The sequence below is a fragment of the Pithys albifrons genome, chromosome 11 (genome assembly GCF_047495875.1).
Source record: "Pithys albifrons albifrons isolate INPA30051 chromosome 11, PitAlb_v1, whole genome shotgun sequence".
NCBI lineage: Eukaryota > Metazoa > Chordata > Aves > Passeriformes > Thamnophilidae > Pithys > Pithys albifrons.
Window position 1 is genome coordinate 14,118,008 of NC_092468.1, and position 140,255 is coordinate 14,258,262.

The 140,255-nt window shown below is 45.1% G+C and overlaps 5 protein-coding genes and 1 long non-coding RNA gene across 15 annotated transcripts; 5 read left to right on the forward strand and 1 right to left on the reverse strand.

Moving 5' to 3' along the window:
- The first annotated feature begins 6,035 nt into the window (after positions 1-6,035).
- Positions 6,036-36,385, forward strand: LSG1 (large 60S subunit nuclear export GTPase 1). Of its 8 annotated transcripts, none has more exons than XM_071566145.1 (16): positions 6,036-6,149; positions 6,225-6,342; positions 6,636-6,756; positions 7,313-7,399; positions 8,257-8,343; positions 10,386-10,446; positions 11,151-11,327; positions 12,392-12,817; positions 13,085-13,186; positions 13,968-14,111; positions 14,411-14,534; positions 15,091-15,170; positions 15,809-15,982; positions 17,313-17,411; positions 29,524-29,606; positions 36,161-36,385. In XM_071566145.1, exons 1-15 carry the CDS (start codon positions 6,066-6,068, stop codon positions 29,596-29,598), a joined length of 1,959 nt encoding a protein of 652 aa, XP_071422246.1. In that variant the 5' UTR covers positions 6,036-6,065; the 3' UTR covers positions 29,599-29,606; positions 36,161-36,385. The 8 variants fall into 8 exon arrangements, with proteins under 8 accessions (XP_071422246.1, XP_071422240.1, XP_071422241.1 ...); XM_071566139.1 differs by having other exon boundaries at positions 29,524-29,594; XM_071566140.1 differs by lacking the exon at positions 36,161-36,385 and adding an exon at positions 34,365-34,392 and having other exon boundaries at positions 29,524-29,594.
- LOC139676807 (uncharacterized) lies at positions 35,686-37,664 on the reverse strand. The gene is made up of 3 exons (XR_011698737.1): positions 37,614-37,664; positions 36,836-36,992; positions 35,686-36,356 (listed from the first exon to the last, which is right to left on the reverse strand). It is a non-coding gene; the product is annotated as an uncharacterized lncRNA (long non-coding RNA).
- Positions 37,665-37,710: 46 nt separating this feature from the next.
- ATP13A3 (ATPase 13A3) lies at positions 37,711-97,430 on the forward strand. Of its 3 annotated transcripts, none has more exons than XM_071567093.1 (34): positions 37,711-37,891; positions 38,948-39,001; positions 59,414-59,507; positions 61,381-61,554; positions 62,334-62,504; positions 62,817-62,887; positions 66,420-66,500; positions 68,269-68,338; positions 69,203-69,337; positions 70,106-70,178; positions 70,891-71,022; positions 72,032-72,211; positions 75,028-75,185; positions 75,820-76,008; positions 76,854-76,915; positions 77,497-77,647; positions 77,729-77,845; positions 78,872-78,889; positions 78,979-79,132; positions 79,214-79,334; positions 80,492-80,616; positions 81,489-81,667; positions 82,127-82,249; positions 82,333-82,412; positions 83,064-83,106; positions 83,204-83,313; positions 84,155-84,251; positions 84,967-85,039; positions 85,876-86,053; positions 86,723-86,910; positions 87,340-87,428; positions 87,621-87,701; positions 91,397-91,486; positions 92,915-97,430. In XM_071567093.1, exons 2-34 carry the CDS (start codon positions 38,964-38,966, stop codon positions 93,110-93,112), a joined length of 3,843 nt encoding a protein of 1,280 aa, XP_071423194.1. In that variant the 5' UTR covers positions 37,711-37,891; positions 38,948-38,963; the 3' UTR covers positions 93,113-97,430. The 3 variants fall into 3 exon arrangements, with proteins under 3 accessions (XP_071423194.1, XP_071423193.1, XP_071423195.1); XM_071567092.1 differs by having other exon boundaries at positions 37,711-37,852; XM_071567094.1 differs by lacking the exon at positions 91,397-91,486 and having other exon boundaries at positions 37,711-37,852.
- A 572-nt stretch (positions 97,431-98,002) lies between these two features.
- Positions 98,003-104,809, forward strand: GP5 (glycoprotein V platelet). The gene is made up of 2 exons (XM_071566382.1): positions 98,003-98,762; positions 101,326-104,809. The coding sequence occupies exon 2, from the start codon at positions 101,352-101,354 to the stop codon at positions 103,275-103,277; it is 1,926 nt and encodes a 641-aa protein (XP_071422483.1). The 5' UTR covers positions 98,003-98,762; positions 101,326-101,351; the 3' UTR covers positions 103,278-104,809.
- A 6,526-nt stretch (positions 104,810-111,335) lies between these two features.
- On the forward strand, positions 111,336-120,336 carry LRRC15 (leucine rich repeat containing 15). The gene is made up of 5 exons (XM_071566896.1): positions 111,336-111,413; positions 113,071-114,809; positions 115,874-115,913; positions 117,316-117,458; positions 118,380-120,336. Exons 2-5 carry the CDS (start codon positions 113,076-113,078, stop codon positions 119,997-119,999), a joined length of 3,537 nt encoding a protein of 1,178 aa, XP_071422997.1. The 5' UTR covers positions 111,336-111,413; positions 113,071-113,075; the 3' UTR covers positions 120,000-120,336.
- Positions 120,337-122,112: 1,776 nt separating this feature from the next.
- On the forward strand, positions 122,113-126,803 carry LOC139676984 (platelet glycoprotein V-like). Its single transcript, XM_071566474.1, has 2 exons — positions 122,113-122,553; positions 124,064-126,803. Exons 1-2 carry the CDS (start codon positions 122,471-122,473, stop codon positions 126,624-126,626), a joined length of 2,646 nt encoding a protein of 881 aa, XP_071422575.1. The 5' UTR covers positions 122,113-122,470; the 3' UTR covers positions 126,627-126,803.
- The last annotated feature ends 13,452 nt before the right edge of the window (positions 126,804-140,255 follow it).

Genomic DNA, 140,255 nt, shown 5'->3' on the forward strand with positions numbered 1-140,255 from the left:
CTCAAGAATGGAATCTCTCTCAGCTCAGTTCTCACTGCAATGGCCTGGTACACTGACTGGTGAGAGAGCATGTACCCTTGCAGCCTGTCTTGCATCATTAATGGGCCCATTTAGCTTCAGGTCCATCTCTTCCCTGCTCTGTGGCAACTGTTTCAGTTCTGGGCATGGAAAATTGCCACATGCTTCAGCAACTGCAGAGCATGTTGTAAATTGTGATGATCTGTGACAGCAATTCCCAGAGCAAATGCTGACCACATTGAGCCCTGTGCTGGGTTGAGGAGTTGTGGCACAGCCTTTGGGTGAAATCTGGCAGCAGGGAGCAGCCCCATAAAGCTTGGGGTACCTGGTCCAAGCATGGGTCTATTCGGGTGGTGTTGGATGTCTATATTTCACTGCTGGAGGAGAAGCTGAAGCACAATGACCTGCAGGGTCAGGACATGCTGCCTAGTTGCCAGTGAGCACAAGGCTCTCTTCTTGCCTGCAAGGCTGCTAGCACCCATGATGTGTAGTACATGCACACTGGGGGCTTATCTGCATGGTGCTGTAGCCTGAGGAGAGCCCAGCAGCCTGCTCTCTATTTATGCAATATCCCAGCAGCTACTGAGCATCACCTGCCTGCATGTGCATGCATGGAAAGCGTGGGAAAGTCTGTAAGATACCATCTCTGCCCTGCAGCTCAGCACCAGCAGCACAGTGAGTGCTGCACTTGGCCCTTGGCAGACCCTGCTCCTTGCCCCACTCCACCCTTCTCCTCCCCTGGCCACTCCGATCTGCACTGGAGCCCATGGTCACACCCCACCATGAGCCCATAGGCTGTGTGGTGCACAGTGCCCCTCTGGGCAGCTAGGCAGGCAGCTATCTACCACCTCTGTTGGAGGGGGATTTCCAGGCTGCTCATTTGGGCTGTCTTGCTGCGTTGTGGGGAGATGCCAGGGCCTGTCTAATGGGAGAGGGTGAAACCCTGCAGGGAGCAGCTCCACTTCAGGGATGGCTTTTGCACCTACTAGCTGGAATTGGAGCTAATGCAGGTCTCTGATCAGGGATAGTAGTGGGAAGAGGTGCTGGGGAAAGTTGATATGACAAAACTAAAATAATTCATGGAAATGTACTGATATTGTATGGAAACATCAGGTTTTCTTCTCTCATGTAGCAGTAGAATTTGTGTTGCAGCAGTTGAAGTACAACAGTCAAAGTGAAACATTGCAAACTGGCATTTCAGTATTTTCCAAAACAAGGTATTTCAGAGGCTCTGTAAGTATGCTAAATGTCAAAGTTTTCATTCTTTGTTCAGAAATGGGACAAAGGAAATGCTGAACTTTCAGGATTTTTCATGAAGTGGAAAGACTCAATGGCTCCCAAGCCTCACAGACCATCAGTGGAGGCAGGCGAGGTGCCATGGCCCCCAGACCCACCAGCCATGATCCAGGTCTGGACAGCAGCAACTGCAGGTGGCTGCCGGTCACCAGGAGTGGGGACAGCCTGAGATGAATTGGCAGGACAGGGGATAGCATTGCCTGCTCAGGGAGAAGGGTCCTTAAAAGCCTTTAATTAATGCCTTATGCCAACCCTGCCTTTCTGAAGGGGAGCAGCACCCCCATCCTGCAGCTAGTGTGCCCTATGAGGTCTCCAGGGGTCGGGGCTGGGGGCACAGGCGGTGTGAAGTCTGTGGGAGGTCCATGCACCAGCAGCCCTGGTTCTCCTGGGTACACTGAGGGTGATGCCAATGTGGCTCAGGGTGCTGCAGCCCAGGGGTAGCCCTGGGGCTGGGGCTCTGCTGCTCAGCACGGCTGTGCTGGTGGTGGCACACCTCTGCCACAGTTGTTTTTCAGTCACCAAGGGCGGCACACCCTGCTTCCTGCACAGACAGCCTTGGCGCTTCCTGCACCCACAGCTATAATTAGAAGGGCAGCTGGTGACCAGTGGTGCAGAGCCCTCCCTTGGGGGTCACAGTAACCTCAGGGCAGGGATTGCTGGGTGGAGTTGTGTTGGGCACCTGTTCTTCTGCCATTCTGCCAGCCATGGGGTGCAGAGGTGGTATTGGGGCAGTATCCTCTGCTCAACGCCCCATTCTGGGAGCTGCCATCATGGGGTCATCCCTGTCCACATGGAGGAGCAGCGGTGGGCAGCAGGGATGAGTATGCCCATGCAGAGCTGGCACACTGGAAGCTGGCGAAATCCCATCAGTTTCCTATCTGGCGCTTTGTGCCTTCAAAGATGCAGGCAGCTCTCTCTAATTAACTTTCACCCACCCTGCCAGGCAAAGAGGTGATTTTATCTTCATAGGGCTGGTGGAAGAAGCAGAGTCTAAAAGACTCGCCTGAGGCCCACAGCGGGGTTAGTGCCTTCTCAGGGCTCAGCCTTGGCCAGGCAGCCCTGCTTCAGAGTTTTCCCAGCATGCTGCTCTTTGTAAAGGGACCAAGACCTTCACAAAAAGATGGGGAAGCTTGAAGAACAAGCTCCTTCTTTTCCTACAGTGCCAGCCCACTTCTGAGTACAGCTGGAAAGAAGGGAGTTCAAGCAGCTGCAGTTGTGCACAGAGCAAAATTGTCTTGGTGTTCTTGCAGGGGTGCTTTTGGGGAGGTTTCTTAATAGGTCTGCTTGTCAGACTGAGGCTGGCAGTACCGCTGAATCAGTCATTGTGAACCTACATGAATAATGAATAGCCATCACATGAATATTTTAGAGACACAGTCCTGAGATCTCCTAGTGCTGCCTTAAAGGAAAATGGAGGAAAAGTTGTCCAGAAAGAACAATGTTTCCTTTAGGCAAAAACACACTGTTATCGTTGGCTTTTGGAAAAGAGCTGCTGCTGCTAAATAATTCTCAGGATTTGCATCAAAAACTGGAGCAGCAGTTTGGCTCCAAGGCAGAATTTGGGAGGGAAGCCCAAGTTAATGACTACAATGTGCTGGAAGGACAGCAGATTTTACTTTGTCTATGCAATGATTTGGTGAGAAGTCCCAAAGCTATGGCCACCCTCCAAAGAGCCAGCAGTGCTGGGCATGCTTAGTGGATTTCAAAGGAGTTGTGAGAGGTTTGCTCTCCTGGGACAGCATTTCACTCCAGCCTGAGCACCTCTGTCAAAGAGCTGAGTTGTATAAACAAGGCCCAGCAGCAAAAGTTGTGTTCACTCTGCATGCCACGGTAGGTGCTGCATCATATGGGAATGGGCTGTAAATCAACAGGTTTATCAGACCACAGCAGCATGTCTCTCTCCTCCACACTCTCCTTGGCTGGCTGCACTCTTGGCATGCACACTCTAGTGCCAAGCTGCCTCTGTGCAGCTCTTGTGACAGCATCTGTACTGCAGTGGCCCTTTTCACTGCATGCGATCAATCCATACATAAATGACTTGTAGGAGCAGCACGTTGTTGTGTTCAGGTAAGACCAGTAGCAGCCTGTCTTAGGTAGGCAGAGCAGAACAATGGGAGAGGGATGACAAACATTTGAAACAGGAAATTACTACTCCAGCCAAGTCTCCAATGTCACTGTCACTTGGATCACCCAATCTGTATCTTCTTCAGCACTGCTCTGCTCACAGGAATCCTTGCTGTGCTGCTGGCATCAGCAGACAGAAGTCATTCCTTGGTGTTTATGAAGTGGCCAGAAATTTATCTGTTACAAGAATGTGGGCAATTTGGGCATTTCTTCAGCAGCTCCCACAGAGGTGGTAGAAAATACCTGCAAGTGACTGTCTCTGAGGCACTTCAGTTTGGAAATGGGGAATGGTGTGGGAAAAAAACATGTGGGAAAAACATGCCAATCTAAATGCACAGGTCTTTGCTCTTCAGGTTGCCCGCAAACCTCACTGCCCCCAGGATGCACAGAGGATTACAGGTGGTGGGACAAGCCTGAGCCTCCTTTTCCCACTGCACCAGCATTTCTGCCTGTCCCAGAGTGTCTGTTTTCAGTTCATGCCACATGGGTCGTGGCTGTCCATGTCCCATGGAGGTCCATCAAGCCCTGAACTCTCATATTGGGTTTACCAGGCAAGGGCCCTGGTGGTGCTGAGGCCGTGCTGCTGGGGCTATGCTGCTGGGATTATTAGAGCATTTTGCCTGTGGCTGGGGAGCCTGAGAACGGCACTGTGTGTGCCTTGGCTGTGGGGTTAGAAGTGCTGCCAGAACAAAGGCGTGGGGGACGGCCAGGCTGGCTGGCTGCTCTGGCTGGTGATTATGCATTGTAGAGGGAAGGTAACTTTTAACTGAAGTACAAAAGAAAGACAATAATGAGCATTTATTTTACTGCCTCAGTGCCCACATAAAGACTTGAGATGGTTTTATTAAAGATGACATGATTAGAAATGAGTTTACTAATCTCTGCATGCTGTCTGCAGCCCACCAGCCTTCCACTGAAGCACCTCACCTAAATGAAAAGACAACCACTGAGCCCCCTTTCATCTTTATTTGCCTTAGGAAGCAAAGGAGGGGCCAGACCAAGCTGGTGGTGCTGACAGAGCCTGGGACAAGCATGGCAAAGGTTCAGACGTACTTGGGAAATTTATGCCACACAGTTGCTGGCTTTGAAAAGAAGAAAGGGAAAACTGCGTCTTCTTAATAGATGTTTATCATGGGGAGGCACCACATAGTGCAGAGCAAGAGACACAACCACTCCTTCATGCAGGGTCGTGCATGGTTCCATGCTGCTGGTGGCCAGCTCCTGAAGTTGAACTTTGCCCACCTGTGTTTTCCAGGAATTAGCCATGTTATTCTCCCATTAAAACTGATACACATTATAGTCAAAACTGTCTGGCTTTAACCCAACAACCATAAAGGAGAAATGGTTCATAAATCAGTTCAGCGAGCAAGTACAGGTCGAGTTGTTTATTAATTTTACCTTCTCTCCCGTCTTGACCCAAACTGGCTGCTGCTGAAACCTGTCCTCCGTCTGGCAAAGATGCCCAGACTCGAGCTAGATTTTTCCAGCTACCTTGTAGCACAACTCCCTTTGCTGCATCCAAAATCCCTTTTTGTCACCGTCATTCCTCACATGCACTCTCTGCACTAGTGGAATGATGGAGATGGGGATCCTGCCCTGGGCTGGGTGTGTTACAGGGCGCAGGGCCAACCACGGCCCCAGGAGCTGGTGGCTTTCCCCAGAGAGACACACAACACCCTGCCCCCATGGCTGGCTGCTGGGCAGGGTTTCGCACGCCTTGCTGCTGGAGCGGTTTGCTTCCCGGAGATAACATCTGCGCCCGGCCGAACCTGCGAGTGAAGCCGGCCCCGCCGCCGGCGCTGCCGAGGGCTGTGCTGGGGCTGTGCTGGGGCTGTACTGGGGCTGTCAGCCCTGCACACCCCCTGTGCTGCCGGGGCTCCCGCGGCAGCACCGCCCTCGGCGTGACGCTCAGCCGTGCCCACCAGCCGTGCCCCCGCCTCAGTGCTGGAGCTGGTGGCTGATGTGGGAGGGTTAGAGTTGGACCTCGAAAGGGAAGCGCCAGAGAGATGTGTGTCTGTGCTGACTGCCACAGAGAGGAAGGAAGGGAGGGGAAAGATTGGAAAGATGGGTGGATGGATAGATGACACAGAATCATACAATGAATTACGTTGGAAAAGACCTCCTATACCATCGACTCCAACCTATAACCTAACACCACCATGACAAGCAGGGCCACATTCAGCCTTTCCTAAACACGTCCAGGGACGATGACTCTACCACCTCCCTGAGAAGTCAATTGTCCAATCACCCTTTCTGTGAAGAAATTCTTCCTAATGTCCAAACCTAAACCTCCCCTGGCGCAGCTTAAGACTGTGTCCTCTCGTCGTGGACTGGACGGATGGACGGATGGACAGACAGGCAGGGCGGCACGGGGACGGACAGGGGTGCCGCGCACGGAGCTGGCGGGGCAGGGCACAGCGGGTGTGTGCGGTCCTGCCAACACAGAGCGATGGCGGGGCGCGCGGGCAGAGGGTGCGGGGCCGGAGCGCTGTCGCCCCTCGGCGGCGGGTGCGGGGAGCTCGACCCGGCCCCGCCTGCCCGGAGCGCTGCGGGGCGGGACCGGCGGAAGGGGAGGTGGAAGGGGCGGTGGGAGGCGGTGACCGGGCTGCTGCTTCCGGCGGCGGCACATGGGGAAGAAGCGGGGCGCGGGGCTCGGGCGCTGCCTGCAGCGGCAGCGCGGCCTGGAGCGCCGCGGCGCCTCCTCCTCATGGGTAAGGCGCGGGGGCTGAGGAAGCGGGAGGGAGGCCGGGGCGGCCCGGACTGACAGCGCTGTCTTGTCCCGACAGCTGCACGCCAGCGAGGTGGCCGCCGAGCGCGGCCCGGAGCTACGGTCGGCGCCCGAGCAGAGCCCGCTGGAGGAGTTCCTGGCCACGGCCGAGCTCGCCGGCACCCGCTTCGTGGCCGGTGAGGGGCTGGGACGGGGTCGGGGCCCATGCCGGGGGTAGAAGCGGGGGCTCGGGAGGGCATCCCCGGCCTGGGGACCCAGATGGACGGCTGGGAGTGATCTGGGGATGCGGGAGCGGGAGAAGGAGTGAATCTGATCTGTAGGGCTGACAATAAATTTGGCTGGGTGGGGAGTGGGTGACAGGTGATGAGGTCCTGAGCCAGGCTGCGGGGAAGCAGAGACAAGGTAGGGTGGTAGGGGTCAGCAGGGCTGGGCACGGGTGGCTTTGGGTGACCGTCTGTCCCTCCGGCAGAGCGTCTGAATGCCCAGATCGTGTCTACTCAGAGCTACACGGGCCTGCTCACAGCCCAGGAGGCTCAGCACGTCCGGCAGTTGCACCAGGAGAACCAGGAGTTCCTGCGGATCCCACGGAGGCGAGTCCTGCAGGGCTGGGCCTGGATGCCCCTCAGCTGAGCAGGCTCAGCCCCTCGGTGGCTGCAAGCCTGAGGACAGCCTTCAGCTTTGTCAATACCCTGTTATTGGGGAAGCCACTAACTAGCCTACATGAGCCTGTTGTAACCTCAGCACAGGTGCCAGCCTGCCATGTCACTGTTCCCAGTGCCGGCCCATCTGGCCTTGACTGGGGGGGTTTCCTGCTGAAGCTGGTGCATCCAGGCTGCCTGGTAAGCCTTCCCAGAGCACTGTGCGTGGCAGACAGGGAAATTAATCACCCATCTTAAAGGCCCTACAAGTCTTAGCTTGAGAAGGCAGCTTTGTGAGTTCTGGTGCACATACTCTCAGCTAATGCACTTTGGAAGGAACAAGGAAAGAAGATAATACTTAAAACTGATGAAAACAGGTGCACTCACATTTGAACTATAACCATCCTTACACAGCTGAACTTGTGGTGTTTGTGTTCTTTCTGTTTACTGCAGTAATGTAGCTGGTCTGAGTGCTGTTACTGACCACTCCAAAATATGCTTGTTACAGGCCACGCTGGGATAGGACAACCAGTCCAGAGGACCTGAAGCAAGCAGAGAGGGAGAGCTTTCTCGAGTGGAGGCGACAGCTTGCCCAGTGAGTATGCTGCTTGTGTCTGGATAAGTAGCTGGTGGCATTTAAGACACAAGAACCAGTGGGTTGTATTTATCCTTGCTGGGTCAATAAAATTACCATCTCCTGTACTTGTCTTGGAAGGCTGGACATCCCAGCCGCAGTCCAAACATGTCTTCATAGTGAGCTCTGTAAAGCTGTCTTGTGTGTGCATCATGTTCTTCTAAAATTCTTCAGCATGGCATGTGATATTCTGCATTTGCCTGTGAAGTAGAGAAATGCTGGATGTGTTTACTAAGAGCAACAGCGCTGCTCTCAATAGCAGGCAGTGCTACCAGCCTGCGTACAGCAGTTTGTGCTGTTCTGGTGCTTGGTGCTGCATCTGCTGGCTTGGAGAGTTGTGTGGTATCTGCTCATGCCCTTCAAACCCACTCTTGTGCTGAGTGAAGTTGTTCAGGTGGTGGTAACAGCAAGTTAGAGGTTGTATAGAGCCATTTCAGGTCCATCCCCAAATTCCTTACCTTTTCCAAGTGCTACTTAATTGAGTAGTAACTGCTGCCACTTGAGATAACTTCTCTCATTTATTGTTGTGTCTCCAAAATATCATGGGCAGACTTTTGATGAGTTTTTGTGCTTTCTATCACTTACCACTTCTCCACTGCCATGATCAGGAGCTGTTGAGTCACTGCTGAACTGGTGCCACTGACAGCAGTGAGTGCTTGATCTATTTGCAAAACTAGCAAAAATAGTACCTATAGGCAGGTCTGGTTTGAGCGCTCTCTCTGAAACTAAAGCCTCCTGGGATCCAAGGAAAAACTGGTAGTGTGCTTACTGCCTAACATGGACCAAAGTGACAACTTTATTTTTTTGTTTTGCCTTAGCCTTGAGGAAGAGAAAAAGTTAATTCTAACCCCATTTGAACGAAACTTGGAATTTTGGCGTCAACTTTGGAGAGTCATTGAAAGAAGGTAAAGTATTTCACTGTCCACTTTTGAAAAAGTAATGTTTAATGTTTCATAAACTGAAGCTTTTGAGTCAGACTTCAAGTGTCTGAGCACAGAGAAAACAACTAAGTTAGTAATGTTTTGTTATCAGCACTGAAGTGATTTTGTTTTGAATTGATCAAAATGTGACATGAAGAATGGCAGCTACTTAGTGGTAACTACTAGTTCTCAGCACTGCAATGTGCAGGTGGATTGCTCTGTCTCTCAAGATTCTTCAGGTGCTGCTGCTCTTGGCCTCTTCCAGTAACTCAGTGTGGGAGGTCTCTTTTAAGAATGTGTCTTTGTCCCTTACAGAGATTAACCCTTTCCTCTTTTTCCCAACCACACAGCTGCAGCTGTTCAGGGGAAGGAGGTGATGGAGATGAACTAAATGTTGGGAAAGAAGGAATCTCTTGATCCTTGTCCCCTTGCCACGCAGAGAAGTTGCAGCAGTGCACAAAAGACAACAGGCTGTCGTATCACAGGAATAGCTTTGTTTGCTCTGCTGAGCTGTAATACAATAAGAGTGCTATCTACTATGTTAATCTAACTGGGGCATTTAATTTCACTAGTAATTAAGTTTGAGATCATCTCATCTGATTTTTCTAAAATTGAAAAATACTTCACCAGTGAGGTCATGATGAGCTGGTCCTTTTACAGAAGGGGCTTTGTACTGGGTGCTGCTGAGCCTTTGGCTGGGAGAGTGCTGGTCAGGAGCATCCACTGTAGGGTATCATAATGGGCAGTGTGAGTGTACTGAGTGTTTTGAGGTGGCCTTTCTGCCCTTGTTGAGGCTTTTTATTTAATGTAGAGTGAGGATGGTGTCTTAGAAGTGAATGGAAAAGTTATTCAGTCCCTTACCTTGTCAGATAATTTGATCTGTTGTCAGCCTTTTCATGTGTTTGCTTCAAACTCGTTCCCAGCAATGTGATTCAGTACCTTCTCTGTATCTCATCCCAGTATCATGGTATCAGCTTTCTCTTGTATTGATCTCTGAATTTCTGTAACTGTGCAGTACCTTTTTGTACCCATGTGGCTTATTAAATTACTCCCTTGGGGCAGTTATGATTTTCTTTTTTTTTTCATATCTAACCAACTGCCTAGTGAGGCTTGAAGTTCTCCCATTCAACCCATGGTGTTCTGAAGCCATCCTGAGTTAACAGAATTCCCTGTCAAACAAATAGAATCAGCATGTGGCAGTCAGTGTTTTAAAATACTGCCTGGAGAAGCTGTAGTGAAAGAGGTTGTAGTTACATTTTCTCTGCCCTTTTGAGAAAAGAAGCATGAATGCCTTTGGGATCTGAAGCCACTGCATTTAATTGACCTGTAGAACTGAGGAGTGTTGCTCAGATATGTGGTGGCAACCTGGTGCCTGGGTTTGGAAGGTGTTTGCTTAAAGCAGGTTGTAAGGCCTTGTTTGCATGGGGGATCAATGTGTTTTCGGAATCTAGGGCTATTTTTTCACTGGTTTATGATTTTTATGACCAGAAGAGCACAAAGAAATTCTGAAAATGCCTGATATCAAATACTAAGAATCCGCAGGTTGTTTGTGGGAGACTTTGTTCCATTCATGGGGACAACAGTGTTCCAGAATATCTTGCTGTGTAATAAAACCAGCTCGCCTTTCTTTCTGTAACTGCCCTGCCACCGCTGGGGATGAGAATAGACAGAAATAGAGTTGTTTTATCACAGTTTTTAGTACCATTATAAAGCACAGAGTACCACTACTCTAGTTCTTGCCTGCTGAGCATTTCTAGAGGGTAGATGGATGGGCAAAATCCTTCCCACTTGCCAACTGTGCAGGAGAATGTATTAAGTGAGGAGGAAATACTGTACAGCAGTACTGGCTTGTAGCAGAAGCATGGCTCTGTTAGGCAGGTGGGCTGCTGAGGTACCTTTACAATAACACAGTTAAAACTATTTAAATTCCAAGCAAAATCTGAAAGTGAATAATTGCCATGACTTAGTGCTTCCTTTGAGGCAAGGTAAGGAGGAGTATTTTATGGGGCTTTCTTTTACTTTTGCAGTGATATTGTAGTCCAGATAGTAGATGCTAGAAACCCCCTTCTGTTTAGATGTCAAGATCTGGTAAGTAAATCACTTTTTGAATGTTGTCTTAGTTTTATATCATAAGGTTTATATGATTGTTTTTGTTTAAAGTATTTAGCCACCTTAAAGCTGTTCTGCTGTTGTACCTAAGTGGATATCTTACTAATTTATGCAAGTATTGTGGCATGAAATTATTTTCCTTTGGTGTCTTTTGATATTTCACACAGGATGTTGTGAATTTAGAGGCAGTTCTACAAATACTATATTACTCCTCATTACCCACTATGAGTGTCCTCACTTAAAGGAATTATTCTGTGTAAAAGCATAGTGAAATAAAAGTGAGTGAAGATTATTGCACTGAAAGCAAAGGATCAAGAATTATTGAAGTGACATCTTTGTAATGATAGACTAAAGAGCACTGCATCAATGAGACATTAAGTTTGTCAGATAGTCATCTTAGTTGCTGCTGCAGGGTGCTGATTAATATCTTGTCATAACTCTAAGCAGACAATATGTTTGCACGTGGGGTCAGCAAAAAGCTGTGTTGTGGTAGGCCCATGCTCCAATCTGTCCTTGTCGAATTGTCTGCTAAACACCAATTCCACCGAGCCCAGGCAATGGTAAACTTGACTACACTCAAGTGGAGCTGGATGGGCTAACTTGTCTTGTTGCTCTTGTATTACCTTGCAGGGAAGAGGAGTCAAAACCAGAGTATGAACTGATCCTCCTCTTGTTTTCTTCAGGAAAGTTATGTTAAGGAAGTCAGCAAGGACAAGGAGAACATGATCCTGATCAACAAAGCAGATTTGCTGAGTGAGGAGCAGCGGGCTGCTTGGGCACAGTTCTTTGAGAAAGAGGGTGTTAAGGTGGTGTTCTGGTCAGCTTTGGCAGCGCGGAAATGGCTCTCTGGAGAAGCAAAGGTACAGTGGGTGACCAGTTCAAACTAGAAATGTGCTGGCTGGTGATGGTAAACTTGATTTGCAGCTGTGCCTGCAGTAGACCTCCCATCCTTTCTGGGAACAGCTTTGTCCTTGTCTCAGGGAAGGATTATTTTAAAGACCTGTGCAGCTATAAAACAACATTTGAATGATCATTTCAGAGACAACAGTGAGAGGAGTAAAGTGGTGAATAAAGTGCAGAACACAGAAACAGCCATTGTAGACCTGTTTGCAAACTCATTGAAACAATCTGAAACCTTTCAAAGAGTGGTCCTGTGAGACATGACATTATCTGTGCAAAGGTTTTTTTCTCCCAGAGAGGGGAAGTGTTTCTTAGAGAAGATACTTGAAAGCCTTTTATTTCCCAGTGGAACAAACTCAGCTGCTGCCCCAGGTTACCTGCTATCAGTAGGGCCACTTTCATCTGTTACAGCCATTCAGCCATTCTCATATCTCATTCAAAAGTACCTATTGTGCTCAGTTGATGTACAGTCCTTGTATAGAATGTTTTTGCAGACTAAGTGAGACTGAAAGTGTTAGTTCTGTTTTCTTTTTTTGAAGTAAAGGACAAAATACTGGTGTTTTGAAAAGGTAATCCTTTTGAAATGTAAAGTCTTTGCAGGGCAGAAATGTAGAGGTGGACTGAAAACAAGACAGAAATGTTTAGATCTGAAACAAAATGTCTTTGTGTTCTGAATATTTTGAAAAAAAAACATTCCTATTACTAGGAACATTTAATAATTTAAAAAATCATTGTGAGTGTGCGTGCATGCAGAGCTGTGCTTCTGGAGAGAAGCCTCTTAATGAGTTCACAGAGAAGCTGTGAACAGTCCCTCTTGGAATACTTTTGTCATTCTCCTGAAATGGGTAGTTGTGTCTGCATCATACTTAAGAACCCTAAAAATAACTGTGTGATATAAGCAGTGAATATTCAGCCCTTGGGATCTGTCTGATGAAAATATAGTTGTTTGCACTGCAGCAACTGCAATCAGCAGCAAGCCTTGGTCTTGTCTTTTCATTTCACCTGTGAAATGCTGTTCATACAGGAACTAGATGCTGAAAGTGTAGCAGAGCACCCGAGTGATTCTGAGCATGAAAGCTCCAGTCAAGAAGAAGACACCACGGCACAAGGTAGCACAGGAAGCCTGTCCACCAACAGTGCTTTGCGAACTGTAAACCAGGTTCTGCTTAGTGATGATGACAGCAGCGATGAGTATGAGGACTGTGAAGAAGATGAAGAGGAGGCCTGGCAAACTTGTTCTGAAGATGAAGACGGGGACAGCCTAAATGGTATTGCTCCTGAGAGGATGGAAAACAGGACTGATGGTGCTGCACTGCAGCATGTAGTGCAGGAGCAGAACAGGAACATCAGGAACTTCAGCCATCTAGTACAGAGAAATGAGCTGTTGGAGATATTCAAAACCATGCATGATGGACCAAGGGTGAAAGATGGGGAAGTAAATGTTGGGCTGGTGAGTTGGACTTTGTACTTTAATGGAATTTACTTAATCTAAATTTTAATTCCATATGCCCTCTGTTGCAAAATCATCCTGTAGCCTGGCTTCCTGTAAGGGTTTAAAAACTTGCAAGCACAAACCACCAGAGCTCAGTGTTCTCTGCTGCTTGCCCTAGGCTTTTTAGTACACTTGATTGAAGTACTTTTTTGTCAGAGCTCTGTCAGTCTTCTGGCATCACCCTGCCTGATGCCACTGTTACCATTCCACTTCTTTGTCATCTAGGTGGGTTACCCTAATGTTGGCAAAAGTTCAACCATCAACACAATCCTTGGAAATAAGAAGGTGTCGGTGTCTGCTACACCAGGTCATACAAAACACTTTCAGGTATTGCTAACAAACAGTATCCATCTTTTTATTATTTCTTTTTCCCCAGTGGAAAAGAGCTTCATTGTGAACTAGTTGCAACCACGTGCACTCACTGAGAACTCTGCCAAACTGATCTCTGGCCAGCCGACTGTGTTGGAGAGGGATGGTCTTGATGTATATAGTTTTTGAACTTTAGTTCTTGCTTCCAAACTCTTGCTAGAGTTTGGAGTCACTTATGAGAGCTGCTGTGCAATGGGAGATGTTTCTCATCTCCTGATTTTATTTAGGTAATTTGTCCATTCTTTTTTTAACACCAGTCAAGAGGAGAGAAACTTTAAGGTGAGCGTTCCTCTGGCTAGCTTAAGGTCAAGGTTTCAAACCATCTGTCTTTTTCACATCGTTGCTCTGAGTGAGTCTAGTTTTGCTGCTGTTTTTGTATTGATCAAGATTTAATTTGGAGGTAGCAACTCCAATGCTATAATGGGGGACCATCATAGGATTGTACTTGTTCAATCTCCTATTTGTTTCAAAACACAGTTAAAGGTTTGTGGAGCACTTTCATCTCTTCCATCAGACTGGAGAGCTGAAGGTCTTGCTGCCCCCATTTGGACACCTTATTTAGGAATTTTGGACATGCTTCTGTCTCTCATATCACTTTTCCTTAATTCATTGATTGGGGCCAGCAGGGCAGATGTCTGTGTTAGAAGAATTTCTGCTTATTCTCATTTACATCCATATTTCATTTTTTTGTTTCTGTTTCCTCCATGGACAGTGAACTAATTGGTTATTTGTCATGTAGACCCTGTATGTGGAGCCCGGCCTGTGCCTTTGTGATTGCCCTGGTCTGGTGATGCCATCTTTCGTCTCTACCAAGGCAGAAATGATTTGTTCTGGAATTTTGCCTATAGACCAGATGAGGGACCATGTTCCACCTATTTCTCTAATATCCTTTGCATGGGTTTGTGGGATTGTCTGCAAGGGTTGGATCTGGAGTATGCAAAGTAGTGTGTTGAAGCCCTGATAGCAGCCCACGTTCTCATGCCTTGAGGATGGTGGGATATACTGGGTAAAACAGCCCTGCTATGTTGGTCTTTTCCCACCTTATTTCAACTTCATCTTGTTGTCAGACTTGTTCTATTTTTCTGGTTTGCAACAAAATCCAGAACTGCTCTTGGAGTAGTGACGAGGGCGAGATTACTTGTGTAGCTGAAAATCGCCAGGTCGTTTCCTTCACTAGCTTACGTTTGCCAGCATATCCCACGAAACATTTTGGAAGCAACCTATGGAATAAGTATTATAAGGCCAAGGGAAGATGAGGATCCAGATCGAAAGCCAACAGCTGAAGAGCTGCTAACAGCATACGGATGTAAGTGATGATCCTTATAAAATCTGTCACCTACACTGTGACATGGTCCTGAACAGGAGGTCGTTTTAACATTAGGCCCACCTGGGGTTTGTTGTGCACTGAATCTCTGTGTAAGGACTTAATATCCACTCAGCATGGCCTTTGTTAATGACTCATCTAAGTGTGCCTTGACAGTGCCATCTGGCATATGTAGATGGTGTGGAGGACATTGGTGAGATGCCCTGCCAGTCTGTAGTGTACCCTTTCCGATACCTCCCATCAACTGAGTTTTTAAGTAGACTTAGAAGAATGCAGTGAATTCTGATGCTCTGCCCTTAAAACAAAAGTAAAAACCCAGCAGGTTTCTGCTGGTAGGGAGATACCAGCTGTCATCATTCCCTTCGAGTCAGGGTGCTTCTGCAGTACCTCTCAATATTCCCTTTTTTCCCCAGCAGAAGCCTCTTTCTAAAGGATTTTTATTTTTTTACCAAGGATACAAATGTGCAGTTAGGCAGCAGAAAAGAACATATTAATTCTCTTGTACTTACACAGAATGTACTTTGGAATTGTCTTCCAGATATGAGAGGCTTTATGACAGCTCATGGACAGCCAGACCAGCCGAGATCAGCTCGATATGTGTTAAAAGACTATGTCAGTGTAAGTGCTTCCTACATCTGGTTTTTTCCTTTCATACTAGGATGTGTATTAAAGGTTTCACTGGAGCACAATAAAGTGAATTCTGTTTCTCTGGATAAAATCACTGTATATGAAATACTCTTTAAATTGGGCTGGGTTTATGTTTTAAGTGAATAAATTGAACTTCTCAAGCTGCATAATCTTAAAAAGGTGATTGCTTAACAGTATGGTGCTAGCTAAATAAATAGTCGTATCTCTAAAATAACCAGCAGATATTCAGGAAACTGCCCATATTCCATAGCTGGACCAGTATTTGGCAGTAAGGACTGAAACTCTGAGTGTTGTAATACTGCATGCTTCTGCAGCACCTCTCAGCAACTTAGTGTTGAGAATTTCTTAACAGGATCCTCCGGTGCTCCTGGGAGTTTTGCACTTACTGTTTGCAGCTGGAAATGGTGCTTGGAAGTAGAGGTGAAACAGTACTTTAACTTAGAAGTCAAGCCAGTTTTTGCCTGGGAGGAGAAATCGAGTGTACTTATATTCTGCCAGCATGAGCCCCTGGGCTTCAGGGGCACTTCTTAGGTCTGGAGTGTTTTCTTTCCTCTCTGGGTTTCTTTCTGAGTTTCTTTGGTAGTAACTGTGTCCCATTGCTTTCACAGGGGAAGCTGTTATATTGCCATCCACCTCCTGGTATTGACCCAAATGATTTTCAACACCAGCATCAAAGATGCCTGGAGAGCAGAACTGTGCAGGCCAATGGACAGGTGAAGCCTGAGAAGAATACCAAAGCAAAGCAAATTGAAAATGTGGTGGACAAAACATTTTTCCATCAGGTAAATTCTGGAGGAAATTTGTTCTAGGCATTTTTGCTGCAGCACTTACTCATAGTTACTGGGAAGAAAGCCATCTTTGCGACTGGAGGTGTGCTGGATTGAGTTAATGGTGCTATATGCTGTGGGATCTGCATGTAGTTTCTACCCAAGAACTCTGTTCTTTTTATTATCCTAAATCACTTGGAATATCCTAGGTGACTGACAGATTGCTAATGAGGTACACATAGCTGAGTTTTAAGAGGTCAGCAGGGTGACCTTGTCATTATGGATCTAACATCAATCTTGAGCAAACCTGGAGGGTGACTGGGAAGGAAGACAAGGAGGGTGGAGTGACACAGCAGCTGACCCAGAACATCATTTTGGACTAACAGGTCCTTCAAGCTAACATTCCTTTCTTGAGCTGACATTTTTAGGGCATGTGATAAGCTTCTGTTAGACAATTGATTTAGTACTACCTGGTGGTTTTGACTCAGAACTTGAAATCAGATGAAAAGAATACAAACTGATTTAAAATCCAATTGAGAAATCTCAAAATTAAGTAGAAAATGGTAATTTTTCTTAACTTGTGTGGTTCTTGTTAGGTCCCACAGGGATCTGTTTTACCTGTACAATTCTGAAAGAATGTATTGATGACTTGCAGTGAAATGTGAAATCCATAAGTGATTAGGTCTGCTTACCTGACAAAGATCAGAACAGGTGTTTAGCAGTAAAGAGGGTGGGTCACGTTCCATTCTCTTTGATTAGCTGGATATGAAGGCTATTTGTTTAGCACAACTAAAGATAATCATGCATTTTGAAAACAAGAACTTGGTCTTTTCAAAAAAAACAGTAAACTGCTTTAGAAAACTATGACCTGAAAAGAATTTTTGGGATTACCAGACTTTTCCTCTGTCTGCCCAAATGTGCTGGCACAAGCTGTGAGCTCCATCAGTGCTACCCATGGTCCAGACTGGAGCAAATTATTTTAGTCTCTGGCTTTCACGGACGCCAGATTTATTTGCAAAGACAATTTGTTGTGTGCAAAGCAGAGGCTGTGAGAATCCATCCCAGCACTGTAGCTGATGTCTGTTGCAGTGCAGTGTCTCATCAGTGCTCTGCCTCTGCTTGCAGTGGTGGGTGCTGGGGACCCAGCACAGCTGCAGACAAAACTGGAGCCTGCTGGCAGGCTTTGGCTTGGATTTGTGCTGTGACCTTCCTGCAGCTCTGGAGTGGGGGCTGAGCAGGTCTTGATGGGTTTGAGCTTGCCTGTGTCTGGTTTTACTGACATATCGCAGTTCCTGTGGTTAAATGTCTTCTCATCGGTCACTGGTGATTGTGTCTCCTCTTCCAGGAGAACGTTCGTGCCCTCATGAAAGGCGTCCGGGCTGCCATGGGATACCGGCCTGGCAGTGGCCTTGTGCCTGTGACTGCATCCAATCCTGGAAATGTGGTAGGAAAGCCCTGGAAGAAACACGGAAACAGGAACAAAAAGGAAAAGATTCGCAGGATCACTAAGCACCTGGAGGCTTAGCTGTGGCACTGGTACTGGACCTTTCCAGGGCAGGGACTGCACTATCCCACAGGCCTTAATTGAGGGATAAAAAAAAAGATAAGTGGGCATCACTAGCTCACATAGTATCTCTATGCTATGGATTGGCGTGGGCAGGAGTAAGGATGGGCTGTGGTAGTTGGAGCTCATCTCTACTGAGAACAAAAGAGACCTGGCTGTTTGTGTTATCTGGAAGCCAGCCCAGATGTTTGACTGCTGCTGAAACATCCTTTCAGTGGGAGCAGATGGAGCCATGTGGGAATGTTTTTTCCTTCCATAGAGGATGTATTTTATGGCTGTTGTGATCACAGCAAGCCGTGTAAAACTGCCTAAAATCTTCATAAACAGTTGAATTTCAATGATTGACATTTGTTACATTGAGACAATATTGTTCATCCTTTTTTTTTTAATTTTGTCTTTAAAGCTTGTTTGTTGATTTGACAGAACACTTTAGTGTGTTAAAAAATGAGGTAAAATTATCTTTATTGCCCTTTTCCTTCTCTGCTGTACCAGCCCTATTTTGTACAATCTGGTGCTGAAACCACTCCCTATTTCCCAGTTTGAGCAAAACACAGCACACTGTGCAAGGAGAATGTTGCTTTTGTGTCCTTCACACTGAGCTGGTATCAGTTGTTTTTCTGTGTGACTTCCCACTGGTATTTTAAAATATTAGCTTTGTGTGACCGGCAAAAAATCTGGTGCTAATTTGTCCTTAAATATCTTTCAGATTTTACTGCCTATATGGTGTTTTGTTCCATCTCATTGACCTAAGTCATAGAAGCATCTATTAGCAGATTTTAATTGAATACATGAGTATTGATACTAAATAGACTTCACTTACTTGGGGTCAGAAGAGGCACTTGGTTAATGCTCTTCATTCCCTAGTGCAGCACAGGGAGTAATGATAGGACTGAAAAGGCTCACAAAGACGAGGTGTGCTTTGTTTTCAGGTGTTGGAGTAAAGGTTATGCTGATCTCTGATACTAAAAAAAGGAATTGCTGTCTTGTAATTTTGTATTTTCCAGGCCTTCAGTGTGGATGGAGAGATGAAAGCAACTGCTGAGCAAAGCCACAGCAGATGTGGGGTGTGCAATGAAGCTGGTTTTGACTTTGTGATCCTTTATGTGTGTGGCCAGTACAGCCAGTTTGCAGTGTGTGTATGGAGGGTCCCTTGACAGCAGAGCTCTTGCTTGGGCTCCTGATTCCCCTGGAGTTGAGTTCTTAATTACATCATTGCAAGGAAGATAGTTCCCTATTACCTGTAGAACTAAAGCATAATTACACTGAATGAATATGGTCAACGGTATTTTAAGTCAGTGTTCCGTAGCGAAAAGTAAATTCTTAGGAGAGACTATTTAATCTGTTTCTCCTGGAGAAGGTGATCTTTGCCTTTGTTTCCTGAAGAGGTTGTGCCTTTGCCAAATCACTCTGATCTGACTTCTCCACCCTCCTTGCAGGAAAGATATCTACTTTGTCCCTTATAATGCTTTAGGGACCTGATTGCTCAGAAACACCCATTTCTTTTTATCCTGTCTTGTGTGACACTATTGCCTGTCAAATTACATGCCAAACTTAAGCTGGAGTATCCTATATTAAAGTTTTAAAATATTATTTTTTTCTATTCTTTCTCTTTTTAAAACATTTTGAATTCTTAGCTCATATTACACATACCTGAGTTTTCTTTTTTTTTGCATTCTTTGCCCTTTCCTGTCAGCTGGGTCTCCATGAGCCTTCCTGCTGGACAGGCTGCATCCTGATGTGTAGACCCTTCCAAATCTAGTGAGTGACAGAAATTGCCGTGGTCTGAGACTTGAGATGACTGCTTGTTGCTTGCAGCAAACTTGGGCATTGAAACCTGCCAAGCGACTTGCAGTGTTTGCATGAGTGAATGGAGGATAATGTAAATACAACCAAGCAAATACTGTTTGCTCAGATTTGTTAAATGCAAACCACTCCTTGCTGTGATAAAGGACTTTTGCCTCAATAGAAAAAGACCTGTTAATATTTCATGCTGTTACTGAGCAGTGGGCAAACTATGTAATAGGCAAGGAGCATGGTTAAATGAATGCTTTCCTCTGGTGGTTTGGTCTGTTGAACTGCATCCATTGCTGAGCGATGCCAGACGGACCTTGCTTGATGGCTCAGTGTGGCACATGGGAGGAGTTGGCAGGCTGAGGCAATGTGGGGACTGCTCAGTTGTCAGGAGCCAGCACAAAGGAGACTCTGTGCTTTGCCCACACCACCTGTGAATGAGCCTCTGCTGCTCCACTGCTTGCCACAGAAAGCCAGTTTCCATTTTGGAGTGCTGTTTCCTTCAAGTGACTGGTGCATGCAGAGGGACCGTGCAGGCTGCAGCTGGCTCCAGTCTGTTCTTTGGGATCCACAGCACTTCCAGCACCCCAGAAATCTACCTTGCTTTTCAGAGGGCTTTGATTTATAATGTAAGCAGTTTGTTTTCCTGGATGATGTTGTTACCTGCTGCACTGATACTTGCAGCAGAAAAGCAGAACTGATTTAGGAACGTGGTTTGAAGCTGACCTGCCCTTCTTACAGTATCTTGCACTTGCATTGTGAGTTACAGTTCTCCCTGCAGGTGCCATTCTCCTCTGGGTCTCTTCTGCCCAGTTTAGGGAGCCTCACACCAGCCCACAGTCTGCTCCTGCAGTACCTGGTGCTTTCTGTCCAGGGAGAGTTCCTGGGCACTGTGCTGTGGGTGGAGGCTGGTGCTGGGTGTCACACCTGCAGGGCAGCACTGGCAGCCTGTGGTGGAACCATCAGTGCTGCTCTGGAGGTCCAGAAGGCTGGGGCTGCCCTTCACACACAGGACTTGCCAATGCACTTTCAAGCTGCTGCCTAGGCCTTCCATTTTCTGAAAAATGCACTTTGCAGAGTCTGTTTTGAGGAAGAGCAATATTTTCACTCGCATCATGGGCAAGTGAGGGGAGGGGGATGCCAGGATGCAAGTCACTAAGCCATTCTGCTGTGGGTGCTGTGGCTCTTCTAACTGCAGTTGATGGCAGGTGATGTAAAAGCCTCACTCCCCTGAGCTTGGCAGAGCCAACACTACACAAACAAGTCCTCTGCCTGTCACTCCACTGCAGACCATGCTATTGGACTGTCAGGTCAGGTGACTGATCTTTTCCCAACATCTCAGCTCAAGGATGATGGCTTTTGCATAGGGAGTCTGCAGCAACGGACTGCAATGGGAATACCTCGGTGGTTTTCTGCAGTTTCTGCCTAGACCGAAAATATTCCGTTAGGTCTCTGGAGGAGGCTGAATTCCTTCTCTCCTGCCGTTAGGGGCCGGCCTTTCCCAAGCAGAGGAGCAGTCCTGGCGCCCCCAGCAGCAGTGTTGGGTCCTGTTCCATTTCGGGATCCCAGCAGAGGTGTGGATTCCCAGGGACTCCACACTCCACACACACCTCTGGAGAGTAGCTCACGAGCCCCACTCAGCCTGGCAAGGAGGTGGCCAAGAGGACCACAGTGGGAAACGTGGCTCTGGTCCTGACAAGGCAGGAGCTGGGTCCAGGGCCCTTCAGGCTGTTTCTACAAAAAAACAACTCTCCTGATTGTCCTGAAATACTGTATCGTTAAAGTGAGAAGTAGCCTTTTCTCTTCCCTCTGGGGTCACAGCTCATTTTATCCTCCTGTGAAGATCTTCAGGCCTTTACCTGGCCCCAGCAGGTTCCTCGACCCTACATATCTGTGAGGAGCAGCATTTTGCTTCCCTCTCTGTGGCTCTAGGCCAGCTCTTTTACTGAGTTGTTTCTTTTTAGCTGCAAAAGGAAAGAAAAATACTGGGGGAAAATATAACGAGACTGCTGGGAGAGAGGCAGGGAATAGCTCCCCAGTGTACCTCAAAATATAATCTCTCAGAGCTAAATGCCTGAGGTACCCAAGACATCTTGGGACATGAAGAAAGGTCATGGTGAGGACAAGAGGAAAAGAAACCACAGCTGAGTCAGAAAAACCCTACCCCAATGTTCTTTCATGCTGTGGCTGTGGGAAAAGGGTCTGTCCCATGGGTGGTGTCAGGACAGGAGGATTGTGCGTGCTGGGTGGGGCAGGCTTGAGTTTGCCCTCCTGGGAATGTCTGCAACTCCTTGTCATTTGGGAGTTACAGCCATTAAGGCAAAGAAGCAGAAACATTGTCATGTCCATGAGGGGAAGGTCCTGCTTTTGCTGCCTTCACAGAGCAAAGGAAAGCTGGAAGCCTCTGCAGAGCTCCTTTGTGTTGGCCTATGTTGGTGAAGTGAGCTCATCTGTGGTTTCACAGGGTTTTCAGCAAGAGTTGTTTCTGCTTGGTGGCTCTTGGAACCAGCTGTGCTCATGGCAGTGCAGGGGCATGTTTAGGAACCATTTCTGTGTGGGTCCGAAGGAAAAGGGATTCTTCTCGTGGAACGTTCAAAGTCTTTCTCAGCCATGCCCTGTATGTTTCTGACCCCTCTCCTCATATCGAGCAGGGGGGCAAGTATGTGAGAAAAATGGAAACTAGTGCTGTTCTGCTTTGAGCTTTGCTTGTGTTGAGATACAGAAGGGGAGAACCAAATACTTTCTGGTTTCAGACACAGCTAGTTCCCCTTTGTGGAAAGAGATGACACAGGTCCTATGCTGTCTGCGGAGCTGTGCTCCCCAGGGTGCCCTCACACCTGCCTGTGGCAGTGCCTGCTTCTTTCTCTTTACAGTGGGACTTCGAAGATGTGACAGTGCAGTGGAGCTGGCCCAGCCCTGCTGCTCAGCCTTGCTCTGTGCTGTGTCCAGGCACCTTTGGACAACCTGCAGCCCCTCTAGGATCTCCCGGTCATCCCAATCAAAAAAAGAGTAAGCAGCCGAATGTACTTCCTTGGGGCTCTCCCTGGGGAGCTGAGAAGCTGTGGGACATCACCACATGCTGCCATGCCATGCTGTGCCTTAAGCATTGCCTGGGTGGAGCAGTGACAGCTTTCACCATCTCCTTTTACCCTTGTACTGCTACAAAGGGGCATAGGGGTCCTGTTTTTTCACCACTGATGGCTTCATTCCTTGGAACTGGGGCTGTGGGAGAGGTGCAGCCTCATGGCTTGGATTAAACCCAGCAGTCTTCTCTTTCAGTTATGCTGGTGATTCTCCCTACATTGGGAGTTACAAGCCATGCCCAGTGGAATTGAAGCCAACTGATCTACGTAGCAAGGCAGGAGGAAGAGACAGTCCTCACTGTGGCTCCCTGCTGGTGGCCACCACACTTCCTGGTCATCTCTGGCTGCTGAACATTAGCACCGTGAGCCTTGGACTAGTGAGATGGAAATCCACTCAGCAGGTTATGTATGTCTTAAAGTCTATGTGGGGGCTAACCCATCAGTCATGGTCTGCCTGGCAGGTGCCAGCTGCCATAAGGGAGAGTGCTGCCAATTCCTGTCCTAGGGAGGAAAAATTTCCTGCCCTGGTTTGTGTGTAGCACTGACCAGAGGAAGCTGCAGAAACACAGGAGCTCACACAAAGGTAAGAGGAATGCCAGTTACATTCACAGTGCTGAGCCTGTTGAGGTGCCTTGGACCACGTTACTCTTGTGAGGCAGCAGCAACTGCACAGGGGTCAGCCCACACTGATGGTTTGTTTCACATGAAGTGTTGCTTTTCCTCAAGTCTCATCTGTGTTCTTCAAATGTGTGGGCTGTGCCCTGCTGCTCCAGCCCCAGCGTGCTGGGAGGGAAGTCCTATGTGGTCTGGACACTCAGCTAGAGCAAGAGGATCCCAGGATGGGAACTTGGGGATATGCTTGGCTCTCCTGCTCTTCACTGTTACAGGACACGGAAAGAGAAGAGCTCCCATGCAAGAGAGTGGTGGAGAACACAACTGGAGCTTGTTTGGTGCCTGGAACTGGAGCTTAGATCTCTGCTCCTGCAAGGAGAACATAATGGAAAGAGCCTTTGCTATAGCCCTGGACTGATGCTGTCTCCCATGGTCTTTTCAGAGGTGCTGGGGATTTATAGCAGTTCCTTATTCCCAATTGCATGCATCCTGTCCTGGCCTCCAGCCTCTATAAATTCTAAGGAAAAAAGAAATTGGAGATCATGGTGTTTCAATGCCTTGGTGAAATCTCCATCAAGCTCTGCTGCCTGGCACTGCCATCCCTCCAGGTGATTGGCTGAGCTGGCACCTCCCTTGGGCAGTGGAAAATGCAGGGCTCATGAACTGGGTAAGGATGGGCCCTGCCTAGTTTGCCTGCAGCAAGGAGAGGAGCCTCTGCAAAGCTCCTGCTGATAAGAAGGGGTTGCATTCGTGTTTCCAAAGGCCTGAGTGACTTGGTGAGTGCTGAGGCTCAGAAATCCAGACTCCAGACAATGGAAAGGCTGGAAACATAAAGGAAAGGAAATTCTTCTGCTGTATTGCCTTTCCCATGGTGATAAGATAACCCGAAGTGAAACAAAAGTCTCCAAAGTCTCCACTGCAGACTGTGGGGTGGGCACCTCAGCTGCTTTCTAAAGTGCAAGAGGATGTCTGCATAAGCTGGGACCTCCTGAGCTGAGCTGGGTGTGTGTGGCTGTCCTGGGGGTGGACAGTGGGCAGAGATGTTCTCAGTGTTTTGCAAAAAAGGCTTTGAGCAACAGGTAACCTGACCTGCTCCTGCTCTATCCCATGGGACCATCTGTGTTCTTCATTCACATACTTGCAAGAGAAATCGTGGAGTAGTTTGGGTTGGAGGGAACTGTCAAAGACCCCCTGCAATGAGCAGGGTCATCTTCAACTAGTTCAGGTTTCTCAGAGGCTGATCCAACCTAGCCTTAAATGTTTCTAGGGATGAGACAACTGCTACCTCTCTGGGCAACCTGTTCCAGTGTTTCCCCACCCTCACTGTAAAAAAATTTTGTCTTTAATTTTACCATCCTCCAATTTAAATCCATTAACCCTTACATCACAACAGGCCTTGCTAGAACCTTTGTCCTCATCTTTCTTGTAAGTCCACTTCAAGTACTGAAAGGCAGGTCTAAGGTGTCCCCAGAGCCTTCTATCCTCCAGGATGAACAGCCCCAACTTTCTCAGTCTTTCCTCATGGGAGAGGTGCTCCAACCCTCTGATTGTCTTTATAGCCTCCTCTTGGACATGCCTCAACAGGTCCATGTCCTTCTTCTGTTGGGGACCCCAGAGCTGGTTGCAGCACTGCAGGTGCTCACCAAAGCAGTGTAGAGGGGCAGAATCCCCTCCCTCAGCCTGCTGCCCACACTGCTTTGGATGCAGCCCAGGACACACTTGGCTCCCTGTGCTGCCAGCGCACATGCCCAAGTCATGTCCAGCCTCTCATCCACCAGCACGCCTAAGCCCTTGGCAGGGCTGCTCTCAACCTGCTCTGTACTGAAATCAGGGGTTGCCTCATCCTGGCTGCAGGACCTTGCATTTTCCTTTATTGAACCTCATGAAGTTCCCATGGGCCCACTTCTCAGGCTTGTACAGGTCCCTCTGGATAGCATTCCATCCTTCAAGAGTGTCAGTTACATCAAGATCTTGGTGTCTTGCTTTAAATCTTACTGTAAATGCTCTGGAAAAGCTGAGAAAAATGAGACCACAACATTTGCAAGTGATACATTACTATTGGATGTATGAACATCTCAAAGCTGGTGGCAGATGTTGAAAGCATTACTGAGTGGTCAAGGAACAGAGTGGCATGTTGTATGTGTTACATGTTCTATTTCAGACATATGTTCTGAGGGACAGGAACAGAGTGCTGTCCATATGGATTAGCTGCTGCCAAAGAGGAGGCTGGTCATGAGAATCAGTTGTATGTGGGAGCTGCTTGGGCAAGGGCTGCAAGGGAATCTGTTCTGTGTACAGTGCTGGGCACCCTCCCAGTGCCCAGGGCTGAAAAGGCACAAGAGACATGAATAGCATTTCAGTAGGGATGGAGATGAGCCTCTGAGGAGGTGTCCTGACCCAAAGAGAGAATGTGATGGGGGAGATACCATTTGGACAGCCGAGGAAAGGAAAGGACAAGTTCTTCTGCTGTGTCTTAGAGTGCAGGGACAGGGGGGTCTGAAATGAAGCTTGGCCAGAGACAAGTTCAGAGTACAGTCTGCAGGCTCAGAGCAGGCCCAGATTAACATCGGAAATCATTGTGGGCTATTTTGGGCAGCAAGACTGTGATGAATGATGAGAGGAGTTCAGGGACGCAGCCTAGGGCTGCCAGTGGCTCAGGAAACCCCCAGTCTGTGGTGCTGGGAGTGGCTGAGTGGGCTGCAGGAGGTCACCCTGTGCTGACCGGCTCTGCTTGGGCCCCAGAGGGGAGCCTCTGGCTTGTCCCAAGGGCTGCTTCAGTGTCCCATGTTTGATACCTGAACTTCAGAAAGCAGTGGGATGGGTTCTCATAGGGGGTCCCAGGGTGGGAGCTGTGAAGGGGCAGGCTGGTGTTCATTTAGGCTGTGGGAGGGGATGTGTCAGAGACGTGACAAAGGGAGGAGCTGCTCAAGAGGGTGCCGGGGCTCAAGCAAATCACACAGTCCTGTGGTTTGCAGTTGTCCAGCACCTTCACTTGGTCTCTGCCCTGGGATGCGGCAAAGGTGGCCTCAGCCCTTTCAGATCTTGTATTCAGTCCACCTGGGAGTTTGCCCTTTGGTTTTACACTGATGGCTCAGCTTTTCAAAGCAGAGGGCTGAGCTGTAGGCTTAGGGAGAAATACAGGAATCAGCAGCAGCTTTAGTGGGATAGTTATGACACTTGCAGCACCTGGCAATCTGTCCCTTCATCTTGCTTTGGGAAGCAGGTCCCAGCAGCAGAGGAAGAAAGGACACAAAGCACAGTAACACCAGGCAGGTGTTTACATCTGTGCAATGTGGTTTGCTGTAACTTTTCTTCTTACTCACAGTAGCCCTCAGTGGCTGATTCTGGTGGAGGAGTTGGTGAGCTACCACTCCTGCTGGCTGTCCCAGTGTCCCACAGTTGCCTTGTGCGTCTTCTCCTAGCTTGTGGCTTGCAGCAGAGGGAAGCCAAGCACCTGCTGATCCCTGCTCTGTCAGAGAATGGGGTTTGTGTGGTATAAGGACCCACTCAAGAGGTTTTGTGACTCTGCTGGGGAGAGTCCCCGGGTGGTCTTGCAGCAGTGAAGGCAGCCTTGTAGGGGTGGCCTTCTCCCCTCATTGCACAGAGGCTCTCCAGGCAGAGATGAGCTTGTGGGCTGCTCTTAGGCTTCCTGGTGAGATGATATAAGCTCTTCAGGTGATGATCCTCTTTGCCCTGGGACTGGGAACAACATGTCTCTTGTTGCAACTGGTATTTCAGGGACCAAGCTGTCCCTGTGGTCAGGCTGAGTGTCCCAGGGGCAGGTCGGCCACTGTCCGTGCTGGATCCCCTGTGTGGTGACGGCACAAAACTGAGTGCCTTTGAAGTGCCCTGCAGTTTTCTCTGCACTGCTGTTGGACAGGATCTACACAGCCATTGTGCAAAGCAAAACAAACCTTTCCTATCTGTGCTAGGCTCAGAGGGACGGCTCTGCTTCCAGCTGTGAGGCTGCAGAGCCAGAACTGCCCTGCCAGAGTCTACTGATAACATCTCCCCTTGCAAAAGAGTTCAAGTCCCTGCTCCAGGCAGGCGATGTCACCTTATCAGCACTTGAAGGCTCCTGATAAAGGGATCAATCTAACTTCAGCTGCATCCCCACCTGCAAACACAATATAAGGGGTGCAGCCAAAGTGAGCATGGCCGGGTCCATGTGCTCTTTCGCCCTTAGGAGGGTCAGGGCTGCCCGGACTCTGCATGGCACAGTCGGGGCCCAGGAACAATAGTGGCCACTGCGCTGGCGACCACAGGGTGGGCGATTACTGAAAATCATGTGCTCACCCTGGCTGCAGCAGAGGCAATTTGTCAAAGTCACATTTTCCTTTCCCTGATAAGATAGGGCTCAAGGAGTACAATAATGCTTTTCCGAGATACAGTCTTCGCTCTTCTACCCAGCACACAGTTCGGGGAAGCTAATTTTGGAGTGCTGGACTGGCAGTGGGTGAGAGGAGCCCTCCATCTGTGCGGGGGCTGCGGTTCAAGGGACAGAGCAACTCTCTGAGCCTCGGGGACCAGAATAACTCTGGGGGCAGCAGGGTCACTGCCCCTGCAGGCTGGCACATTCCTTGCCCCATGCAGCACTCCTGGAAGGTGCCATTGCTACAGAAGGAGCTGTTGCCCCTGGCTTCAAGGTAGGGAGCTGATATGATGTGGCACAGTGCTGCTGCCCTGCCAGCCCCTGGTAAACCCTGTTTGAGGCTGGAGCATCCAGGGTTGCAGTGCTCCCCCTCACCCTTGCAAGCATCCAGCACATGTAGCTGCACCCTCACATCCTCTTCCCTTCTATGCTTGGACCATTATCCCATCCTAAAGGTGGCACCAGATGCAAGGCCAGTGTTCATGCCCTGGCCAAGGAAAGCTGCCCGTTCCCAGCTGCCTGCACCGAGCAGGGCGAGCTCAGGCAGGAAAGGGATCTTGGCTGCCTGCTGCAAGCCAGTCCCTCTGTAGGCAGCTCCAGTGCCATCACAGTCTCAAGACAAAAGGAATAAATGGCACCATTGACAAGCTAGACCTTATGCATCCCCAGCTTCCCTGGGAATCAGCTCCTTTTAATAATATATACAATATTTGTAGGTGCTGGATCTGGCCTTCCTCAGGAGAGTAATGAGAAACACAACCCTCTGGCAGAGTTGATGTTTCCATTTTGGCATATTGCTTGGGATGCACTTTCTGCACAGTTTGAAATCTGAGCATAATATTATCTTCATGAACCACATTCACCAGTCTGATAATGTGACCCAACAAAAGGTCAATGGAAAAATTAATATAATTTATTGGCTGTTATAAAAAAAACCCTAATCATCTCTTTTTCCTTTTTCCTGACCCCCCACCCGCACCCAGTGCCCTGCTGACATTTTCCAGCCATTCCCAAAACAATGGCCAGGGTGGGAATGCTCTGAGTGGGTGCAGGTTTAAAGGAAGCTTTTCCTGAGGGGCTGCAGCCACATCTGCCTGCTCAGCTGCCCCTCTCCAGGAGGTGTGCAGGGGATGATGTGCTCAGCCAAGGTCACCAGCCTGGCCAGGGCTGGCACCACATGAGGTTTTGGGCAGACCTAGCAGTTTCAGTATGTTTGCTGGGTATCCTCTGCTCTGTGTGGTGCCTGCAGCTCATCTGCTTTGGGCTTGGAGGGGACACCTCTGCGACTGATCTTCTCTGCCGGTTTTGTAGCTGTGAACAGGAGGGAAGGACAATACAGCCAGGTTCCAGGATGTCAGGCACTGCTGCTGGAATGTCTTGGATGAAGTCCTTGAAGGCCCCAAGAGTCTCTCCATGGACACAGCCTGTTGAGAAGGTCTCCATCAGCACGTGCTATGTTACCTCTAGGGAAGGCTACAGGAATCCTCAGCACTGGGCATAAGTGTGTGTGCACACGGGTGTGTTCCTTTGCACATCTGTGTGGGCAGAGGAGATGTACTGTCACACAAGCATCCGTTCTCCTTGCACAGTCCTCCCTTCAGATTTCCCAGCCACCAAGAACACGCTGCTGCCCGCTCAGCCTAGGGCCGGCACTAAAGAGCCGCTGCTCTCCATAGCTACTCAACATCCACTTGTCTCCTCACGCCCGGGAGACCGAGGTGTCTGCAGAGCCCTAAAAGCTGTCAGGAGCAATTAAGCAGCCAGGTGTTTGTCAGGGCATGACCTGTCCTGAGGAGGCAGATGAGCTTGCTTGCTAGGGTGGAGCTGCAAAAGTAATTAGTCCTTACTTATGCTAATACCTCACAGACGAGAAGAAAGGACTCCAGAGGGCAAGGAATGGTGGAAAGGATCCAGCAGCTTCTCCTTCAGCATTAGCTGCTACTTCGAAGGTGTGGCTTTGGATTTGCCACACTCCAGAGCCGTGAAAGGGAGAGCATGGGGGAAACATCTTGGCAAGGGCTGTCCATTTCTGTCAGTCTGCAGCACTGTGAAATCTGTCATGGTGCTCCCATGGCTGGGCATGGAAACTCTGGCTCCTCTCAGAAAGTAACTGTCCTCTCTGGCTTCTTTGCAGCACTGTTTCCAGGCCTGGCTCTTGCCAAGGAAATGCTGGAGGGAGCCTAAGCAGTGTGGCCTGAAAAGCAGGTAACTTTTAAAGTAAGTAGTTTCAGAAAAACAGTATGAGCATCAAATATGATCTTGCCTTGTGTTTTGTAAAGGTGGTTTGTACACTTTTGTGCACAGGGCTGGCTGTATCCTGGAGGCTCCCTGGTTGTGCAGCTCTGCCTGGCACTCTAAGGTGCTTTTTGCCACCAGCAAACCCAGCGTCTCCGATGTGGGGGAACTGGGCTTCCACACTGGGAATGCTCCTGTGCCTCACTTGGAAAACTCAGGAAGGGAGGAGACGTAGAGACAGAAACCCCAGGCTGGGCTCTGTGACATGTAACCCTGAGTTTCTCCAAGCCTTTCACAAGCAGAAACCCTGCGATGCTGTCTGTGCCCAGCATTCAGGTGCCCTTAGTCAAGACTTCTCTTGTGCAGAACTACCAGACTGTGCTATTTATGTTCCCAAGGCTTTCTGCCTACCCTAGAAACTGCTTTTCAATGTCTTATGGGTGAGCTGATCTTCTCTTGCCCTTGCACAAAATATTCCTTGCCCATCAGCTCATTTAGCTCCTGTTCTGTTCCAGCTGGTGCCAGGCCATGTGGGCAGGGTGTGCCAGTCCCAATGGCAGTGATGCTGCCAGTCTGCAGGGCAAACAAGGAGCCACTGCAGCATCAGAGGGCATTGCAGGAACATGGCTTCTGACCATAATAAACTTGTGGACTTTGCCCATCTCTGTTGAAATAACAGAGATGAAAAAGTTATTGAAGGTGACTGATGGAGGGCCAAATGACCAGACAGTATAACCTGCTTCATTCTCCAAGGTGCCATTTCAGGGAGAAGAGCTACACACAGCCTTTGGCCCCTGTCCTCTCTGAAAGCAGGCACAGCCCAAGCTTGCTCTGGAGAGCATGAAGCAGAAGAAAGTCTTCGCAGCCCTCTGTTTTGTTGTAACAGCACCGACTGCAGGTCTGTGGGGTGGTTTCCCAGGAGGTGCTGTGAGAACAAAGTTGCATAAGTCACTTCACCAATAACTTTTGGTCTTGATCTACCCTGGATCATACTGCCAAAATTGTGTGCAATGTCCAGACACATCAGGGTTTAGGAGTTGTTCCTTAACCTGGCAGGACAGGGGCATCTTGGTTTGGGATCTGTGAGGAAGACCTATAGAAGCTGTGATATCAAATGCCTCCTGTCCTGCCCATATTGCAGTCCCCAGTGGTGCCGCAGTAATAGAGACATTTGTTTTTGGCTCCCTGATCACAGAATCACAGAATATTCTGAGTTCAAAGGGACCCACAAGGATCATCAAGGCCCATTCTTAAGTGAATGGCCTGTACAGAGGTCAAGCCCATAACCTTGACTGAGGATGGCTGCAAGATCTGCTGGTTCTCTGCAAGTGATATTGAAGGACATAAGGTGAAATCAAGAATTGCAAATGCTATAAAAATCAGATCCAGGGTTTGAGGGTTTTTTTGTTCTGTTGGGGAACTTTGTTATGATAAATATGTCCCAGAAACTGGGAACCCAAACAGCAATAGTTCAAAGTTATTTTTCCAGTGCTACACATCTAAAGCTGCTCATCATAGCACAGCTTTGTTGGGTGAAGTGTAACAGGGATCGCTTCCTGCCAAGTGTATAGGAGCAAGACACTAATTTGCAGATCTTGAAGAATATGACAGTGGTATTTCAGCAGCTCTAATGCTCTGCAGCCTGTGAAAGTTGCACAGTAACTGAAAGGAAATATCTTTGTTTTTATTCACTTGGCTTTATTACTAATTCACTCTTTGATGCCATCAGCCTGGGATAATGCATTTTCAGAGATGTGCTTGAAATTAAGGAAATGAGTCTGATTAAGTCCTTTAAACAAACTCTGAAGGAGAAATATACAACAATAGAGATATTAAAGGCCTTATTTTCATGCAATTCTAACATGAAATCAAAATATTGTGCTGCTAGATGGTAAGATCCATTAGCAGTGTGTGTGCATTCTTCAGCTGGAGAGAATATCGCCGCCTTCTACTAGGAAAGTTGCCAGAGAGCTTGAATTTGTCCTCTGTACTGGGTGGGCAGTGAGAGGCAGATTCATTTCACAGTGAAATACTTGGAGCCAAATAATAAATGCACAAGCACTTGCTCTTTGTCAGTTGTACTCTGCTGGGTAGAAGTGATGGTTTCTCAAGAGTCTCACATTCAATGTTTTTTGTTTGTTTGGTTTTTTAGCTCTGTTTAGAGAGTTGCTTTAATTTTTTAACTGTCCTGGGGTAGTTTAGCTGTAAAAAGGTTACCAAGTATAGGGTTTATGCTGTCCATTGATGTGGGTGGAACTCCCCCCCATCTACTGGAATACTTCCCAGTGAAGTCAGAAGCTTTGCAGGTACCTACTGGGTCCCCTTGGCAACTCTTCCCTATGGCTGGGACAACTGGTACCAAACTCCATCTTCCTTCAAACTTCTCTGCTACCATCACCAGTGCAGATGTGGTGCCCAAGAACTTCAGTCAGTCTGTGGGCTGGATGTGACACCTGGGCAACCCACCAGGAGACTGGTGTCATCTGTGGAGACAATCCATCAGTGACCTTTTGTGTGTATGTTGCATGGCAGTGTTAAGAAATAATATGGTGGAGCAATGAAAGCAGGTAAAAGCATTCAGACCCCACTTTTCTTTAGGTACACCATGGGCCAGGCAAAGTCTGTCAGTCCTTCTGTCTGAAAGACTTATGTGTTATTTAAAAAAAAACAAACAGAAGGGAGAGGGGAAAGCAATAAGCAGCAACAAAAAGGATGCACCAAGGAGCTGCACAGGGATTCTGTTACACCTTTGTGGCAGTAGGGAGCCAGGAGAGGAGAGTGGAAGATAACTTCTGGGGAGGGAATAGTCTTTAAAGGACCTAAGAAGTAATTTGGAGACTGCTTCCTGTGGCAGTTTTTGGGCTAGCAAGTGGAATGGGAAAACACATTACTACAAGAACTGACTTTTTAAGATCTTGTTCAAGTAAATGGAGCAATGAATTCTCCTTTCTTTCTGCTGCTGAGGATGTGTGACTTATTAGACATGTTGCTGTTGTAATGGAAATAACTAGCCAGGCTATTTTAAACCAAGAAGAACTGGATGTCTGGGAAACAGGAGAAAAAGGATTGGGTGGCACAGGAGAAAAGAAACCTCACGTGTGACAATCTTGGGCACTTTGTACAATTTGCTCTTTAAGCTGCTTCAGAAGCTCATCTGACAGAGAAGTGATAACAAATTGTTCAACAACTCAGGCTTGCCAAAGTAGTTTAAGGAGCTTTCAAAGGAGACCTTTAAAGACTTTTCAATAGCATGTGAATCATCTTGAAAAGTGAAACTGTAACTGCAAATTGCTAACAACCGTTTAATGGGTCACCATTTACCTGTCTGTGTGTTCATATGCTCTGGCTCTCAGATCAAGAGTCAGATGTTCCAGTGCAAGATCCCGCGCCCACACCTGACAGCCCAGTAAGGCAGGGCTGCCACTGCTGTTGCCGACCTACTGAACTTGAAAATCTCAGCTGGCAGAGCCTGCAAGCAAGAAATAAAGGCAGGAGGAGGAATGTCATGTCCACATACAGCCAAGGCATAGAGCCTTAACCACTTTCAGCCCCTTTTCTTATGAGGCTCTTTTTGTTTGCCTGAGGATGTATGGGGATTAGAGAGAGTGGGCCCCGGGGATTTCATCCCCTAAGTTTGTAACAACCTTGCCAGGAAAGTCAAACACAAAGGGCCAGAGGTGTCCTGCAGGAGGCTCCACAGCTGTCCCCGGGGAGGGCTCGGTAGCACAGGGTTAGCAGAGGTGTGCTTGCAGCATCTGGGTCCAGATGTGGCCAGCTGGGTGCCTCTGCACTGTGGAGGTGGATCCCATAACCTCCTCTGAGTTAAGGCACATATTTATGTAGCCCTACCAGAAAAGGCAGGGTGGAACATGCTAATATATACACATTAAAGAGACTGAATAAATAAACAGTAGGTTTTGATTTATTTTCTCTGCTACTTGGATATCTTAGTTTTGGCACAGGATAGATTTCATACACAAACATGATCTCCAGATAGGTTCTTGTCCTGGCTGAGTTAGAAATCATATGCAAAATAGAAAAACGTAGCAAATGTTCTCAAAGCAAAATCATGCTGTTGTTGCCAAAGCACATGAAATCCTTGGCCCTAGTCAACAAGGTAAGACACAGCAGGTAAGAACTGTTCTCTGCCCTAAAGGATTTACAGTTTTACATGAGGGATAACAGTGGGTACAGTCAGATTGGGAAAGCATATAAAATGTGATTAGTCCATCTGAGACTCACTAAATGCTGTACACTTTATGAGCATTGTTGAGCCTCACCTGGGAGGGCACAGGGTTTGCTTGGGCAAAACCAAATAAGGAGAACAGCGTAAGCCCTGGACACTGGGGAAAAGGTGGTGGGAGAGAGCAATTGAGAAGCGTTCTGGCCACAGAAAGTTGTAAGTTTCGTTGTGGGACTTGTACCCAGAGCAAGTTCAGGTGGAATACTTGTAACTATGCAACAAAAATAGTCATGGGAAGTCTGCTAAGGAAGGCTGCAGGACTTACTCCTCCTGTCTTCAAGCCTCAAGCTGCTTACCTCCTCCCATGGTACTGAGTAAAGTCTTGAGGAATTACATTGGCTGTGAATGGCCATAATATTTCTAGAAGCAATGACAGTGCTGGATTGTGTTCTCTGCCTCATTTCCTGCTAACCAGACTCACTAAGGTGAAGTAAACAGAGAAAAACTATTGTTTTTCTTGTAATTTCTCTTGCAATTTCTTTTCTTGTTTCTACCAGGTTAAACATCTGATGCTTTAAAAGCTGTGATTTCTTAGTGCATACCTAGAAATAACTCATGACACCCTGTGACCTGTCCCTTCCCTGGAGAAGCTGCAGCCAGAAATGCTGCAGGAGAGTGGAGGTTGCCAGGCACTTCCAGCAATACAAACCAGAGTGATGCCAAGAGAGCTGGAAAGCAGGGAATGTGCCAAACACAAAAATTAATCTCTGACTTAATAAAAGCCTGCATGGTTTGAGGTTTGTGAAACAATAAATGAGTTCAAATTTGCCAGTGACTGAAAAAGAAAAGCAATTAGGTGTTAAGGGAAACCTAATGGGGATAAAGATAATACACTAGAATATGCAATGGGTTGAAAACTGTGATGAGAAATTAATCTCAAATTGAAAATTACTAAAGGAATTTTGATGAAGATCATAGAAATGTATGCATCAAAGCAAACCTTTTGACTCTTTTTACTGGTAGGGAATGACAGAATAAGAGCTTCTGTTTAACAGCACTAATAACTTCATAATATTTTTCCTTTGAGTCATATGGTAGGGTTGTTTTACTAGTCAATACTTCTCCCTCAAAAAAATCTCCTTGGCTTTTTCCCATCATAGTAATTTCTAGGTCTGTGTGACCTAGAAAGCTATTTCTGCTTGTGTGTTTTACCTCTGTTTTCCCACCAATATCTGGGTGGAATGATACCCATTTCAATCTTCCTGCTTTCCTATGACTCTACTGGGGACACTGCTAGAAAGATTGCAAGTCTAAAAGCAGTTGTGAGCAAAAGTGAGCCTAAGGAAATACCTCATTGTGATCCAAGTGGAAACTGGAGGAGTCCTTCATCAGTGTGTCACTAGATGATTCAAATGGCCACAGTTCCAAATGGCATCAAAGTAGGCTTTTCTGGTTTTAAAACAAAACATCCTGCTCAAATGGGGAGGCCACAATAAAGATATATATAAATGGGAATTTGGCAAGCTGATAGCAATGGGTAGTTTAGCAGTTTGTAAAATGGGTAGCTAATTAGGGAAATTCAGTGAAAAGGTATTGGCCAGTACCATTGGCCACCACTCAGTGGCATTTCCTTGAGGTACAAAAAAAACCCTAGCAGTGATTTAGGTTGGATGTTGGACAATGACAATTACACTTCAATGGAAAAAAGCTGAAATCATCAGTGATTTTTCTGTTCTTTGTTTGGAAAATTGACAAAACAGGGTCCCCATATTTAAGCGGAGGTATTTTTGTCCTCTACATGTAACCAGAGTGAATGAAAACCGCTGGCTAATACCCATCTTTAAAACTGCATGCAAAAGTATTTAAAAAATTGCCCGAGAAGATCACCAAACCCTTAGTACTGATTTCTCAGCAAATAGTGTATCACTGAATTCGCAGAGAATCAGAGGAAGTAACTGTTGAGTCATTATATAAAACCCACTAACTGACATGGCCTGGGTAAGCAGGACAGAAGCCTCGCTAGGCTGACACCAGCCTTTGGCAAGAGTGGTGAGGAGGTCAGTGAAGTGTGCAATCAACAGAAAATTGAACTGTGACAGTACTAGAGTTAGCACATTAACAGAAAATAGAGTTTTAATCTCTTTGAGTAGAAGGCGGCAAGCATTCTGATTTGAGTCACAGCAACTCCATATCATGCCTGATCTGTGGGTGGCTGCTAAAAGGGGCAGTTTTGTTTCTCATTTTCTTTTCTCTCATTTCCTTAAATCGTGGTTACATGCCTGCTCAGTGAATCAGTTCAACTCATTGGGCCAACAGAAAAATATGTCTTTTTGTTTCTTTTTATTACTGTCAGAATTTCCTGCTGGATCTCCATGCTGGGCTGACTCACACCAGAGCTGAGGGATCACTGGAGCAGGGGCAGGGAGCCCATAGTGCTTCTGGGGTGATGTGATGCCCTGCCAGGAGGATGCAACCCCTGTTCAGTCACTGCTGGGGTTGGATGTGATGGGATGTAACAGTCAATGGCTCCCTTCATCTGCAGTGGAGAACTACGGAAAAAAAAAGATAATACTGTGTGAAAATAAATACAGATCCTACTTATTGTGGTTTACAGATTCCCTAAATTATTTACAACGCTCTTCAAAATATTCAGTTGATCCCCCTGAAAACTTAACCATCATCCATCTGAGGGCATGTTTAGTGAAGTCACACAGGTGCCCCTTCTTGCCCTTACAATACTGATTATCTTTTTATGTTACCTGGAATTAGTAGAAGAATTTTTGGCACAGTGGCTGTACAGATGTGTAAGTCTGCAGGACAGTGAAGGAGTGAGCCATCAGCCACCTGGGTGGCTTTCTTGACTGGATACTTCTCAAAATGCAAATTTTATAAAATTAAACCCTAGCTCCTGGGCACTGAGAACAAAGTACACACAGGTCCCAGCTGAGCATGTAGAGTAGCACAGTGACACAGGAGAGGAGAGCACTGCTGAGAAGGCAAACAGCTGGCAGCTGAGCAAGGCACGAACCTTGGACACTGCTACATTTCCAGGGAAGCGTATCCTTAGTGGGTGGCAAAAGCAGTTGATGGAAGCAGGGATGGATTATGAAAAGCAGGAAAGACCCCCAAGCACTTCTGTCAGGTTGAGGGGAAGAGTTGCTGAGTGACCCACTGGCTTTTTTAACCTGAGGGGAGTGGGTTGTGTCCCACGCCTGAGCTGGGTCTGCAGTGGATCCACCGTGAGCCACAAGCCTGCTTCAACAAGGACCCCCACCCCGGCCCCACTGCCCGTCACCCCTTGTCCTGCTCCACAGAGCCCCCCAAAGCTGTCCCCCTGTCCCTGACCCCACGTCCCTGTCCCCATATCCCTGTCCTCATGTCCCAATCACCACGTCCCCGTGCCCACACCCCTTCCCTATGTCCCTGTCCCCACGTCCCCATCCCCACGCCCCTGTCCCCACGCCCCTTCCTCATGTCCCTGTCCCCACGCCCCTTCCTCATGTCCCTGTCCCCAAGCCCCTTCCCCACGTCCCTGTCCCCACGCCCCTTCCCCACGTCCCTGTCCCCACGCCCCTTCCCCACGTCCCTGTCCCGACGCCCCTGTCCCCACGTCCCTGTCCCCACGCCCCTTCCCCACGCCCCTGTCCCCACGTCCCTGTCCCCACGCCCCTTCCCCACGTCCCTGTCCCCACGTCCCTGTCCCCACGCCCCTTCCCCACGTCCCTTCCCCACGTCCCTGTCCCCACGCCCCTTCCCCACGTCCCTGTCCCCACGTCCCTGTCGCCACGTGCTCCCCCTGCCCACACCTGTCCCCGCCCCCCCGGCCGCGCGACACCCTCTCGACACCCTCTCTTCCGGCTCGGCGCGTGCCGCTCCGCCGTCACTTCCGCGCGCGCCCCGCCCCGCCCCGCCCAGCGCGTGCAGCCGGTTGGCGGCGGATCCGCGCGCGCGGCGGGCGGGGTGGGGGGGGAGCGCCGGTCCCGCGCCGGTCCCGCGCCCGCCCCGCGCCCGCCCCGCCGGCGATGGGGCTGCGCTGAGGCCGCCGGTGAGTGCGGGCCGGGGGGCCGCGGGCACGGCCCGGCAGGTGAGGGAGGGTCCGCGGGGCTTCCGGCGGCGGCCGCATCCCCCGCCGAGCCGCTCCGCTCCGCCCGCAGCAACTCCCGCGGGGCGCGGCGGAGCCGCTGCCGGGAGCGGGTCCCGCGGCTGGGGCAGCCCCACCGCCTGGCGTGGGGGCCCCCGGCGTGTCCCGGCCCCCCTGTCCGGCACGTGCGCGCCGGCCCGGCCGCCCCCCCCTCCCCCTCCCCCTCCCCTCCGAGCCCCACCGCGCTCTCGGAGCACCCACGGCGCTCCCCGCGCCGGCCCGGCCCGGCTGCCGCGGGGCTGGGACCGAGCACCGCCGCGGGGCTGCCCCGGCACTGTCAGCGCGTTCCGCGGGGCCGGGGCCGGTGCGGAACCTTGGTGCTCGGGGGCCAAAGAGAAACTTTCCCGGCACACTGTGAGGACTCGATGTGTCTCATCCTTTTTTCAGCACATGAGTCAGTGCATTCTGTTGCCGCTGACAAAGGTTACAGATGCTTTACTGTCAGCTGAGCTGTGGAGATGGGGATCTCACACTGCAAGCACCTCGGACAGACACTGCGTCATTCCAAAGAGGAGGCCTGTTGATGCTTGTTCAGGGATAAACAGCTACTGGGTGAATTAAGTATTGATTCCATTTCAATTCTCAGTGTTCCAGGTGAAAAAGAACCTGATGGGTATCTGCAGAATTTGCTCTGGAAGCTTGCTGCTTCCACCAGTGCTCTGGCTTGCCTGCTGGGATCAGTGTATCCCTGCAGGTACTGCGGTTGGAAGACAGTTTTGGAGCCCTTCAAGGGGCTGAGATGGCAGAGCCTCCAGCAGTGGGAGATGGTGAACTCCAGACTGTTCTGACATGAGCACTGAGAGTTGTCTGGCCGCACTGGCTGGCAGCTTCCTCTGTGTTTGATGTTGCTGAGAGTTTTGTTCCAGCTTTAGAGTTCATGGTGTGTTTTCTTTGCAGTATGCACTCACTAGAACTCTGCAGTATTTTCCTAGCAAGGGCAATCAAGGTTATGTTTCATTTAGCCTATTCATTACTCTGACTGTCATTTTTTTATTGTAGGTGACTGAGACATCGTATGTATGAGATTTGTCCACACACTGGCTCTTCAGACAGGTTAGCCATGTTTTTCTGCTATCTGTTCCATCATGTCTGAAAGAATTGCTACTTTCACCTTTTCTTAAAGTAAAACTGATGTTTGTACAACAGTTATGTCCTATAGAATGTTTATTTTCTTAAACCTGTGAAGAAGCATCTTTTTGACAGAAATTTTCTCCCAGCATGTTTGCTGCACATACACTGAGGAAATGTTTGTTTTGGTAGGTAGCATGATAGCGAGGGCTACACACTGCTACTTCTGTAAGCTGCTTTTTCTTGTTGGCCAATTACAAATAGAATTTTACAAAGTTTAAAGAAAATATGCTGTGTAAACTTTGAACTCAGCATGGAGCATTCCACTGTGAGCACCTGGGTCAGTAAGGAAAAACTGATGTACTTCAACGTTATCAGCTTGTTAAATACTTTAGAAAATGAGTAAGAGAGGTCTTCTTAACTTTGGGTTTGGCCAAAGCTGACTGTCCCTGACATGAGGAGGCAAAACCAGTGAAAGGGATCTGAGCGGTTCTGCAGACCCCGTCTCCAGCAGAGCTGCTGGACAGCAGCTGCCACCTTCCTGAACACCCAGGAGCACTGGTGCCTCTGCCAGTGCTCTGCAGACTTTGAGCTCACTGTGTTCTCACTCCTTAGTTTTTGTGTTGGTTTTCTTGTAGAATCAAGTGTCTGTTTCTGTGTTTCATTTCTTTCTGCTCTTGGGAGGACTTCATGACTTGGATAGACCCTGAGATTAGCTCAGTTGGTTAAAACTTCGTTGTAATAATGCCAGGGTTGTGGGTTCAATCCCCTATGTGGGCCATTGACTTAAGAGTTGGACTCGATGATCCTTGTGGGTCCCTTCCAACTCAGAATAGTCTGTGATTCTGTGACTCAGGAGAAAAAGGATGGGCACTAATTCATCCCTAATCTGGAGAGAGGGAGGGATGAGAGGTCTCAGCTGGCTGATCGGGCAGCTTGCAGTGCCTGGCAAGGGAGTGTGGGGGCTGCCGAGCAGGAAGGGAAATTACATCATGATGGCTGAGTGATTGAGAAACTTTGTGATTCAGTCCTGTTCTGTCAGTGTGCCATGTGACAGGCATGGTGGTGCATCAGACAAGCGATTTTGCTGTGGTCCTAACAAATTATTTTTAAAAGAAATTAAAAAACATTCCATTGACATGGAACCCTCTGATTAATATTTCTTGTTTACCTTGAGAATGTAGTGTCCTCACTGTTTTCTCTGTGGACTATAAAACAGTCAACAAGACACAGATTTTCAATTGTATGGAGATAAATTCCATTTATTCTGTGGGAGCAAAATACCTTTTTATTGTTAAAGCAAAGTGCAAGTGTACTGCCTGGGTCATAGAGGAAATCTATGCTCGAGCTGGAAACTGACATGGAAAGGTCAGGTTTTCCTCAAGCATTTTGACCATTGCACCCTTGTTCCTTTTTCTGGAAAGCTTCAGATACCGTTTGCTTTATTTCTGTAAACAGCAGAAATCTGCGACGGGGGATTACTTTGACTTAGCTTGTCCAAGGTCTGTTGTGGAAATTATTACTTCTGGTGTGATAAATGTGTGAGTTTAGTGCTGTGCTCAAGCATCTTTAACAGCCCAGAGAGAATGGTTGTAACACTTTCCTTATTTAATCTCTATGTGGTATGAACCTGATGGTAGCTCTCAGGGAGGGAAATCCTTCCTTTATTTCCTGGTGAAACAAAGTTTTTTAGTTAATTATTCTAAAATTGGAAATTAGAAAAAAAAGTTTCCTTAGATTTAATTTTCTTAGTGCCCAAACAATGTCAACATAATATGAAAATGCTTCTGCAGTGTGTGTTTAGACTCATCTTTCAAATGTGTGCAAGAATTGCATTGGGGAACAGGGCTTGTGTTTAAGTGCATGCTTTTTTGGGCAGGGATTACTGTTCTCCACAGCATGGCATCTGGAATGGCCAAACCTGCTTTGGGTCTGGGGTCACGCTCTTGGGTAGATGAATAGGTTTTGTGTACTTTGAGAGGCAAAAACCCCCCAACGTTCTGACTAGTGCTTGGATCTTATGTTATGTTTGGTATGGGAGAGTTCATGCAGAACAAATCCTACTTCAAAAATCCTAATTTCACAATTAAACATTGAAAAGAAATGTTTTAAATAACAGTAATGCTAAAATGTTTCCCTCTCACTGTCACACAATGAGCTAAAAATAGTTTTCATTCATAAATAAGCTGCTTCCTTTGTTAAATAATCCGTGTAGTAGAGAACAAAAGTTCATTTTGTAGTAAACTGTAGTTGTATTATAGCTCTAAGTTTGACACCTTTATTCCTGATTGAAATAAGACTGTAAACTTTAATCTGTGGTAGCTGAAAGGCAGGTTTAAATAAAGGATGGGTGATTCACAGTTTGTGTTCAGCACTTACAGATGTGTCTACACAAAACACCGAAGTGCAGTATCTTGTGGCTCCTTTTCTGAAATGCAGAACTTCAGCACCGTCTTCAGGGAGTGCTGTGTGTGAGCTGGGATTGGGAAAGGTCTTTCTGGCCATGGAATCCAGCAGCTTGCTTGGAAGAGTTGCAATGTCAGTGGCATTTGTAATCCTACCAATCTTACCAGAATTAGCTGCATTTTGCATTCATTCTGTATTTTCATTGTGTTTTTCATTTGGAAGAACCCAGCCCTTTTTTTGTGGTTCTGGTTTATTAGAATTGTGGCATTGCATTGTTCATCTTAAAGTAGCTCTTGGGAAGGGGACTGGGTACTGCAACTGGTAGCAAGTCCATTACTTTTTAGTTGGATTGAAATTTTTATGTTGTATGTGAAAGACCATCCTTCAAAATCAAAATACCCAACTCTTTTCTTTTTGATCTTTAGCAAAGTTATATCATGGTGGTATTTTCAGTTTAGAGGGTACATAGAGCAACAAAAATGGCAACTCCTTTAGATTTTATTGTAGCTAGAAAGTGTCAAAATGAAAGGTGATAAATGGCAAGGCCTGTGAAATCAGAGCTCTTGATTCTTTTAAAGGGTAGGAGATAGAACAGTGTAATGGGAAGGATTTTGAGAAACAGAGAAAGTAGTAAGACCAAAAGCTTCTATTATGAGGTTTTACTGACTTTGGATGCAAGAGTGAAATAATGTAGGGTGTGAAAGTAAGTCACATTATGATGAACATGTATAAAAGAGTAGTAGAGGTAGATATTGCAAAGGCCAAAGTGCAAATGGAATGGCAACTAGCAAGAAGCATAAAAGCCTGTAAAAGTGCGCTAATAGTAGGAGGAGGATTGGAAACTGTCTCACCTGGGGAGAGTGTCTGTAGAAGGTGCAGAACAGTTGAAGTGCTTAGTGACTATTCTGCTTCCTCTTTCTCATAGTCTGCAGGTGCCTAATCTTATTAATACTTGTGATAAGGTGGTATTTTACACTACAGTGTCCTTCCACCAGATGTTTCTGTGACTGCTGGCCCTGATAAGCTTCACGGTACAGTTCTCAAAACAGCTCAAGAGCATTGGCTGGAAATACTCAGAAGTACTTGAAGACTGGCAAAGGATGAGTTGAGAGTTGTAATGGAAAAGAGATGGGGAAGAGAAGTTGAAGTCTTGACAGTTCCCTTTGTCTCATTTTTTTCCATCAGTTGAGACTAATAAGCAAACATTCTATTTTCAAGTACCTGGAAGATAGAGCAGTATGAACTGATTTGTGGGTAAAGTAATTATGTCCAAAGTATTGGTATCTTTTTACTGCAGAACAGAAGGCTCTGTGGCTATGGCAAAAGCAGTGGAGGTTCTGTCTCCTGATTGGTTATTGATTAATTTAATAAAGTTTTCTCCATTTTAATGGCCTTGTAAGTAAATGGGGGCATTATCTGGGCTTAGCTGATCCTATTTGGAGAACTATAATTAATGATTCACTGTTAAAATGAGAGGTTATGTTGAAGGGTTCTGTTCTGGGTATGGTTGCCTTTACTGAAAAGATTAGTCAACTGGCTGATTAAATGTACTTATTAAATTTTCAGGGTCTGTGTGTTGGAGGACATGGTGAGAGTTCAAAATAATCTCAAACCCAGCATGCCCTTCAATAGGGACAAATGCAGAGTATGGCACTTAGGCAGGAATTGCCAGCTGTGGAAATGCAGGGTGAGGAATAACTGGTTAGCTACTAGAAAAAGGACCTGGGGGTGTACTGGATCACAAGTTGAACATGAGTCAGTGTCATGCTGTTTGCAGAAAAGGCAAATATCTTCCTGGGATGTTTAAACAGGAGTATTGTCTGAGACATGTAAAGTTTAAGTCTGTTGGCTTTAGTCGCTATTGGTATACAGTCAGTGTGCAGACAGCATCTGTTTTGGGTGCCAAAATTCAAGAGGAATTTGGACCACTTGGAAAGAGTTCAGAGTAGAGAAATGAAGTGATCACAGTTCGAGGAAACAACTTCATAAATGTGGAAGAAAATCCAAGTTATTTTGGCAAGAGATGAGGAGTTTAAGGGGAATGCAAGAGATTTCAAGTATTTAAAAGATTTGTAGAAAGGAAATGCTATTTTCAGTGACCATGATGGGCAGGTTGAAATGGGATTAAGTTTCATCATGGAAAACACCGATTAAGCATTTAACATTTCTCACAGTAAAAACAGTGCTTTAAGAAGTCTTACTGGTGGCCATGAAGAACAAGTTTGTGTGTTGAGAAAGATGAGTATATAGTGTAGGATGGAGAATAGTCTAAACTCACTGTTGATGTCTTTTTCATGTCATTATGTAAGATTCTAGTTTTAGTTGGTGTCAAGTTTGAACCATGGAGGGAGAAATATGCAGGATTCCTTTTGTCCACCTCTTGGTTGTACCATGTGAATTTAGACTTTGTATAGATTCATATGGTTAGAACTGTGGTGTTTGTATAGGTTTGGATGCATGCAGTGTTCTGGGTGTTATTGTTCTCTCTTGGGTGCTTGTCTTGCCAATGAAGTGTTTCCTTGTGCTCTCAGGATGTTCTGCATCTCCATGGTGGAGGTACTGTGTGGTACCAATGTGTGTGTGAGTTAAGCATGGTAGAGCACTGATAAATTTCCATTCCTTTTAGTAGTCTTAGTAACTTCTGGTTACTGCTTTGCACTCAGGTGATAATCCTATAATGCTTCTCATCCCCAGTTACAAAGGTCCACCTTTGGCTTTGAAGGTGCTTTTGAAGTTACATGTTTTGGTATATTCACCAGTACAGGGAGCCTAAGTGGGGATGGACCCATTGCAAAGTAGGAAGTGTAGCCATGCTATTTTATATATCATTATTTCCATGCAGTCTTAGAATTGCTTTTGACAGTCTTCAGTAAAGTGCTTGACAAAACAAAGGATCAAGCTATTCCTTCTATTTCAGCAATTGATTTGTAAAATAACTGGAATGCCTGAGAACATTTAAATTAATCCTATGCATTTTTCTGTCATACCATGTCTTCAGATCAAAGAAGGAAAGTACAGTTACCCTTATGAACTTTGCCCTTTAGATCTGTCTCGGTGTTTAACGTCATCAATACCAAGAGCTTATCTTCTGGAGGCTACATTTAATGCAGATAACAGGAGCTGAAAGTTCACTGATGTGGATAATGGGTGGCCTCCAGTGTAGAGATGGTTCAGTGTGTGGGCAGTTACGTTGCATTACCTGCCTGACTTTACCTTTACCCTGCAATAGTATTTATTAAACTGAATAATTTTTGGGTACAGATTCATTTCTCGAAAAGTCCTATTACTGTTGAATTGCTGGAGAAATTTTTCTCTGAGGAGAGGGATAATTTTTCTTACCTCTGTTTCTCAAACGGAGCCTATTTTTTTATCTTAGAAATGTGAAGGGTTCTTAACATATCTGCTGTTGTCACTGGGTTTGGTAGGCTTGATCCAAAGCCCAGTGAATTCAGAGTGTTGTTCCATTGGGTGAATGGTCTTTGGCTGAGGGTGCTGCTCTGGCAGTGGTGCTTCCGTCACTACAGCCAAACTCCAGAGCTGACAAGCCAGTGAAAAGTTCTTTTCAGACCAGCTGGTAATTCAAATGGAAGCATAAAAGGTCTGTCAAATGTGCAGTCTTGCAGAGTGCATTCTTTAGATTAACCCTGTCTTCAGTTGGTCCGTTTGGTGCGGACCACAAAAACGTTTAGTGTTTTGAGAGAGAGTCCTGACATTACTTTCCTACATCATAGCCCTGCTTTATAGCTAGAAGCAACCTACTGAGCCTTAACACTGGCAGTATTGAAGATTTGTGTTTTGGAAAGGGGTGATGGTGTTAAGTCCAGTTTGGACAGCCAGACGAAACAGTTTCTGCCTGTTTGTAGAGTTGTGCTGCTGCAATAGCTTGGGTGAGAGCAACCTGTGATGAAAGGCACGTGTCTGGAGCAGAGGCAGATGTGATGTGTCTGAGTGAACTGAAGCCCTTGAAAAACCACTGTTGTGCAGTCTCTGGGGGTTGAAAGTCTACTTGGACTTCTGACTTCTTAAGGTTTATTAGTTCACCTATGAACTTTAATTTTTGTTTGCAATATAAGTTGCATTTTTTTATGGCAATGTCTTCTAGAACAGAAATAACTTTAGTAATGAACAGGTGAGAATGTAGGAAGACACATTTCACCACACAATTTACATGGATTTGGTAGGGGGAGAGCACAATGGAAAATAGCTCATCGTCTTGTCACAGCAGAGTCCTTATTCTGTGGCGTGCCTGTGTAGGTATCCTCATAGCACTCTTTCCTCTGTCACCCCTTCCTTTTCCAGCAGCATCACTTCCCCAGAAAGAGACAGGTTTTGTCAGCAAGGACACTGTTGGCATTAATTGCAATTTGAGCTTGTGTTGTGGAGGATTTTTATGTCTCATAGTCTGTACAGGTATGCTGGTAGCATTTATAATACAAGTTCTTAGCCTGTGGTCAGTTCAGCAGTGACTGTCTGGAGTGTTAAACTGTGGCTGTCTCTTCGCTGGAGGTGGTTGGTCCGCATGACTGCACTGGTGGAACAGGTCACAGAAGTCTTTGGCTCAGGTTTCAGTGGGAAATGTTTTGAATTTGGATTGGCTTCATCTTGTATGTGAAACAAATGTAGAATGCCTCATTTTTTTCTGCTTACTGTTACCTTCTGATGGTGTAGATGTCTGGACAGCAATAGTGTGTTGAGTGCCATAACTGTCCTGCTGAAGTCATCAGGTAACACTTGTGTATAACACTGATGGATATGGTAGAAGAACTTAACACAGCTTCCAGTCAGATAGTTGAGTGAAAATATTTTGGTGTGCACCCTGAGAAAATACTTTTTATTGGCCTATTGCTAAATTGAAATAGTTCAGCTTTTGTAAAGCTCATTTTCCTTGGAGAATATCATATTTGATATTGTGGACATTGAGCTATACTTAGGCAGTTGAGTTTGCTAAGTTTGTGGGGCAGGATTTTGTGGTGAATTGTATGCTTGGTGTTTCATTCTGCCCTCCCATCTTATCTTCACTAGATTCCTGAAGTGTGTGTTTTATATCTATGCATCCCTCTGTCAGAGAACATCCTTGTTCTTTGGGTACTAATTTTGATTTTAGCTAGGTTAATATTTCTTAATATTGAAAGTGTGGTAGTGAATCTGCTATATATATAGCTATGAAAAAGGGCTTGACACCTATAACAACAGCTTGAAAGATAGTAAAAATTCAGTAACTTGTGGCTGATTGCTTTTTCAGTGTTTCGTAGAAATGATGTAATATTTAGAGCTTCAGTCTTTTTCAAAACCTTTCCAATTGTTTTGCTTATATTCGGATAAAGTATTTGCTGGGCAGTTTCCTTTTCTGCATGCTGTTACCAGGGAGAAACCAAAGTGCATGTTCATACAGTGAGTTGTGATAGTGGTCGAGACTTTCCTGAGTTCTTTTCTTTTACCTTGAGAAAGGAATGCAGTTTTAAAACTCCATGAGGTCATTGGTATGTGCGATGGTACTGGATGTAGTACTGAAATGATGGCCAGTTTAATTCCCTGATTACTTGTGAAAAGTGACTAAAATGTTTGTTTTACGTCTCTCACCTGGTTAGCCACCATTGTTTTTTCTTCAATGAAAATGTACTGGCTGTGATAAGTGGGATCTCAGACTCACAGGGGGCTGAGGTTGGGAGGCAGCTCTGAAGGAGTTCAATCTTGTGCAGCCCTTCTGCCCAAGCAGGGCCTCCCACAGCCAGTTGCCCAGAATCATCTCCACATGAAATACATTTTTCTTGTAATATACTTAATGGTATTTAATGCTCCTCTTTCATAGATGATTTCTTTTTTATCATCAGCGCTTCAAGTAACCAGCAGACTAACTAATGGTTTTTAAATAATCTTAATTAGCTGTTTGTGTAGTGTACTATTTTCTCATTTATTTGTGGCGTTAATGTGTTATTTGTCACATGTAAATTCTTATGGGGGATGACACATTGACAGATACTGATGAGACATTGAAAGATACTGACAAGAATGATCGAAGTTTGGGATGACCTCTGAAAGGGAAGCTGTTGACTGTTTCTGCATGGAGAGAAGGATGTGGGGTAAAACAGTTTGTAAAAGAATCAGGGATATCATGGAGGGAAATAAGATATGACTCTACTGTCCCTACACATACAGTAAGTGGGAGGTTTCAGCTAAAACTGAGGGTTAAAATCTTTGTTTTTGAACTCAGGAGTTCTTTGCAGGATGTTGCCAAGCTTAGAATGTGTTCCACAATAATTTTAAAAAACCCAAGAAAAATCCATTTACAATTAAATAAAATTTTAGGGTGTTTGGCTCTTGAAGTACCAGTCTCTGGGACTGGCGAGTTGCCCTGGGGAGCATCATTACATGACTCTACCTGTGCTGTCTCCTTGACTGCTGCTCTTTAGAATTCTGGGCATGTGCACATTTGATCTGACCTTTCTGGACTGTTGTTTTGTTGCTCTTTTAGCCTTCAGCCTGGCTTTCTGTTCTTCCTTTGCTTTGATACAAAGGGTATGAGGGTATAGAGTAAAAGCTACTTGGACATTTAGTGTATGTCAGATACCGTGGCAGTCCTTACTGGTGCCTTAGGAAGCTGACCTCTGTTTTCACCCAACGTTTACAAAAAAAACAACACTGATGGGGAAAATCTGAGTCAAGCTTCTGGACCAGAGCTACCTGAGAAGAGACTACTTGGCTAGGCAGTGGTGGTATTTGGGTTAGTGAGGTCAGTGCTTGGGAGAAAAGGGCTCCTTGATACATGTGATGTACTTGAAACATTTCAGTCTTGCTTTTAAGAAAACTAACATTCCTCCTCACAGCAGAGAAGATGGATATAGTTACATCTCTTGGTACTGTTACAAATTTTTTTATAGGCCAGGAGCAAAGTCAAATTTCTTAAAAAGATACTGAAATGCAGACATAAATAGTACTCAAGACATGATATGTTAAGGAAGAATTTCTCCTTTAAGGTAAGTGTTTGGGATAAAAATTAACTATAAATGGAGCAATGAACAAAAGTTGTTACTTGTGAGACTTTTACTGGCAGTCATCAGTGCTGACAACATTGCAGCAGCTGAAGAGAGATCCTGTGTCAGAGTCTGGTTCTGTTATACAGATGTCTCTCACTGCTGATGCTGTGGAAGTCATTGTCAAGAGGCACAAAAGCACTGCAGGGTATCACTTAAACAGAGCTATTTAAGGTAATGATGAAATGTTTTGTAGTAGTCTGCGGTGAGTTCATTTAATTTCATAGATTGTAGAAGCCCTTCTCTGAAATATAACTGTTTACTAAATCTCTGAAGCTCTTCTGGGTTTGTAGGACTGTTCTGAATGACTGGGACATCGTAACTGGATGGATGTGGGCCAAGATTTACTTTGCAGGCATGGAGGCATTGAGTTAAATGTTGTAGTCCTGTTACAGTCCTCTATGTTTGTTCTCTTCTTGTCTTTTTCAAACTTCTCTTTATGGAGAGTGGAACTTCTCACCCTTGGTTTTCTCATCTTATCTCATATGTTAGTTCTGAGAGTAAATTCATTATTTTCAGGAGCTAAGCTGTCAGGTTGTATAAATTCCTGTGCATTACAGCAGTCCAGCCTCTGGATGGAATTTGTTTGCAGATTTTTCTGTTACTTATTTCAGTTAGTGTCATTTGTCATAAATGGCATCTTGAATTGTATGAAATTCTTTTATACAACTTTTTAACTTTATTTTTTTAGTGTTATATGATATTTAGAGTTTTAGCATTTTTTGAATGCATAATAGTTCCATTGATTGATATGTTAGTTGCACACAAGAAGAGCTCTTTCCTTGAAGTGTTTCTGATCTAAGAAAAGTGAATGTGCAACGTACTTGAGACTCTTGGTAAATTTATTATGACTATTTTAAAAAATTGTGCTTTCAGTAAACATTAGAAATGCCAGGTTCAATGTATAGATTTTCTTACAGAATAAATTTTTAGGAATGAGTACAGTTTGGTGCTATTTCTGCTATTCTGGAAGATACTCGTGTGCATTTAGAAGTTACATGGCTGAACTTTAAGTTTTACATTGTGACTTCAATAAACTGAAGAAATGCTGCTTTGTCTGAGAAGGTTTGGCTGAAAGCAATGACAGGTACTAAGTCATGTTTAGGATGAGAAAGAAAGACTCTAAAGCTGATTGCTTGCTTATGATGAGTGTGCTGTGGTCAGAGCTGGGTGCAACTGTATGTGCCTCTGAAGGAACAAAAGTTAAATGTCTAACCTTTAGAGGAAAGTTCATCTCTTGTGATTAGTCTGGTTGTGCTTGATCTCCCTGCAGGCAAAGAGAAATTAATTTCAAATGTTCTTATGTTAACCTCAAAAATATTTTCCAAGAATTTAGAGGAAAAGGAAAAAAAGTCATTGCCTCCTTTTACTGAGCATCCATACTACAAAAGCAAAATATATCCCAGGAAGCAGATACTCTGCATTGCACAATAAGGCGGCAGCCACACAGGAAAGGTTGGGCTCCTGGCACAGCCCCTGAGGGGAAATGCTTCCCTGAAAGGACCCATTGTTGCTGGGTCTGGGTCTTCAGATTCCCAGTTCTCTGCTGGAATGGTTGTGGGTCTCTTGGTGCTGGGATGGGGCATCTTTGCCATCTCCATTATCTCGCCATAATAGTCTTGGTTATTTCATCAAATAGAAGGACTGAGTAAAGTTCACGCCTGGTGTGAGAAAGGAATGTTTTTTTGGAAACAGCTTCAGTGCTCAGCTATTGAAGGCTCACGCTGGGTGTAATGGCACCCTGCCTTACCCAAGGTATTCGAAACAGTTTAACTTTCTCTTCCAAGAACAAATAAAACATTTCATTGTCCCAGTTGTCAGAGTCTGTGAATTCTACCCCAGATGTCTGGAATACTCTTCCAAGAGAGAAAAGAAACAATAAGCATCCAAAATAAATGTATGCTTTGTTGGATTCCCTGACTGTGGGACAGGTCTTCTTTCCCTCATGGCAGCTGGGTAGGAGATCTGGAAACCTATAAAGGAGGCAGAGAAAGACTGTATTTTTGTGAGCCTGAGAGTGGGAACAAGCTTTGGGCAATTTTGACTTCTGGTGTTTATCAGTTTAAAATTTTCCTTAATGTGAATAGATACTGCTTGAAGTAAGATAGATGAGGTGCTGGGAAGATGAAGTGGTAAAATGTTTGACTAATTGTCCTTGAGATGACCAACAGCTTTCTAAATTCTATTCTGACATATCTTCAACTTGTGCATGTGCTGCTACATTAGTAACAAATTTCTAAGTGGTCTGAGAATAATGATCTGAAGACCAGTTAGAAAGTAAATTTTGAGTATAGTATTGGTTATAGTACTTTGTTATCATGATGAATTTTGATACTGAGTTTATTGTTAGATATGGAATTATCTTTCCTTAATGTAGCATGTACTCTACTATAAACATTGCAATTGCTATTACAGCCTGCAAAAAGTATACTTTACAAAGAATACTCTCTACAAATGTAAATACGATTTTGGTTTGGTGATTGTTGGATACAATGGTCTTCCTTAAGCCTAAACACAGAAACAAAAGCTTGTATTATAACAGAAAGCCCAAGATGGGAAGTGATAAAATAGGTATTGAGTGGAGGGCTTTGTTAAAATTTAGCTCGTGTACTTGTAAAATTTCCATGTATTCATTAAACTATTATGTCATCCTTATTGTTAGAGCTTGGTTAGTTGACTAAAGTGTTAAGCTTTGTTTGTAGTACAAATTATAACCTTAACTCCTTTCAAAGTACAGTTGGAAGATTTTTGATCTTCCGTAGTTCTTTTAGTTTGTGTGTCTTACTGAAGCATCTGTTGTACCTTATGTGGATAATTTTGTATTTCAGGGTTCAGCTCCAAGGTACTGGAGAACTGTAAACTTCAGCAGCTTCCATTTTTGTAAGGTGCATTTCTCAGTCAGGGTGCCTTTCAAAGAGAGTATCTCCTGTGTTTGTAATGTCAACCACATGTTTGTAAAAATACAGATAATGTTCAAATAATCCTGAACGCTTTACAAATGCATTTAAACTAAACATGTGAGCTCATGGCAGTGCATGTTGAAGTAAAAATGGTAACATTTTGGTTTTTATGTTCCCAAAAGCTTGATAGCTCCAGACCTTAGTCTAATGCATATCATCTATACGGATCTGTTTCAGTTTCAAGATGGTTTTTGAGTGACATTGGTTGGTTTCATGTTTTGGGAGCAGGCAAAGAGGCTCTCTCACACACACACGGTGTCAGCCTTGCCAGGTGGTGTGAGGAGTCTCCAGCATTGCACTGCAGCTCAGACATATGGATCCCTCTGAGTCCTGGGTGCAGCACAATCCCATCTGCCACAAACCATGGCTGAGGTCCTGGGAACTAAGTGGACCTTGTCCCTGCAGCAGTGGTGCACACCAGAGAGGCAAAGATGCTGAGTGCTGGCATAACCTGTGTGCAGAAACTCCTTGGAGACTGAGAATCCATAAAAAGGAACTTGGAAACTCTTTCCTTTGAGGAGGTCACGAAACTAATGATGGATCCTGATAACAGGATATCTTGTTTGGTGACAAGATGTCATAATGTGCGTTTTAGCAGGGCTTTCTTATAGCCTTTTAAATAGACTCCGAGCTTTTTAGTTCCAAGTTTATTGAGGAAAGTCCTTTTTTCATTCTGAGCAGCTGCAGGTTCTGCCTGTCCGTTTTGAAAGCCACCAGTGGAGTAATTTCAGTAAATAGTATGTTATTTTTATGGATCCTGAAATAGGACATCTTAGGTAAAGAAGAGGGACAGGAAGGTAAATAGGGGACTTAATGTCTAAGACAGAAATTTTGGTGTTATCAATTGAAAGCTTGAAATGTTTCAAAATTGGTTTTGGTGATTGATTTTTAGTGCATGCAGCGTATCATGTGCTATGTTTTGAGAAAAAAGTGCTTGTAAATATTTTTTAATATTTATTTTTTCTGGTCCTTACATTTTCTTAGCCTTGTGTCCACATCCATTTATTTATTGTTACAGCACATTTTAAATGAAGTCAGTGTTTTAGGTTCAGCTTTTCAGGTATTGTATGTGAAAGTCATTGGCAGTTGGCATGGGCAGGAGCTGCAGGCTCAAGCAGCAATAGCTGATAAGACTTTTCCTTCTATTTTTATAGCTCCACTTAAAAGTGTGCTTTTTCTGGAGCGTGTTGTCCTAAGCCATACCTAGAACTTCTTTCCTTGCCTACTGGTGATTTTGACATGAGGATAAACATTAAAGGCTCACTGAATGTGGATGTATCGAATGCAGCTTTGCGTGGCCGGCGCTGCTGAGTGTTGTACAGACCAGGAGGTCTCATAACAGGATAGCAAAAGAGATCTTGGGTCAAGCGCAGATTTTTTTCTATCTGCTGAGAAATGTTTCCACTGGCTTGGGGAAGGACATTCTTAATCTTTCTGGAATAATTTTGAAGAAGTATTTTCCTGCAATATTTAGATAAGAGATACTTTGTTTTATATGCATATGGGCAATACCATAGCACTGAAATTTTGAAATACACTTAATATTATCTTTTGACAATATTGACAATATTTGTCGCTTAATATTTGTCTTTTGACATTTGGCCTGAGGTGTGAATGCAAAACTGTCTTCCAAAGCACTGTCTCCTTGGATGGTTCAGATGCTCCTGTGCAACACCTGATGCACAGCCCTTGGAAGGTGATGTGGACAGGACAGAAGGATGCACTTGTTCTCTGTTGGTCACTTTGGAAAATGAACTGCCATCTTCTTCTGTTAATGGCTCAATTTTCATCTTTCCTAAGAATTTGGGCGTATTTTGAAATGTAACAGTCTCAGAAGATACTTTCATTCCTCTTCCTGGCCTGTTACATCTCTTCTAGTTTGAGTATTTCTTCAGTTCTAATTTCCTAACTGCCAGTATGGCAGAGATTGAGCATTAGCTGGTGTTTTGTGTACATGAGGAAAGTCTCTTACCTCCATTACAGGTCCATTGCTTGAATCCTGAAAACTTTTACTACAATGCTTTGAAAAAAATGGACTGTTTGATAACTGTTTTCAGTGTGGGGGAGTCTCATGTTACTGGAACAAGAATAAGCCCAGTTGATAAACATTGCCTTTGTAAGGTCTGTTACCTTCTAAGGTTGATTCCTTCTTTGTTTAAAGTGTTGAAAGCATAGCTCTAAAGTACAGAAATGTTTAATTTCTGAGTGACCTAAATATTGTTTGGCTTTCTAGTTTTGAAAAACCCCATTTTTCCCTGTGTTTTGGCAGCTGGTTAGGATACAGTTGAAGATTACTTACAAGATGATTTTTAATTTGGAAATATGAAAGGTTTTTAATGGCATTGAGCTATTTAGAAACTTAATTTTCAACTCCAGAGCTGTAAGGTGTCACTTAGTGGAGGATGCATTTGTTGTAAATAAATTCTGGAAGAGGACTTTTAGTCTTTCAGTAGCACTTTTGGACTCAGGAGAGCCAGGTGAGTCACTTGCTAAGACAGTAGATCAGACGTCAGGAATATGAATCATGTTTGTTCCCCACCAAGATTCTTTTCCAGACAGGTCAGTCAGGGTTTTTTTTGGTCTTAATTTTCTTCCTGTGTTAGTTTATAGTGTTTGATTTATTTAATGACAGTGATGACATAGAGAGCTGAGGAAGATTTACTCATATTAATCTTTGCACATAGGTGGATTTGGAGTTTGGCCTCTCTCAAGCATGTCTCTTGCTTTTTCTGTCTGCCTTGCCACATCTCTGTTTGCCCTTCATGTTCACACCGAAGCAGAGCTGGTTGAGTTTTGTCTTGTACAGAAAAGTAACTTCTCTCTGTCATACTCAGTTAGTGACCAGCTTCCCTTTTTAAGCTCTGTAGCACCCGATCCCTAAAGGTTGTCTAATTTGGCGTGTCTGCTTCATTTATGCTCTGTGAGACACTGTAAAGTGCCGAGAGTGAGCAGCGTGTGCATTTCTGAACTGCCGCCTTTGCCATCGATCAGCTCCTCAAAATGAGTGGTGTTGTCTTCACTCCCGGCCACTGTAAATACAAGGAAGGGTTTGGTCAGAAGCACATAAGCTTTAGCTGGGCAGATAGTATCAGTGCTCGTGCATGGACCTGCATCTGTCTGCAGGCTCCTGGTGAGACATTTGTGCTTTGAATAGAAGGAGCTGGACGGGCTGCTGATGCTGAAAGCGCCAGCCCGGCCACGGTCTTGCAATTGTTTGGCCACACTGGAGGGAAGAGACAAAAAATAAAAGCATTCCAAGCAATGCCAAATTTTCTTTGATATGCTAATCTTTTGATAACAGTTTGAAAAGCCCTTGGAGACTTTTTTTAGATTTTAGACAAAATAGTTCATTTGTCAGGACTTCCCTTGTAGATAGGGTCTCCGTTATTAAGAAGTGCCTCGCCAGCTCATGGTAACAAAAGCAAGTGCAGAGCACAGCTGCTGGACTGCCTGTTGGTAAGAGAAACTCTTCTAGTTATCACAGCATTTTTCACAAATATCTGAAAAGGATAAAATACGGAGTGTTTAAGATACAAATGTGTAAATTTATTTACTCTCGTATTTTAAGGAGACAGATGATAAGAGAGACTAAGCAAATCTAATAATTTGATAATTTTTGGTGAGTATTCATACATGGATTTTACTTGATTTCAGCTTTGAAAATTATATTTTAATCTGAGAAATTTGAGATTTAAATTACCTACTGATTGCAGGAAATACTGGAAGTTTCTTTTGTAGCTGCAGTTTTTCCAGACCTTGACATTTTTCTGTTGAAATTATGAAATTTCCACTTATAGTGAAAAACTGGTAGAATAAACTGATGGCAGCAATGTGTATCTTACGAATTAGTTTTTAAAGATTGTGGAATTGGGATAAATGTTGAGGAGAACAGAGAGAAGATATCTTTGCTTCCTACCTCCCAAATAAAACTTTAAGGGTAAAATTTGCACTGGAGTGGTTTGCTAATTATGCCAACTCTTAGAAAACTAACGTAGGTAAGCCGGGAGTCCTTCAGAAGTGTGGCTTACAGAACTCTTCAGGTGTACTGATTGAGACTTGCTGTGGTGTTTTTAGAACAACTTCTTTAGTAAATATGCCATGAATTCACTTGCATCTTTTATGCTGTTGCTATGAATGTTTATTGCCTATAAATATTTTGGTAAAATTGCTTGGTGTCTTGGTTGTTTAGTCAGGATAGATCAACAAATACACATATTGGCGTAGTAATTGAGAAAAGCTGTAGCACTGTAGGAGATGCATTTAGTTTTACTCTTCACACTGCTGTAATTTCTTCAGTGATCCAATCTGTGATTTACTGTATCTCCAAAATAGTATCAACTTAAATCTGAAGCTGCAGGTGCTGTCCTACTCACAGCTCTTCAGGATGGAGACAAATGGCAAATGCTGTTTAACTTAGTTTTGCAAAGTTGCAGGTTTATTGTTTAAGCTTGAGACTCAAATGTGTGCTCTTAGAAGTACTTAGAGTTCAGACACTGCTCAGCTGATCTCTAGACCATTTGCTAAATTTATACCTAAGTTGTTATAAAACGTTGCAATTTCATTCACCCAATCTGGTGGCAAACAGCATTTCTTTTACAAACCTTTTTGATATTTCCTACTTCTCTGTCTCTAGAATGTGCTTTGCTATACAAAAATGGCTCAATAAGTAAAAATCATGTTGACAATGTCATGTTAACAGTAACTTTCACTATTTCCATTGGTTTTAACCCCTTTCTTTAAAAAGTTTCCATTTTCAGTTTGTTAAAGGGGGAGAGAATTTCTCCAGCTATTCACTGCTGGGAATTTGGACTGGAGAGACGTTGAGTATCAGCCTGTAAGGTGCATTAGAGGCACAATGTATGTGGTTATTCCCATGTCCATGTTGCTTATTGCAAGTGGATTTCAGCCTCACCTCAATTTCAGTACTAGTAAAATGTCATACTCTGTCATGGTCTGAAAAGGCCAAGGCTTATATTTAAATCTTGAACTAAAGATTAAAACAGTGAAATGTTTAATTTCCCACCATATTATAGGAGGAAGTAAAGATCAAACACAGATTGCTAAAGTCCCTTCTGAATTGGTGACATTTCTTCAGTCTGACCCAGCAGCTTGGAGTCACCCCGGGAGGGCAGCCCTGGGGAGTCCACGTGGTGGTGTTTAACCCCAACTATCGGCAGGGCAGTGAGAGACAAGCACAGCAGTTACCTGTTTGAACTCTTGATGATGAGCTGGGGCTGATGGTCTGCTAGAAGGGATACAGCTGGAGAGAGAGTGCTGCTCTTTGTTGCGGAATAGAAATGATGTTCATGACTCATCAACTAAGGAAATATCTTTAATGTTGTCCAAGTTTAGAGATTTGAATTTGCGTTTAATGCAGAAAATCACCGTCAGTTTGTGCAATGTTGAGAATGTGTGTGTTAGCCTGAAGGTTGTTCAGTAAATGAGTGTGTAAGATAATGCAGATGGAGCGAATGATGTGAGTCAGAAATAGCCTCCTTATGCACCTCATGTGTTCCCTATTTGATTCTACCCAGCTGTTCAAAGACCTCATTGAAAAACAGGAATTATTGCTGGTGCTCTCAGTGCTGAGATTCCCCTTCATACTTCAGACCTGCAACTTGATGCCCTTCACACAGTGGAACGGCCCTAAATGAAGGCAATTCACTTGCCTCTCTTGCTGCCGTGGTGTTCCGCAAGGTGCCTGTGCTGACGTGTTGGCCATATGGAAATTCCAGTTGAGATCAATTGATCTGGAATCTCTTTGCATTTATTTTGCTGTCTGGTGCTTTTCTCTATCAAGTTGCTACTTAGTATGTCTGTCAAGATTGGAGTGTTGCCTGCAGGCACCGGTTTTGATGTTACCATGCATTATAGCAGGAAAGTGCATGTTTGTTTAAGAACAGACTAGTTCAAGTATGATTAATATAATAATTTCCTTCTGGAGCTGTGAACTCTATTAAAAGTACAGTTCTGTAAATACACAGAACTTTTTTTGGCTGCGTGATTTCTTGATTGAAAATGTGATTTGTGTGGTACACATAAAATTGTTTGATGTGATTAATTCAAAGATTTTCCTCAGGAGCATTTTTAGCAATCCTGTACAGCTTTAGGACAGATTTTAACTGGTTTCCTATATACTTTTATCTTTCCCAGAATAAAAAGCTGCTTAGTGAAGAAAAGTGGCAATTTAAACAAAATTGTGTTTTAGAGCTTGCATGACTTTTGTGGTTTAGTTTGCAAATAGATTTGCAGTAAGATTATAGATGACTATTGGGTAGCAATAGAAAATTTTCAGCTTAATAAGGCAGGAAACATGTGAGCTGGTGTTTCTGCCAAAGAAGACAGTTGTTGCCAAGTTAACTTCCTTCCATTCAGAAAAATATGCCAACTATATCAAACACTGAATTTATGAAGTGCTGAGCTGCTTCTCACCTGGGACTGAGCTCTGTGTTGTGATGCAGTTCTCTGCTTTGAGTGTGTGTTTCTTCTACTAGGAAAACGAATCTATTCCCAGCAGTGGGAATAGATTTCTGAGGAGACCCAGATTTGAGTGACAAAAGAAACCTTTTCTCTTGGGTTCCTGCTTCATTTGTGGGGTTAATTAGAAAGGAGGTGGTAGGTTGCAGAAAACACGTGAGGATGTGATGCTGTTGATAAGCTGCAGGAGTTGGGAGGAAGGACCCCTTGAAGTTGTCATTGCTGATGAATGTAAGTGCCTGGATGCAGAGGGTGGCTTTGAGGGGACCTGCCCTGCAGTCTGGCTGTTTGGTTTGTGAAAACGCCGGGGAGCAAACGACAGCAAAGAAGTTGGTAATGGTTATACTACCTAATGCTAATAATAGTCTGAAAAAGGACAATTAAAATAACTACTTGTGCTATGAGTTAAACTTGAGGACTGGTTTTATGCTGTGGTAGTAAGTGCTGTCTCCTGAGATTTACGTCTGTGCAGTAGATAAAATCGAAAGGCTGTACCATCTCAGTGCAGAGAATTGTAGTTAATCCACATCTTGCCAGGTAAGCAGTGGCTGTTCAGTGATTTTAACCATGGCAGTGGGTCCTCTGTAAGTACCATATGGGTACATTAGTTGTAAACTGTACACAATTACAGGACAGGGGTGCCCAAATGAAGGTTAGATGCACTTTTAATTTCAAAAATTTAGATTTTTGACACAGTACTTCTTATTTTGTTTATGTGATGGTGAAAATTCTGATGAGCCTCATAGGATGTTGTAACCTTTGTTTGTAACCTATTGTAATAAGGAGCTGTTGCCCTATATTCATCTTGTAGACAGCTGCATATTTTTTCACGCATTCCCTATTTATGAAACTTGTGATCATAATCTGTCCTCAAGGCACCTCTCAAGATTTGCATCTGTGAGAGATTTACTGTGAGACATAAACCTTTTGATACAAATTGAATGGTGAAAGAAGGGGCAACACTGAGCATGCCTTGATTTAGAAATACCAAACTGGGGACTAAACCTTTTTTAGCAATGCCTGTTTTTCTGCTCAGACAAGAAATGCACATCTCAGGGGTGCGGTGCCTTTCCTCTCTAGGGATAGCTTGGCTTCTCAAAGCATCTGATTGGAGCTATGATATATAGAGTAATACAAATGTGTAATATTAACCTACTTTTAAGCTTTTTTTACAAGTTTAATTTACGTTTCCATCATGAAGCTTGTAGAATGTACCAAAAACTGCTTATTTGGTGTAGAATATTTAATCAGGTTAAATTGATACAAGTTTTTTCCCCCCTCTTTCAAAGCTGCTGTTGCTGCAGTATTTCACTTATATTCATCCTGTGTTCAGTGTTAAAGCTTTATTGAGCTCCTTGGATCATTACTTCTGGAAACTATTAACAGTGCAAATTTAAGATCTATATTACTATTAGGCAGTGTTTTATATGTGTACACACTTACAGAAAGTTAACCTGAAACAACCTAAAACAGGTTTACAATCTGTAATATTGCTACAATTTTTAATTCTTTTGTTGTTGAAGGTCTTCCATATCTCAAGTCGAGAAGTTCCATATCATACTAAACATGGAGAAAGAAGAAAAGAAATATGTCAATAAAGCAGAGGAAGATGAGATGGTAATGAATTCTGATCATCTATTTTTACATAATGAAAGAATCACATTTTCAGGGTTTTCTGTCTAAAGGGCACATATTACATCAGGAACTGGAGTGTCTCAGTGTAAATCAGTTTAGCAATTTTATAAGGTTATCCTTGATAATATTTTTTGGTATTAAGAAATCTCATCTTGGACTGGGAAAGGTTTTGTTGAAAGCCATGGGCAGAGATTCTGGATGCTGGTTGGGGTCATTAGTTCAACAGATAACACGTTTTGGTACTAACATTTCTTTTTTAAAATGAAAATGAAAACAAAGTGGGTTGTGGGTTTTTTTGGTGGTTGTTGTTTGGGGGTTTTTTTGGTGTTTTTTTTTCCTCTCCAGATCCTGGAGCTTTTTTCTTGTCATTTAAAACAGGTTAATGTTTCATAATGTGACTGTACTTTGTATACTCTTGCATATTTTTATTTATGCAGGTAAGACCCACTTCCTAACACCTGACGAGAACTTTTATGGATGTTTGGTAGCAATAAATTATGCTTCCTACTGGAGCAATGATGCCTCTTACCATTTGTCCTGGGAGATGCAGAAGGAATCTTTGGCAGGAAAATACTGGCAGCTGATCTTTAGATTTCTGTCCCATTTGGGGTATATAGGGATTTTTGTTTTTAAAAATGAAAGGTTTCTGTGAATTAAAGTCCTTGTTCCGTCCTTGTACACAATGCTGGGAAAAGCTGCTCTTCGCCAGACAGCTCCCATACAGAGAGCAGGCAAATCCATCTTAGAACAGGAGGTACTTATGGCCTGATCACTCAAATAAATGCTTTTTGGAGGAAATAATTTTATTTTGCCCTAAAATAAAAAAAACATTAACTTCTCCCATTGACTTTCACTTTCCTAATGTTCTTGCTAAGGAGTGTTTTGGGGGTAACAGAGAATGGGCTTTATCTCTGGTTTTTGTCAGCTGAGAATGTGGCAAACCAAACTTTTTGAAAAGCCTTTTCTTAGGGAAGGAGTTTAAACAATTTCCAATACTGTTTATTGAAAAGTAAAAAAAAAATTGCAAAAAGTTGATGTCAGTATGAACAATAGGTGGGACTCAATGGGAAACTTCATTGCCCTTTTACAGCAGGAAATATAATCTAGTGATGTAATGTGAAACTCAGGAATGTAACACAGCATCCAGTAAGTCACTAAATTATTTTCTTTTCCTGGCTGTCGTCAAGTTAAGTTGGTGCTTGCAATCTGAATACTTTGAGGCTTTTTAATGGGAGAAGAGGATTTTTCTGGCTGGTGCAAGTTACAGAACCTTTGAGTGTGGCTGGCAGTTTATAATGTAGCATTTCTTGTTAAATGGCAGGCAAAATAAACCACTAACAGTAGTGTTTGATAATACATTTACAGGTTTGTTTAGAAAGTATGAAATTCAGCCTGCAGTAGTAATTCAAAAGTATGTATGATAGCTAATCAAATGCTATTTAAAATCAGCATTTGACAAAGCCATGTGCTTTTGCTCTTTAATGCTTACTGACTTGTGCTGTGTCATGGTCAAATATGTTGTTCTTCACTGAAAGTTAAGGCAGGTTGTGTTGCAGTCCTTAGGGGTCAGTGCAGAGAGGAGACAGGTGATCTGTTTCGCACAGTGTGGGTGATCTGCCTCTGTCACACTTTTACTGATGTTTGTATTTATGACTGAGCTAAACAGTGTTCCTTTTTTGCTGTCACTCCAGCATGTACTAAATGGGTTTGAAATCCTTCCTTACTGTAGAAAAGAGAGAAAATGGCATTGAAATTTGATTTGCTTTAAATACTGCATGCTATGAAAAATTTATGTTGGCACCCTGAGCCAGAGTAATTAAGAGGGTCACTGTTATTTGTTTCTGCTTCCGTGCAGGAGATCTATGGCTATGATCTCTGTCGCTGGAAGTTGGTGCTGGTTGCTATAGGAGTGATCTGTTCTGGGGGCTTTCTGCTCCTCCTCCTCTACTGGATGCCTCAGTGGCGTGTGAAAGCAACGTGCAGAAGGACTACACTGAAAGACTGTGAAGTGGTTCTGCTGAGAACAACCGTGAGTCTCCAGGGCGATGTGCTTCTCCCAGTTTGCAGTTCTCTGGCATCCCTCTTTCTGCTTAAGTCCTTGCCTGCAGCATAGACATGATTGTATTTTACAGCACTGCAAAATTGTTGCTCCTTGGTCCTGTGTGCAGCTTTGCTGCCTGTGGAAAGACTGACAGCTGTTTGCAGGTGACATAGCAAAAAGAAGGTCTTTACCTTTCCATTTCAGGAATTAAATACCTGAGTGCTCTTGTCATCAAAAGTTACAGAACAGGTATTGTGTTCATCTAAGCCCACAAGATGATTTTGGGATTTTCCCTCCCTTGTTCAGCAAAGATACATTTGTTGAAACAAGGTGTAACTGTTAACCCAGTGTCATTTGATTTCAAGGGATTTTTTTCCTGCACAATTGCTGGGAACAGTCACTGGTTTTGATCTTGTGTTAAGTCCTCAGTTATTGGAAGCCGTGGGGTGGGTGTATGCATTGCAATCCCACAGTTCCTCCTACTACAGAACAGCTATATTAAGTTGTGAGGGCCTGAATAAGTCAAATGTCAGGTACCAAAACTCGTTACTTACAACCAATAGATCTTTTGGTGCAAAAAATTTGCTTTTAGAATTGTGGAAAGAAAATTGTTCTTAAAAGTAGGTGATACTGGGAATGTGTTCTCTAATTATATACAGGCTCTGCTATTCTTTTGTCTGTGGTTGACACATTTTGCTACAGCTGTTATAGTAAAATGATGTTTAAATGCTGTTTCAACTAACTGATTTTTTTCTCCTCTTTTTAAGGATGAATTCAAGATATGGTTTTGTGCAAAGGTTCGCATTATGCCTTCTTTGGGAGCCAATCCTTTACAGAATCCCAACCCTACAGTGCACAAGGTTTCAAATGGCCATGCTGTTCATTTCTGTGAATCTGCTGCAGAGGAGAATAAAAACGATTTGAAAAAATATTTGCCTGTAAGTAAACCAGCAATACTATGCTTGGTAATATTCATGTATCTCAAGTTCTACTGAGAGTAAGCACAACACAGTCCACATGAGCTGCTGCTTCTGTCTGAAGGGCTAACTCATTCTTTGGATGGAACACAAGTCTTCTCAATAACCTTTTGCTGGAAATTGTGGAGTATTTGAAAGATTGTGTTAAATGAAAAGTATTCTTTTTTCAGTGAAACTTTTTAAAATTCCTTTACTGTTGCTGGCCAGGATAAAGTCAGTCAGAAGAGAAGTTAAGAGGTGCCAGTTTATTATCTGTGTCTGTTGCCTTTGCAGATTCGTTATTTCACGCATCACAGTGTGAAGTATTTTTGGAATGATTCAGTTCAAAATTTTGATGTTTTACGGTAAGAATGCTTTTTGCTTTTGTTTTATACTGGTCAACTGTTTTAGCTCACTGAGTCATTGAACATTCTGAGTGCAGGGAGATTGTAATTTGGTGTGAATTTGGAAGGAAGGTGTTTGTTTGATGTGCCTTTATCGAGCATGATTTGTGCAGGACGATAGGCTGTGTGCCTCTGCAGGCTTTTTGCCTGTTCTTGGAGTGCTATTTGAAAATCAGAGTACCTGTTTGTAGACAGTAGTTCTTCTATAAACTCTCAAAAACTTTGCTTCTGGTGGAATAACTTCTATTTTTTGCATTGCTGCTGAGCTAGGCCCAAAGGGGGGAAAAAGGGGAATTCACCAAATACCTTATTTCTCATCTTTGTGTAAGTCTGCTGCTACATTTTAGTCCAGTTGAGCTTAATTTGATGCCTTTTTTGTTACTCTTTAGTAACAAAACCAGGTCTCTTGCACTGATAAAACGTGCCTTTCAGTGTGCAGTGCTAGCTTGTGATGTGCTGTATTTTCTTTTATCCAGCAACACTGCTGCATGATGTTAGGGCTGCAGAAGAAAATTCTTTCTGATGATACTGATAAGGCCTTCTCGTAGTGCCACAAGTCAAATGAGCACAGGCTTCTCCATTTTTGGCAACTGTCCATTAAAATAATTCATTCAAATCAGAAACATAACCTCTTTTAAACTTAAATCAGTGTTCACCACATTGAACCATCATGTGGAAAAGGTCAAGCCCTATATATAGAAAAAATTCATGACCAGAAGGAAAGAAAACCAGCCAAGATTTCTGGAAGAAGAAACATAGTATGCCAGTATCTTGTGTTTTCAAAAAACATGTGTGCAAATGATATGGAAAGTTATCAGCAATTAAAACAATTTAAAGAAATTATCACAACACAAGCAAAACTGAGCAGTTCTGTTCTGGGAGGGTGGACGTGTCTCAGTTCTCGTGTAAATCATGAAAAGCTTAGTATACATTTTTTATGGTAAGCCTCTCATGAATTACAGTGGTGCACGTAGTGACATCATTTTGTATTACAAAGTCCTGTTTTCATCCCTATAATGTTCCTAAATTAAACTGTTCAAAGGGAATATTTACCACAGATGAGATTAAGGACTTGTATGTTAAGAGCAGGTATTGGAAGAAAATCATACGACGCCATGTGTTTAGAAAAAAATGTTGTTCCTTAGCATTAAAGCAGTGACTTGAAACTTGGCACTTGTTGGCTGTTTGACTGTGCCTTTTGATGTTCTTGTGATAACTCAGCCAATTTATAAGCCCCGGAAAAATCTCAGATATGCCTGTGAAGTTATGTGAGCATTTATTCAATCACATTCTTGCTGATAAGCCAAACTTTCATTTGTTTGATGTATTAGCCATGACTGAGCCCGAGCATTTGTTTAGTCAGGTACAGTAGCTGAGCTGGACATCACTATTTAGTTATTGAATAATAAAGTGGAGAAAGAGCTGGATCTGAGACATTCTGGGTACTGTTAGAGTACTAAATCACTTTTGCACAAAGTCAGATAAAAATGCCAGTTTGCTTTAACTTTAAAGTGAATAATCATTTAGTCGAAGTACTGGATACCACATTCAAAATAATACCTAAGCTTTATGGATGATAAATGTTCTGAAAAGAAGTCTTAAAACTTTGTCCTTTGCCAAGATATGTTTTCTTATTCTGCTCTTCAGTTCACGTATATAAACGAAAAACTGGTATTACCTAATAACATGGTAGAGAATCAAGTTAGTATCTGAGAAGAGACTGTATATGAAACAAAGAGCTTTATAATAAAATCTGTAAGGCAGGCAACACACTTGTAGTTGTGATCAAGCATAATCCTGCATCGTGTTGCTTTGCTCAGTGCAGCTGCTTACACAAGTACCCAGGGGCAGAACAGTTTGGTCACATAATGAGAGATGCAGCACAACACAGAAGGGAGGCAAATTAAGATATCTTGGGCAACTAATTCAGTTGTGAGAGCTTGAGTTTCATACCATTGTTTTTATATTACTGTCATATTAAGATCACTGTTTTAAACACAGGAAATGCAAGTGTAATTGTTCTTCAACTAAATCAGACTTGGTCACAAAGCCAAAGAGGATGCAACTCTGACCTTGTATGTCTGTTTTGTTTTAGCTTGTGTCTGCTGAATCTCTGAGTGGGTTGATGAGTGCTTTATGTAATAAAATGTGTGCACACAGGGATGTTTTTTTAAGTGCCCTGGGAATTCAGTCTGTAACATTACTGTAAAAAGCAGAGAACATCCTGCTAGAAGCTCCGTCTTTGCATGAACAATGTTCACATAGGTATGCTTATTGGCATATAAAGCATTTAATTTTAGGCACTCTCCTTAAATCCACTGTTACATTCCTTTTCCTGCAGGAAAAGAAAAAATGAGTAATTTGGGATAGAATGGGAGGAAAGGCAATTATTAACAGATATTTGTATGGGGTTTTAATTTAAAAATTAATTTTTTTTAGTAAAAAATTGTATTTAGTTTAAAAAATTTTAGAGATAACTTGTAAACCTAGGTCCATGTTTACTCGTAGCTTTCATGTTCTATTTTATGAAGTTGGTGGAAATGTCATCCTGGGCTTTAGGATGTTTAAAGCTTTCCCTTTCTTCTAGAGAATGGAAGTCATTGTTTCTATATATGCACAATAAAGGGTTGGGTTTTTTTTCACTGTGACAACTTTTTGATAGAATCTGTTTTTTGATAGATGACAATAGATATCCAATATAAAACAGACTTAGGTGGCATAGTGGTAGTTTTGTCATGGCATCTGTGAAAGGCTTTTGGAAGGTAATGATATTTTCCTGTGCATCCAAAGTATGTCCGTGAGAAAATTCCTGGATATTGGGTGTGATACTTGTCTGATTTACTGAGTTTGGTAGTTAAGGTAATCCCATAGCTGCAAACATAATGATGTTTCAGGTGTACTTGCTTATCTGCAGATCTTCTGAAGTACAGCATTTGCTTTCACAGCCATATAGAAAAGTCCTGTGAAGATGAGTGTACTGGTGATAAGAAAGAACTGAAAATGTAGACTGTATACTTCCTATTCATGGATAGCATTTTAATAGCAAGATGCCGCAAAATAACTGTAGTATAGATTTATATAATAAATTGACTAATTTTTTTCCAAAATACTCTCATTACTGCTTAGAGTCAAATGAAGATTTACTTGAAGAAATATTAATGCATATTGATTTCATATAATGTTTTATAAAGCTTGCCACTTTTTAGAGGCCTTTGAACACTAGCTATGCTACTATTTTACTTCATTTTTTTGTCTGTCTTTTTGCTTGAAAGATCCTACAGAGGAAGACATGTCTACAAAAAAGCTCCTGTTAATGATTTCATTGCTAACTGCAGTTGTGACAAAAAACGGTTGAAACCACATAAATCCGTAGGCTCAGTTGCTTTATAATACAGTGCACCTTGTGGCAAAGACCTAGCTCTGTTGAGTTCCTGAAGACTTACTTTTAAATATCAGGTTTCTTAAATAACTCGCTGAATTTTCCTTTACTTAGAGGTCTAGATGAATCTACATTCTGCTCTGCAATCCATAATGAACACAGCACAGGACTGACAAAGGAAATGCATGATTACAGGTAATATTAACAGCATTGGAGAGAAGAATTGTTTTTGTTCTCTTACCTGTGCTCAGAGAGCTAAAACTAGAAGACAGTTGAGCGAGCAGTGTTTGCAGACAGGTTCTTACACTTCCTTCAAAGAAGGCTGTGAGATGTATGAAATCCTTGTTTTTTCTTACCGGTGCATTGAGTAGGAACTCTGATATGACATTGACTTACTTTTCTCAAACAACACTGACCATGGGAATTGGAACTGTTGATTAAAGTAATTCAGACTATATTTCTGGAATTTTCTTTAGTGCTTAACACTTTGAAATAAAGTGAAGGTACAAAAAGACTAGCAAGCAGTTACATTTTCAACTAGTTTGGCAGGTGTACAGTGAAATTTGACAGCTGATGTAAAACAATGCAGTGACTTTTTTCACATTACTCACCTTTAAATGACATAAATGTTACCATAACGTCCTGTCATGGTTGAAGGGTGTGTGTGGGTTCAGAGGCAAATAGACTGATGCCTAGTGGAAAAGTCCATCAAGAGTTCTTTGGCTGGAAAGGTTCTCGTTTGCCTTAATCTGCAGATTGTTGAAAGCTTGAAGGGAAAGCTGAGCGCAATCACTCTGCTGTCCCTTGTTTTCTTTCCCATCCTTGGCCTAGTGGTCACTGTGAGGTGGGAGGCAGTGTGCTAGGTGACTAATAAGGAGCATTGGATGCCGGGAAGCAGCAAACCTGGCCTAAAGAGCAACTAATTTCTGATTTTAGAAAAAACAGGCTGAAACTTCCCAGGTTTTAGGGCTTTGAAGTGTGTCCCATGGCTTACGTGGCTCTGTCTCTGGTTGCTAGGGCTAAATGCGTTCTCCACATTTTCTTTAAATTCTGGTTGTCAAGAAATTACTGGGGGAAAATAATTAATTTTTTAACATGCTGTTTTAGACTAGTGGTGTCAATATGCCTGTCAAGTAACACAGCTGGAGTACATAGGTAGAGAAGAACTTACTCTAGTAAAGGGTTTTCAAGGGTAACTTTAATAGCATGTAGTTCAGGGTTTTCTGTTCCCAGTTGTGAACAGCAAGCTGGAATATATATTGGTATGAATTTATTGTTAGTGTTCTAAGTCATTGATACACTACCAAGACTAGAATAGTTTGGGTTCTGTTGCATTCCTGGCTGATTTTTTTGCAAGTGAGACCTTCTTAGAGGTCGAACTACAGAAGCATCTGCTTGCTCATCATTTCATTTTCTGGCACTTTGTGTCTTTTCCTACAATCAAAGCCTTTCCCCTAAGATTGTATTTTAAGGGCTTTTTCACATCACTGGCATTTATCCATCTTGGATCTCATCAGAGCTTAGTTTGTTGCTCCCCCTTTCATGATTTGCTTTTCTTCATTCTAAGAATAAAACTAAGATACATGACCTTGAAAAGAGTGTCTTTCTGTAGGGTAAAGTTAACACTTATTTGAGCTTAACTTCATGAGAATCAAATACTGGCTTTCAGAATGACGTATTGAATGTCATTGGACCATTACGCAGTTCACAGGGAAATCCTGTTACGAAAGAACCCAAAATTAAGTTACAGTTTAAATTGAAGTATAAAATAATCATCTGTGTATTGGTGGAACATCTCTCTGTGTGTTTTCTGATAAACACCTTTGGAAACCATATGATAAGAAAAAGGGGCCACAGATTTAATAATATGTTATACATTCTCATTTTAATGGAATTACTTTGACATCAGTAAGACTCCTAATAAAAATCTTAACTTTTTTTGTATTTTTCCTTTTTAATGCAGAAAAGCATTCTATGGAGTAAATGAAATTGCTGTGAAAGTGCCTTCCATTTTTAAGCTTCTGGTTAAGGAGGTAAGATCTTTTCTTTAACAAATTAAAGAAAAAAAGTGTACCATTGAAGGTTACTATAAGTGCAATGACTATTGGCTGTTGGCAACCTTTCCCCAAAGGCCAGCACTGGTAAAGCCAAATTATATGGACTGGGGTTTTTTGAGCTCTCTAACTCTACTTAGAGCTAAGGCTCTAAGACACCTTAACTGCAAACTCTTCAGAGTTCACAACCTGGTGCCTTAGCAAGGACATTAGAAAAGGTGTCAAAATTCTTTGAAAAAGTCAGCATCTTACTTACTTTTTGTCGTTAACTTAAAACATAAAATGACTATGTTCTTCATGTCAAGCCCAGAGATCATGTATTACAACATATGCAGCGAATCAAATGTGATGTTGGATATACTGCTGTTGGACTTGTTCCATTTTCCTTGATCAGGTGGATTTGAATAACTGGCTTGTTATCAATGTGCTCTAATAATGCATGATAGAACTTTTGAACTGAAAACCTCTCCACCCTGAACTAATGGAGTAAGAACTTGAGACATCAGTGCATTTACTAATAAGAAATGGAAAATAACATCCCAATTAATTTAAGAGTTATCAAAGAAAGTGCATCAGATGTTCCTATCCTTTTTGCTTTGAGGTGTTGGGAAAAATACATGTGGTCTTTAAAATCTGCATTCGTGTGTTATTGTAGTGAGAATTGTGTTTTCAGGGGGTCAAGGAAGGCATGGAAAAGAGAACTCAGCTTGGCAAAACAGACAAAAATTATGTATAAAGAACTGAAATGTTTGTCTCCTCCACGGAGGAGGATAATTCTGACTTTCTTCTGATGGAGAACCCCTATGACTTTGATGTAACTTTAATATTCTGTAACTCTTCTAGGTTCTCAACCCTTTTTACATTTTCCAGTTGTTCAGTGTGATATTGTGGATCACTGATGAGTATCACTACTATGCATTAGCAATTGTGATCATGTCTGTAATATCCATTGTTAGCTCACTCTACACCATTAGAAAGGTAAGTTCAAAGCAAACATGCCTTTTTTTTTTTTTGTTTTTACTGATTATTTTGTTGTGAAATTGCCTACAAATCTTTAAGAATTTTTCAGAGTTACACTGGTAGAATGTTGTTACACGTTTTCCCTCTTTGAGCTGAAAGAATTTGGATTTACAGTTTTCTTTGAAGTCGTGGTTACCTTCCTGTGCTGATGAATCAGTGGGTTGGCTTCAGATAACAGAAACACTACCTTACTTAAATAAACCTGGACACAAGTTTATGTACCAAGTTGTACTGACAGTGGTGATTCCATCTTGCATTGTTTCCTTCTGTTTGAAAAAGCCCAACAGAACTGAGCACCAGTGTAACTTGCGGATGGTTAAATTGGTGATTCAGTTTATTCTGTAAACTTGGCTGTAGCTGATGGAAGTCAAAGTCGTAATTACCTTTCAATTGCAATCTCTTGAGTTCAAACCAGAGGGGGGAAAAAAGCCCTCTTACCTTAATTCAAGTTCATGTAACTGCTGCAGTTTTTACTCCTGTATATTAATGACGAATTGTTTTTATAACGGTTTGCGTGACAGTGAATATTTGCTTCCAGAATGCACTCAAAATTTATTTGCCCCTAAGTTTTCTATGGTATGTTTAAGAGAACATTTTGAGTATCATTTTGTTGTTAAAGAATGTTATTGCAGAATCTCATCGCTTCTACCTGTAGTGCTAAAATGTGCATTTAGAAGACGAAGACAAGCTATGCTTTTGAATAACAATCTTTTCTTCTCTTTGCAGCAATATGTTATGTTACATGACATGGTAGCAGCTCACAGCATTGTAAGGGTTTCTGTCTGCAGAGGAAACCAAGGTAAATTTCACAGGTGATTTGGAAGGTTGAAATTAAATTGTTCATGAAATATGAGTGCAAAGTGGATGTTCTTTCTTTGATCAGCTTGAAATGCTTGTGTTTCTCAGCAAAACTGCATAGGAAAAGAACAAGTTGCAGAGTGGAATTTAGGAGCATAATCTGTTCAGGATTAGCCTCCTAGATGGTATTTTTAGTGAGTAAAGGGTTCTGGCTTAGGTGCTTGTCATATTCCTGTTTCTTATTCTCCACCATTCCACTTATGTAAATGTCATTGTAGTTTCTTTCTTGGCTTACATATGTCTGTGCATTGGGTCTCCATTATAATTTATTACCCAGCAAGGGCTGCAAGTTGATTTCTGAACTTTTGCTCGCTTGGATATCACAGCAGTTAAAGGTTGTTAGTTTGTGGTTTGTGAATTAATTTGTAAGACTTGTATTTGTGTCTTTATACTGAAATTATGCAGTAGTTAATGGTTATTATGTTTTGTACAAAATTGATTCTTTTCATTTTTTATGATGAATTATATTCATGTGCTCTGGAGTTAAATCTGTGAAGGAATTGAGAAATCAATGGCTTTTTCTGTATATTTTTAAAATCACTTCATGACATTAATAAAATGAAATAAAGTGTTAATTGTCACCACCTGCATCTTTATCAGATTGTGTAGATGTTGGCCATTTTCAAGTAAACTTGTTTGTGCTTAATACTCAGAAATAGAAGAAATCCTTTCTACCGACCTCGTGCCTGGAGATACCATGTTGATTCCATCTAATGGGACAATTATGCCCTGTGATGCAGTACTTCTCAGTGGTACTTGCATTGTAAATGAAAGTATGCTAACAGGTAAACTGGATACAGTTTTGCATGGCTGAATGTATTATTTTATCCCTGTGTTCGTGCTTAACTTGCAGTACATTGTAGCAGAATTGGATATGTTTATTTTGCTTGAAATGTGTCAGTTCTTGCAATTACACGTACTCCTGAGTACTTACATACTTGTGTTCTGCTTACCTGCAACAGCAACCTGGTACTGCTTGGCAGCTCCAAGAAAGAGTGATCATTTCTTGTTGAAAAAATTTCTTCTTGATAGTTTGTCTTCCTGCCTCTTGACTTGGTGTTCTCAGTGCAGTTTGAGTTCTGCAGTGTTGCTTCTTCAGAAAATTTTTCCCAAAACTTTTTAGCTTCTTCCAAGAATGAAGGTAGTGAATAGAAAGTTTTACTGTATTTAAAACCACAAATTATTATCTCTTATGTCTGCCTACTCTGAAACCAGGGACCTGATGTATTTGAAGGACAGCTTCAGTGACTAGGATGGACTTTTTCTTATTCCTGGGATAGTCTGCCCAAACTGACAGCCTTTAGAAAATTGTAGTCCAGGGATTGTGTTTCATTATATTCGATTTTTTGGAATATACTTGAGCTTCTTGCTGCTGCTAGCAACTGATAAAAATTGATTGCAGGCCTAGTTTGAGTGTACTCAGTCACCAGAGGAGCTGAGAATAATTTTCTTCATCATCTAATTTTTCTGAGAAACGATGGAGTGATGCTTTTCAGCAAGAGAAGGAAGCTGAAAAGCATCAGTGAACTGTATTTTACACCTATGTGTTTTGAACTAAAAGGCACAAAATCTGTACCGGTGAATAAAGAGTGGAGTTAAATAGCATTTAGGTAAGGAATCTGGTGAGCTGAGATTAATAGATAAGACACAACCTAATAACATGGTGAAAGGAAGATGGCTTCTTCTGTAAGTCTGCCTCTGTGCTGGTGAATGAGATTTTATTGTTCTACTTGTATCTGTGAAGGAAAAAATGTCCTTCTTTGATCTTGCTTAGAAACTCTTCTTCCGTTTAAGGTGAAAGTGTTCCTGTCACAAAGATTAATCTGCCGAATCCTTCAGAATATCCGAAGGCAGTGGGAGATGAGCTGTACAGTCCTGAAGTGCACAAACGGCACACTCTGTTCTGTGGAACCAATGTCATCCAAACACGGTTCTACACTGGAGAGCTGGTCAAGGCTCTGGTAGTGAGAACAGGTATGGGTTGTTAAGTCTGTCACTTGTCAATGTACTACTTGCTTTTGTGTATGTCAAGTGGCTAATACTGTTAAGCTTGGATAGAGGAGCATACCCCAAATACTTTGATAAACATCTTAAAACTCTAATGGAACTAGATGATCTAGAGAGTATCATTTGGCAAGCAAGAAAGGGAATCAGTCTCAGCATGAATTTAAAACTTACTTGAATGCATTTTTCAGGTCTTTCGGATGTCTTCTATGGTGTTTAATTGAACTACATATATCTCTTGGAAAAGGTTTGGCTTATCATTAGATTGGGTGGGTAGTGGGGAATAGATGATTTTGGTAAAGTCATTGACAATGCTAAATGTTTTTCTTTACCCAGTTTTGTCAAAGCACTTAACATTTGCTTAAAAAAATAAGTTTGATTTATCTGTCTAGAGAAATGGTTATTCATACTAATATGTATGAGATTTGGGGTTAAATAATACAGATATTCTATTAAAAGCAATTGCACAGGCTAATAAAGTTGTGGGATTCTGCTTTACAAAGATCATCTTAAGAAAATTACTATAAAATAAATGAATGCAAGCTATAATCCAAGGTACAGTAGAATTGGATAGAAGAACTTGGACTATGTTGACTATATTGCTACTTAAACCAACTTTTCTGCCAAATTACTTCATCCTAGTTAGCTGCTTCTTTCTCTGGTGTCTTCTCCTTACCTTCTGTTAGTTTATTTTAGCAGGAAATGTTCTGATTTTATTTCTCATTGAATTAATTTAGATCTTTCTAGAGGCTTTTATTAGTCTTTTTTTCAAAGGAATATTTCTGTTCCCTTGAACACATCAGCTCTTTAATGATATTCATCTCAACTTGTTTTGTTTCTTAAATAAAAAATTTCATATGCCCAGCCTGACATGCATGTACAAGTAGGTGACCCCAGACAGCAACAGAAATGAACTGAGCTGCTAAAGATGTATTACTTCTGCTCTGCAGGAAGGATAATACTTTTTTTGTAAAGTCTGATGCCATGATCTGTGGCTCTTAGAATTGTAATTGCTTCCAACACACTGAGTCTTACTGCTGTGCTGTCTGAAGTCATGTTTTTAATCTGAGTTAGCTCCTGTTGTAAACAGGATGAATTGAGCTCTGTGGACTTTGTTCAGGTTTTATATATGGACAAGTATGCTTTTCCTGCTATGGCTATATATAGAGAGAGGAGCAAAGTGATATAAAATCCCTGTGTTCTCCTGTCTGATTTGCAGGGACAGCTTTTAGGCAAGTAGGGAATTTCCCTCTCCAGTTGCTGGATAGATGCCACAGCACTTGTAGCTTCTTGCTCCTAAGATTCCTGATAGTACGAACTAAAGTAACTGTCACAAAATTGAAGGTAATAGAAAATGCAGTCCTTAAAAGAATTCTAAGAGCAGAATTTGGTTGTGTGCAAAGGCATGTAGTCCTAATCTTGTCATAAACCAGGAATCAGATGGGTCTGCTGGGACTGTACTCACAGTACTCTTCAAGTTAAGCCTTAACCATGACATGTTTGATGTTACAGCTGAAATATGCATAAAATACTGAGGAGCTAAATGTATTAATTTTTTTTCCTCCTGAAACTCAGTTCATGGATACGTGTGTATGTCATTGTGGCTCCAATTGTAATTGTAAAGAATTTAGAACTGATTTTGTTTCAGAGAACACAATTGTTCACTAAAGCTGTTTGTGTGTCCAGTGTGTTCTGAAGGACACCACATGAGGTTTTCATTTGCTGTTTTACCCTTACGCGTTGTATCCTTTGTGGCTGCAGAACCTCCTGCAAAACCATTAAGAAAATCAAAAGTAGTTCTGATTGTTTTGTTGTTGTTGTTGACTACTATGTTGAATTACAAAGGATTCATGGGTAAATACTCAAGTGCATATGGACATGCCAAACTTCTCTGAACAGGCCCATGGTTTTTATTTTGCAGGAGCAAATTCAGATCCTGGAGGCTTCATGCCTTGTTCCTCTTCTGATGAGCTCGTCCACTTTAAGACTGATGCAGTAGATGCTTTGTTTTGGTAGAATCTTGTATGCCACACATCGGGGTGGAGGGCTCAGACTGCATAGCTGTCAAGGAGCTGTCACTATTGACAGAAGACCTGACATTGATGTTGAGGTTGTAGTCACAGACTTTTCTAAGATAGAAAATGTTTCAGGCCTACAAAATTTGGCACAGGTGTTGGTTTCTTTACATGTTTAAGCAAAGGTTCAAGGAGAATCTTGGGAGATCTATTGGTTGTTTGACTGTAAGACCCTTAGAAGGGTTGTCATCTAGTTTAGGTGTCAAAATGTGGTCAAGAGGTGGATTTCTCCAAAAGATGAACCTCTGCACTGCAGGTTTTTTCTGAATCTTTCATTCTGGCAATCAATGGAGCTTACAGAGACTTACCATTTCAGTATGTAATGTTGGACTCCATGAATAACTTCATTTTCTTTTTGCAAGGACTGAATTAATAAGACAATAAATATACCCACTAGTTCTGCACTGTGAGGGACAAAATGCAGTACAACAAACTGCCAGGCCAGACCATGTGAGGCTTTACTGCTGCCGCAGAAGAAGGGTTTGTTTGCATCAGCTGCATGTCCTTGCCATAAGAGAGAGGCACTTCATATGATGTGCACGTACAGTTTTGAAGCACCTTAATTACAGTATTGCAAAACATCTGTTACTGGATATTGAGAAACAGTCTTAATGAAATTAGTAGCTTAAGGGGTTTATTGAGGTTTTTAATGTATTTTAAGAGCTTTGTTCTTGTTTATACTTTTAATAACTTACTCCTTTTTATTTCTAGGCTTTAGTACTGCTAAAGGACAGCTTGTTCGTTCCATACTGTATCCAAAGCCAACTGATTTTAAGCTCTACAGAGATGCCTATTTGTTTCTCCTGTCTCTGGTGGTGGTGGCAGGCATTGGGTTTCTTTACACAGTTGTCAATAGCATCATAAAGGAGGTATGTTTTAACTTCTCAGCCAGAACTGCCTTATTTTAGAAAAGGGTTGAGCATGACTTCCAACACACTTCAGATTTCTTTGCTTTATTTTTTATCAATGGAATGAGAAAGGTAAGGTTGCTGAGAACAAAATTCAGCACAAAAGCGACTTTGTATGTATTACTGGGAAATTTGAGTTTACCTCAATTCCTGCTGACCCAATTACTAGATATTTATCTTTGTTCTGTGTAAGATTGCTATCTGACTGATATCCAGTTGGAAGAAATAGGATACAGCTCATTTAAAGCATGCAAAAAATCCTTATCAAGAAATTGATAACTGATAAGTCTAAGTTTTTTCTGTTTTCATTTGTTGGGGTTTTCCCCTTTCAAGTTTTGCATTATTCAGTAACTTTCAAAGGAATGTATTTTCAGGGAGAAAAGTGAAAATTTGGAATTACAGGTTGTGGATAATTTAGGACTGTATTATTGTGGTTGCTGGTGGTGGGTGAAGATGGTGCTAAATTTCTGGGCAATCCAGAACATGCTGTACTGGGGAAAGCAACGTGTGGGTTTTGCTCTTGGTAAAACTTCAGTGGGATAGTGAATCTTTTAAGCAGCGAGTTCTTGTTCATTGACTCAGACCTCTATTGCAGGTTCCAGCTCATACCATCATCATCGAGTCTCTTGACATTATCACGATCACGGTGCCTCCAGCACTCCCTGCTGCCATGACTGCTGGCATTGTTTATGCACAAAGAAGGTTGAAGAAAATTGGCATCTTCTGCATCAGCCCACAAAGGATAAATATTTGTGGCCAGCTGAACCTTGTGTGTTTTGATAAGGTTAGGTAAACTTTGGAACTTTGCCACCTGGAGGGGCATTGTCTTATGGATGGGAATTTATGTAGGCAAAAAAGGAAAATTCATTACTTTTCATATAAATTAGATAATTTTTTATCTCTTAGTTTCCAGGTATTCAGTGTTTACCATCTGCTAACACTTCTAATTTATTTTTCTCTAAAAAGTTGTTACAATAGAGCTGCTTTCTTATCACAAGACTTCACGTCCCAGTTTATTGCTGCCACCTCAGAAATGTGAGAGCTAAGGCTTATTAAGAGCTTTATTTAGTACACAAGCTCCTGAAAAATTGAAGTGTGAAGTCAGACTTGTTTCTTTTTTTCATTCATTTCAATGAAAAGCCGAGCCAGCATATTTTGTTATTATTCCTTAACAAGAACATGAGTGAAAGACAGTAATGCTTCTAGCCAGAATTCTTTGCTTTTGGCTATTTTCTAGATAAAATTTATTTTCCTCCTTAGATTTTATTTCAAATAATAATAAGTACCCATGCTAAATTTATTATTTCCATTGTCCCCAGTCCCTGAATATTGACATGTTGAGCTATCATCTTGGATTTTAAGGGTCTGTTTCATTTGTCCTGTCTCCAGTAAGGGGAGTGCCTTCAATGTTTTTTAAAGTTATTTATCAGATTTGGAACTTAGTTACTACCAAAAAGTAAGAGAGATACTGTGTTTCTGTCATGTAGTCTTGATTTGTAAGTTAATATGAAAGAAAATGTATTTTTCAGGTGTAATTTGCTTAAATATCTGTTAATTTTTGCTTTACCTGAGGATAATTTGTTTCTGAAGGCTTTTTCTTCTTTCCATGCCCATTGGTGTATTTTGCAGACTGGCACACTCACTGAGGATGGCTTGGATCTTTGGGGAATTCAGCGAGTGGAAAATGCTTGGTAAGGATGAGCTGAGAGCTGTGATAGCAGATGTGAACATCAGTTGTGCTGTAAAAGCTTCATCAGAATAGAATAGAATATTCAGTATGAGCTCTTATATATTTGTGTGTCTGTAATGAGCTGCAGGAATCCCACTGAAACTATGGTTTAGGTGTAATTCAAGTTAAAACTGCCTTATAAGCTGAGGTGGAATTTTGTTAAGTGTGAGACTTCATTAGGTTTATACTGCAAAACTGTTGCAGTTCAGCTGCTTCATATCTCCTCAGTCCTGTCTAGATGATGACTTTTTGGCTGCTAAAATGAATAAGCTTAGCTAATTGACTCAAGTACAAAGTGGTAACAGACATTTTTATGAGTGATCAAACTGAACAGTGAATGAACTCTGTGTTCAAAGGAGGAAGAAGTTGTGATGGTTTGTGAGGATTCCAGCACAGAGCCTTAATTTGTTTTCTGTGATGTGTGAAAATACAAGCAAAGGGACTTGTGCAGTCAATTTTCTTCTCTTAATCTAAACAAACCTTTTGAATTGGCTCATAATAAATAATTATAGTGCTAAGTATGTTATTACTTCATTGTTTCAGTTTCCTTCTGCCGGAAGACAGGGCTTGCAGTGAGAGCTTGCAGAAGTCCGAGTTTGTTGCTTGCATGGCAACTTGTCATTCTCTTACAAAAATTGAAGGGGTCCTTTCTGGGGATCCGCTTGATTTGAAGATGTTTGAAGCAATAGGATGGGTAAGTGCCATTTTTCTTTCTGAAAATTGCATTGCAAGAAAATCAAAGTTAATATATAAATTAGTTCATTTTTTTCAATAGATTTTAGAAGAAGCAACGGAAGAGGAAACAGCCCTTCATAATCGAATCATGCCGACAGTGGTTCGACCTTCAAAGCAGCTTTCCCCAGAATCCAAGCAAGCAACAGATCAAGAAATGGTATAAAAATTCAAAACAATTGGTTTGAATTAAAGTTAAGCAAATACATTTTGCTGTATGCTGTGGTTCTGGCTGATAAAATTGAAGTGGGATCAGAACTGTGTGGGTGTTGGCAAAGACAGAAGAAACATGTTTAAACCGTTGTTGAAGGTAGTGGTTCAGTATATACCACTTTCAAGGTGAGCAAACTAAGTGTCAGCATTACTGCCTTACAAATTGCTTATAAAGGACGATAATGCTTTTTGAGCTTGCACTTTTTAATATTAGTATTATTACCAAATTCATAGTGTACTAATAAAGTGCCCTTAGGTGTGCTCACCTTGCAGTTTCAGTTAAAACGATTGTTTGTTAATGTCACTGCATGATGTGGAATCCTTGACACTGTTGTACCTTAGAGATCTATAAAGTACTGAGTTAAAAACAAAATGTACTTGGCAGATTTAAAAGTTTGTTCTACCTGTATTTTGAAGTGGCTTTGAATAGTTCAGAAAGGGAAATTCAAGCATGTGACTGTATGTCCAGATTTTCACAGGGCAGAGTGGTGGGAAGGTATAGCAAGTAAGCCTATCTGTATGAGTTATATTATGTAGTAGATAGAAGTGTCTTTCTTTTGTTCAGAACTCAGTGTACATGCACAGCAGTAATTACTGTGCAGTAGTTGACATGTGAATGTTCTTGCTCCTCACAACGTGAAATTTTGGGGATAATCTTGGCCTCATCCTGAAACACTGTAGTACTTGAGTCATTTACAGAGGCTAAACACAGGTTGGACTGTTGAAAGATCTTGCAACTTCTAATCAAGAAATCAAGCTCTAAAGTTTTACTATGTCTCACTTAAAGTAAAGAATAATAAACAGATGCAGTATATTTATATTCAGCTTTTATGGCATCCATTGAAAATACAAGATGACTTGATATCAAGAATACTGTGCAGATTCTTTTACTGATTTATGTTGAAATAGTTTGTAGCTGAAGAAATACTTAAAAACTAATATTTACAGTGAATGTATTTTTTCTTTTTTTTAGGAATTGTTTGAGCTTTCGGTAAGTATCCTTTTTCAATTAAGCATGCACCTATTTTTGTTAGAATGTGTGTGGATGTAACTCTTTTCCTTCCTTCCTGTATGACCCAGACTGGTTATGAAATTGGAATTGTGCGCCAGTTCCCATTTTCCTCAGTTTTGCAGCGAATGTGTGTAATAGCAAGAGTTCTAGGGGAGAAGAGGATGGATGCTTACATGAAAGGTGCCCCAGAAGTGATTGCCAGCTTGTGTAAGCAGGAAACAGGTAAAGGAACAAACTGTTTTTAGTTCTTTAGTAGCTGTAATATGAATATTTTACTAACTCTAAACTTGCTCTTTTTTTAAGTTCCTGTTGACTTTGAGCGTGTCCTGGAAGAATACACTAAGCAGGGCTTCCGAGTTATTGCTCTTGCTCATAGAAAATTGGAGTCTAAGCTTACATGGCACAAAGTCCAGACTATTAATAGGTAAGAGTGAAAAGCTGCATGCTTTGGATTAACATGCAATGTGTATTTTTGTTTAAATCAACTACTCTTCTTCAGTTTTCAACTGTCTTGACGTACATAGTTCTCTGTGTTCTTTATTTGTGCCCTGGACAATACATAGAAATTTAAGATAAAGAAGTGTTTTCTGCAATGAAGTGAATTCAGAAGATCAACTTTAAGTTGGAAATGAACTGTATGGTGTGTAATTTACCCTGTCATGGCTGAAAATCTCCTCTGATCTCTTCGTTACTTGCACAGACTTATACCCTCCTTGTCTGTTAATGACATGTAGTGGAAACCCTCCTGTGCATGTTTGATGCAGTTTCTTTGCCTCCTAAAGTCAGCATGTTCTCACTGCAGAGCTTTTCAGAAAGATTTGGAAGGTAGAAAGGTTTCTTCCTTCAAAGGGTAGTACTTCCTGTTAATTATTTTTCAGGTGTTCCTAGTTTTGTGGATAATACTATCATTCCACAGTGTGTGAAAGTGTAGCATAGCTATGACAATGCCAGCTTTGACTCTGTTCCTTTGTCTCAGCTCTGTGTACAAGATGAACGTTGTGCAAAGCACACGCACACAAAGCAGGGAAATGGATTTTAAGAGTTTCAGGTGTGAAAACTTATAGCAGCAGCAGAATACCCAGGACCTGTAAATACACTGACTTTTTCATGTAAACCAAGGTTAATTAGTCGCTTTACTTAATTAGCTAGCATCTATTAATCTTAGTAGTTTCAGTAACATGATTTGGTATTTTTTATCTTAAGGTTCAGCTAATTCAGAAAAGAGAAAAGTGAACTCTAAACATATCTTAAAATTTGGCTGTCAATGCAGTTAGCTTCAGAGCATGTTTTCTATCAATAGCCTTTTTGAGACTAATTTCCTTTAGAAAGAGTTCTTGTGGAAGAAACTAAAAAATATGCTTGAGAGGAAATGTTTTCTCATACTGGTTTTCAATTAAAACAAGGGGAATAAGTATAAATGATTGTGATGATATCTGTCAGATCACTTTTTATAAGGCCAGTTAGTCACTTGATGGTTGACAATGCACATTTCCCTTTGACAAACAGAAAATCAGGCTTTTAAAGCACTATCTAATAATTGTAATTTTTCTAATGTTTTCTTCCTTGCCTCCTTTTCATTAGAGATGCTATTGAAAACAACATGGATTTTATGGGGTTAATTATAATGCAAAACAAGTTAAAGCAAGAAACCCCTGCTGTACTTGAAGATTTGCATAAAGCCAACATTCGCACTGTCATGGTTACAGGTTAGCATGTAAATATTCGTACTCAAAAGAGAAAAAACATCCCTTTTTAGTCTTGTTAATTATAGTGTATTAAGTCAAATTTTAGTGTCAGTGGGCTGGGATTTTACACTGTGTTTAGAGAAAGAGGGAAGTTTAGAAACTTGTGCAAGCTGCTTTGGTAAGTCAAGAGATCAGAAAACAGAAGAGGCTTTAATTCTACTTTGTAGCTTCCTCTCCCTAGCACCATGCACAAGCTACTTTACAGGGAATTGAAGCATGAAAACCCTTAGAGGTCTTCCACACCAGACTAAGTGAAAGTCCTGGTCTAATTTTCTGACTGACCCTCCTTTGAGCAGGGAGTCAGACTAGATGTCCTGACAGTCCATACCATTTTGATTTATATTATGAAAAGTCACTTTATATTAGATTTTTTGGGAAGAATGACTTATGTCCCCATAAGTGTGCTAAGTATATTTGTTCAAGTGTTTTCCATGCATGTATTTGCTTTTTAAATCACAGGTATTGCAACTTCGGAATATTTTGCTAGGCTAGCAATACAACTCTGTGTTTGCATGTTCTGTGACTGTGTTTAAAAAGCAGTATTTTAAATGGCCAGTTGTTTTCTGCCTGATTTTCCACCTATACTAAGATTTGATTGATAGGAAATCGTTACAGCTCAAAGCAGCACACAGAGTTTCTAGGGGAGGGGTTTACTGGGCTAGGCTTGGAATGTTGTCTGTAGGCTTGGTGTGTCCAGAGGTTGTCCCTGGTACGTTGGGCAGTCCTGCTCCTGGTTCTAAACTGGCTTTGTTAGCTTTTCTCTTACATTGAATATCGAGTATGATACTGATTCTTTTCTAACTGAAACCCTTGTGAATGCAATTGTTTAACAGGGGATAACATGTTAACTGCTATCTCTGTGGCCAGAGACTGTGGAATGATTCTACCTCAGGATAAGGTCATTATTGCTGAAGCACTACCTCCAAAGGATGGGCAGGCTGCCAGGATCAACTGGCATTATGCAGATACCCTCGCAAAATGCACTAGTTCATCACCAGCCATAAACTCAGAGGTAACATGACCATTATTATGCCTTTAGAGTGTAAGCAGTTAGTTTTACTGTTGAGTTTCTTTTTGTTCTTCCATTAAATAGTAAATCTGCTGCTAAGTGTCAAATCAGAATTGATGTACTAGTTAACTTTCAGATCTTCATATACCATAGAGTAGTGAAGCAGCTGGGGGAGGTAGTTTTTCAACTGTGATATGACATTTAACATTTTAGTTGTGCAGGATACACGGTTTTTTACCCAGCATTTCAGTCTGTTAAGACTGCTCTAGCTGCTTTGCAGTTGAAACATTGAACCACATTTTGTTACTATTAAGTAAGTGTTTTCATTGTATGAGGTTTTCTTTCGAGTAACATGCTTAGAAACTTTGATTCATGTGGAGGAACACTCCTGAGTATTAGTTTGAAATAACAAGATATCTGTGTAAATGCATTACAGCTAGAGTATTAAACTACTTTTTATAGGATATTCCAGTTAAATTGGTCCATGAAAGCCTTGAGGATCTCCAGATGACAAAATACCATTTTGCAATGAATGGGAAGTCATTTGCAGTAATTTTGGAACATTTTCAGGACCTCGTACCCAAGGTGAGCGTTTTGCTTGAGTGTGGGCGCTTTTAATGGTGAACAGACTTTGCCCTGTGAGCATCAAGAAATCTTCTGTCTTCCAGCTTGTGTTACACGGCACTGTGTTTGCCCGCATGGCGCCCGATCAGAAAACTCAGTTGGTGGAAGCTTTACAAAATGTAGAGTAAGTATTTGCTTAAGCATACAAAGTCGAGGGTTGACAGTGTTTGGTGTGATAGGAGACAGAAATTGTGCATGCTGCTGGCTGTTCTGCCAAAAGGAAAAGGCTGGGCTAATAGAACTTCTTGTGTTGGTGTATCAGCCTATTAGCTAAGCAGGAATGAGAGTAGTGCCACCTGCTGGCTGGTTGGGAAAGTTTCAGACTTTTCATGAAGTTAAATGAGGAATGCATGCATAGACTAACCTATTTTATAAATGCTGTTGCTTGGTTTAATGAACAAACCCATCAAATGTATTATGTGTATTATATCAGGATGACTTCTGTTCACATTGATCAGTGTATGACTGTGTTGATGCTGGGCCTTGGCAGTTCTGCAAAATACTACTGAAGTGCATTTCCCTAAAGCAAAGATGCTTTAGACCACCTTGGGATGATAGAGAGCTAATTAAGCCATTATTGGTTTGACTGACCTACCATAGTAATGTTACTTTTCTGTTTCTTTATATTTGTAATGGCAACAGTAATTGCTTTCAGCACTAATGATCACCTATTGTTATGCAAAGCCTGAATAACTCAAAATAACCAGAAGTATTTAATGAAATAAGCTTAATGCACTGTGGTTAGGGAATGCTGACGTCTGTTTGGTTTTTATAGTTACTATGTGGGCATGTGTGGAGATGGAGCAAATGACTGTGGCGTAAGTATATTTTTATTTTCCATACAGAAATGTTCAGTTAAATCATTCAGCTGGAAGCAAGTTTTAAAATGGTCTCTGTTTCAATGTTAACTGGCAGGCGCTAAAGAGGGCACATGGTGGTATATCTCTGTCTGAGCTTGAGGCTTCTGTGGCATCACCATTCACTTCCAGGACACCCAGTATTTCCTGTGTGCCAAAGCTGATCAGGTAATACCACTTACTATGAACTTAAATATGTCTGTGTAATTCACATACCCTGGATTAGCATATGTTTGGTGTTGTAGAAGCCAGTTTGAATTAATTAAAGAACAAGCCACACGTTTTTAATGGTTCTATTTCTTTACTGAAAGTAGTATTCTGAGCAAAGACTTGCCATAGCATGGTTTAAAAGTTTGTTATGAACTCCTATGTCTATGTAAAGTTAATTTTTCAGTGAATGAGGAAACTTCTACACATTAGTCTTTAATTTTATGTCTTATTGAGTTTGTTCATTTCCATACAGACAGTGTGCAATTGCAGCAATAAAATTTTCAGGTAATTTCTCAACACCACACAAAATAGAAGACAGATATTCTAAATAGGGTTTGACCAATTTTTGTTTCTGAAATTGGAAGTTGTATAATGATTTTAGATAAAGGTCAGCTAAAAAATGTAGACGTCTGTGTGCAACTAATGAAGTAATGCATTATCAGAAACATTTCTGAAGACAGCAACTTTGGCTGGCTGCATGTTCATTCAATCCATGTAGTAAACTAATGCTTTATAAATGCTATTGCAAACAAACCTTAATTTTAAAACATTTGTTGGAAAAACACATGAAGTCCAAAGAAGACTGAAGTAAGGTGGTGGCTCAGTTCAGAAGACACGCTCACAATTTCAATGTTGATGGAAATACTCTGTTCTGACTTCTATTTCTCTGTATTTCTGCAGCCTAATGTTCCTCAAAGAGTTTGCTGGTGTGTTTAATTGCAGCTAATATCTTGCTGGATAGAACTTACCTGCTTGCACAGAAAGCTTTGTAGTTACGTGATTGCATCTGTTTTGACAGGGAAGGCCGTGCTGCTTTAATAACTTCCTTCTGTGTATTTAAATTCATGGCATTATACAGCATTATCCAGTACATCAGTGTTACTCTGCTATATTCTGTAAGTATTCTCTAAGTGCTTAGGCAGTGTCAGCATAATTCAGGGATTTGAAATTGAAAGATACTTAATACAAATTGTTGCAAGCCTCTTGAGAAGAGGACATGCATTCTAAAACTATCTTTTGACTAAAAGTATTGTTAATATTTTGGTGGGGGTTTTTATATTAACTGTACAAAGGACATGGTAGTATATATTTAAAAAAGAAATTGCAAGTATTGAATTAGGAGAGGGGCAGAAAAGCAAAATGGCGTATTTCTTGTTAATATGATTGGATTCAGAATATGGCATGTGGTAGAAATCCTATATTTTATTTTGTATTCTCAGTAAGTTAAAGGTACAGAGTATTAAAGAACCTTTGAGGTGGAAATTTTGATAGCTGCATGACTGCATAGTAATGCTATGGTGTTTAGAGAACTGTGAGCCTAAGTTACTTCATCAGGATGTATGATTCACTAATATGTTTGATTGCAAACAAATTGCAATTACATGTAACTTGTGCATCTTGAAAAGGAAATGGTTTCATATCCTAATACTTCAGGAATTGTTCTGTGAATTGTAGAATACTTGAGGCTCCTGCAGGTAAAGAAAGCCAGTCTGTCAAGAGACTATCTTGTTTATAGAGTAAAATTTAAAGAATTAAGGCCATAAGAGTGTCACTGTAGATTTTTCTTGATGTGAAGCAATTATCAATATTTCAATTGTGTTTTCTCTCTAGATCCTGAGCAATTTGGGAGATTTCCAGTTTCTCTTCATTGATTTGGCAATCATTTTGGTGGTTGTCTTCACTAGTAAGTATTGTGCTGAGTTACCATTGCTGACTTCTCTGAACCAATTTTCACTGAGTCAGATTTAGTTTAATACCTAATTACATATTGTTTGGAGTAAGCACTGTAACGCACAGGGAATATGTTTTGATTACTACAGTATATGCATTTAAAAAAAATCCAAACCACCACTATACTGAATTAGATGCACCTGAAATTTTTGAAATGTCCTCATAGAAGAAGCAGGTTGTGGGCATGATCTTAAAGAAGTAGTTCTTCACAGTAGAGGAAGTCATAAATCTTACTGATATGATGAAGCTGTGTTTGGAATCAAACTAGGAGTTGTTCCAATATCATCTTTCTCAAATGTTTGATTTCTTTCCTTTTCTAGTTGAACTTCTGTCCATGAAATGTTTTACTCAAAGTATTATGTAGGAAAGCATTTGATTCCCTGTATGAGCCAAGAGCCCAGCACTCAGTTCACTGGCTAACAGTAGAAATCCATTTTCAAGTCTCATAGAAACCTTTTCTTTGACGCAATGGCAATGCAAAAATCAGGAGGCAAAGCTGTCCTTGTACCAGACAAAGGGAATTTGGCCAGACACTACTAATTCCTGATGTCTTAAGGCTGCTATTGTCCCCTGCTATGCTGTGCTGCTGGGGAACCAGCCTGTAGAAGGCACTGTGGCATCACTCTAGGGCTGTATAATCTTTTCAAGGTGGTTTCACATTTGCAGTTCTGGACTAATTTTTCTAGTGATGTCATGAGCAAGCCATTCTAATTCCACAGAATGTGAACAGGCTAACTCTTGAAAACCATAATGATGTAATGTGTCATTTGTTTTTCATTCTCTTTGCAGTGAGTCTGAACCCTGCTTGGACAGAGCTTGTTGCGCGAAGGCCTCCGTCAGGTCTTATCTCAGGTCCACTTCTGTGTTCCGTTTTGTCTCAGATCATCATCTGCCTTGCTTTCCAAACCGTTGGGTTCTTTTGGGTCAAACAGCAGTCCTGGTATGAACCTTGGACAGCAGACTCTGAGTAAGTGTTTCAGTATGCAGTGTTTCAGGATACAGTAGTGGTTGGAAAGCTGTAAGCAATAGTTGCTCTCCCTCCACCCACTGTGGAGACTTTGTAAATAAAACTTCTGTGTGGCGGCTGTTAGTCTGCTGGTTTTGATTCTTTTGTGAAATCATACTAATACATAGGAATTGCCCAGTGGCTGAAAAGCAGAACTGGGCCAGAGCCAGACAGCAGGGTCTAAAGGCTGCTCAACTTTGTGACAGTTGAGACAGAAATTTGAAGTTAATCTATGTTCACTCTTTTATATTATAAAACTTTATTTTCTTGCTAGAGTTGCAGTAAATCAAATTTGTGTTTTTGAAAACAAAGAATTGTTTTAATCTTCTTTTTTAGATTGCAATATTTTCTTACTTGTCTTCAAAATCTATCTATAGTGATAGTTCTAAACAGTTCATGTAACAAATTTACAAACTGGCAGCATAAAAGAACTCGAAGCTCTGAATTCACAGAAATTGCTACCTCCCTGCCACAGTTTTGAGTCTTACTACCTGTACCATGTTCTCAAGGATAAGCTCTTTTACTACTATTGCAATTTGTCCTGTCATTACTTTTGTAAATAAGGAGGCCTTATTTTCATCCTGTCCATAACTCAGGATCTAATGGTTTGGTTTTTTTTTTATATTGTAGTGCATGTAATGTACGGGACATCATGAACAACAGCTCTGCACACCATGAAAATGAGACTCTTCATGATGAACATTACATTAAAAATTACGAAAACACAACTTTGTTTTTTATATCCAGCTTTCAGTACCTCATAGTGGCAATTGTCTTTTCTAAAGGAAAGCCCTTTAGACAACCATGCTACAAAAATTGTAAGTCCTTTCTAAATATATACAGTTCCAAATGAAACTCTCAAGTAACTGTGCACACATTTACAATTCTGTTGTGCCACTTCAACAGTAGAGTTGCTGGGAGAACATAATGCAATTATCCTCTGGTCAACAGAGCTAGAAATAGGGAAATACTAAACTGTGTGGAGGAATTTGTGTTTAACACTTGCTTTGTTTGTAGAAATATACGTGTATTTATGTTTCAGCTCCACTAGTGAGCCAGTGAGTGGGTCAGGCCTTCTGTCTCTTTATGGCTATCAGCACAACTACTGAATTGCCAAAATATGCCTGGGTTTAGAGGGAGAAAAAAGGTTATTTCCAGGAAGTAACAAACCCATGATAAAGGGAAAAACTGTCTAGAACTCTGATTGTGAGATGGTCTAATTAAAATATTTCTTTCTTCTTTTACAGTTCTGTTTGTTATATCTGTGATAGTTCTTTATGCCTTCATATTTTTCATCATGTTGCATCCTGTAGAAGCTATTAACACATTTCTGGAGGTAAGAGTCAGCAGATAATCAGGCGTGTCTGCTCCTGGGATAACCAATTGCCTCTGGGGCAAGTGTGACCCCTTTAGAGCTCTAATTTCACATCACTAGGTGGGGAAGGGAGAATTTTTAACTCTGAGCCCTTTGTGAATGTGTGTTTACTTGACGTGTGATTTACTAACCTCTGGCAACTTCTTTTCACAGCTTGTGTGTGTGCCAGAAGAGTGGCGCATGAAAATTCTCGGCATTGTTATCATCAATGCAATTGTATCTGTGCTGGTGGAGGTAAGAAATTCAAATGGAGAAAATGCTTCTCTGTTAAATGTTTCTTGTTTTCAGGGGACATGTTTGTGTTTTCTTTAGGAGGTCTCTCTTCACAGTATGCCAGTGTAAGTGGCTGCTGTTTTCTTGTTAAGTGTGTATTTCCAGAAGTGACCTTGTAGGCTAGTTTTAAGGTCAAGGTTTTCTGTCTTAAAAGCATAATTTTAAAACTCTTTTTTGCTTTTTAAAAAAATGGAGGAAGGGAGTTGAAAGACTTAAGTGTTCAACTAAAAATAGAAAAATGTTCCACATTTATTTGCAGTTACTTCAGAATAATAGCATATTAAAGAATTACATGAAATTCTTAGGAGAGCCCACCCTCATTCACTTATATCATATACATAGCTTATTATTCATAATAATGCAGATCTGTGTAACTTGTTCATCTCATATGATCAAAATCCAGAAGTAGAGATGTTCATGCAGATCTGCTTTTTCCATCCCTGAGCTTGTCCAAAGCCAGTAATTCTGGTTGTTGACCTCTTCTTCAGTAATTCCGGAGTTAATATGTGCAGAAACATGCCCTACCCTTCATCCAGGACCCCATTGTTGTTTCCAAGAATCAAAGTTTGACGGATAAATCTTCCAGAAGAAGTCCGGGCTCAGTCAGTCCTTTATTCCTGCATTTAATTCTCCCTGTTACACTGATGTGTCGTTTCCAGCCCGAATATGTTTGGGTTTTGGTTGCAATCATGAGTCACTTTTTTCTCTCCAAGATGGAAAAGTCTTCCAACATTATGTAGTGTTTGCACACTACAATTACCTGTTTTTATTGTATAACATTTTCTGCAGTTTCTAGTCATCATTTCCATTACTGTGTGAGGGATTGCTATCAACGTAATGAGCATAATGTTTGCTTGGATCCTACCATTTTGGCCTTTGAAGAGTACTACAGCATTAATATTCTTTCCAGTTGACACATTTTTTCCCTTTTCTTTGTTAAGGTAAATCAAGCACAGGATCCTTTGGATACTTGGCACAAAATTATCAAGGTGTTTAAAATGTTGTTCCAATTAGAATTTGCAATATATGCTATGATGTTGCTGCCTATTGGAACATGTTTCTCAGTGTTTTCATGTTACAGGTGGCAACTTGTCTTTTCCAAAACATGGCAGTAGATATTAATTTTCTTGGCCGTCTTCTTGTTAACAAGTTTATCCACTCCTAAAGCTCCCGTGTCTTTCTTACATTATCCTATAGCAACTCTAACCCTGCTCATGATGTTTTCCTTTATGCCTTTTAGTTCTTCCATTTTTTTTTAGTAGCAAACTCTCAATAGTTTTCTCTTTGGCCTCCTTTTTATTTGTGAAAAGTTAAATTTTATGTATATTGCTGTCCTTACCACTGAAACAAAATAGTTATTCTGAAGCTGCAGAAGCATGGCTTCTTTTGTCTTCTGCTGAATTTAGAGTAAGCCTTGTAGATGGAAATTTTTTTTCTTATTCAGTTTCAATTTTCAGTCCAGTGATAACTGCTACCGAGAAATAAACTTACCTTCTGCTGAAAAGTTCCTTTGTTCTCTAAGTGATTTCTAGTTGTAACAGAACCTGGTGTTGTTTCTGTTCTGGAAGTGTAAGGGCTCCAGTAGAGAGTCTGTGAAGTGTGTCATTCCACGTATCAGAGTGTGCCTTTTGAGGACAAACCATTCCTTCTTGTTAGGGTTCCACTCCTTCTCCTAGTTGGTTGCCACATCAATCTTGTAAACTTGTGAATTTCTACTAAGCATCACCTAAGCAATATAATTATTGCAGTGTGTTTGTTTTCACACAGTATTTCAAACCTCTTCCCACTTTTTCCTGAGCAGATCTGGGTTAGCATCTTTGAACACTTTAATAACTTAATTCATTACCAAAACTTTTGGGGTGATTTGTCACATTCCTTTCTTAAATTGACTTGCCTATTTATCTTGTTGTCCATACTTTAGTAATAAAATAGAAGTACCTAGAGTTTCCTTGACATGAAGTGTTTTGGCTGTTATGCTTTGTCTTAAAACGTGTTTCTTCCACTTCGTTGTTAGTTGAGTGTTTTGTTTAGGCAGATGCGTTGTCATTCTATACAGCAGGTGTCCAATCGAAGAGTTGTCTAGTGGTCCTCTAATCCCAAACCTTGTTTTGTGATAGACACTTCACCTTCCCTATCTTCAACCCTCCTCTTGAACTGCATTTGCCCAACTCCAGCAGTACTACTCTAGGCTCCCTGAAGCTTTTTCATGTGATGCCAACTCATTGGGTCCTTTATATTGTGTAGAAGTCATAGGTTATTTTGTTCCTTCACTTCCAGTAATGCTCAATGTCTTTCTCTTCCTGTGTGCCTGGCTGGATTTTCTGCTCCCTACACTTTTCACTACAGCCTTACCTGGGCTCCAGAGGTCATATTGAGTCTCTGAGAGAGGCCACTGGTGGCATCTCCTTCCATCTTTTAACAAGTTACTCCGTATATGTATCACCTAGAGTTTGTTCTACTGAGACTAATCCCTTAGCAGTTGCTGCTTTAAGAGTCTCATAATTATGAGATACGTGAGGGATTGTAGCCATCTTCTTTGGTCACACTTGCCAGTTTGGCACTTGGTGTCACACTGTGAGCATATGTGATTTCCTCATTGCTTCTACAACAGGAATAGTTTCTGACTGTGGTTGTCCCAAACATGTTTTCTGAACTGCTTTGTAAAGTTCTTGCTCCTTCCATGTGGATACCAGACTAGATTCACAAAGCATGCAGATTCTTCCTACCAGATGATAGAAAATACTGCACAACAAAGGCAGATCCCAGCAGCTGTTTCTCCATACTCCTGATGCCTGGTGTAGACATGCTTAAACCAGACTGACTTCAAAAATTAACATCTAACAAGCTGAAGACTTGTTGGCAAATACTTTATAAAAGCACTATCAAATTCTGGTATATTACAAATCATAAGCACTATAAAATCTGTTATAAAAGTTGGGCTAATCAGCTCCCTGTTTTCAGTGGCAGAGGTTAGTCAGATATTAGTAATGGAATCTGTCCCGGGATCAGAGTTGTAGGCTCAAGGCCATGGAAGGTACATGTTCACACCTGTGTTGTCAAATTTATTCAAAGCTTTTGAGTCCACCCATGCAGCTGTAGGAGAATAACCAAATGTACTGAACATTCTGTTCAAGTTCTGCCTTCTTTTAAAATCTGGAATGATGCCTACTGAATTCCTTCATTCCTGCTGGTGGCTCAGCTTTGCCACCCCTCTGCAGCTTTTCTGGGAATGTTGCTGGTTTAAAACAGACTAGGAACAAAGCATAGCTCCAGCATGAAGTACACTGTAATGTTAAAGATGGGTCATGGGGATACTGCTTTAAATGCACGTCTGTGATGTTTCACAGGTTTTTTTAGAGTATTGAAACACATTAAGGGTGTGTATTTATGGGTTTTACTCATATCAATGGACGCAGTTTCGGTCATTGTTGCTGTTGATTTAAAGTCCTGTGTTCATATTCTGAAATCTCATGTGAGCACTTTAAGAATGAAAATGTTTATCACAGAAGTACCAACAAGTAGTGCAACTCTCCATTTTGCTTGGCACTGAATTAGTTATGCCTAACACTGTTTCATGTTTTATTTGTAATGTGCACACTAACAACGAATGATCATTAGTTTCTTTAATTCTTCCTGCTCGCTGTAATGTCTCACAGAATGTCCTCCTTGATATGATCCTTTGGAAGGTTGTGTTCAATCGAGACAAACAAGGAGAATATCGCCTCACCATACCCCAGCCGCCTCAGGTTGGAGACGAGTATTTTGCTGTCATCATTTGAGTGCATGTGCATTAATTCAGTTTTATCTCTTAATGATCTATAAGTGTCTGTTGCCGTATCTTAAGCTTAAGTCGGCTTAAATTAGATTTCTGTACCTAGAATATTAAAAGTAAAGGCTTCTGGTGTATATTTTTCTCCTTAATGACACTTAGTCTGTGTACAAGAACTGTGAAGCAAACCTAGAGGATTGTTTTTAACTTCTCTCACTTTATCTTCAGTTTGCCCATTAGCAAATTTTATTTGTGTTGTCACAAATTAGCGTGCTAGACCTGGGAACATCTTGATTTGTTTGAAGCAATTAAATTAGCTTGAAATTAATTTGATTTAGAGCTTTAGTTTATTGTCTGAGAGCAGTAATAGTTAGCATGTATAAATGAAACATAACAAGATGGCAAATTAAAGTACACTACTACTACTTCAAATGGTTTAGGAGACAAAGAATTTTCAGGTGACCATGAACTTTGCTCTGGTCTGCCTCTCTGCTATTAGTTCATGAAGAAAGTCTATGTGAATCCCATAAAAACAAGCTTTACTTTAAGCCTGCTGGCTTCTTACTTTTGTCTGATTGTACATTTATGCGTGCTGGAATTACAGTGATTTATTTCTCAGCACTAGATTTTATTAAATGTATTCACTTAAGATTTACATTTGACCTTTTGAGGATGCTGAAGAACAGATTGCTTTATGTTCACTTTAAAATGGAAACTCTGCTTAAGGTTTGCATTCACCAATTGATAGAAATGTAGCATGATGAAAACTATGGAATGTATCTCCATTAAAATGCCAGCCCTGGAATCTACAGGTACTCTCTGAGACATGAGAGGAATTCACTCTTGAGAATGAGGAATGGTGTTTCTCTTCCCCAGCTACCTAAGTTACATGCATTTAAGACTGGAAGAGGAAAAATAGGAAGGAAGACTTAAATTGAATGATTTGTGTCTGTCTTAATAACTATTAATACCTGCAATGTTTAAGTTTCACAGTATCAGCAAGTTAAATTCTGCTACTTTTGGCTGGCTGCCTGCCTTTTTGAGACTCTGAGAATTTGTTTTTCTAGGCCAGGCTTTTATTCTCTAACAGTAAAATCATTTAATGTGGCCTGTTCTATCTGTAATTATTGAAACTATTATAAACTATGTGTAAAAGTCGTTGGTGGTCTTAGATGTTATGCTAATGCAGAATACTTGTTTTTCCTGAAAATTTTTTTAAATGTCATTGCTACCATAGTATAGAAGAGATGACACAAAAGAAGAGTTTCTGTTGCCAGTTCAGTTTGACAATGAAATAATAAATTAGAGATGGAAATAAGTGTTTTTCTTCTGGTGATTTATTGTTAGTTACGTTATTTTTTTTCTCTTACAGTAATCCAATTTTCAAATCTGTTCACTTCTGCAGGAGGCTGTGGACCGCTGTGGAGTCTGTTTCCTCTCTTCCCTGTTTGGTTGTAGAGAGAAGACACCAAAAGCCAAGTATATGCATCTAGCTCAGGAACTGCTGGTTGATCCAGAATGGCCACCAAAACCCAGGACAACAACAGAAGCGAAAGTACCATCCCAAGAAAACGGTTCATATCAAATCATCACTGTAACATAGCAGTGGATCTTGGTGGCATGTATTTTTAGTAGTATGCAGAAGAATGTAATTTTAAGGCTTTATTTGAAATTGCAGTGTGCTAAATGTCAAATTCTAATGCAGATATGTCCAACTGTTTTGTCTCTGTGAATACAGAGTTCAGAGCCAGGCATCTTACAGCTATACATTTTAAAAATGTAGGTTACCTTAGGCAGAACAAAAATGATTGTGATTCCTTCCACCTTCTTTCAAATTTCATTGTTCCTAAATGAGATGCATTTGAAGGTTTAAACTGCAGGGCAGTTAAAACAGATTCACATTATTTGCCTGGAGTATCTTAATCATTGTTCTAACCTGCTTACCTGGGCATGTGTTCATGTAAACCCTATGATATAATGGTTTCATGGTTGTACTAGAGGTGCTTTGTCATGCTTTTGGGTTTTTGATGTTTGTTTTTGTTTGTTTGTTTGGGTTTTTTTTGTTGTTGGGGTTTTTTTTTTTTATCCTGACGGATGAAAAGCTTTGTGTCTCAGAACGATTCTAAAGTTTAGGTGTGTGTACCTCTAAGTTTGTCCTACTAGTAAGGAGTGTTTCCAGGTGTAATGTTTGGATTTAAGTTCAATTCTTTAGTCTGCCACAGCAGAATTCAGAATGCTGTAGAAGCAATATGCTCTGTCTTTAAGAAGAAAGCACACTGCTTTCAGGTGGGTTCTTGACTTCTCTAACTAATGCCAAGGAAAAGCTGAGCTGGCCTCCAGAGGAGGAGGCATTTGGCTACACCCTGAAGTTTTTTCAGAAGGAAAGCTGGAGAATCTAAATACTTTCTTCTGTGTCATGTTTTATTGCATTTGGCTATGCATTTCTCCATAGACTTTGCTTTTTCCAGCAGAAGGGTTCGATTATCCCATTGTGGACCATGTTTTGTTTGTAAATCTTAAGATAATTTTCCTATATATTTTGAAATAGTAAGGCCAGAGATGCTGCTTCAAGAAAAATGGGGGTGAGAGGGAGGATTTTCACATGCCCACGCCTGGGATTTGTGCACATTAAGAACATAGGCATTTCAAAGAGTCTGCCAGTGTCTTAAGCACTATATGTAGCTGTAGGAAACAAAATTAAGAGAAAATTGAGCTAAATCTGTCTTGCTGCAGAACTATAAGGCTTATGTGGATTTTATTTATTAAAAACAAAAGGAAAAAAATGAAGCTTGCATCACCACTAATGCGACATAAGCGCTTGGGGTAGCCATACATCATTTTACCATGAGGCAATATCAGAACACAAGACCACTAGAAAAATAGGTCTGCAAAGATGTAGTGGCAGGCATGGTTTTCACTTGCAAGGCTTAAAACTTTCCCTTTATTTTTTCTTTTAAACAAAACTACGAATTACTTTTTCAAACCTTTGACAACTTTGTAAATATTTAGAAAAGTCTTGTTTGGTGTCTTTGGGATGATGATAAATATTGATTCTTGACCATCTGTTTTGACCAGATGCAACTGACTGGTCCAGACACCTCCAAGCTTTGAGAGGAGATCTCGGATCTGAAGAAGTCACAATTCTGTAGATATCCTTTAGGGAAGGAGGTCAGATTCTTTAGGGTAGTCGTGGAAGGAGGGCCCCAAACACAGTGACCAGCTGGGATTGTTTTGAAGTGTGTATATTCTTATGATGGAATTTGAGGTTTTGATGTTAGGGATTTTTTTCCCTTGGGTTGCCTTGTTTGAGTCTTTTTGGGGTTTTTGGTGGCTTTTTTTTTAATTCCTGTGGAGACAATTCCATTCCAGCCTTGTTAATGAGTGGAATTTTTTCAGATCAGACCTGATTCCCTTGTGCTGTTCTGTAAGGCAGTAGGACAGTGTCCCTGCTGCTCAAAGAATCATTAATGTTGGAAAAGACCTTTAAGGTCATCAAGTCCAACTGTAAACCATGTTATCGTCAGTTGTCAATCATCTTATGGTTTCTGCAGTGTTGAACATACTGTGCCAACAGGGAATTCAAAAGTGGTGCTAAATGGTTTGGAAGAACTTTTCCTAGAACTTGGAGGTTGAAGTTACTAGAACTTGCTCCTCACAAATAGTCTGCATATGGTGTACTATCTCCAGTCCAGCTGTCAACTCTTCCTGATTTTTTGTTGCTGTTTTGAGGAGTGGAGCGGGAGGAAAGGGGAAGTGGTTTTCTTAGCATTCATTCAACAGAGCAATGTTCTTATTATCCTGGCTTCTTCAGGTCATAAACATCAAACAACACTGGTAGTTTTTAAGGGGTCTGCAGTTGTGGGCTTGGATAACTTTATTAGTCATGAACTTGAGTCAATTGACCAATCTCTGCCAATGCTCATTTTGCAAAATCTTTGTAGCATGGAATAACTGATGAAGAATAACTCTTAGCTGCGTAAGTAGTATTCAAATTTAAAGAAAAAATAATATTTTAGTTGAAAAATGTTGTGAAGCTATGCATCTTGGACCTGGGAGCTGTGACTTATCCTTAAACGCATAAGCTTCTGCTTTCCATTTCACTGACCATTTTAGATTTGCTGTTCCATGAGCATTCAAAGAAAATATTTGTGTCTTTCCCTTTTATATGCTTTTGCTTAATACTTTCTCTAATCTGATAATTTCTCTTGGCTTGTTTATTTTCTGAAGGTAGTTTTCCAGTCTTATTCTAGTTTATTAGACTTACCTAGAAAGTGAGGGAGAAACAGCTTATTAAGGTGGGCTTGTCTTCAGAGAACATTTTAGGGAACTCTTAACTAAAACTGAAATTGCCAAGTGTCTCCACTTAACTGAGTGACTAATGGGTCACGAGCACAGTGAACTTGAATATTCTGCAAGTGGGAGCTGTTTTCCTCAAGGTCTGCGTTCAGGGTTGGTAAATGTTCCTGAGGTTGCATGCTTGAGCTCTGACGCTTAGTCAAGAATAATAAATCAGCTTTTCTGAGAATCCTTCTTGTTGTTGCAAGTTCAGCCACAAAATAAGCTTTTGCATTTTCTGCAATTATTGGGATTTATGCCTTCCTGCCCAAGAGCTGAGTTTGACCACCGATAATTTTTCTCATTTTGAGCAGTTTAGTTTTTCTGGTTTTCAGAAATGCAGCAAACTAGATCTACACTAGTGCATTCAGTTTCTGTTTTGAAGTAAGATGAAATTCATTTTGTAGTGAAAAAATTCTCTTCTGCGTTCATCTTGAAGGTCTAAATTCAGGTGAACAGACCAATTTAATTTAGTGAGCTCCACTAGATACTGGGTAGACATTTTCTTCCTGCTGTATATTTTGGCCTTATGTTGAGGAGTTTGATTTATTATTAAATTATTTGTGTATGCAGACTTTAATCTGTACGTATTTTATTTTGATGTATTAGGATTTGTAAATATAGTGATTTTTAAATATTATTTATGCACATACTTAAAGGACTGGTCTATCCAGAAAAGCAATTGCTAAATAATAAATGTTACTTTTCAGAAATAAATTGCAAGATCATGAAATTGTATATCCCTCAGGGTTATTTTAATTTTTTTCTTTTCCCTTCTGATTCAATTAGTAGTAACTCTAGTTTCATGTACTATAGAACTAAATCTACTGTAAAAAGAAAGTGCTGCAAATAATGCTTGAGTAGAAGCAGCTAAAACACCCACAGAACTGACTGTCCATATTCATTGTAACTTCAAATTGGAAACTCTTACTGTTGCACTTTTTAAAAGTTGTTGGATTTTTAATTCTATTTATTTTTTCTTTCTTCATGAAGGTTGTGCTGAACAGTCATCCCAAATTGGGTAAATAATCCTGTACTGTATATGTATATGCAGTATAATACTAAGCAGATGTGGAGTCCTTTTTATGCTGCAAATTTTTAATGCTTATGTTGGTCATCACAAAATGAGAGAGCTCAAGTCCTGTAGGATTTCTCCCATGAAATTCTGCATTGTAAACTTAGGTTTTTGTATGTCTAAGGGAAAGCTGTGGGTTTTTGACAATTTTTAGAGTCTTGAATATGTTAATTTTATACAGTAAAGCTTCAGGTTTTTAAAACTATTTTCAACAAACTGCAGCTTGTTTAATAATTGTGTGAACCAGAAACTACTTGGTTTGGCACGAATTCCTCAAGCCTAACAGATTAAAATGTTCATCATTACAGCGCTCTCTAGAAGCTCATCTTCCTTTTTATTTTTAGATCTGAAATGATACTACATCTTTGTATTTAAAATATGTATTGCTGCTCTAGAATGGTACCCTGTTGTCAAGAGGCTTACATAAATAACTGTACAATAGAATTGTAAATAGACTTGTAAATCATTTTTGTGACTGAAGCTCTTTGAAAATAAAATTAAAATGAACAGATATTTTAACTCCTTTCATTAGTTTCATGAAATTATTTTTAATTATTCTGTATGCAGTTTGATCCAAACTTTGTTGAAGAACACAGACTTATTCCCACTGATGTCATGGGCATCTTGTTCAGCACCTCTGTATTTTTGGAGATGGGGGTGGAGAGGTTTGCATGCTGTGTGTCAGTGTCCTGCAGTGGGATCACACTGACCGTAGTTGTACCTGTAAGAGCTGTTTAAAAGCCAGACCTTGTACGTGTGAGGGCAACTTGTTTCCACCTCCTATTATTCAGGTGTTCCTTCTGTTCTTTGATGCATGGGAGGCATTTGAAAAGACTCTTAGGCAAATGCTCCTGGTTGGAAGCTGTCACTGTTGTCATGGTCATGTTCAGAAAAATCACATGGAAATGAAGAAATCTTTTCCATTCTGTGCATCACCTTCCACTGAAACATTCATTGACAGAGTACATTATTTTAAACTTGAAGACAAGATACTTGAAATACCTTATTACTTAATACCAAAAACTTAATCTTTCCATTTCAAGTTACTATTTTTAAAACTTGGCTTTTCTCTTTCAGAATTTTTCAGGCTTTTGGTTTTGTTGGCCTGTCACTCCAGAAGACTTTGAGGAAAAACGGAAACTAAATGTATCAACCTTGGAATTCTTAGCCAATGCATTAAGTAAAAAAACCTTAATTCTTTACTGAAATTACTTGGACTCCAAACTTGCAGGAAAGTAAAAGTCAGAGCAGCTTTGTGAAGGTACAACGATGTGGTTTTTAAAGTGGATATGTCTGCTCCTTCAAAAGCTAATGCACCTGCATAGCAGACTGTGCTGAAACTGTCTAACAAATTTGCATTTTCTGATCGCAGTTTGCATTGAAATGCGGATTTCTGACTCCACCCAGATTTGCATTGGGTTGGCTGAAGCACATATTGCAGTATCACTGTCAAAAGAAGCTACAAGTTATTTTTGTGCTGCTGTGTGTGTGACTTAAAAACTTTCTCCCATTTTGTGCGTGGCCTCAAACTGTACTTTTGAAATTGCATACAACCTATGGAGGTTGGTTGCTTGCACAACTAATTGTAAGCAAAAATCTGCTCTGAGGCTTAAAATAGTCCTTGGCCTTTCTCAGTAGTGAGACAAATATGGGTGAAAGTGTTATCTAGAGGATGCGTTTTGCTGGTTTACTTCCCATTTAAAGTGCAGAGTCATGGTGAAGCCTGATTGCCTGCTATGCTGCCAGTAAGTTCCTCTTAAAAACAGATGAGTTTCTAAGGTACAGCTCAGAATTCCTTTCTCATGCTCATGTGAGTTTAGGAACTTGGAAGAAAGAAAAAAAGGTAAGCACCCACTGTAAGCAATGCATGTGCTCAGTGTTCTGTGAAACTAAGTTCAAAACTGATTTGAAACATTTAATATAGTAACAGTATTGTGTTGATTCTGGCATCCTTTTGTAGTCTTCAGGAACATTAAGGGGGTGGCAGAAAGGGAAAGAGGCTGTCGATCTGCATGTGGTAAATGACCAGCCAAGCTGGTGCCCTTTCTGGAATGCCAAGTGTCTCATGTGAGGGTTTGAGAAAATTTTAATACACAGGAATATATAATTATGATCCTTATTGTAGGTATTACTGTATAGTGTACTGTTACAATCCTCTATTGTGGAAATTTAAATATTCCATCAAACAACACCATTAGCAGCTCTTGATGTTTGAGACCCATAGGATTATCTAGTTGTTGTTCAGTCACACATGCTTGTGGCCTTCATCTCTTGCAAAGAATTTCTACCATTTAATTGTTGTTTGTAAAAACTAACACTTTCTAGCACTTCTAAGCTCTAACCTTGTCTTGTTTTATACTCCTACTTTTTATTATGAGACCAGGAAAACAGACATCACCAACATACAGTCTAGTGTTAGTCTCTTATTTTACAATCTCTGGCCTGTAGCCATGCCCTCTGAGCAAACTGCATTTGCAGTCTATAGCATAACAATTTAGGGGGGTTTTCCCCCATTTGGTTACCTACATCCTTACTTATCTCACTGAATCCTGTTGTTCTTCTGTGGTCTTAAGAGAAATGCAGGTTGAGATGCCAGTGAGGGCTTGAAACAGAAATTTCTTAGTGTGTTTCTATGTGGAGAGTTGTGCTCAAGGGGATAGGTAGGATTGGGGACTGGCTGGGTTACAACTTTATTAAGGTAAAAGTATCACTGGTTTATGACAGAGATGGTGTTGGGGTGGAGAGGAATCCTAGGAGGATGAGCTTCTCTGAAAGATTCATGTCTGACATGGAAAAGACCTTTGGAAGAGTGAAATCTCATGCTCTTCTTTGTGTTGTACAGTGAGCAGTGGAAAGACCTGTAAAACCTTGTTCTGCAACACTGTGCTCCTGGTAGTTGATACCACTAGATGCCCTGTCTTTTCCTTTCTGAGGAAAGGATGCAGATTTTACCAGACTTCAGTACTCTAAATCTAATCAAAACTTCTAGAAGTTTTTTTAAAGTACTCATGCACTCTTTTCCTTTTTTTTTTTTTTTTTTTTTTAATGCAGCAGCTGGTTTGGGTCTGCAGCTGTTTTAGGCCTGTATGGTATGGTATGTTCTTGTCAGCAGTTCAGGTGTGTGAGAAGCTTTACTATCCCTCCTGACTTAAGTGATGGGGGTTGTACCCTTGTCCGTCTGTGGGGTTGGTATGGGAGAACTTTGTCCTTGCCCCTGGAAAAGTGGTATGTTGGGATGGAGTTCTCCTCTGCCATAGTGTTCCTGATGCATAAGACACCCAGTTATGTCTGTGGAAGTTGTCTGGCTATTCCAGCTGTCCCAGCTGCTGCTTATCCTGCTGCTCAGCCAGGTGCTTGACATCCAGGTTTATGATGCACTTGGACTTTTTGTTTTCACTAAGGAAGTATTTCTAGACTCTGGATTTCTGTTTAACTTGCTCTTTTAAATATTACCATTTATAGCTACAAGGATTGCTTTCCTGTTCCTTTTTTTTGTTTGTTTGGAAATCTATGCAACTTTCCAACTTTGTGTTTTGTTTCATGCAGACCTACCTCTTTTGCTACAACTTTCTGTCTAACTTCATACACTTCTTTCCTCTCATTTCACTGTATTTTTAATTCTACTGATAACTTGGTATTGCATTAAGCTGTTGAAAAGAGACTTGTTGGTTTTCAGAGGCTCACTACTGTCCTGTGCCACATGGGCTCTTGTATGTTATTTAAGGCTATGTCGAAAATAGCCTGTTGCTTCTTGCATATTCTTGAGCTGTTCCAAGAAGTGATCACTTGAAAATGCTGAGACATGGTTTAACTGAACTGTGCTGTTTTTCCCTTTGCCACTTCAAATATAGGCCACCCTTTTTACCTCCATTGTGTATTTTCACAGGCTAAACTTTATTTTTAAACCTCAGATAACCTACAGTAGAAACAAACTGTGGGTGCGGGACATTTTGATAATTTTTGTCAAAGATTTCCTGCATGTAATTTAGTATAATATACTAAACCATGTTTAGTGGTAGGTGTCCTTCCATGTCCATGGTTGGAACTAGATGATCCTTAAGGTCCCAGCCGAAACCATTCTGTGATTCTGTAATGCTTTTCTAAATACATGTCTTATGACTACTTAGAGTTTCATTATGATTTTTGTATGCTTTTATTATATGTGACTAGTACAAAAGTAAACAAGGAATAATTGATTTACAGAAGACCTTCATCTGTACTTCTCAGTGTAAGCTAGGCAGCTTAGAAATACAGTCAACAGTAACAGAGATTTTGAAGTTTGCTTTCAAGCTAAGAAAAATGTTGCCCATATTTCCAGGTTTTTATGATATAATCACACATCTTTGTGAGCTGCTAAGTTAACTACCTGTGATCAAATCCTGACTTTCTTTTATGTCTTGTAACAGCTAATGTTTCTGGCCCTTCAGCAAGGATGTTGGTGTTCCATTTGTCAGTGATGATCAAGCTTTTCTTCCAGTTGGATGCATCTGTTTGTCCTGAGAAGTGTGACTGCTCTTCAAAACATGCAATTCATTGTTCTGGTCCTCACATAAAAGATCTGGAATCGTTAAATCTGCCTTGCAACATGACACAAATTCACATAACGAACACTAATGTGCCATACTTGCAGGATGTGTTTTCTAGGATGGCAGAACTGCAGCATCTCATCTTGTCTTCAAACAACATCTCTCTGGTTTCACCAATGGCTTTTAAAGGCTTGAGAGGGCTAAAAGTCCTCAAACTGCTAGATAATAAGCTTGTTGAGCTTCCTCCAGAAGTGTTTGATGACATGATGCAGCTTCAGCAACTGATCATCGAAAGTAACAGATTGAAATCCATTGAGGAAAATCTGTTTGACAAACTAGCTAGTTTGGAGGAGCTTTACTTGAACAAAAATCAACTAGCAGCACTTCCCAGTGGTGTGCTGAAGAATCTTACCAAACTCAAAGTACTGAACTTGTCAAGAAATTACTTAGCAGCACTGCCTAGAAATATATTCAGTGCATTAGCCAGGCTTGAGAAGCTGATGCTGTATTTTAACAGGCTGTCTTCAGTAGAGCCTGGTATGTTTGACAGCCTTACGGAGCTGCAGGAACTCTTCCTGCATTGCAATAAGATCCAGTCCATCGCCCCTGATGCATTTCATTGTCTTCATAAACTGAGACGCCTGACACTGTCCAGAAACAAGCTTGAGATTTTGCCTTCTGGGCTTTTTTTGCACTTGCATGACCTGTGTAAACTGACCTTATATGGGAACCCACTGAAGTCTCTTCCAGAAGTATTGTTTGGAGAAATGAGGCATCTTGGTAGCCTGTGGCTGTATCACACAAAGCTCTCAACAATACCAGATTTTGTGTTCAGGAACTTGACAAATTTAGAGCTTCTTGTGCTGAGTTTTAACCCAGAGCTTACAGTTCTTCCTAGAAATGTATTTGGTGGCTTGAATGAACTGCGGGGCCTTTCTCTGCATACAAGTAATATTTCCAGTTTGCCAGAGGACATCTTTCTGAGCCTTCAGAAACTGCAGAACATTTCCCTATTTGATACGAGGCTTGAGGTTCTTCCTAGAAACCTCTTTCATAATCTCAAGCACCTCCAGAAAGTTTACCTGAATAGTACTAAGCTGCAGTCTCTTCCTGCAGACTTCTTTACTGCTTTACCTGAGCTGCAAGAAGTTGTTCTTGATGGCAACCCTTGGAAGTGCGACTGCCAAATTCTTGGCTTTCGAGAGTGGCTCCAAAAGAGCACAGAGATAGTTAAAAATGTGCCATCTCTAATGTGCCACAGCCCGCTGGCGCTGCAGAATATTTCTGTCATGGCTCTAACCATTGATGACCTGAAGTGTCTGCCAAGCACAGCCATTACATATCAGATGTTCACCTCAACTTATTCCCAGACCTTCCCATCTCCTGTGACAGAGCACCTACGATCATCTTGGGAGAGTTCTGTAACAGCGGTGTCCGATGTGGATAGCAGCACACCCACATCAATTCCTCCTGAAACTCCAGGTTTTACCTACTCCTATGTTGAAGATTTTGGACAACCTGCATTTTATTTCTCAGATGTTCCAATCCCAACTTCTCCCAGCATCATAGCAAAAACCAACAGTATCAGAGGAATGGATTTAACTACTCTTGTCTGGTCGGATGAGTTGCCAGCCCACAGGAGTGCTAAACCCTATTTTAACACCAAAATTGCTTATTGCCAGCTATTCTTGTGCCTTCACAGTTTGATTTTAGCGCTCCAGACTGTAACCATTTTGCTCAGTCTGTATGTGATGGGTAAAACCAGGCAACTCTTGCACTCCAGAAATACTCCTGCTTGGCCTGTAGTTCTGATAAGATTGTTAAGAAGATAGAGCATACTAGCTCAAGAGAGGATTAGAAGCATTGCTTTGGATGCATTTTGAGCAGTTGCCACTTGATTCAGATCTGGATTATAAATCATCATAGCGAGGACCATAAAGACCTTATCTTTACAGTGTAATGAAAATGTACTTCTATATACGTAACAGCGTTTGCCAGAAGTGGCTGTAATCGCTGGTGCATGAACCTACAGGGAGAGCTGAAACTACCTGTGGTCACCTCTACATGTGTGCTGTGGGTTTCCTGCTTTGGCCCTCAGCCCTGGCCCTGCTGGACGCCGCTGCCTGCCTAGTGCTCACATGGAGGGACATCAGCGCAGGGGTCTGCACAGGAACATGGCTTTAACCGTGCTTTAGAGATTGCCCAAAGTGCTCTAAATGCTATTATGCCTTATACTGCCTGTAATGTTTTGTCTTCTTATTGAGAAAACAAATGGTATTTTGGGGAGGAGATGCTGGGAAGGACCTTTTAACAAGGGGGATGTGGGCAAAATGCTACATGCAAGTCTCAGCTTTTGCTTTCTGTCCGTAGCCCCTTTCCAGGATGTGGTATGAGGAATGGGTACCATTTAAAGCTAACAGCAGAGGAAGATGCTGGGCTGGAAAATATAATCTTGACATATTTTATTGTTTGTTTGGGAATGGGTTTTGGAAACTTTGTAAAGTTACTACAGCTCTGAATTTTAAGTAAACACTTTCATCCTTTGACCAGTGGTCTGAAAATACAAGGTGTTACTGGCTGCATGATGCAGGGAATCTTGAAACCAGAATAACAGGCAGATGCACAAGACTGCAGCTAAGGCTCCACAGGAATGTATTGGTTTGAGTTCTGGTCTTGACTGAGCTGGGAGAGGAAGGGATGGTCTCTCCTGGGCTTGGCTAGCCAAACAGGTGTGCAGCCAAGTAACAGAGAGCCTGCCTGAACTGAGGGCCTTGAAGGGTCACCACCATTTTGAAATTGGCTGGGGAATGTATGCAACTCCATCATCTTGGAGTGTGCAGTAGCATTTTCAGTCTCGCTACTTTTTTACCCTGTTACACAGTGTTACTCCTTGACTTCCAGCCATTTCAAGTGTTGATATGCAAAGGCAACTACAAGACAATAGTGTGAGGTTTGGTGTTTATACTGAAATGTTATTATTTGAATTATATGAATATTTTAGTTTGTAAGTAGACTGGTAGCTGTCAGATTGCCTGTGCTTTGGTAGCTCTTGGATTTAACTACTAGCTTTTTATCTTAATTATGTGACTTAGCTTGTTCTTTAAAGCTCTGATGTTGTACTTAAAATCCTTTGGATGTGGTTCCCTGGCTCCTTGGGCCAGAGAGCTTGCACACCAGACATCCTTTTTTAGTTGTACTGACTTTCTAACTATTGAGGACTTTCTGGATGGCCATAAAATGGCACATTTACAGACCTGAGGTGCAGAAAGCTTGCATTTGCTGCAGGTTTGTGGCTGGTTTCCTTCTATATGTTACTCTAGGCAGTGAGAATAAAGTATTACTGCTTTGTTTCAGGGTGCTCTGCTGCTGGGCTTGAAATTCCTCTTCCAGGCTGTGAAAAGTGACAGTGTGTTTCTGTGGTGTTAAATGACCATTGTCTTGCTCCTGAGGTTTAACAAAATTTAGTAAGCCTTGCTAAATGGGAGTTGGAGCCATCTCTACAGAAGCAGAAATCCCAGTCACTGCAACTGATGCAAAGCAAACTGTGACTGGATTCATAAACAGATGCTGTAGAATTTTTATTACAATACATTTGAGAGAAGCACAAAACCAAGAGGAAACTCTCTTGGTGGTGGCTCTGGGTGGTTGCATGCTAGTGTTTAAAAGGAGACAGTTGTTACAAATTTAGGTTCTTGGTTGGACAGCTGTAATGACCACCTAGTGTTGTGCCAGCTTCAGCACTGTCATATGGTGCCACGCAGGCAGATCAGTACAGTCAGAACTAGCAAGGAAATGGTTCTACAAGCCATGCTGATGGTTGTTCGCCTTGGTGAAGGAAGTGTTCTCCTGGCTCCAGGCACTTGGATGCAATGTCTGATTTCTAAGAAAAAGCACCAGTTTGCTCACTATGTGGGTGTCCTGATGTCCAACCTCAGGGAGGGCAGTGGGGCAGCACCAGCTGCTGTCTTTCTGAACCCTTCTCTGGCTGTCCCAGCCCTGCAGTGGGGCCAGCTGGGCCCTCACGCTGTTCCTTGGCTCCCGCACGAAGTCACTGAGCTCCAGCTCTGGCACACGGGGGCTCTGGCAGGCGGCTGCATACAGGCAAGTGCGAAGAGGAGTATGACTCCTCTTCACATGCTGTCATCGGGCTTTCCCCATGCTTGAGCCAGACGGGGAAGTGAAGTCATCAGACAACAAAAGGCTGGAGCAATGAGTGCCTGGGGTGTTTAACTTCCTCTGAGGTGTCCTGTATTGAGCTGCCTCTGATTCATTGTTCTTTGCTTAACAGAGCTCAGCCCTTCCTGCAAAACTCCCTGGCCTGAAAATTCTGAGGATATCCTTATTTATACTCCATCTCTGTTTTTCTCAGAGAAGGCATAGTTTTCCAGGTCAGTGGGATGCAGCTATGGCAGGCAGGAAGGCAGCAGGGGGTTTCTGGGGAAACTGCAGCTGCCTTGCGGCTGCCTCAAGGCACTAATCCCTTGCCCTTGCTGGTGTATTGGCAAGACATTTCTATGTCCCTGCATCCCAGGCCTCCATGATCTACTGCCCAGCCTTTGCCACCAGGTTGGGGAGACAGTGGGTTGGAAGAGCTGAAGGTACCTAATCCCTGGTCCAGCGAGTCCTGGCTACTGTGGAAAGAGTGAATGCAAAGCACAAATGCACACAGTGGCTGAGGGGGTCGTCTCCGTGCTCTTGGCTCCTGTACGGGGTGTAGAGTCATGTTTGACAGCCCTGCATATTATCCAGCCCTCTTAGTCCAGGAGTTTTTTCTGGGACCACATCCTAGTTGGGAGTGCTTGGAGTGTGACACTGCCAGGCTGGCTCTGCCAGCACAGTCATACCTCGCTCATCACCTGAAATGCCTGTTGCTGTGGCAGTTGCTCCTGTTCTCTCTGCTGCAGGAAATCCTGAAGCAGTGGAAGCTCTGACCCATCCTGTGCCAAGTCATGGGAGTATGTAGTGCATTTCCAGCCTGATGTCACTACAAAAGTCACTCTCCTTTCCTAGCCATAGTGCTGGAAGCTCTGCCTGTTTCCCAGCCACTGCCAGATGCTTCCAAGCTATCAGCACCCCTGTCCTTTGCTTGTGTCCCTGGTGTCCCTGTCCTTTCCATCCCACCTCTGCCCCCATGAGCCCAGGAACTGCTGGAGGACCCTTGCCACTACTTGCAGAGGGCAGCAAGCTCAGGCAGCTGCCTGGAAAATGCAGCTCAGCTCTCCATCACAGCAGCAAGATCAGAGCCTATATCTTGGATCTTCCCTCTCCTGCTGGCAAAGAGAAGCTGGGTGGTGGCAGATGTGCTTGGAGAAGACACTCAGCAGTGCTTCAGGAGTGTGTGTGACAGCTGGCTGTGAGACAAGAGCTCTGGGAGCTTCTCCCTGAAGATATGGAGCACTGACTGTGACTTCTCCGGGTCTCTGACCAGCAGGTCTTGCCTGGGGCTGCTGATTTAGCAGCCTTGATACAGGAGCATTTCCTAGGGATGACAAAAGAGCTGAGAGGAGACACAGCCAAAGGCGTGTACCCTCTAGACAAGGCTGGGGCTTCCAATGTTTACAGATTCTCACAGTGGCATGAACCTCGTGTTTGTCCCTTCTAGGGATGGGCAAGCTAGGGAGGTGTTATGCCTCCATTTTCATAGCCAAAGTCTGGATTCACATTCCTTTCTTTTCTGGGTGTTCATGGATGGATAAATCCTGGCACAGCGTCTTGCTTGGACCATGGTGGGTGAGTCCCACTTCACTACAGGATGGGGGGGCTGCTGTTCCAGGATCACCCGGAGCCATCCACCACGGAGCTCAGCCCCTCCTGTGCAATCACTGCTGTAGGACTGACATGCCAGGCTTCCAGCTGTGCTTTTGTGTCTCTCTCGATAGAAAAAGCTCGGGGCAGGGAGCCAGTGATGGCTCGCAGCAGTTTTGCAGCCTGCTGAACACTCCTCTGTTGCCTTCCGCTGCGTAAAAATGGGGTCCCTTGCCCCTTTGGATACCGGGATGAGGTCCCTGAGGTACTGGTCTTGTGGTGGGGCTTTAGAGAGACGGAGAACAGGGTGAAGCTGGTCCAGCAAACACCTTGCAGTGCACAAGCCCCCCACCATCGCCTCCTGCTCCAGCCGTTCCTTCCCCCCTCTCACAGCACTCATCAACAAGCTCTTTCCGCTTCGGATTATCTCTCCAGGCGGACTTGGCCGCGAGCCCCACATTCCTTCCAGCCTAGTACTGCGCTGAGCCTGCGCCAAGCCCTGTGTGCTTCTGCTCTCGCTTGGGCCAGGGCCGGGCCTGGAGGAGGCGGTTCTGCTTGGTGGGGTGAGCCCCACTGGTGCTTGAGATCCCAAAGGCCATTTTCCTTGAGCTCCAGGAGGGTTGTGGTGGGCCTGGTACTGGTGCTTGGATGCAGGTTAGCCTGAAGGGCATCCCTGCTACCATCCTGGAGGGACCAGGGCTGCTGCTCCCTCCCAAAGCTCCCACCTTGTATAAGCACTTTCAGACGGAAGACAGCACATGTCCCCATCCCTTGAGGCAGATGCATCTAACCATGACCAGTGAAGCAGCCCTGGCCCTTCATTCGCCAGCAGGGAGCTGAAAATGCCCCCGGGGCTGGATCGCTGACCTGTCTGGTTTGGGTTCCTCAAGGAATTAGGGTGGGCATGTGATGAAGCAGGGGCTGCTGGTGCTTCTCTAAGGGAGACCCAGCACCAGTCCCTGAGAGACTAATGCCCCTTCCCTCACCCCTCAGCTGTGGCATGAGCCTGTGGGTCCTGCTGCAGGGCTCAGGCCCAGAGGTGTTCCACCACACTGCAACATGGAGAGGATCCCCTCCATGGCCCCTAGTCCTGCCCTCCACCCTCCTCCTCCTCTTCAGCAGAGTAGAGTTTGGCTGGATGCCTGGGGCCAGCTGGTCTCTGTAAGAACTGGGGGCCAACATAGGGGTTTCTCATAGCAGGGCAGGAATTTTGCAGCTGTGCAAAGTAACTTGAGGGGGTCCCAGCACTGCACTGTGGGGAGTGGCAGGGCCTGGGGATGTCCCGTCCCACCCAGGGAGCCAATTTAGCCAGGAGCTGAAGGTGTGCAGGGAGCAGGGACTGAGGGGGAGCTGGGGCTGTGTGGTGTGTGTGAGCGTGCTCAGGAGCTTGGCAGATGAACAATGTGCTCTCCCAGCCAAGCCAACAAGCTACTAATTTTAGTGATTACATGAATTTTTCCAAGCAGTTGCAAGTCCCTTGGTGATTCAGAGCTGCCCAGCTTTGCTGCATCTGCCACCCTCACTGTGGGGATGTGCTGGAGCAGTGCCAGCGTGGGCAGACAGACATAGGACTGTTCTGCTGTCCTGTAGCAAGCAGACCTCCCCAACCATAAGTGATATTGCTCTTCTGGGGCTCCATAGTCTCCTTGGAGGCACAGGGATATGGCAGTGGGTCCAAGGCATCCTAAGCTTCGTCGGGGAGGGGGGGTTGAGCCTCTGGCTGGTGTGGCTGGGAGTGGGAAATGTCCACAAAGCAATGCTGGACTTGGGACTTTTCCTGCAGCATGAGACTTGCTTCATTCCATCCAGTGCTATGTGAGCTCCTGGCTATGTGGAGCAGCCTCCCTCTGCAAAATGCTAATCTCACCCTCAGTCATATCCTTATGCTGTCTTGGGAGCTGCCTCTCTCCTCCAAATGTGTGGGGTGTGTCTGTGCTGCTCTCACACTCTCTGCTTCTCTGCCTTGTGAGTAGCCTGGGACAAGCTCCCATGCATGCACTCACCTCCGGGAGCGGGAGTGGCTGCGGGCATAGTGCACAGGCTTGTGTCATTCTTTATTTTTAGAGATGTCCTGAAAATATTCATCCTTCCCAGACAGAGCCAGGTTCCCAAGGCCTGGGTAGAGGCAGCAGGGTTTTTGTCCAGGCTGTTTCCTGGACTTCTCTGAAACTCTAGGCATTCTGCATGGTAGTAGGGACCATAATCCGATTGCCCCTCTTGTAGGGCAGGCTGTTTGAGGGTACCCAGGTACTGAGTCCCTGTCTGCCCTGGGGCAGCACTGCTTGGAAGGAGGAAAATCCTCTGTCAAATTGGGCTTGGGGCATTGGAAATGCTGGGATTTAGTTTCTGTGTTGCCTTGCTGAAAAGCTGTGTGCTTCTGGATGAGTCAGAGCAGGCAGGAGCCCAGCAGCACGGGCAGTGGGCAGACAGAGCCACCGATAAGGCCAGCAGAGCCCTGCTTTTGTGCCACAGCTGCAGGGAGTGGGTAGCTCCCACGCCTGCTCCCTGACTTCCAGCTGCCTTGTTGTCAAGGAAGCAGGGAGATTATTTTGGGAACCATGGTTCTGGGAAGATATGCTGTGTCAACAGAGTATGAGCTAGAGCACTTGATGGGTGGTGTTTTCAAAATGCCCCTTCTCTGAGCCCAAATGTCTGGGTTTTGCCCTGGACCAGACAGGGAGCATGGCTGGGAGATAGTTTCAGCCTCTGTGCTCACTCCTCAGCTGGTGAGGTGTCCATGGCCATCCAGCATGTCCTATGACAGCCAGGCCCCCCATGCGATCTGACAGTGGTGGCAGTTGCCTCTGACTGAGGTCCTGCTCCCTAATATCTTCCCACGATCCCTGTTTTCTCCCTCCAAGACTGTCTGGGAAGCCTGCTCTCCATCCCTGCAGTTTGGTGTTTGTTCTGGTCTGGTCACCTCTCTGAACAGGATCAGTGTCCCTTCCGCTGCCCTGCACCCTCCCACCCCTCACAGCATGACGTGCTCCAGTGTGGGTATGGAGGCTGCCTTCCTCCCCCTTCTCCAACAGCAGCCCATGCTGTTCCCATCTTGAGCAGCTTGTCAGCACCAGCTGGGACCTGAGCAGGGGCTGCTGCAAGCAGTGGAAACATGGGTGGGCTCAGAAGGGATTAGATGTGGTCAGGCAAGTTCCAGCTGCCTCGTGGTTAGCACGGGACTGCTCTGGCTCCAGGAAGCCCAAAGGGACCACATATGCTGATTTTCCTTAGCTGCTTCCTCCAGAATATCCGTTCCTGGTAGCTGCAGGACTGGGACTGCTCTGGAGAGGTGGGCGAGGTCAGAGGTCTGGGCTAGGTGGTGGGGACCAAAGGCAACCATGTGGGCTGGAGGGGCAGGGCAGGGACGGGGTGGCGTCAGATGCCCCTGAACAAGTGGCTTGGATGTTTCCCAAATACCACTGCCTGCTAGGCTCCATCACCTGTGTGTCAGGACTGCTGACGGTTCAGAACAGTGGCAGCCACTTCCCAGTGGATGTGCTGCTCTGGGGTTGCAGGGATACCTGCAATGGGTGTTCCTCAGTGCCCAAATGTTCCTCATGGCTAGTGGGAAGTGCTTTGGCTTGCTGAGAGCTCACTGAAGCAGCCTCGCCCCAGGCTGACACCTGCACAGCTGCTGACGCTGGTGTGGTGTCTGCTTTCCTGGCAGGGCTGGTTGCCCACAGTACAGAGCTTGGAGTGTATGTTTTTGGGTTCCTGGCCTGTGGCTGTGGGGGAATGAAAGCTGTGGCGTGCACACGGTCAGTGTGCTGGGGTTCTCCCTGTTCTGGTGGCCGTGGGCTGGAGCACAGCTAGAGATCCTGACACTTGCAGCAGCCATAGAAGGGGAGGCAAGTGCTGTGTGTGTGCTGAGGTGATGCCATGGAGCAGCCCCAGTGTGAACTTGTGCCAGTGAAGGGCACCCCGCTGTATCCCACTGGGGACCAGAAGGTTCCTAGGGCCAGGTTGCTACACTGTCTGAGCAGCGTGTTCATGGGGCCATCCTCAGGAGAGGAAAACTCCATCCTTGAGATGCTTGCTCTGACGAGGAAATAGGAGTTGGAAACAACTCTGCTCCAACGCTTTCCCTAACCTTGACACTGCCCCTGTGCTGATTCATTGATTTGGACGGGTTATATACTGGGAGGGGAAGCATGAACCACATTCAGCTCTCTTGCCAGCACAGAGCTGTGCTCACTCGGCATTTGTGGCTGCAGGACAGTTGGGTAAGTCTCCTCTCTGCTACTGCTCCTGTGAGCAGCCCCGGGTCTTGGGGATTCCCAGGGCAGCTTTGAGGGTTGGTGGGGCAGCGGTGGGATCTGCGCATTCAGCACTTTTTGATTTGATGGAGATGTTTATCTTGCAAGGCTTCTCTAAAAAAGTGAGACTGCTTAGATACTGTGGGAGCTGAAAGAGTTACATGGGCAACATATCCCAAATAATGACCAATAAAGAAAATTAAGGGGGGGCAAGGTAACATTTTGGGGGGCTGATGTTAGGAGCAGTGGGATGCTGAGGGGCTGATGTTGGGAGCAGCGTGATGTTGAGGGGCTGAGCAGTAAGGAATGTTCAGTCTCTTGGTGTGCAAGTTTTTTGTCCCTAGAAGAAAAAGGGCTGTCAATTGTTTCCAGCTGCCTTTCCTGAAGGTCTCTCCAGTATGGATGATCTCTGCACTGCATTACCAGGGAGTGACATGAGCAGGGCTTTTGATGTGCTGAGCCTTTGGGGAAGTTTATAAATGGCTCACTATAAACAAAGCTGTTCTTGGATGCAGATTGTTTCCATATGGCTTATGGAGGGTTCCTCCCTCCCTGCCTGAGAGCAAGCGTGTTCCTTGGAGGAAGTGCAGGGTGAAGAGTAGGGACTGTGCTTCAGCACCCCGGAGTGCTGTGCCAGCCGGGGCACTGTGGCTGCACCCCTGTGCTGCTGGACTCACCTGTCTGGCTGAGCCATGCTCGGAGCTGATGGAGCTGCAAGTTCTCCTCCTCCCTCGTGCCATTTGAATGTGTTAGAAGGGGAATGCTTCATGCCAGCCTGGCATAAGGCCACTGCTTTAATCTAGGGAGGGAGGCAGCTCCCAAGCCGGAGGAGAGGTGTCCACAGTGTCTGCTTGTCAGTCAATGGAGAACTTCACTGTAAAGCCCTTGCTTCCCTGGGCCCTGCCCCTGGACCAGCCTGTGTACAGATGCCCACACCTAACACCTTGCTCTCATGGCAAAAATCAGTCAGGGCTGAGACCTTCTGCTGGGAATGGGGTGAAGACAGGGCCACTTCTGTGCCCAGCCTGTGCTGGGGAGCTGGCAAGGGTTCTGTTGACCCAGGCTCCTGCAGGACTGGAGCTAAAGCGTGCCTAGGCTGTGGGTGCTGACACTGTTCTTGGCTCTGCTACAAGAGCTCAGAGCTGCTCACTGCCAGGCAGAGCTGGAAGAGTGCTTTGGGTGCTGGGATGAGTGCCCAACATCCCTGGGACCTCTGTGGCTGTGGGCTGTGGGTGCCCCAGGCCAGCTCTGGTGAAGGTCTGGGCTGTTTGATTGTGCCAGAAGGCCAGTGCTGGTGGTAGCATCTTGCCACACTCTAAAACAGGAAATCATGCTCCTGGCTGCCAGAGGAGCCAAGAGAGGTGGGATGCCACTAATAGCTGTGGTATTGCAGCCAGGCACTGTGGCCCCAAGCTCTGCCTCCCTTTGCATTCCTGCCTGGGCTATGCTAAGCCCTACCTGCCCCCAGCCCTCCTCACCTGCCCTCTTCTGCCTCGTTGCCATGGGCAGGATGGCCTCATCCTTGGTGGCCTTTTCCAGGGAGAATGCAGTACGGATCCCAGGCAGTGGCCCTGGGAACTGGGAAATTGCAGGGACTAAACCCCCACCTTTGTTTTTGTTGCAGGCTTAATGGAGCAGGGAGATTGGCAGCTGTGGCTGCTGCTGCTGGTGGGCATCCAGCTGGCTGGTGGCCAGTGCCCAGAGCAGTGCCAGTGCATCCGCACTGCCCAGGTGGAATGCTCTGGTGCTGGCATCACCATGGTCCCCAGCCCCATCCCTGCGAACACCATGACCCTCCAGATCATCAACACGCGCATCACTGAGCTGGGTGACGTGTCCTTTGGCAACGCCTCTCTGCTCATCGGGCTGCGCATTGAGAAGAACAACCTGTCACGCATAAGCCCTGGAGCCTTCCAGCACCTGCCCGACCTGCGCTACCTCAGCCTGGCCAGCAACAAGCTACAGGAGCTCCCTGTGCAGGTCTTCGAGCCTCTGGACAAGCTGGAGTCTCTACTCCTCTCCAGTAACCAGATCCTCCAGGTTGAGCCTTCCCACTTTGCTCACCTAAGCAACCTCAAGGAGCTACAGCTGCACGGGAACAACTTGCAGGACCTGCAGGAGGGGGTGTTCGATCAGCTCACCCACCTCACCAAGCTCAACCTGGCCAGGAACAACATCAAACACCTGCCACCCCGGGCCTTCGAGCGGCTGGCACAGCTGCAGGTGCTGCGGCTCTATGAGAACCGGCTCCGGGAGATCCCAGTAGGCACCTTTGATGGGCTGCCAGAGCTGCAGGAGCTGGGACTGCACCAGAACCAGCTGGAGACACTGTCCCCGGAGCTCTTCGTGCACAACAGCAACCTGCAGAAGCTCTACCTGTCCAATAACCTCCTCACCACCTTGCCGAGTGGCATCTTCTTGCCCCTGCGCTCCCTTGCCAAGATCACCCTGCATGTCAACCGCCTGCGGGACATCTCCCCCGGTGCCTTTGGCCCCATGCCCAACCTGCGGGAGCTGTGGCTCTATGAGAATGAGCTTTCCACCCTCCCCACTGCCGTTTTCAGCAATCTCACCCAGCTGCAGCTCCTGGTTCTCAGCAAGAACCGGCTGCGGTCGGTGGCACTGGGGGCTTTCCAGGGCTTGGAGGAGCTACTGGAGCTGTCGCTGCACTCCAATGCCCTGCGCCGCCTGGATGCCCGGATGCTGGAGGGGCTGCCCAAGCTGCAGAACATCTCCCTGCACCACAACCAGCTGCAGGCACTGCCACGGGGCCTCTTCAGAGCCAGCCCTGGGCTGCAGCACCTGCAGCTGCACTTCAATGCCCTGGAGTACCTGCCTGCCGGCATCTTCTCGCCCCTGACTACTCTTCGAGAAGTGAGGCTGCACAACAACTCCTGGCGCTGTGACAAGGGCATCCTGCCCTTGCAGGGCTGGCTGAAGGCCAACCCCCACAAGGTGGGTGAGATACCCCCACTGTGTGCTCAGCCTCCTGCCCTGAGGGGCACCCCGATTGCTGAGCTGCCACAGGACCAGTTCCTCGAGCCCCAGCCCCCCACTGCCTCCCCCTATCCGAGCACCCAGCTTCCTGTTCATACGTCTGAGGCAGCATCACCAGAAGGCACCTGGACGGAGCCCCCCACGGGGCTGCCGGTCTCCCCACAGGAGGTGGAGGAGGAGAAGGAGGAGGAGAAGGAGGAGGAGGAGAGGGGGCAGTGGGGGCTGACACGCATACAGAGTGGGGTGGTGGTAGCAGTCATTGTGCTGGTGTGTGTGGCCCTGCTCGCTGCTCTGGTGGCACTGGTGGTCTATGGCTGTAGGAAGAAGAGCCACATGGTGCTTATGAGGATGAAGGCACCAAATGAAGCCTGAGTGTGTGGCAGACCCCAGGGGGAGAGGTGCTTGTGGAGCATCCCCTCTCTGTGGGGCCAAGGGACATGACAGTGGCTCTGTATCAGCTGTCCTTGATGACTGGGATGGGACAGCATCACACTGTGTGTTGCATGTACCACTGTCCTGCTGTGCTTTGCCCTGCCTCTACTCTGCTGCAGGGCAATCCCCCTGGGTGAGGTCCTGTGGCTGCCCTCTATCCCCAGCCCCTCCTGCCCACAGTTCAGCCTCTGTGTTCATTCCCTGCCTGGGGTCTGGCAGCTGGGGTGTGGGGTGCTGAGAGGGGCTCCTTGAGCCAGGAGCCACAGGCTTGGCCATGATGGTGCTTACCCCAAATAACAGGACTTCCCCATCATTCAGCTTGCATCCTTCCCTGCAGTGCTGCTACTCTCATGTTGTCTGCTGCCCTCAGCCCTGCCCAGCCTTTCTTCCTCACCCTCTGCCCTTGCCGTGCTTTCCCCCCTGTCCCTGCCTGGACAGGCAGTGCAAGCCATCATGCTGGGCCAGGAGCCGAGGGAGCACCTTTGCCCCAGGACACCTCCATGTCCTTGTGCTGCTCTGCGGGGCTCAGCTGCTGCCAGACTGATCCACCCTTGAATGCCTCATCCGCGTCCCAGCTACCCTCCCTGCCTGCAGGCAGGGCAGGCCAGAGCACAGCCAGCACCCTCCCCTGCTCCTGGCATTCTCCTGCTCCCCTCCTGCACTTCCAGCCAAGAGAGTCACAGGGCAGGGTGCTGGAATTGGGGGGAAGGGGTAGCCCCCCCACCCTCACTGCATGCTGGTGCTGACCCTGCTGTGGCCATGACCCTGTCTGCAGCCCCCTGCCTCAGCTCTGTGAGGTGCTGATGGGCTTGTCCTGGCCCTGCTGCAGGGAGAGTTAGAGTAGTGGGATGATGGGTGGGAAGTGTCTGCAGCGGCAGGTGCATCCTTTTCTAGCTAGTGAGCAGTCTGTTCCTACACTGCTTGCCAAAGCTTCTTTATCGTCTGCTTTCCTCTTGAGTGCCCTCCTGTATGTGCCCTGTCCCCCTGCCTGTTCACAGCTCTTGGGCAGTGGGGAAGCTGGCAGCACACAGTGTGGGGGTCAGTAAGTGCTGGCTGCTCTGCAATTCACAAATGGGTGCCACACCATCTCCCCACAGCACCTGCATCCACCCATCTCCAGCCATAGCACAGCCACAGAGTCCAGCTCACCTCTCTGTGTGAGGTGCAGCAGCACCAGGCTGCTTGAGGATTGCTGCATGAGACAAGGGTCACACTCAGTGTCCACCCCACAGTGGTGGCTGCTCACAGCACCTCCGGAAGGCAGCACTGGTACAAGTAGCTCCACACTGGTGCACATGATGGTTCACTCTGCTGGGCTGGGTCCTGCATGGTAGCAGGAGACACAAGACTGTCATGGTGCCATTGGGTGCTGATGTGTGACCTCTCCATTAAAGTGCCTTTGTCCACCCTCAGTGCCAAAGTTCTTTATTCACTTTGTGGTGCACAGCAGGGGAATGATCCAGCATGGTCAGGAGCTGTGCTTGATTTCCACTCCTGAGAGATTTTTATAGTGTTGAGGAAAAGCCTGCCCAGCCTGATGGGGTTGGGATGGGGTTAGTAGGCTGTGGTTGCAGAGCCCTTGCTGGTTCCTGGACTCGAGCCTCAGGTGAGAGACCAAGAAGGGCTCAGCCATTCAACAGCAGCAGATGGCTTTTGCAGAGTGAGCTGAGACCTCAGTGAGCTTCTCGATGGAGACACTGACTGCATTCTGTGCAATCCACTGCTGCGGTGGTGGGGAGCTTGCTTGGCTCTCTTCACAGCTGGCTGCCACTGGATTGTGCCAGCTGAGTTTTTCTGTGTATCAGTGTCTGCTCCTTCAGGCCAGCTTAATGCAGTAAAATGTCCCTCCTCCTGCTCTGGGGCTGCCTCAATTGCCACTGCAGCCTGTTCCAATACAAGGCCCTTCCAATGCAGCCCTTATGGTAGCGCGTGCTGTTCCCCCAGGCAGGTTGAAACTCCTAGCAAGTTCAGCTGGTCCATGGGTCCATCACCGTCCCACCATTGGCTAGGATGCAAAACCTCTGTTGTCATCCTGATGGTCCCAGAGTGGTCCCTTCCCCATGGAATCACAGAATCATTAAAGTTGGAAAAGACCTCTAACATCATCAAGTCCAACCATCATTTGCTAAGCTGTGCCTGGTCCCCTCTCTCATGGCAGAGATGCTTCTAGCACCATTTCCCAGTGAGATTTAATAGTAAAGTCCTGGGGCTCTCTTAGGGGGGCTTCTGGAAGAGGCATGCTGATCTCGGTGTGGGATTGGAGCCACTTGTGACAGCAGTGCCCTGCCACAGTCCCTGGACCAGTGGATGTCCGGAGCCAGGACCCCACTTCCTTGCCAGGATGCTCACGAGTGGCTGCCTCTGGCCTCACCTCCAGTCCCTTTGGGGCCGGGTTATTTTTCGAAATGCTCCAAGGACACGGGTTGTTGTTGCCGATAAGCAGTGAGGGGCAGCTCCGCCCCCGCAGGAACAGCTCGTCAGCTGGCTTCCCATCCGCCACAGAAAATACTCTCCCATGTCAGCAAGCAGCATCCCTGCAAACCTGCCACAGGTTTGGTGACCACCTCCACGATGCCACGCTTGGTAAGCCAAATTGCTCGGGTAGTTGGGGGGGAGCAGGGGGGGGACTGGAATGGGTGGGAGCCACTGTTGGCTCTGGTGAAAACAACATAGACTGTGGAAAGGCCAAGCCCAGTGCTGCTCTCGACTGCTGGTGTAAGTCTAGGATAGCCCTAATGATGTGGGGTGTCTGCAGTTGGGCATTGCTATGGGGTGGGCAACATCTCCCACCATAAGGCGGCACTGGCATGTATCCCGGGTAGGGAGAGACTGGTAGAGGTCTGGAGGTCACTGCCTCAAAAAGTGCCTCTCATGGACTGGGAATAGGTCTTTGGTCAGACTGAATATCCCGTGGGCAGGGTTGATGCTACTCTGATTGTTTGTGGCAAAAGAAGTACCCAATGGGCAATTAGAAATATGAACAGTGGAGTCCACTCCTGTTGCCACTGAGTGCAAATCAGCCCTGCAGCATTGTACCCGTCACCCACTGCATGCAGCACAGCCCCGTGCTTCACATGCTCCCTTGCCCCAGAGCCTGGCTTTGTGCCCGTGCAGACATCTCATGAGGCTACAAGTTTCCCCCAAGACTCCCATGGACCCACACAGGTCCCACCTCAGTCGCTGCTCTGCAGAATGTGGGGACCTTTGATGAGGGTGGCACTACCCTGGTTGTCATAGGGCAGGCTGGGGCACAGGGTAAGAACCTTGGGGAGAGATCTGGGAGGGAAGCACTCCCTGTTCCTGCAAGGGGAGCACTGGGGTGGTGGAGGCAGGCAGGGCTGGAGGGATGTCTCATGGCCAGGGCAGCTGCCCATGCTGGTGGTGTCCCAGAATTTGATCCAGCTGCATTTATGGCTGTGGATGCTCCATCCCCAGCAATGCCCGCCTGTGGGTGCAGATTTCTGCCTTGTCAAAGCAGTGGGTGAGGTTTGGCTCCTTCTCCAGCGCAGGCTGGTGATCTACGTGCTGGGGCTGGGGTCCCTGCTGGTGAGGGGGCTGCCCCTATCCTGCCCCCACACCTGCCAGTGCTACGACGCCTCCAAAGTCTTCTGCTCAGATGAGAAGATGCGTGAGATCCCGGCGGGCCTCCCAGGCAGTGCCACCCAGCTCTTCTTTGTGGAGACAGACCTGAGCAGCATCCGCAGGGGGGCCCTGGGCTCCAGCACCACCCTCACCAAGTTGGTCTTCCTCAACAACAACATCCAGGAGCTGGAGGCTGGTGCCTTTCAGGGACTGCCCAGCCTCACTGAGCTGGAGGTGTCAGGAAACCCCTTGCCAGCAGTCAGCCTTGGGGTGCTGATGGGGTTGACCAGCCTCAGCAAGCTCTCCCTGGGTGCTAACGCCATCAGCTCCTTGCAGCCAGGGTTCTTCACCGCTGCATGCCACCTGCAGGACCTGCGCTTGTCTGGGAACAGGATCAGGGCACTGCCTCCCAGCATCTTCCAGCCGCTCCGGCAGCTCCAGGCCCTGGACCTCTCGCAGAATGCCCTGGTTGAGCTGCCGGATGGGCTGCTGACCCCACTTGCTGCCCTCCGCCTCCTTAAGCTCAGCGACAACCTGCTGGTGCAGGTGCCCCCCGGCGCTTTCAAGGCGCTTGGCCAGCTGACTGAGCTCCACCTGGATGGTAACCGGCTGGAGGAGCTGCCATCTGGCATCTTCACCGGGCTGAGGGTGCTGCAGAGGCTGCAGCTGCAGCACAATGCCCTGGGCAGCCTGGCCCCTGACATCTTCGCTGCTCTCCTCAACCTCACTGTCCTCAGCTTGGAGGGCAACCGCCTGGCCACCCTGCCTGCTACCCTCTTCACTGGCACACCCAACCTACTCCACCTCTCCCTGGCTCGCAACAAGTTGGAGACACTGCCCCAGGAGCTCTTTGCCAACCTGTCAGCACTGCAGGTCCTGGTGCTCTCACACAATGCCATGAATTACATACCCACTGGGGTTTTCCAGGGACTGGCAGCGCTGACAGCTCTCCAGTTGAGCCACAACAATCTCTCCAGCCTGCCAGCAGGGCTACTGGCTGGGCTGCCCCTCCTCACTGCCCTGGCACTGGACCACAACCGCCTGGGACACCTGCCCCTGGGGCTCTTTGATGCCAATGATGAGTTGGTGCGTGTGGGGCTGTCTGACAACCCCTGGGTCTGTGACTGCCACCTTGCCTATCTCCTGCGCTGGCTCCAGGGCTTTGCTGAGCCCCTCATACATGGACAAGCCTTCTGCACCAGTCCAACTGCTCTCCAGGGACAGTCCCTGCTGGAGGTCCCCCGGGGGCAGCTGGAGTGCCCAGGAGGACCCCCAGAGGAACACTGGGAGAGGGATGCTCCAGGACAATGCACCTACAGCAACCCCGAGGGCACTGTAAGCATGGTCTGCAATGCCACAAGCTGCCAGCAGCTCAGCCTTCGCCTCCCTCCTCCTACACCCAGTCAAGTGCAGGGGTTGGGGCCAGCATATCAGGGTGCCTGGGTGCTGCACTCCCACTGTGGCACACTGCAGGTCAGTGTCCTTGTCACAGCACGGAGCGGGAATGAAGCCACATCACCAGGTCTCCCTGCTGTGCCCTAGAGCTCGGGAAGGTGCCTGCTTCTCCACTGGAAACTCCTCAACTAGCCTTGGAAACAGCACTCTATCTTGCTTTGCTACCCCTGCTATGGTCACCACCCATCACTGAACTCTCTGCAACCGCTGAGCTGGTGGTATTTATTCTCCAAGCTATGTGTTTCCTGTATATTTCAAATATAATTAAAATATATATATTATTTCTGTGCAACCAGTTCCCATGAAGGAGAGAGGAATCATTCTGTTCTCCCACCTCTGCCTGTATATCTGGAAGAGGCAGTGAAGGTTGATGTGGTCCACTGGGGTCTTGTCTGGGGCTGTGCATGGTGTGTCATGGATGCAGGTGCATCATGGTGAGTAGGTGCCTCTTTGGCATGCTCATGGTGTGCTCCTTTCTGCCCACTGGAGCCCAGCAGCCCTACCCCCTGCCCTGCTTCCTTTGGCACTGCAGAGACCCATCTGCAGCCTGGCAATAGCTCTCAGGGCACATTTTGCAATGTCCAAGGGAGACATGGGCTAGTACTACTGACTGCCCAACAAGGGGCATGAGCTGCCTGGCTGCAGAGTAAGCTCCGGCCCAGGTGTCCACTGGCAGGTTCCCCCTTATACCCTGGAGGCTGGAACTGGAATGCAGGAAGTTCCACCCTGAGAACAGGAGGAAAAACTCTACTGTGAGGGTGATTGGAACAAGTTGATTAGCCAGGCTGTAGAGTCTCCTTTTAGTGATCCCTTCCAACCCTCAGCCATCCTGTGATTCTTATTCTGTGACCCGTGGTGACGAGGCACGAAGTCCCAGCAGCGCTGCCCACCCAGGGGGGCGGCAGGTAAGGTGGGTGTTCCCCGGGAGGAGCGGGTGTGGGTGCACACACAGGGGTATAAGTGTTTCTCTGTGTGTCTGTGTGTCTGTCTGTGTCTGTGCGTGCTGGTGGGGCGGTGCTGCGGCACCATCTCGCGGCGATAGGGACAGGGCTCTGCGGACCAGGCAGCACCCGGGGATCCCTCCCTGCGCTCCGCCGGCCTCCTCGGAGCGCCCCTCCCGGCCCTGCCCCAGCTGACAGGGTACGGGGGCCCTGGCTGGGGCTGCGCTGATTCCACTTTCTGGACTGTGTGTCCTTGGAGCCCCTGCCCTGCTGCTGCCCAGCTGTGGGGCCAGGGTCTCTGTGCTGCGATTGCCCCACCTGCCCTGGCACTGGGCTGTGGTCTCAGCCCTGCTGTAGACTCTGGATATAGGAAATATGTGTATGTGGCACTTAGGGACATGGTTTAGTAGTGGACCTGGCAGCGCTGAGTTAGCAGTTGGACTCAGTGATCTTAGAGGTCTTTTCCAACCTACATGGTTCTGTGACTGCCAGCCCCATGGGAGCTCCTGGGAGCATGCAGATGGGCAACATTGTTTCCCAGAGATAATCCTGCCCAGTCATCCTGCTGCCTCTCCCAATGGGGGACTGCCAGTGTGCTTCAAACATTGCCCAGGTGATGCTGGCAGGGCCACCTCCAAGCCTGGACTAGGAATTGCACAGCTGGATGCAGTTCCCCAAACCCTGGCCCAGCTGCCACACTATGGCCTGAGGCAGCTGATGGAAACCCCACTGTGAGCTCTGTCCCCTTATGCACCTCAGCTCCTGCCACCCTGCAGCTTCTGGAACAGCCTGGCACCAAGAGGGGATCTGGATGCTTGCAGGATTAATGTTGGAAAGGAGTAAGGCTCTTGAAGTTGTGCAGTAGTTTGTTTTTAACTAACACCAGAAAAGGTGCAATGGAGCCCAGCAAGAACAAGCTGAGCCTTAATAGGAGCAGGTTAAAACTGATAAAGGCATGTTTAAGTGCAATTATCTGTTGGGAAGTCTTGGATACCCTGTCAGTTTAAGTCTTTGCATCAAAAAGGGTGTTTCCTCCCACAAGATGCCTTGCACCAGCCATGAGCCTTGGGTGTCACTGCAGGAGGGTCTTTGGCATGTGTTAGGGTGCAGGACAGAATGCTCAGCCCCAGCCCTACAGCCAGCAAGATATGGAGTTGTAGGGCTCAGCACAAAGTGCAGGCATTGGCATATGTCCAGCCTCAGATGTTATCACTGTTGTGAGCATAAACAAATGGCTTCAGAACTGCATCTTTAGCTACATAAAATCCTGAGGAAGGAAACACTTTTCTGTTGTGTAGGTGAGGGTGGTGCCTGCAAAGGTGGTGGGTTATGCCTTGGAGATATGGGACTGCAGAGACCATTGGTTGCAAAACAGGCTGGTCTGGACATCTTCAGGTTTCCCTGGATGTGACTAGTCAAGTGGCACCAACAGATAACGCCTGGGGAGTACGTGACTGCGTCCCCTCCGAGGGGTTTCTGCCGTGGCCTCCCACACTGGGGACACATCTCTGCTCCTGCCTTCCTGGCTGTCCCTTATCTCCCCACGCAGACCTGTGCCCTGACCTCACATGAAACCAAGCCCTGTGCCTGGGCTATGGATAAAGAGCTGGCCAGGTGATGGGACCCCCACCCAGTGTCCTCACTGCACACAAGGCATGGCACATTCCGGCAGCTGGACTTGTCTGTGAGTGCTTGGCCAAGTAAGTGATGCAAAACTTTTTTTTGTGCTTTAAAATGTGCTGGGAGGGGCAGCATGGGGGACTGTTGATTGTTTCCTTGCAGCAAGTAGCAGGAGAGGCTCCAGTGCCATGAGCTGGGTGGGGACACCCCTCCATGACCCTGCACTGCTGGAGGGTGGGACAAACAATGGTTCACACTGAGGGTTTTAACAGAACTTTGCCGTTCAAAATTGTCAATTTTCATCTCCGTGCATTCAGCTGTTTCCACCTGCAGTTTCCACCTGCACATTTCACCCACTGTGCTGCTCCTGCAGCTGAAATATAGCAGGCACTTCTACACCTGCAGCCCTGGCTTCTACACCTGAGTCTCTCTGAGGAGAGGATGCACAGGGACAGCAGTGCCTTCTGCCCTGGGGAACCCTGCAGGGCAGCCTGCACAGCCAATGTCACCTCCCATCTGTTTCTCTCCAAACCCAGTGGTTTTCAGCCTTCTGTATTTACTGATGTCTCAAGATATAGAAAAAAAACCCCCAACTTGTCATAGTTGATTTACCTTCTCAGTGTAAGATTTTTTGCATGTCACCTTTGATGGATACCCATAAAGACACCTGCTCTTTTCCCTGCTCCCCTCCAGGACTGTGAATCCAAAGTTGGAAACTATGGTTCAAGCAAGATGCTCACAGCCATTAAACTGCAGCTAATGTGTTAGCTGATTTGTTTCCAAATGTTTCCATAGGAGTCACGGGCTCTACTAGAGGGTGTGCATCAGTGATTTCACTTTCTAACTGCAAGGCCAGAGCTGTAAATGTTAGGTATTAAATAGTTAATCTGTGGACATTTCATAGTATTTTAACAAGCCTTGCTCTAAAGATTGGTTGTTGCTCACAAGTTAACCATTTCTGTCTGAGAGAGCTGTATAACCAAGGCCAAAATATGTGCAATAAGCAAGAATCCCAAAATGGAGATGCTTAGATGCCAAGTTTTAAATAACCTCCCTGAACTGAGAGAAGTAGCAATGAAAGAACATGATGTGGAAATTCTGAGCACACAAGATCCTCTGATCTTGGCTGGCTCATGGGACCCTTGTTCATCCCTCATTAGCAAGTGCAGGGCTGACTGCTCCTGTTGTTGCATGAATGGGCTGTCGCCCTGATGACTAACTGGACCCACTGGGGCAGCACTAGTGGGCATCAGCACTTTCCCTTCTTCACCCAGGCAGACACGGAGCCTACAGCTCAAACGTGGGAGGAGAGCGGGAGAACACTGTCCAGCTCTCATCGCTCCTGGAGCACTACCCAGTGCCAAGCCATGAGCTGGCTTCCTCTCCCTCTCCATCCCTCGGTACCAACAGCAGTGAACTCATCTAAATGCTGTGTGTTTGGTTGTATGGTTTCTCTCTTTCTTATTGAATGAGTTATGATATGAGAATAGAAGAATCCTGAAGCTGAACAAAAGTGTGATGCCCAGTTCACAAGCTGTGGACTGAAGTTTTCTGTCCCTCATAACTGATTTTTTTAAACCTTTTTTTCAGGACAATGTACCAGCATTTCCTTTTCCTTTTCTTGCTTTCCTTCCATCCCCATAAATGCCAAGACCAAATCCTGGGTGAAGATCCATATGAAATGCCCAAAGACTACCAGGAGGTCTACAGAGGGACAAAAAATGATGTCAAAGAGATCCCAAAGATTGCAAAGCCTTTCGTTTCTGAAATGATCTTTGTGCAAACCAGCATCACTGCTATAAGGAAAGGTGCCTTCAGGTACATGCCCAACCTGATCAAGATTTTGTTTATTGGCAACAAGATCAAGACAGTTGAACCTGGAGCCTTTGATAATTTGGACAAGCTGAGGGACTTGGATATCTCTGGTGCCTCATTAGTAGAACTATCTGTGGGCACTTTCCAAAACCTCCCAAGCTTACAGAGACTGGAGCTGAGAGACAGCCAACTCAGGCACATCCCCAAAGGCCTGTTTGATGGGCTGGAAAATTTGGGAGAACTCTCCCTGCACATCAATGCAATCCCCTCTCTTCCAGAAGGCATTTTCGATTCTCTTGTCAATCTAACTTTTTTGGACCTGTCTAGAAACAGAATCACAACTCTTCCTGTGCATGCTTTTAGCAAACTTACCCAGCTGCAAGTCCTGCGTCTGTATGAGAATGAGTTGCAAGACCTCCCAGAGGGACTCCTAGACAGTCAGCTGGAGCTGCTGGAGCTCAGCCTCCAGAGGAACAAACTCAGGGTGCTGCCACCCATGCTCCTGAGGAGCCTGTCTCACCTGGAGAAACTCCTCTTGGACAACAATCTCATCAGGGTTCTCCCACCTGAGGGCTTTTTTGGTTTAAACAAATTGAAGCTGCTGACTCTGTGTTCAAACCACATCATGGAGCTCCCCTGCTGCCTTTTTGACACCATGCCACACTTGCGGGAGCTGGACCTGAGCAGGAACAGTTTGGCCACACTTTCAGATGGCATCTTTGTCAACCTCACATCCCTTGGCAAACTCATCTTGTCCCATAACCAGCTGTCAGCCCTGCCAAGAGGAGCCTTCACTGGGCTCAGCAAGCTCTTGGACCTCCAGCTGGACACAAATCAGCTCTCTGTTCTGGATGAAGAGGTCTTTGCTTCTCTCCCAAATCTGAAAATCCTCAACCTTCGAAAGAACCAGCTGGAGAGTGTTCCCCAAGGGCTCCTGGACTCCCTGAAGAAGCTCAGCTCAGTATATCTGAGTGATAATCCATGGAGATGTGACTGCAACCTCTGCTACCTGCACAGCTGGATCCTGGGAAACAGTGAGAAGGTCAAATTGTCTACCCAAGTCTCATGCAAGAGCCCACCCCACCTGGCAGGGCAAAAAGTACCATTGCTGAGGGATGACCACTTAATTTGCCCAGCTACTCTGCCTCTTTCATCTTCTTTTATCCCATCTCTGCCATTTAACTCCACATCATCTCAAAGGATATCAACTTTGCTGTCACTTGGAGCCTTGTATACAGCAACGCCAGCCATGATGTCATTGGCAGCCTTTCCCATCAGGACACTGACAACCATTCTGTCACCTGTGGTCACCTCTGCCTTGTTGCCAGCTGTGCCAGCAGAAGTTGCCTTCACCACTCCATTGCTAACCATGCCATCTAAGGTCTTTGTCACAAGCCCACCATCAGCTGTGCTACAGAAGGCCTTCATCCCCAGCCCATCAACAACTAATGTGCCCAAGTCCTTCATCACCACACCATCAACAACCATGGTGCCAAAGGACTCCATAATCACCCCATCACCAACTGCACTGCCAGAGACCTTCATCAACACACCAATAACAACTGTGCTGCCAACAGCCTCCGTTACCACACTGTCCTCATCAACTGTGATGCCCAAGGCTTTCATCACCAACCCATCACCAGCTGTGCCAACTTCAGCCATTGTAAGCCTACAGTCTCCTGAGGCCACATACCCAGAACCTATGCCAGCTTCCACTACCACACAGGTGCCAACAAGCCTGATGGCAGTCACCACCAGACAAGTTCCTCCTGCTCTTTCAGTGTCCACAGAGAGGCCAGCCACCAACCCACAGGGAAGTGCCATAACCTCTCTTGTCTCAGCCCCCTTCATGGCACTATGGCCATCCCCCAAGACTGCTGTGCTGGGCACGGTCCCTTTGGCCTCACACTTACCATCCCACCATGCTCCTGCACCAGGCAGGGAGCAGGACGATGCCATCATGTGGGACTCATCCCCAACTGGCCCCCAGCCCACCTCCAGTGTCCCCCAGCACACTCCTGCCCAAGCAACCACCATCCTGCTCCCAAAACCTCACATCACCCCACTGCCAGACCACACAAGCCCCTGTCCAGCCTACCCACCCCTGGTCCCCAGGGGTCATCCTGCCTGGGGCTTGTTCCTGCGGGCCAGTCCATGGCAGTGCTGGGTGTCCCTGGCCCTGGGGCTGGCCACACTGGCACTGCAGGCAGCCTGCACGCTGCTGTGGGGGATGCTTGCCCTCTTCCTTCACCAGGACATCCACCACCGCCCCGGGCCGCCTGTGAGGCTGCTGAACCTTCAGGCCGTGGCTGTTCCAGGAACGCCTGAGCCAGCCTAGGCACCTCTTTGAGCTTCACTGCCCCTGTGTGACCTGGGTGGTGCCCGTTGTCCTCCCTTGGGGTCTACAGCCATGCTGGCCGCAGGGTGCACATGTCCCTGGGGCTGGAGTCCCGGCACCCAGGCCGTCCCCAGGGTGGGAGTTCCAGTAGCCGGGCTATTTTGGGATGCGTTCCGACTGACCCCTGGCGATGCTGGGAGCCTGGAAACCCATACGCAGTGTCCCTGCCTGACGGCCCTTCTGCCAAGCGACACTAGATGGCATCCTGACATAGGCAGTGGCTGCCACCGCCTGTCCGCGGCCACCGAAACGCCAGAGCCCCCGCACACGCCGGCCAGGACACACCTCACCGCGGACATGGCTGCTCTTGCTCGCAGGGTCAGGAGCCTCTGCCCAAATCTCCTCGACAACCCCGGAAAGTACTTGAAGTCCTTAGGGAAGGACTTGCCAAGGCTTCCTGACCCATGCCCTGTCTTCCCTGTGCCACGTTATGGGATGTGTCAGTGCCTGTACCCCCATCATACACAGACCTCTTCCCCTCTTCTGTTCTCTTTCCTCCTCCGTGATATTAAAGTCACCCTCGCATCTCTGATGGGCTTACAAGATGGTTTTTCATCCCAGGGCTTTTCTTGCCATGACCTGCTGCAGAGTATTCCCATTGCTTCCTGGAGCGGGGGGCCCCAGTCAGTGCTGGTCACTGGGGACTGGTGTAGGACCAGGGCTGCACATTCTCTGCAGGCAGTGGCACTGGGAGACAACAGGCAAGCTTTAATTCCCCCCTCCCGTTATGTTCCCCCCAAACCTCTTTGCAATGCTGCTTGCCCTGGCCCCTCTGGTAAAGTGATGTTTCAGCACGGCCAGCCATGTGCTTCTCTACCATAACTTCACCTGATGCTGAGCCCCTGCTGCAAACTGGGCACCGGCTCTTGGGAAGCTTTGGAGGAAGGGACTAATGCTCGCAACTGAAGGGTTGATGTTCACCTTCACCTCCACAGTCCTGGGCTTCTACTAGGCCCAGTGAAGCGTCAAACTTAAACAAAGGTGGCTGTTACTATGAGGTTTCTGCCACTGCAGAAAGTGCTGAAACCTTCCCTGGGAAGCTTTATTCCAGGAGAATTTGAGCCAATGAACACAGGAGTTGTTCCATAATTTGGGTCTCTGGGTAACTTCTTTGCTGTAGGCTCAGTGTTGACTTTGCCCTGCGCAAGGTAAGCTGCTCCCAAATTTAATCACTCCAGTTTCTACAGGATTGCAGATGTCTGGCTTCAGCGCCTTGCCTTTGCCACCAGTATCTGCTCTGTCCTGTCCTGCCTTTGGGTCCTCTTCACCTGTTGTGGGGCACAGGAGCTACCTGGCTTTGGGGGGTCCCAGGGGAAGAATCCCTGAAACTCAATGGTCTGGACAGGTATTTTGCAAGAGAACGCAGGAAAGCAGCTCAGAAAAGTCCTGGCCAGTGAGCCCTGTGAAGCCCAGTTCCCTTGGCTGGTGCAATACCAGAGAGGGGGGAAAAGGGCTTTGTGTTAGGGTACGTGCCTGCAGCTACGCATTAGGGACCTGGATATACATCTTTGCTAAGAGCCTGTGCAGTGTTACAGGCCCTGTACTATTCCTTGAAGTCCTGCTGATGGCTTTGAAATATGGGAGGCGAACGCGGGACAGCACATCTGGGAGGGATGGAGCGAGCGGCTCTGGGACCGGGGCTGGCACGGGAGGTAATGAGATACAGATGAGGGAGAGGGAGTGTTTTTCCTGGCAGTCCAGATGGACTCGGCTTAATACTTGATTTAGAGGGTTTGAAAGTGGGGCCTGGCTGCTGGGGAACCGACCCCGAGCACTTCCCGGGGCAATGAGGGGGCGGGTCTCTGCTGGCGTTTCAGATATTTAATGGCCCAGCACAATCTAAACAGGGAAGTACTTCGGGGTGAGATTAGCACAACATAATCACATCTTAAAAGGTCTTCAGAGACACAAGGCACGTCCGCTCTCATATTAATTACTCGTTATTAATAAAGCTGGGGTCAGGCGTGAGGTGTTTGCTCCGGAGCGTGCAGGTTCCCTCTTTGCAGAGCGCTGGTGTATCTGAGAGCAGCATGAAGCCCCGCAGCCTCCACCTGTGCCCATCAGGCTCTGGAAACCAAATGGCCAACATTCCTACAGCTGCCTTTAAAACTAATTTACCCCCATAATACCCCAAAAGGGCCACATCTCTCTAAGTGCCCAGGACACCTCAGAGTGCTGTAAAATAATAACAGCCAAGGGTGTTCTCAGCACCGGAATTTCCTGCTATGATCGATTTCTAATTTGCAATGAAAATACAGCCGCCTATGTTCCTGGGGCCAGGCTGGTGCATCTGGCTTGCAGACAGGAGTCAGCTCTCTCCATCATGTTAGGGAGGACGATGGCTGGGCCAGGCTGGTGTACTCTGGGAGGGAAAGGGATCAGAGGGATGCATGGCTCCTTGGGCAGCCTGTGGGCGATTATGCTGGGGTTTTCTAGTCACTGCTTTGAGCAAGAGCAGCAGAGAGCACAAGGGGACGGGGCAGAGCATGGAGAATCTGCACCAGGTAGATGAGCATACAGGTTTGCTACTTCAGGACTGCAGCTCGCCATGATGCCAAGGAGAGACCTTCTTCCTGGCAGGAAGGTACATGGCTAGGTCGGGGCTGTGTGGAGTGACAGTCCCCAGCACACCCTCTCTGGTCTGATGTGGGCAGGCCAGGCACATGCCACACACCAGTGCAGAGTAGCAGTGATTTTTCGTAGGTGTTTTTTGGTAGGTCTTTTCTTAATCTGTGAATTTCTCTGTTTTTTCTGAACTCAGGTGAGATTTTAGCATTCACAGCACCCCATGGTGAGGAGTGCCCAGAGCTGCTCATGCACTGAATGAGACATCACCTCCCTTTGTTCTTCCTCTCCTTGCTGCTCCTTGCATAGGATGCCCCTGGGTTTTGCTTTGGAAAAAAAAGTGTGAGCATCTCCAGGCTGCTTGTGACACTGTACCCCTCTTCCCAGTTGCTGTAACTTCTCGACGTCCTCATAGCTCACCTCAGGTGATCAAAGTTAGAAGCAGAGACAGGACACCATGCCTGTATGTCCTTGTGGTGCTTGGAGTGGCGCTAGGACCAGGGGTCTCCAGCATGGCCTAGAAATTTCACAGCTGCTGCTGGCTCTCCTTCTGCCCTATGCAGATGAGAAGTGGTTCCCACAGCTCTATCACTCATGCTGCAGTGCAGACTTGTAACCCCTCTGCCTGTCAGCCCTGTTGGGAACCCCCCATACCGTTGGCTACAGTGGCCTGTTCCTTCCACCTGCCTCTGTTCTCCTTCCTGCACCTTAGGCACCCCATGGGCAGGAAGGAAGCTCTCAAGCAAGAGCCCTTTATTGTGGCTGGTGAGAAGTGGGGTAATGAACACATGCACAGTAACCTGGGCAAGCAGCAACCTGGGCTTTTGGCATGCAAGTCATTTCATAGCTGGTTTGTGACAGGAACCTGTCCCAGCTCGGGGCCAGGCTGCCTTGACTTCCTCACCGGGTGTCTGCCCCATGTGCCTGTCCCGAACACATGCTGAGCTGTGCTGGTAGCAGTGTCTCAGTGGGTACTGGTGTGGTTTCCAATGGCATGGAGGGGTTGGGAGCTGGCTGCCCTGTGTGCTGTGGGCAGGGCAAGAAGGGGCTGTTTTGGCTCCTGGTTCTGCAGGAGCAGGGAGGTACTGGCAATGCCACTGGGAGAGGTGGGATGGGTGACACGGGACCTGCAGGTTGAGGACCCGAATCAGGGTGGCTCCCTGGGAGAGGCATCAGCCTAAAGACTGGCTGGGCAGGCAAATGCAGTGCTCATCCGTCCCCTATTGCACTCAGCAGAGATGGCCATGGGCTGGCAGTCATTGCTCAGTGTGCTGCTGTGCCCTCTTGATGCAGGTGTTGATTTTGAACACCAGTACCATTCCTCCATGTATCTTCTGGATGGTTTGTCTCTCCCTCTCCATACTTCACCTGCAGCATCTCTCCCTACTCCAACTCACAGTACCCATCCAGCCACATCAGGCTGCCCCTTGCCAAGGGGTCCTGTGAGACACAGAGGGTAAGACCTGAACCAGGACATTCATTCCTCTGCTTTGGCCTTGGCATCTCACAACCTTCCTGCTGCAGAGGCCTGACCTTCCCCAGGGAAACTGGGGCAGCGAGAGGACACACAGCATGGGGGACAGGGCTCAAGTGGGTAGAAGGCTGCATTCCCATCCTGCCTGCCTCATGTCTTGGGCTGCCTAGGCTTTTATCCAGGATTTGGGCAGGGCATGAGAGCAAGGGCAAGAGAAACAAGCCGGTGCATCCTCCCTCGGGCAGTGGGAGAGCCCATAGGGGCGGAAGTCTCTGTTTGTTTAAGGTGCAAACAAGTGCTGTTAATCTGCTGCCTGTTTGTATTTCTTTAGAGCCCCCGAGTGCGGGGAGGGGGGGGGGGGGGGAGCGGAGATGGGGTCTCCCCTTTGTGCGGGGGCAGGGTCAGGCTATTGGAAGTGGAGGTGAGAAAACACAGAGGGGCAGCTGGAACCTGCTTTGGGAGGGAAAGATTTTTTTTCGGCTATTTATGATAATTAGTGGGAAACGTTCCTGAAGCGTTTCAGATGATTCTGTAATGAAGTTGGGCCAAATGTTTCCGCTTTGTTCCCCTGGAACCATTAAAAATCCCCCTTCTTTGGCTGCCTTAATGCAATGCTGAAAAGGCACAATGGTATAAAAGTGAATCTGGGCAGGGCAGCACGCCTCCTGCCCTGCCAGATAGAGCCCCTCAGAGCCCAGATTTTCTGGGTTATAAACCTCAGCACTCACAATGTTCATGAAAAAGCTGCCGTGGATCCTGTACCCCGGGCTCCTTTGCATCCCTGATGTGAGTGGGTGCGTGTGAGTGCCAGCCAGCCTGCACCATCAAGCACGACATGCTCAGGGGGAGCGACAGCCGGCACAGACACACTGGAGTGAGAAAGGGCAGGCACAGCCATGGATGCCATCTCTTTGCTGTTATAGAAAAGCTGCTTTCAGCCCATGGCTGTTCTGGGAATTTGCTGGGGTGAAATGCTGTGCTGAGAGAGGACCAGTGTCTGTGCAGCGGGAAAAGGGAGTCCAGCCCAAAGGGAAGTCCTTCTGAGTCAGTGCTGTTCTGGGTCATATCCTGCCCTGCCTACTGAGCCGGGCTGCACTCAGGCACCAGCAGAGAGCAAGGGGCCTGAAATCCAGCCATGACCTTCCGGCTGAATCATTAGCAGTCTACAGGAGCTGGCTCAGTCTCCTCTTGCTTTTAGCAGTGGAAGCCTTTTCCAGCATATGTGATGAAAAGAAAATCCACATGCCTGATCTCACACATCTATCAGCACTATTTCCCCAGGGATGATGTATAAAGCTAATGGGAGCTCTCTTGCTAAAGCTGTGATAAAAAGAGAAAATGGCAAGAACTTTCAGCATCCTGGTGGGGTCTGAATGTGATGGATTTTGGTATCCCCATCAATATTCTCATGTGGACTACAGTTAATGAGCTCAGTGTCCTAGGTCAGGATATTGGACTGCAGCTGATGGGGAGAGCTGCTCCTGTCCTGCTCCACCTTTGGGCACCTGGTGTGGGCACCTGGCAGCAGCACAGTCCTGTAGTGCTGCAAGGGCAGGAGGGAGCCATGCCTGCTAGTCAGGCACCTTCACTCCCAACCATACCTGGTGTCTTTTAGACAGCGACTGCTAATTGGGATCACATCATCCTTAATGCCCGCCCTCTGCCCCATAGCTGGAGCCAACATGCCCCACTAAGGCACTAAATCATCAAGTTGTGGAGGAGAGATTACGGACTGGGAGCACAGCTCCCCAGGAGCTGCCCCATCCCTCTGCCTCTCCTGCCCTGGCCATCATCAAGAAGTCATATCAGATCCCTCACTCCTTTCAGTGGGGGAAAAATTTGCAGACAAATGTCTGCCAGAGGAATGTTGGAGGTCTCCTGTGGGGTCAGATAAAGACACCTGTCACCTCCACCCATCCCTAGCACTGGCTCATGCTGGGAGCATGGCTGGGGAGCTCCATGCTCTCCATGGGGCTGGTGACTCCAGGCAGTGTAGGAATGGACTGGGAGGGCTCCTTGGAGGAGCAGGAGGGCTTTCCTTTTCCGTGAAATAATGCATAGCCCACAGTGGCAGGGTGACACAATGAGCCCTGCTGTGAATAAGCTTGAGTCCTTACCTCTGGTTTCTGTTAGAGCAGGTCCTGAAATACCACTTGAATTGTGATGCCTTTGCCAGTCCCCATGTCTGTACCACCATACTTTTAGCATCCGGATACACAGTAAATTTTCAGTGGGAGCTGAGGTAGAGCTACTAGCACTGGGTTGGAGTATTTGGCTGGAGTATGTTCCCAGGCAAGAGTGATGGGTACTGGGTGAACTGCAGAGCACTGTCAGAGATTGGGACATTGCTGTTTGTTGCTCCCTGCATCATGCTTTAAGTCTCCACACTGAGCCAAATTGCTCTCTTGGCAAATTTTGCAGTGAAAAACCAGCAACCTTGATGTATGAAAGCGATGATATTAAGCCTCACAGAACATGGCAAGCCCGTGGCTTCCTGAGCAGCACAGCAGCTCTGGCCAAGATGGAATGTGTTTGATGGACCACGTAGCTCTGGTACCACCCTCATCCCTGTCAGCACATCTCCACCCCTTCACTCTGTTCCCCACCCGCCAGGTCCAACGATTGCTTTTCAGTGAATTATTTACGTAAGTTCCCAGCAGCGGCTGGAGACAAAAACTCAGGTACAGAGCAGCAGCAAGCTCCTGACCTTTCCCACCACTGGACAAACTGAGCCAGCAGCACGAGGCAGGCGCACAAAGGCACTGCGCCGTCCGGAGCGCTGACCCCGCCGTGCCACAGCTACCTGCTGCTCTGCCACAATGGCCCCGCGGCCCCGGCCGGCCTGCCGGGGTGATGAAAAAGGGTCTGAGATAATAATGAGCCTGACTACCACTGCTCTCTTCAGAGAACCGAGTCAACTCGGGAAGAAAGAAAAAAAAAAGAAGGAAAAAAAAAAGAAAAACCCCTCTTGGATAATAAAGAAGTAACAAATGAAGACTGAAAGCCTATAGAAGGCGTCTTAACCCAGTGAAGAAAAAAAATGTCAACATCTGTGGAGCTGTCTGCAAAAACAGACCAAGCCCCTAATGAATACCCTCTAGAAAAGACATTCACTCGAGGAAAGGCAAAAGGCTACATTTTTCTATGGAGGTATAAAGATTTTGATGAATCTGCCCTTTCCCTTTCCAGTGCAGTTGAACCAAGCACTAATGTTCATCTTCAGCTATATTGAAGAGTGTAGAGGGGGGCAGAGGGGAGAAGAGTCTTGATCTGAAAGCTTATGGGGAGCGTGGACTTAGGGAGCCTGGATAGATGTCTGAGCACTAAAGCAAGGAAGAAAAGCAACAGGCATTAGAGAAAATACTGTTTAACAAGAGTTTCTTTAGTCAACCCATTTGAGCAGAGATTGGTGTGCCATAAATGTAATCCTCTTAGTGCTGACTTAAACATGTTTGTACAAAACAGGGAAATATAATATGAATGTAATAGTCACATTTGCTAAAATGCTTAATAAAAAGACAAAAGTCCTTTATTTTGATCTTCAGCTCTGGTTCAGGCTTGGGGCACAGCAGATGTTTTCTCAGAAGTCTGTTTGAAAAAAAAAAAAAAGGAAAGAAATTGAGAAGATGGTTGTGTCCTGGCTGGCTGTGTCGCATGGCACTGCAGCATCTTCCTGCGGTTTGTTGCTGGAGAAGCCAGCCTTGCCTAACGAGCCCCCGGGCTCTCCAGTGTGCTGTGTGAGCTGCCAGGGGTTCAAACCTAAAAACACTTGGTGAGGAGCAGTTGGTAAACATGGCATGTGGGAAGGCACAGGCAATTTTCTTTGCTGTGCCCAGAAGCTTTGCTGAGGGAAACAGAGCTAAGCAACAGTCTCCAACTGGAAAGGGTGCCAACAGAGTTTAGGTCCTGGGCTGTCAGACTCAAATCTAACTGGAGCTGCTGTGGAGGGATCGTAACAGTCATCTTCAGCTGCAGCCTACCTTGTGCTACAGACACAGTGGGAAAACCAATGGGTAGTGTTGCCGTAATCACGATGCTAACAATCCCTGTTAATCACAGATTAACTTTAAAGACATGGATGAAATGTTGCAGGTTTTTTCTCATTTTTTCTTTCCTATAGAGTATTCATAGAAAATGCTAAACTGAAATGGCAATATTTAGTTTTGACATTGTTTGATAAACTTTCAATTAATGCTGATGCTGTACAGCCACACTGACTAATGCTAAACACAGGTTTATCTTGGGCATTCTTGGTACTTCACACTGTGAAATACCAGCAATATGGGCAGAACATATGGTGATAAAGTCAGGTCACTTTTTCAGATCTAATGGTCAAACACTGCTATTCCACAGTAAATTTCAGACCTTTCTTATGACTTTGGCCAAACAGGAGTGCTCCAGTATGGGGCAGCTCACATGGTGGGGCAGAAAAAGGCATCTCCAAAAGCGCACTTGAGGTTGGATGCACTGTGGTCCCCTTGTCTCTCACATGGCACCAGGGAGCTGTTGATAGGACTAAAATAATGTGTTTTTCTCTGTGTTTCTCCAACAGGCATCATATTGCCCCAAGAAGCTATGGTTCCCCTTTGGGCCAGCTTGGGTGGGTGCTGGCACTTGGTGTTGGGTGATCTACAGGACTTGGGCCAAATCTTGGGCCAATGCCAGGGTTTGTGCTGCAAGTTTGGGTGCCTGGTCATGCCAGGGTGCCCCTACAATGCCACTTCCTGGAGATGGAAGGGTGACATGGGGACAGGGCTGCTTGCTTTCTGTTGCAGCAAATGTCAGTGCAAACAAGGTAAAGCTTATTTCCTGAAGAAAATTTCCACTCTAGTAAGGAAAGACATGCCCCAGTGGTTTTGGAAGCATATCAGATGTTTTCTGGTATGATCCACAATGTGTACAGTGAATGCAAGGCATTTTCTGTGGAGAGCAGATATTTTCCACAATAACAACATATTTTTGTTAAAAAAAAAAACCCAAACAATCTGGTCTCCCAATTAAAAAGAAAGAAAGAAAAAAGGCTTCGTAAGCAGATACTTTCTGACTGCCAAGGTCCTGTGCTTGGGCACTGCAGCAGCCAGCAGGGATGGAGCAGCTCCTCCAGTTGCAGAACAGCGGAGGGGAGCCCAGGGATCAGAGGTGAGTTGGGTTGCTACCCATGCCTCCCTTCTGGTAGTGTGTGAAGGTTTGATGCCATGGGATTCAGTTCCCTGACCCATCACCCTCTCTGACACTCATCACCAGGTGGGGAGGATGCCAGGCCATGTGTTCTCACCAGGCACCTGCTTGGTAAAGTCTGCCAGGGCCACAGACAAGTGACAGCTCGAGGGAGAAACCAGGAGCATTTGGAGCCAGACAGGGGACATGCCTGTAATGCAGTGCATCCAGACCTCTGCAGCCAGATGGTAATGGCTGGTAAGCTCTGGTGCTGGTCTTGTGCAGTCAGTTCTGGTTTGGGTGTGAAATGATGAAAAAAACCTTAAAATAGCCAAATTGCTGTCTGCATAGAATGGATACATTTTTGGTAGTGGGAAAATAGCAAATGGGTTAATCACTTTTTTTCAAGGCTGCTTCCTTGGCTAAGGGAATATTAAATGTGTTGAGTTTTCCACAGAGCAAGGAAGCTCTTAGTGCTCAGGGCTACTCCCTTGAGTAACAGTGACCTTGTTCTGCTTCAGGCAGCAAACCCCCTGTGTCATATCTTCCCAGGTTCTATGTGAAGCAGCGAAAGTGCTAAAGCAGGGCAGAGCGAGGGGCATCAACACAGAGTTAGCAGTTACTTGCCGTCTCCCTGTCACCCCTTGCATCCCGGGTCTGAACTTCCCAGGCAGAGGGCAGGGTGTGCAGGCCCATGTCAGGGAGCAGGGGAACTGAGCACCGGTGTGCTAGGGCTGGGACAGATAAATGCAAAGGGCTGAAAGGCACAGCAGCCCTAGGGGCAAGGGTACCATCTCCCTGGTGCCTCCTTCTACTTCCTCCCACACCTGCTTTGTTTTTCTCTCTATTAAGCCACTGGTGTCAGCAGAGCCTCCAAACCCTGCTGTTTCCTTCCGGCACACCTGGTTCCCAAGCATCGTGTGCTAAATGGCCCATTTCTTCACCAGCATTGTCGTTACTGTAACGGGAACAACGCAGTTTACAGCCCAATAAACCCCAGGTCCTTCTGTGCAGGCTCCCCTTACGTGTTGCTAATGCTTACAAGATGTGCAGCGCCGCGGGACAGCCCCAGGAACCAACGCCCAGCGAACGGCTCGTGTTTTACATTGCTCCGCAGCCGCAGGCTTCGCTAATTAATCCCAGGGACGCGCCTTCTGCTATCGGCAGCCCCAAGGGCGCTGGGCGCCGGTGCCCTCCGTGGCTCCCGCTCCCGGCTCCGCGGCGGAAAACAAGGCTCCCAACCCCTGCAATGGGGCGCCCCTGCTGCAGCCCACCCTCGGCCCTCGCCTTCGTTCGCAGCTCGGGGATGTTTTATAGCCCAGTGTCGGCCGCAGCTCGGCGGGATGCCCGGGCATCGGGGGAAGCACGGCATTGTTTCGCAGCGGCGTTGTGATCACACACTGCGGCTAACGTGATTTACATCCCATATTCGACCTCTGGCGACTTCAAAGCTTGGACGAGAGGGGGATTAAGAGGAGGAGCTGGGGCCAGGGGAGCCGAGGGGGAGCTTGGCTCACCTTTGAGCTCCCGTCATCCCCTCCCCACTGGACCCGGGATAATCATCTCCCTTTGTGCTGCCGGGGAAAGCAGGGGTGCAAACACAGGGACCTTGTCAATATTGGTTTTTGAGAAGACTTTTTTCTATTCTCCCATGTCTGGAGTTTTTGTACTAAAATCCCCCTGGGGCTGCCCAGTCTTCCCCTGGGAAATCGTGATCCCAGGGGTCCCTGCTAACACCAGCCATTGATTGAAATTTCACACCCACCTGTTTGCACACAAGATTTAATTTCGTTGATTCTTCATGCCCTTTTCCTGCTTAATCGTCAACCTATTGACCTTAATATTAAAAGGGGCTAAGGGCTAGGGAGAGAGAGACTACATTTCTGTAAGGGAACAAAAGCTACCAGAGAATAAAGTAGGCACAGCTAGCCCTGAGCTAATGAGCCCCTGCTGCATGCAGGAGCAGGAGGCCCTGTGTGCTGCCTTTGGCTGGTGCCATCTTCCCTTCCTGTGCAACAGAACACGTTCCACTGCCCGTCCCTTTCCACATTGCCCTTTACAGGACCCACAAGTTTAAGGTCAGGAGGGATGGGAGACCACATAAGCTGAGTCTGGGCATCTACCAACCTGCTGTGTTTTGCTTTTCCCCTTGCACTTGCTAAGCATGGCCTGTTTAATGGGAGATGCCAAGAGGCAGGAAACTTCACTCCAGTGATGCAGCAAAAGTAGCATCAGTGGACAGAAGTCAGGAGCATCCTGCACATCTGCATAGCTTGCGCTGATCTGTGCCTTATCCCAGTGCTGTGGTGTGACTGTTAAACACACATCAGAGCAACTTGGTGCTGCAGCCTGCCTCCCGCGATAATGCTGCCAGCATGCCCTGTGAGCTGGGGCTGGGCACCTCTAGCCTGGCCTGTGAACTAGAAGGTGAATGGGCTTGCTTGGCCCCAGGACTGCCAGTTACTGGAGCAGTCCTGAGGCATGTGTCTGTCACCACGCAGTAGTCAGGCAGCCTCTTCTTCTGTGAGGGTCCCGCTGCTCTCATGCTTGCTATTCCTCAGAGCACAGACAGGGAAAGAGTGGGAGAAAAGGCTTTAGGTGTCAAAGTTGGAGCAAGGGAAACACAGCCTTCCACAGCTTAATGGAAGGGAGGATGGGCCTGTACATTCCCACTGGCTAGGCTGGCAGGATGCACAGAAACCCATGGGATGTCGGGCTGTGCCAGGACTGTGGGGTTAGCAGGAGGGGCCAGGTGCACAGGTAAAGGCAGGACACAGCCCTCACGGCGTGGAGTGTGCACACCCATGGGCATTGACACATGGCTGCTTCTTGCTGGAGGCCTGTGTCCAGCCCAGGGGTGAGATCCTGAGCTGCAGCTTTGGATGGGGGTGACCAGCCAGCCCAGACCCCAAGGGTTTCTGCCCACCTTCCCTGCATCCCTCTCTTTCATGGTGTACAGTTTTCAGTGGTTTCTATACTTGCAGATGTAATGTGCCTTCTGGAAAACCAAAAGGGAAAAGGAGCTCTATTTTTCTCCTGTTCTGCCTTTGCTGACATGAAACCGGAGCTGTGTGGGAGCGGGTGAGCATGTGGCTGTGTCACACGTGTGTGTGGTGAGCCGCCTGTCCCGCACCCTGGCCGGGGCCATGTTGGAGGGAGCTGTGGGTGTGGGTGCATGTGCGCCCTCCCCAGGGGGACTGGTTTGGTCTGCAGAGTGTGGTTGTGTTTATTTAATATCTGATGTCCCTTCTGTCTTCAGCGCTGACATTAATTGCCAGACAATAAGCAATGGAGCCCAGATGTTCCCTGGTGGTGGCGTCCCTTCCTTCGCCAGTGCTATGTGGGTGTTAAAAAATCCAAGAGGGAGTTGTGTTTTGGCCACTCGTGTTCCAGGGACATTATGGGAGCATGTGGGTGGCTTGCAGGTCAACTAACCCAGTGGGAATGCCCACACATGGGCAGTTTCTGCCCTAGCCTCTCTGTGCCAGGAGCTGGGCATGGGCAACATGGGCACCAGGGAGCAGAGGCTGTGTAAAGTGTGGGAAGTGAAAGCCACTTGCAGATGGGCTGATCTCCAGGACCTCCCCAAGCACCTTCCTGCCCTGACTGCAGAAAAAAGCTTTCGCTGGCTGTGCCCAGCTGCTGCGCTGCTGACATACTCCCTTGCCAGACAGATTGACACTGCAGCCTGTCATTTCATAAATACCCTCACTCATGAAACAAGAGACAGACATGGCCTTATTGGAGAGCCACAGTGTCACTGGGGCCCCCACACATCCAGCTGAGCACAGTGTACTGGGTCTGCAGCTGCACAGAGGCTCTGGGTGTCCCTGGGATTTGTCCTTCAGACGTGGGGAATGATCAGTTGGATAGCTGATGGGTTTGTGAAGGCTGAAACAGCTGAAATGGGCACTGGAAGGCAGCATCCCCTCTCTGTCCTCTGCCATCAGTAAGGGAAGATTGTCAGGTGGTGTGGTGCTGGGTAGTCCAATTCCTTGCTCTGCCAAGGGCTTAGTATACACCCACCACTAGGGATTAGCCATTATTCTTTGACTGGGAATGAATAATTAGAACATAGGGCACTGGAGACTAATGTGTGGGATGGTGTTATTCTTAGAAATTATGTCCCCCATGGTGGCATCACTTCCGAAAGGGACGCGCGTGACAAGGAGCATAACCAGCAGATCAGCCTGACCAGCAAATAACCCCTTGCACGGTTTCCATATTGCCTTTTTAAACAGGAAGGGAACATGATACAAATGCTATGCGAATTATGATCTGAAAAGTTTTCCTGGCAGGTTGTCACATGAGTTGTTAGTGTCATTCTTTGACATGAACACTCAAAGCCTTTCTGAACCACTGACTTAACCCTC

What these genes read in the sequence shown, in the direction of transcription:
- LSG1 (XM_071566138.1), top strand. Translation starts at nt 6,066, where the DNA reads ATGGGGAAGAAGCGGGGCGCGGGGCTCGGGCGCTGCCTGCAGCGGCAG. An exon ending in GCGGCGCCTCCTCCTCATGG is followed by an intron (nt 6,150 to 6,224) that starts GTAAGGCGCGGG and finishes TTGTCCCGACAG; the next exon opens with CTGCACGCCAGCGAGGTGGC. An exon ending in GTCATACAAAACACTTTCAG is followed by an intron (nt 13,187 to 13,967) that starts GTATTGCTAACA and finishes TTTGTCATGTAG; the next exon opens with ACCCTGTATGTGGAGCCCGG.
- ATP13A3 (XM_071567093.1), top strand. Translation starts at nt 38,964, where the DNA reads ATGTATGAGATTTGTCCACACACTGGCTCTTCAGACAG. An exon ending in TTAAGCTTCTGGTTAAGGAG is followed by an intron (nt 68,339 to 69,202) that starts GTAAGATCTTTT and finishes TAACTCTTCTAG; the next exon opens with GTTCTCAACCCTTTTTACAT. An exon ending in CAGCGAGTGGAAAATGCTTG is followed by an intron (nt 76,916 to 77,496) that starts GTAAGGATGAGC and finishes TCATTGTTTCAG; the next exon opens with TTTCCTTCTGCCGGAAGACA.
- GP5 (XM_071566382.1), top strand. Translation starts at nt 101,352, where the DNA reads ATGTTGGTGTTCCATTTGTCAGTGATGATCAAGCTTTTCTTCCAGTTG.
- LRRC15 (XM_071566896.1), top strand. Translation starts at nt 113,076, where the DNA reads ATGGAGCAGGGAGATTGGCAGCTGTGGCTGCTGCTGCTGGTGGGCATC. An exon ending in TGGCAGCACACAGTGTGGGG is followed by an intron (nt 115,914 to 117,315) that starts GTCAGTAAGTGC and finishes GTTGCCGATAAG; the next exon opens with CAGTGAGGGGCAGCTCCGCC. An exon ending in CCTCCACGATGCCACGCTTG is followed by an intron (nt 117,459 to 118,379) that starts GTAAGCCAAATT and finishes CTCCTTCTCCAG; the next exon opens with CGCAGGCTGGTGATCTACGT.
- LOC139676984 (XM_071566474.1), top strand. Translation starts at nt 122,471, where the DNA reads ATGGGACCCCCACCCAGTGTCCTCACTGCACACAAGGCATGGCACATT. An exon ending in GTCTGTGAGTGCTTGGCCAA is followed by an intron (nt 122,554 to 124,063) that starts GTAAGTGATGCA and finishes CCTTTTTTTCAG; the next exon opens with GACAATGTACCAGCATTTCC.